The sequence below is a fragment of the Oncorhynchus nerka genome, linkage group LG7 (genome assembly GCF_034236695.1).
Source record: "Oncorhynchus nerka isolate Pitt River linkage group LG7, Oner_Uvic_2.0, whole genome shotgun sequence".
NCBI lineage: Eukaryota > Metazoa > Chordata > Actinopteri > Salmoniformes > Salmonidae > Oncorhynchus > Oncorhynchus nerka.
This window is the reverse complement of record NC_088402.1, coordinates 30,452,926-30,597,104: the sequence shown is the minus strand read 5'-3', so window position 1 is coordinate 30,597,104 and position 144,179 is coordinate 30,452,926. Positions and strand designations below refer to the sequence as shown.

The following is a 144,179-nucleotide window of genomic DNA, read 5'->3' as shown; positions in this document are numbered from 1 at the left end:
ATTAACACTGGAGTGATAGATGTGCAGACAATGATGTGCAAGTAGAAATACTGGTGTGGAAAATAGCAATAAAGTAAATAAAAACAATATGGGGATGAGGTAGGTAGATTGGATGGGCTATTTACAGATGGACCATGTACAGCTGCAGCGATCGGTAAGCTGCTCAGATAGCTGATGCTTAAAGTTAGTGAGGGAGAATTAAGTCTCCAACTTCATTTTTGCAATTCGTTCCAGTCATTGGCAGCAGTGAACTGGAAGGAAAGGCAGCCAAAGTAGGTGTTGGCTTTGGGGATGACCAGTGAGATATAGCTGCTGGAGCGCGTGCTACGGGTGGGTGTTGTTATGGTGACCAGTGAACTGAGATAAGGCGGAGTTTTACCTAGCAAAGACTTATAGATGACCTGGAGCCAGTGGGTCTGGCGACGAATATGTAGCGATATGTAGCGAGGGCCAGCTGACGAGAGCATACAGGTCGCAGTGGTGGTATATGGGGCTATTTTGTAAATGACATCGCCAAACTTATTTATGTTTGCCATAACAATGGGGTTGAATATTTATTGACTCGAGACATTTAAGCTTTAAATTAATTCGTAAAAAAAAAATCTAAAAACATAGGCCAGCGACACAAAATCTCAATCTCAAAATCTCAACGGCCAAATCAATGTATATCTGTTGAATCAATTTTTACTGTGTATCTATTGTGTTCAACTTTACAATATAAAGAGCAACGTACAAAAGGAGAATGATACAGCTCTGCAAAGCCCTGGCAATAGACTACACCTCTTCCTCGACAACATTACCTCCTCGACACTGATTCTCAACATAGGGGGCCCCACAAGGGTTCGTCCTTAATCCCCTCCTGTACTCCCTGTATACCCACGACTGTGTGGCCTTACAGAGTTCCAACTCCATCATCAAGTTCAGTGACGACAGTAGTAGGCCTGATTACCAACAACGACCAGATGACCTACAGGGAGGAGGTAGGTACTCTGATGGTGTGGTGACAGGTAAACAACCATTCCCTCAACGTCAGAAAAACAAAGGAGCCAATTGTGGACTTCAGAAGGAACCAGGCTGGGCACGCCACCATCCTCATTGACGGTCAAAAATGTCAAGATCCTTGGCGTACACATCTCTGGGAAGCTGAAATGGTCAAACCACACGGACACCGTGGTGAAGAAGGCAAGACAGCATCTCTCTACCTGTATCACCCTCCTCCTCTACATCCTCTCTTTATCTCTTATGAACCATGCAAGTGAAGGACCGGCTGTAAATTAATAGAGGGCTTGCCTACACAGTCTCTAGAGCCTCTGGTGTGTTCAACTGTAAGAAAATGAATTTTCTGCTTCATGTAGTTAATATAGTAACACTGGCAATGAGTATGTTCTTCTGAAATAGAAAGAAAAGAAACAAGCAACTGGTGTGGCAGTCTGCTTCTTCTGATATAATTAACACACACACACACACACACACACACACACACACACACACACACACACTTTCTGCCAGACTCAGCACTTTTCTAGGTCAATGTATAGGGAGAGGTCTCTTGTAAGGCTCCTTCACAAACAACATACAGTAGGTCCCTCTCTGTTGCAGCAGAATGCCACAAGGGAAAACTAAAACACTACACCTGTTATTGTCTAAGCCACGAGACAGGTTATCAATGGCCATATCCCCTGTGTCTGGCAGCCGTGTGTGTGTGCACATGCGTGGGACATTCAGATATCCAAATAGGTCTCTCCTGGTGCCCTGATCACAACACCATCTGTCTCCTCAGACACGGTAGGATTAGCGTTAGAGGGCATGAGGGCACGAGGGCAGACATGCATAATAACGGAGTGATCAGGGGACTCCTCTCACCCCCTGCCTCCCTGCTCCCAACCCTTAACTTAATCCCCAGGCATCAAGACCAGAAATAGAAACGAGACCACCAGCTGATTCTGTTTCAGACAGCTTGCAGTGTGGTAATCAATAGTCCCTACGCCTCAACTCCCTGTCCTCTACACGCTTTCCTCTGTCTCTCTCGCTCTTTCTTTCTCCATCACCCGCATCTCTCTCTCACTTTCCCTCGCTTCCTCTCTCTCACTCTCTGCCCCTCTCCCTCTACCTATCAACATGTCAAATGCTGACCCTCATATCTGTCTCTGAGAGCTGCTTATTCAATGACTGATTCTGGACTGCTGCATCCATTAACATATAAATCCACAGCATGATGCTTGCCCACTTCACTCCAGTCCACTCCAGTAGAGATCTCATAAAAACAACATTCTGTCAACAGGTAATCACTTATTCAGTGCCAATCCCAAATGGCACCCTATTTCCTACATAGTGCACTACTTTTGAGAAGTAGTGCACTATATAGGGCAGGGGTATTCAACTCTAACGCTACGAGGCCCGGAGCTTGCTGGTTCTATTCTACCTGATAATTAATTGCACACACTTGGTATCCCAGGACTAAAATCAGTCCCTGATTAGAGGGGAACAATTAAAAAATTCATTGGAACTGGATTCTAGGTCCAGAGTTGAATTTGAGGGATATAAGGATTAGGGTGCCATTTGGTATGCAACCTCAGTCATCGTGGGCTTGGATGACAAACTACCAGTCATCCTGGGTTTGGATTCAATGACATGTAGGAGATGATATCCAGGCTCCTTGCCCTAGTCCAGGACTACATTAATCCCCGAAAACTATACTTACATAACCACCAAAACCATGTGCAAGACAAATTCTCTACTGAGAGCAAATCAAGTTCTATTCGATTGTGCAAGTGGTGTTCCAGAGGTGAATGTGCTTGATGCCCTGCAGTGTTGGGTAGAGAACTGCACAAGCTACTGATGATGATGCTACATTAGGACCATGTTGGGAGGAGAACAGAGGAGGGTCAGGACCAGCTGGTGTAACAGGTGCTACCTGTCCTGCACCACCACATCTGCCAACATTACAGCCCCTATATCCTCTAGCTTACTGCCAAGGTGTATCCCCTCTACCTCTGCACTGAACACCAGGCACCATGGAAGGAGGGCGGGAAATGTGTGACAAGGTGTGGCCCAATAACAAAAGTGGTTTAAATGTTGAGGGAGAGATAGAGAGAGAGGGTGGGCTGGCGAGGGAGAGAGTAGCCCTCCAGTGAAACATCCTGTGGCAACAAGCAGCCACACAGCTGTTGCTGTTTCACGCTGCTGAGCACACACAGATACACCTAGCTGCAGAGGCATCCATACTGATCACAGGGAATCTCCTTCACACAATCCACAGTGCCCTTGTGAGCTCTGTGTGTGTGTGTGTGTGTGTGTGTGTGTGTGTGTGTGTAATATAAAGGGCCCACTGATTGGCAATGGCAGGTTCACAACATCTCAAGTTTTCCACTCCAAACTTTTAATACCTCTCTGAAGCGCTGCACAGGTACACTCCAAAGCCCAGAGGTTTGATAACTCGAAACGAGTATTTTGTAAACTTTAATATCTCCTACAGCAGCTAGGGGACCAAACCCTCCCCTAGGGCTCGTTCCTTATCATCGAGGGGGGCTTTTTAAGGTCATGCTATAACTGAGGCTGTTATCATTAAGAGTCTAGTATAAAGTCAGTAGTACAGCTCCCAGCACAAGTGCATTTGCACTTAACAGCCTACATTTATTACAACAGGGATTCTGTTTTTAATATGGTGGGAGAGGGAAAGGAAGGGATAGAAAAAGAAGGTAAATAAATGCAGATAGAGGAGGGAGGGAGAGGAGTAAGATAGGGAGACAGAGGAGCAAGAACTGGGGAGAAAAACTATAAGAAATTGCTTCTTGTGGCCCTCTTTACCCCAAAGCTATTGGAAAGACTCGGAAAGTAGTGACTCGCGAGGGATGTTTTTGTTCGAGTTTGGTCCAATTGTCATCTCCATCTTAAAAGACATTTGCTGACGCTTTGACAGTGCTGCCAGAACGCATCATGCGTGTAAACTTTGACCTGGGGACTAGTTGCTGATCCAGTTACCATGGTTACAGCTGCACACAGCAGAAAATTGACCGACCCAACAGTTTATTTTTCTCCTCCGTTCTTTTTTGTCGCTGTCAACGACAGCATCAACTTCAATCGTCATCCATCAGACTGGTAGGCAGGTCAGGTCAGGGCCCACTTGAACACAAGTTCAATGGCTAGGGAACAGTCATTAGAGATACTTGGCTAAGCTACAGAAATTAAAGACAGTTGAAGTCAGATGTTTAGCCAAAAACATATAAACTCAGTTTGACATTTAATCCTAGTAAAAATTCTTATGTCAGCTAGGATCACCACTTTATTTTTAGAATGTGGAATGTCAGAATAATTGAAGAGAGAATGATTTATTTCAGCTTTTATTTCTTTCATCACATTCCCAGTGGGTCAGAAGTTTACATACACTCAATTAGTATTTGGTAGCATTGCCTTTAAATTGTTTAACTTGGGTCAAATGTTTCAGGTAGCCTTCCACAAGCTTCCCACAATAAATTGGGTGAATTTTCCTGGCTGATGTCTTGAGATGTTGCTTCAATATATCCACATAATTTTCGCTCCTCATGATGCCATCTATTTTGTGAAGTGCACCAGTCCCTCCTGGAGCAAAGCACCCCCACAACATGATGCCGCCCCCCTCGTGTTTCACGGTTGGGATGCTGTTCTTCGGCTTGCAAGCCTCCCCCTTTTTCCTCCAAACATAACATTGGATATTATTGCCAAACAATTCTAGTTTTGTTTCATCAGACCAGAGGACATTTCTCCAAAAAGTACGATCTTTGTCCCCATGTGCAGTTGCAAACTGTAGTCTGGCTTTATTATGGCGGTTTTGGAGCAGTGGCTTCTTCCTTGCTGAGTGGCCTTTCAGGTTATGTCGATAAAGGACTCGTTTTACTGTTGATATAGATACTTTTGTACCTGTTTCCTCGGGCATCTTCACAAGGTCCTTTTCTGTTGTTCTGGGATTGATTTGCCCTTTTCGCACCAAAGTATGTTCATCTCTAGGAGACAGAACGTCCCATGGTGTTTATACTTACGAACTATTGTTTGTACAGATGAACGTGGTACCTTCAGGCGTTTGGAAATTGCTCCCAAGGATGAACCAGACTTGTGGAGGTCTACAATTTTTTTCTGCAGTCTTGGCTGATTTCTTTTGATTTTCCCATGATGTCAAGCAAAGAGGCACTGAGTTTGAAGGTAGGCCTTGAAATACATCCACAGGTACAGCTCCAATTGACTCAAATGATGTCAATTAGCCTATCAGAAGATTCTAAAGCCATGATATCATTTTTGGGAATTTTCCAAGCTGTTTAAAGGCACAGTCAACTTAATGTATGTAAACTTCTGACCCACTGGAATTGTGATTATTTCACTTATAATTCAATGTGTCTGTCAACAATTGTTGGAAAAATTACTTATGTCATGCACAAAGTAGATGTCCTAAACGACTTGCCAAAACTATAGTTTGTTAAACAAGAAATTTGTGGAGTGGTGGTTGAAAAACAAGCTTTAATGACTCCAGCCTGGGTGTGTGTAAACTTCCGACTGTACCTTTAGTTGGAGGTGAGGCGAGGAATATTCATAAGACCTATTCATGCATGTCTGTAGCGATAGCGACGCGAGTGGCATCCGACAGACGTAACCAGACCAGGTGACAGTTCTGGGAGATGCTAAATGGACAGAGATCATATCACATCAGAGCTACTGACACTTAATGGACAGACATCACTGCAGAGTTGTTGTCTGCGGTGTATACACAGTGTACAAAATACTAGGAACACCTTCCTATTATTGAGTTTCAACCCCTTTTGTCCTCGAAACAGCCTCAATTTATCGGGGCATGGACTCTACAAGGTGTCGAAAGGTTGGCCCATGTTGACTCCAATGCTTCCCACAGGTGGCTGAATGTCCTTCAGGTGATGGACCATTCGTGATACACACAGGAAACTGTTGACCATGAAAATCCCCACAGCGTTGCAGTTCTTGACACACTCAAACTGGTGTGCCTGGCACCTACTACTATACCCCACTCAAAGGCACTTAAATATTTTGTTTTACCCATTCACCCTCTGAATAGCACACAGACACAATCCATGTCTCGATTGTCTCAAGGCTTAAATCCTTCTTTAACCTGTCTCCTCCCCTTCATCTACACTGATTGAAGTGGATTTAAGTGACATCAATAAGGGATCATAGCTTTCACCTGGATTCACCTGGTCAGTCTATCATGGAAAGAGCCGGTGTTCCTAATGTTTTGTGCACTCAGTGTATCTCCTCTCAGATAGCATCCCACTGCGACTACACCACCACAGCCACTCCAGATAAACAAGACAATACAACTCTCTCACCCTTCTGCAGTGTATCTCCTCTCAGATAGCATCCCACTGCGACTACACCACCACAGCCACTCCAGATAAACAAGACAATACAACTCTCTCACCCTTCTGCAGTGTAGCTCGATAGTTCTCCTTCTAATCATATTGGCAATGATTCCAGCTCCATCAATCTCAGCAAATGATCCTTAACAAAACCCATAAAGAATATGAATGATTTGGACCGATGTGGAATTTCAATTACTTAGTTCTTATGAATTTGGTTTGTTGGATAAATGTGACACTTGGCAGGCTCGTAATTAGAGACATAACAACGTGTGTGTTCAAAATGGCCCCCTATTTCTAATATGCCCTGGTCTAAAGTAGTGCACTATATATGGAATAGGGTGCTATTTGGGACATAGCCCACCACATAGTCATATATTTACACTAATACGGTTATTCTCACTAGGACCAGGTGCTTAATTAGTTGCTTTTGAAGCATCACTCACATTAGATATGAGCTAATTGGACAGTTTGAAAAATTCAAATGAGAAATAAAAAAGAGGGAGAAATAGAGAAAAATAGAGAGCGAGAGAGAAAAGGGAGAGAGAGAAAAAGAGGGAGAGAGTGGCAGGAAGAGGGAGGCTCACAGTCATTTGCACGTGTGCTTTCCTGACACTAAGTCCTGTTGAAAAGCACAGAGTGACAACAGAGTCTTCTCTAGCATCATCCTATAGTTCACAAGTCGGAACACTTTGAGGCAGCTCTCTCTGAGTTCCGAGTTCCTCTGTTGCCACGGCAGCAGCTGGAGCCCCGCCAATCCAAGTTGGGACACAGCACACAGCTCAGCGTTCTCTCTGCATATCTGTCACAGATGCCAACTTTTCAAAGAGAGGGATAACCAACCGCTTTTAGAACAGTTGATTTGTCACAGACACACTGAATTTATTAGCTGCTTCAACCACCATCCTGCTGAGAACTTTTAATCTACACTGCCCTCGTCCTCATCCACAAAACATTCAAATATCGATCTAAAGAGAAACATCCACTCTAGAAACTTGAAATCTGCTCTTTCCATCAGTTGTTTGACTGATGACAGACGTCACAGAAACTAATAACTGAAGACCAAGAAAATCTGAATCACTAAGTGGCGCAGTGGCCTAAGGCACTGCATCTCAGCGCAAGAGGCATCACTACAGTCCCTGGTTCATATCCAGGCTGTATCATATCCGGCCGTGATTGGGAGTCCCATAGGGCGGTGCACAGCGTTGTCCGGGGTAGGCCGTCTTTGCAAATAAGAATTTATTTGAACTGATTTGCCTAGTTAAATAAAAGGTTCAAAAAAAGTGTATTACAGATTCTAAGTATTTCTTGTATTACGTAAGCGCCTCTTAACCAGAATGTCTAAACACATTAAGGAATCTGAGCAGTAGTGTTGTGTAGTGTTGGGCCTGTTGGCACACAGCCATCTGTCTAACACAGTGGCGTTCAGGGACTCAGCAACACATTAATGGTTAGCTAGCTCCCACCTGGAGAAGCAAAGTGACAGATGAGGAGAGCTGAGAGGAGAGAACTCCCCACTTCCTGTTCCCATGGGCCCCTGCAGGTCGGGGGCGTCGAGCGATCGTGGAATGCTGTCGGCTCCATTCAGGGAGTGTGGCGGTGATGGGTGTTATGGCGATGGCAGGTGGACACGCTGCTGCTGTGACACGGTAGCGGGGAGCGGTCGTGGGCGATCAGCGTCAGAGACAAGGCACCGTGACGCCATGACGACAGGTCTAACTGACAACCACCTCCTGGAACGAAAGGCCTCCCAGTCACTGACTAGCTGAACTGCTGCCTGGCTGTCTTCCTGTCTGCTAAAAGCTCATACTCTAAAGGATACTTCTGAAAGTGAGCACACAAAGCTGTCAGGTCTGCACCACACACACACACACACACACACACACACACTCTATCGATCTCTCTCTGACACTCACATACACTTTGTTTCTATTTTTCAAACACACACACAGAAAGACTCACACACACACTCACAGTGAGCGTCCCTGCCAGTCAGTGTTTTATTGCTGACTTTTACATTAAAGATCTGATTCAAGTTCTCTTCTGGACAGACAGACATAACAGAACATCATGTGAGAGCACACGCACACGCACAATCACACGCACACGCAGTCAGTGAAAGTGCCATTTACTAACAGACTGAGCTGCTTTAAGGGACTATAGAGAAGCATGGTATTTAACTGGGAGGCTTGGACATTAATGTCTGTCAGGAACAACACAGCATTACTCCATCTCTCTCTCCTTCTCTTCCTCTTGTCCGCCTCACACTTCCTGCATCCTACCAATCAGCTCAGCTCCCTATGAGAAAATAGATTTCTCTGCCAAACATCCCCACTGCCGCGACCCAGCCCCGACTGGGAACGATAAGAGGAAATCACTTTTAGATAAAAAGAGAAAGAAAAAATATATATATATATATTTGAGTGACTCACAGAAGTCCTATTCAAAAGGCAGTAGAGCTTTGCCAAGTCCTATTTCCAGCTGAACTGATGGACCTGCATAGGCCACCAAAGGTCCTCAACTCTGGTGATTAAATGCAAATTCCAAACAACTTAAAATTCATGTTGAACACTCAAGCTGGCTGCAAAAAGCCACAGCTGCGGCTTTGCCAATAAATACATTGGACTGCAAGCTGAATGACGAACCTAATAAATACCTAACTAGTTGAGGTGCCAAGAATTGTGGCAATTAAACTGTGTGTGTGTGTGTGTGTGTGTGTGTGTGTGTGTGTGTGTGTGTGTGTGTGTGTGTGTGTGTGTGTGTGTGTGTGTGTGTGTGTAAGTAATAGGGAATGCTTTGGTGAGTCATTCTATCTACCTGCCTGGCTGATTCATGGTGACACCGTTTCTTCCAGGGTGTGTTGACCCATCGGTTTGAGGTGAGGGTAGGGTCCCACATTTTGACCCTTTGTCCTGCAACCAAACAATCATGTCCCGCATTTTATTTAAAAAATTCTAACCCACTAATTTACTAAAAATGTAGATTTGTTCCATATTTCAGTCAGGCATTTAAACTTGTCTCTTTTGCAGTGGAGAGGAAGAGGCGAAGCAAGAAGTTACACTGGCCGAAATCTGTCCAAGATAAGCTCAATGTGTTTCTATGGGTTTATCTTAGACCTAAGCTTTTCGCTTGCCCTCCCTCCTTTGGGACAATGACTTCCATTGTTAGGGTGGAGACATGAACATCTCGTCATTATATACAGATCTCGGTTTGCAGTCACATTGCTCTTTTGACAAAGTATATATATATACATATACATATATATAAGGATATAAGGATGTGGTACTGGTGATGTTAAAACACTTCTCCAATCGTTGTTAACATCTGATATTCTGCGTAGCGCAAGGCGATATGTAGGCCAATGTCATATCATCAACCAATCACATTTGTAAAATCCTTTTGGTCTAAATTCCAGCCAAAACTTGGAGAGCTACAAAAGTTAATAAATAGCCGATTGGAAATATATATAAGGTTATTAAACTGAAAAGATACAAGGTGATTTTGCCAAATTTGTGAGGCTCGTCATGCTCATTTGTTGCTAATTCAACATATTTGCTGCTACATCACTCAACCCTGTTATCAAAGTCTCACTTCCTAAAGTTTTCACATTCCCTGAGACCAGCCAGAAATGTTTCCTTGGCCATGTATTCCCAGATTTTCCTAAAACAGACACACATTGGGCTCTTGTTTCTGCATGACCAAATTTAGCATGAGCCAAAGGAGTAGCCTATAGGCTCGCTTCAATTAGCTTGTTCAGAGCAGCGGAAGCTTGTTCAGAGCAGCCCCAAAAAAAGATTCATGTAGGCTACACTGTCCCACAAAATCATGCCTTTGTCCCGTATTTGGGTACATTAAATGTAGTCACCCTAGATGATGGAAGAAGGCAGTCCATGCCTAAAGATGTCTGTCCATTAAAGCTGTCAAATAAAAAAGACAATAAAAAGTGACCTCTCTCTCTGTAGTCAAGCGAAGGGGTGTTAGAGCTAGACAGATTAAAGCCTTCATAGAGATGGAAGGAAGAGCACAGATCAGCAAAAGAAAATCCTCAAACTACTTTTAGTAAGAGAGAAGTCCTATTTCACATATCAGTGGCCTGAAAACATCAAACAAACAAAGAAGAAGGAACCAACTTCCATCACTCTTCTCTCTGTGTTTGTGATCCAATTTTCTCCTTTCCAACCTTTGTTCCCCAGAGAGAGCTTTGTGTGTGTTAAACCATTTTCTGTATGATTAAAAATCTGACCGATCCAAACCACTGCACACAGCACGGCCAGCACTTCCATAGCCCCTCGTCCTTAGTACAACCCTCAGCCTGGCGCCCACCTTTGCCAATAAGAACAAGAAGACCCTCCTATCCCCTCTCTTGACCTTAGTATAACCCCCAGCCTGGCGACCATCTTCTCCCATGATAGTGTGTTCCCATGTGGTCTGCCATCCCAAGTTCAACCTCTACACCACCAATCATGGGGTGTTTCACACTGGCTGCATGTCAGTACTGAGAGAGTCGGAGACATAGGGGCCTACCAGATTAAACTACCGTCTCTACTACCCTAACTCCTCCGGGCCAAACAAATACACAGAGAGAGACACACACACACACACTAACAGGTGCTGCTATGCAGTGATCTGACAAGGAGTGCTTTTACCCCAGCAAATCTACTCAATCAGGTAGCACTCAGAGGGTGCACCAAGCAACTACAGGGAAAGAAAGCCCTGCTCCTATACTCCCTGTTCACCCATGGCTGCGTGGCAATGCACGCCTCCAACTGAATCATCAAGAATGCAGACGACACAATAGTAGTAGGCCTGATTACCAACAATGACGAGACAGCCTACGGGAGGAGGTGAGGGCCCTGGAAGTGTGGTGCTAGGAAAATATCCTCTCACCCAACGTCAACAAAACAAAGGAACTGATCTTGGACTTCAGGAAACAGCAGAGGGAGCACCTTCCCTATCCACATCGACGGGACTGCAGTGGAGAAGGTGGAAAGCTTCAAGTTCCTCTGCGTACGCATCACTGACACTCTGAAATGGTCCACCCACACAGACAGTGTGGTGAAGAAGGCACAACAGCACCTCTTCAAAGTCCGGAGGTTGAAGAAATTTGTCTTGGCACCTAAAACCCTCACAAACGTATACAGATGCACAATTGAGAGCATCCTGTCGGACTGTATCACTGCCTGGTATGGCAACTGTAACGCCCGCAACCCCCGGTCTCCCCATCACCGGGGGCAAACTACCTGCCCTCCAGGACACCTACAGCACCCGATGTCACAGTAGTAGTAGTGTTAACCGGTGCTCGACCAGTCAGAGAAAGCCAACATCACCCACGACAGAGAACGGTTGATTGTCAACGGCAATGAATTCCATTATCTTGGCTTTAATGTATTTCCCCTTTGAGTTGTCTCGCTGAAATTGTGTTACTCTTTCAAATGACTGCTTGACTTGTTGACTGCTGGATCCACACAGCAGACATTGTGGGCTAGTTTAGGAATGCTGTGTTGCCCGCATAGCGCAACATTTTACGTGCCGTCATTACATCATGTACCTTCATTATATAGGTATGAACGTCAGCTTTGACATCGGTTTTGCACATCGGGTGTTAAAATAGACATCAGCTGATACCGATGTTGGCATTTTTAGCTCAATTCTGATATTTAATTTAAATTGTACCTTTAGGCAAGTCAGTTAAAGAACAAATTCTTATTTTCAATGACGGCCTAGGAACAGTGGGTTAACTGCCTGTTCAGGGGCAGAACGCCAGATTTGTACCTTGTCAGCTCGGGGATTTGAACGTGCAACCTTTCGGTTACTAGTCCAACGCTCTAACCCCTAGGTTACCCTGCCATATGTTCACTGATATATCGTGCATCCCTAATCTCAAGGCCATCAGACTGTTAAATAGCCATCACTAGCACATTAGAGGCTGCTTCCTAGACTTAAAATCACTGGCCACTTTAATAATTTTACATTACTCATCGCATATGGATATACTGTACTTTTTTATTTTTTTTATTTTTAATTTTACCCCTTTTTCGTGGTATCCAATTGTTGTAGTAGCTACTATCTTGTCTCATCGCTACAACTCCCGTACGGGCTCGGGAGAGATGAAGGTTGAAAGTCATGCGTCCTCCGATACACAACCCAACCAAGCCGCACTGCTTCCAACCCGGAAGCAGTGCGCATCCAACCCGGAAGCCAGCCGCACCAATGCGCCGGAGGAAACACCGTGCACCTGGCCACCTTGGCTAGCGCACACTGCGCCCAGCCCGCCACAGGAGTCGCTGGTGCGCGATGAGACAAGGACACCCCTACCAACCAAGCCCTCCCTAACCCGGGCAACGCTAGGCCAATTGTGCCAACCTCCCGGTCGCGGCCGGTTACGACAGAGCCTGGGCGCGAACCCAGGGACTCTGATGGCACAGCTGGCGCTGCAGTACAGCGCCCTTAACCACTGCGCCACCCGGGAGGCCTCGGATATACTGTATTCTATACTATTCTACTGTACATTAGTCTATGCCGCTCTGCTCGTCCAAATATTGATATATTCTTAATTTCATTCCTTTACTTTAGATTGTGTGTGTTGTTAGATATTACGGCACTTTTGGAGCTGGAAACACAAGCATTTCGCTACACCAACAATAACATCTGATAAACACGTGTATGTGACAATACAATTTGATTTGCTCAGGCTCAACCAGATATTGGAAAAGCAAGAAGAAAAGCCTGGAGCAACAGACCCGTGCCGTGTTAGCGCAATCAGACACAGACTGCCTCAGCAGTAAGGTATACATCTACTATAAACAGATCACTGCGGCAGGCAGCTTCACCTACTGTACAGCTACAGCCTACAGAGAATAATGGGGTTCAGTTTGCAATGTTGTTGGGTGAGGTTATGTGATCAAGTCTATGCTCCAACCCTTCTTCTCGGAGGCTGTTTTTATTGACAGTTTTGGTGCCAGGATGTTTCTTTGGAAGCCACCTGGGAAGAAATCTAGGGAAACACTGCTATGGAGGGAGTGATAATGCATTCACCCAGTTACATGTAGTATACTATAACAGTAACTAGTAAAAGTTCTGCTTGGCTTGTCTGTAGGAGAGTATTTATAACATACAACTCCCACAGGGGTCTGGGTTTCAAATCCACTATTTTAGTATAAAGACACACTATTACATGGTCTTAGTACTATGTCATGTAAAGTGAATCTACACATGGCCACACCCCTGCCTTGCTAATAAACACTTTCACTGCTAATACTCAGGTTTAGCTGAGCTGGAATGGCACCAGAGGGGATTTTTCCTTTCAATACATTCTTTCTTGGGAACTAAAATTACTGTGTATTCCACAATGAAAATAATACAGATAGCTCACACACAACCACTGCTGTAAGCCTCCCAGAGCTGTCTCCCGCAGGATTATAAACACACATTGACAATGTATTAGGTATCATGACAGTGAAACTGAAAAAAAGCATTGTTGTACCATGGTATGTGCCCTGGATAAAAAAAACGAATTTGTTTACAGGAAATGAACACTCACAATATTGAGTGCAAACTGTAGAACTTGATATTAGAATGAAAACTGTGTGTATGTGTATGACAGAGCTAAATAATAGAGTTTGCTTCCATCAATCAAATCACAGCCCATAAAGGAACGTGGGGTTTATTTATTTTTATCAGCAGGTTCGGGCTTGATGACTGTTATTCGAATTGACCATTAACAGAAACATGCTCAGCTCTTTGATGTAGCTTAATCCCAAACATCCGATTACAGCATTTATATTCCAACAGCATTTATATTCCAATTTAATTGATTGGTCAGAATACCTTCATTATTATGACAAAAAAAATGTTATATTTTGTACTTTATTTTTCTATCCTGCATGTCAGAATAACTTGAGACTGAAACCATTCCAACCTGAGAAATGATAAATATGAGGTTACTGCCTGGTATGCCATCACTTTCCTACACTTCTTCACTGCACGTGCCACCGGTAAAAAATATATTGTTACACTGCAACCTGTGAAGAACAGACAACAGCTTATTCAACATTGCTAATATTCGCATAGCCTCAAAAACACTACGTAGCATATTTCGACAAGTCACAGACTTGAAATGATTGAAAACAGTTATTCTTGGATATTCTAGTAGGTTATTTCCAAAAACTAAAACAATGCTACTTTCTTGGAAGTTCTGTTCAGAAATAAGACGCGACCGTCCGACCAAATTATGAGAACAGCTATTTTCACCTTTCACAATATTTAAAAGAATAAAAACAAATTCGATTAATAGCACTCGAAATTTCCCGTTATTTGGCGACATGTTTATTAGCGTATAATAATGTGCCCAGTGGCCACAAATGACACGGACAGCCCAGCCAACTGTCCTTTCCCAGGTGCGCAGCAGCGCAATGCTTGACTCCCAAGAAACAAAAACGTTGTTTTCTTTACCTGTTGGCCCTTGGTCCATAGTATCAGCGTAGAGCCCGACGACCAGCATCAGTAGAAACACTCCGGTATACATTTTAACGTTTTAGTCCAGCTCGCGTTATCAGAAATCCTTGTAATGAGTGACTCCGGCGGGACTGTAACAAAGTTGTCTGCTCGATCCCATTGATGGCTGATTTCCTTCCTGAAGCGAGTGCCCCCTCCATGCGAAACACACTGGCAATTTGAGCTGCAATAGCTGACGTAGGGGGCAAAGAATTCAAAAAGAACCCTTATTCACTTTGCGCCACCAATCAAGTGGTCAAATACAGGTCTACAGCGCAGCCATGTGGTTGCTTTGTATTACAGCCACAACATCATATCCAAACACTTGTTTTTCTCTACAAACAAATTAAACACAACTTTTGTGTGAGTGGAGAATCGTATCATAATAATTACCATTTTACATTGAAGCATAACAAAACCATCCAGATGTGTCGTGCCTAATTCATATGCATATATGCAAATTACAATACCTAAGGTATACCTCAACAGAAACAGCTGCAGGTACAGTAGAGCTTTCATGTGTTTTTCTGAGGAGCAGAGGTGTGGGAGGGAGGCTACTCCAGATGCCTGTGGTGGGTGGAAGGGAACAGCAGGAGGAATATGAGGAGAAGAGGAAGGTTTGGAGACTTCTCCGTGGTCACTACCCACTGGGCACACACTGGTTGAATCAACATTGCTTTGACACAACTTCAATGAAATGTAATTGACGTCTGTGCCCAGTGGGTAATACCATCACAGCACAACAGGTCAGCAGGAGTCTCACTCTGCCTCAGTTTATCGCCCCCCAATGCAATTAAGCGTCGTTCCATTCATGTTTTTTTTTGTTTCACGACGTCAATTTTCCAATCAGCTCCAGTTGCCTGAGAAAGTTAGTCGATAAAACAAAGGATGGAATCAGGTCATGGTGTGTTTCACACTGTGGAGAAGAAAAAACACGCCGTGTCGTTGTGAACAGTAATCACGTTAGATGAATGCCTATTACGACCGTAAAGATTGGATTTATACCGCTGCGTGTTGCCAGGAACGATGTCAGAGGCTGTGTGTGTGTTTGTGCGTGCGTGTGTGTGTGCGTGTGTGTGTGTGAGTGCGTGCGTGTGTGTGTCATAACAGCTCCAGATCAAGGTTGTTTGGACTAGGAAACCAATTACATTCAATGTGACACTAAAACACAGGATTCAATATAAGACCCTGTATTGAAAATGCAACATGTAGCATTCTGGCATATAATGTTTCAGGAAAGGCGCATCTGGCATCTGAAATCTAACACTGACATCTGTCGAAATGGACCAAACAAGCTTCTGGCAAACCACCAACAACATTCTGCCTTGTGTCTGCTACTGCATGTTTGAGGAAAAACAGCCAGGAGCAAAAAGCTGAGTCTGTCAGTGGAAAAGTACAGTCAATATAAGGATATTCAGCAACTCTTGGAGGACTATGAAAGTGGACGTCAAATATGCTTTCTTTATTGTTAAACGCATTTCGGCATCTAGCTTTCATCAGGGTTTTTGGAGGACAGTACAGTAACATACAGTCCAGGGAAGAGAGGCAGAAGATTGAGGGCGAGGAGGGGCAAGTTGAGGTGAGGTGCAGCGAGCGACAGACAGACAGAGGAGACAGAGAAGCAGTATCAGCAGTAGTGGCAGTGGAATACTGATAGGGGACATGGCAGAGAGTGACTGTGAGGCAACTGTGCCTGTACACCCACACACACACTGTCGTCAGCAGTTGGTAGTTGGTGGAGGGGGGATTGAGTCGAGCAGGGGTGTCGTCATGCATCTCAATGCAAACCAGGCATAGCGTTGGCGGCCTGTCAGCCAGTCAGCCCAGAGCCCCATCTCTCTTCTCTCTGACCCATGCAGCACTGTCAGTTCAACCCCCATCAGCATTTATTTTCATAAGCACAGGAGCGGCAAGCTGTCAGTGCCCAGGCAACCAGTACCACCCAGGACATGCACACACACACACACAGAGGACAACAAACACACACACAGACAGGGGACAACAAACACACACACAGAGGACAACAAACACACACAGACAGGGGACAGCAAACACACACACAGTCAGGGTACAACAAACACACACACACAAGGACAACTCCTTCACTCTCTCTCACACAGACACACACACAGGGAACATGTATGACCATATTATTCCAGCCTGAGGGAATAAGGTGAATGTCTGTACATGGTACATTTTCAACCATGACGTGCATCATCCTATGACTTAGAGGATGAAGAGCTTATGGCTACTCATTGACCTTTGGCAGTATCAGACTGGACTAAGCTGGTAGGAGCACGATATTGACCAGGGCCAGAGACCCACATCTCTCCCTCCCTTAGAAAAGCAGGATAGTTCTTTATTTCGAATCACACACACAGACAGAGACACACGCACACACACACACACACACACACACACACACACACACACACACACACACACACACACAGACGCGCGCACACACACACACAGACGCACACACACACACACACACACACACACACACACTTCACTTTTATGGGCGTAATTGCAGTACAAGATGGTACTTTAAACATTGTTGCTTCTCATCAGCACAAAGCAATTACACAGAGCCCCAGGTGGGGAGGATAAAATAAACATGCAGAGCGGAGAATGAACTCTGCACTATCAGTTGTTGGAGACTGGCTGCATCAGGATTAGATTTAACAGGAGACCAGGCCACAGCACTGTGGATCACAATACTGATCAGAGCACTTACCCTCAGCTCTCAGATCAGCTCCTCTCTTCTCCTCTCAGTTCGGCCAGGCTCTGTTTCTTAGGATCTGGAGAGGGAAAGAGAGGAAGTTTGTCAGCTTGTTGAACTGTGAGAGAGGGCATGTTAGAGAAGGTATGCACTACATTGGCCTACAGGGGCCAAGGGCTTCAGTCAAGTAAGTCATCTCCCTTGGGCTAATGAATTTGGGTGCCCAAGAATATTTCGTTTGTAAAGTGGGTTTTATTGGGGAATAAAGTCGCTGTGTGTAGATGAGAATACATAGATATTTTAAGCCCGCAATACACAGACATGTATTCACACACTTCTGTTTAATTGAGTGCTAAATCAGTGGAGCGGTGAGTAAACACAACTGTGACATTTAAAATGAATTATTATAAGTGTGAAAGTAATTCAAGTGTTTAGTTATAATAACACAGACACACACACACACACGCAATGCCAACCTGTGAAAATTAACTATACTTTCCCTTTCACTCGGTTTATTACAACCCATCTCCCCCTTCTCTCTCGTTCACTCCCCCTCCATCTCACTCGTTCTCACTACTTCTATCCCTATCTCCCTGCGTGTTTGCCTTATCTCTCCAACCTCCAAGAAGCACACACATTTCAATTATAATTTCCTATTCAAATAGGAAATCCCTCTTTAAAGACTGATAACACTTTATCTCTGGCATTCTAATGAGACACAGAGAGACAGAGAGCAGGGAGACAGAGACAGAGACAGAGACAGAGACAGAGACAGAGAGAGAGAGAGAGCATGTCTTATGAAATCCTCATCAATCATTATCATTACTTTTCTAAGTGCCCTGCAATAGTGGTTATCAATTGGTGAAAAACTTCCAGTCTCTTTCTCTCCCTCTCTCCTCACAAGCAGAAACACACACATTTATTGTGAGCGGCATACGACGTGACTCCTGCTGCTTCTCACCAATAAACTCATCTGACATTTTGAGTACATTTCAATTGATTGATTTCAAAAGCGCTTTGTCTCCGTTTTCAAAATGTTTGATGTTGTTTCCCATCTTAAAATCCATAGTTGCTACATGATTGTAGACATTTTTGCTTCATGTTTGGTACGATATATTGTTGCATTTCATGTACCATTCCCTCTCCTGAGTGGACGCGATGTTTATAGTGCAGATAAACGTTCGCAAGACTGATGAGGTAGAAGTTAAAATGATTTCCATCAACTGTATTTGCGTTTATTCCTTGGAGCTCGTAGTTTGTCAAGTGTCCGGTAGGCTACCTTAGAAAGTTGTATGTGCGCAATGGCGAGTTCCAATAGTTATAGTGGCCTTCTGTGACTGAGTGGACTGTGAATAGTGAATTAAGTGGCGGTCGCTTCATGAACTGGTTCTGATTATGATTGTCTCTGCTTAGACTATTATTGTACAATGTAATGAAGGACTATGGAATATGTCTTTCACATTTGAATAGTTATGTGTTTAATTGTCAATTTGACATTGGTATAACCCAAGGAGCGGCCAAGTGAATATAAGCCCCTGTTTTGGGATTTTTTTTGTCAGATTAGCTTTGGTATGTGAAAGGAAGCTGTGGTGAGCTTGGTATATATCCCAACCAGAATTGGGGTAGACCAGGTTCCTACAAGGCCCCCATTTTACAAGGCCATTCAGTCTAAGTACAAGGTTTTCCTGCTTGAGCATCAATATGGAGGAGATGCTGTTTTATCAGTTCAGTCAACAAAGAGTTATAGAGTTATATGGTCATGGGGTTCTACCCAACCACAACCTGCCAAGTCTAGAAAAACAAGCTATTATCTGAGGACAGAGGAGCAGTGACAGAATAAAACATTTAGACAAGAAAGGAGAGAAAGACATGGGAAAGGAGGTTAGGAGATAATGATGATTGATGGTGATCAGAGACATAGACAGCTCTGGTGTCTCTCTCACAGTTCAGCCTAACCCTGCTGTCTCAGACAGAGATAAGGGGAAGGAGAAAGGGTCAGCATGACAGTCAGGGTGAATGTCACACACACACAAACTCGAGAAAGATAAGAGGGGGGAGAGATAGGGCCTGCATGACAGGCAGGGTAACAACCCAACCCTCAATCTCTCACAGATCAAACCAGACTGTGTAAACAAGAATGCTCCTGTCTCCTCGAAGGATGCTAGGAGTTCCCACCTCTGTCCATCTCACACCCTCTTTCTCCCTAGCTTTTCCCTCCCTCCATTCATCCCGATGCTCCTCTTCACCCCCTTCTTGTACTTCTTCCTCTTCTTTCTCTAAGAATTATTGGAGTTCACACCTCTGTCCATCTCCCTCATTCTCTCACTTCTTACCTCCCCTCCTTCACCTCCCTCCATCCATCTCCCTCATTCTCTCACTTCTTACCTCCCCTCCTTCACCTCCCTCCATCCATCTCCCTCATTCTCTCACTTCTTACCTCCCTCCTTCACCTCCCTCCATCCATCTCCCTCATTCTCTCACTTCTTACCTCCCCTCCTTCACCTCCCTCCATCCATCTCCCTCATTCTCTCACTTCTTACCTCCCCTCCTTCACCTCCCTCCATCCGTCTCCCTCATTCTCTCACTTCTTACCTCCCCTCCTTCACCTCCCTCCATCCATCTCCCTCATTCTCTCCTCCCTTACATCCCCTCCTTCACCTCCCTCCATCCGTCTCCCTCATTCTCTCACTTCTTACCTCCCCTCCTTCACCTCCCTCCATCCATCTCCCTCATTCTCTCACTTCTTACCTCCCCTCCTTCACCTCCCTCCATCCATCTCCCTCATTCTCTCACTTCTTACCTCCCCTCCTTCACCTCCCTCCATCCGTCTCCCTCATTCTCTCACTTCTTACCTCCCTCCCTCCTTCACCTCCCTCCATCCATCTCCCTCATTCTCTCACTTCTTACCTCCCCTCCTTCACCTCCCTCCATCCATCTCCCTCATTCTCTCACTTCTTACCTCCCTCCTTCACCTCCCTCCATCCGTCTCCCTCATTCTCTCACTTCTTACCTCCCTCCTTCACCTCCCTCCATCCATCTCCCTCATTCTCTCACTTCTTACCTCCCCTCCTTCACCTCCCTCCATCCATCTCCCTCATTCTCTCACTTCTTACCTCCCCTCCTTCACCTCCCTCCCTCCATCTCCCTCATTCTCTCACTTCTTACCTCCCCTCCTTCACCTCCCTCCATCCATCTCCCTCATTCTCTCACTTCTTACCTCCCCTCCTTCACCTCCCTCCATCCATCTCCTCATTATCTCACTTCTTACCTCCCCTCCATCCATCTCCCTCATTTTCTCACTTCTTACCTCCCCTCCTTCACCTCCCTCCATCCGTCTCCCTCATTCTCTCACTTCTTACCTCCCCTCCTTCACCTCCCTCCATCCGTCTCCCTCCATTGCTCTTTCACTACCCTCCCTCCCTCCTTATCCTTCTTTCTCTCCTCCCTTACCTCCCCTCCTTCACCTCCCTCCATCCATCTCCCTCATTCTCTCACTTCTTACCTCCCCTCCTTCACCTCCCTCCCTCCTTATCCTTCTTTCTCTACCTTACCTCCCCTCCTTCACCTCCCTCCATCCATCTCCCTCATTCTCTCACTTCTTACCTCCCCTCCTTCACCTCCCTCCCTCCTTATCCTTCTTTCTCTCCTCCCTTACCTCCCCTCCCTCTCTCCTTCCCATCCTCTCTCCGTCCCTTCTTCCTTCCCCCCTTCTCTCCCTATACTTCTTTCGCTCCTCCCTTACCCGACCTCTCTCCCTATCTCCTTCCTTTCCTTGCTCTCTCCTTCCTTCCTTACTTCCCTCCCTGTCATTCTTTCTCTCCTTGTCATAGTCCAACAGGGAAGTCACACCTGCTGACTGAGGTAGCCGTGTCTCCTGTGGCTGCCAACATGGCTGGCACAGAGGGGTTGACAGGATCACACACACACACACACGCACGCACGCACACACACACACACACACAATAAGACATGGCTGGCATGCAAGGGGAACCAGGGTGTTGCGAGTGGTACTGCCAGCTGTCATGGTGGTATCTGTTGTCTTCCACACTGCACACAACCACCACACACACAACCACACACACACAACCACCACACACACACACAACCACCACACACACAACCACCACAAACACAACCACCACACACACACAACCACCACACAAACAACCACCACACACACAACCACCACAAACACAACCACCGCACACAACCACCACCACCACACACAACCACCACACACAACCACCACACACATCCACCACCACCACACACATCCACCACACACACAACCACCACACACACAGCCACCACACACACAACCACCACACACAACCACCACCACACACAACCACCACACAAACAACCACCACACACACAACCACCACACACACAACCACCACACACACACAACCACCACCACACACATCCACCACACACATCCACCACACACAACCACCACACACAACCACCACCACACACACATCCACCACACATGCTCTGGCAGTCATGCCGACAAGGTCACTCTGCATGGTCTCACCCGCTTAAGTACCCTTTTCTTCATAATATTGAGTCTACTCAAAGGATGAATAGAGGACATCTCATAAAGTACCTCTCTTTTAGATTCATTCTTGGTTGCTTCATATAAACTTGGATAAAATATGCATACTCTGATGACAGTGACTCAGCTAAAAAGTGTGATGTGTACCATGTTTGAACTTGATCCTTGTGGAAGGTGAGAAGCACCAATTAAGAATGAAATATGAGGTACTATCATCTTTTCCTTTGGCTTAAAATAATTTAGAAACATTTTCCCACTTGCATCCTCTGAGAGGAACAGATTGCGGAGAGTGTCACCTAACTGCATTTGACAGACAGCCAGGTTAAGCTTTTAAAAATGGAGATTAATTTGACTAAAATGTGCATTAAGTTGGATTTAAAAGTAAAGTAGATGATCTGAGAGCAACAAAATGCAAATGATCCTCTGAATATGTAATTGCCTTACTCCCCACTGTCTTCTCTGTGCAGGCCAACATATAAAATAAACATGTTATTCAGCATACTTTAAGCCTTCCTTACTGTATATTATGCAATTTACATACATGACATTGAGATAGTTTTAAAGGTGGTTCATGAATATATTTCCTCTCAGTCACTAACACAGCGTACATGACATAACAGAGAGAGAGAGACAGAGAAAGACAGCGAGAGAGAGAGAGATTTAGTCCAATAGTTACATAATTAAAAACACAAACTTTACTTAATTTGAACATTTAGAACCAAGCCCCCGTCCTGCGTCCTTTGTACATCGAACCCCCCTGACGCCCTACACCACAACAAAGTCCCCCAGGCAGTTCAGCAGCCCGCTATATACATGCTCCAGTGTGAGCCAAGCCCACACCAGCAGCACAGAGAGAGAGAGAGAGAGAGAGAGAGAGAGAGAGAGAGAGAGAGAGGTGGAAATAAAGAGAGAGCAGGAGAAGGAGAGAGAGAGAAAAGAAAGAAAGAGGGAGAAAATAAGGGATAAGAGAGAGAGGGAGGTGTTAGCAGCCAGCCACTGCATAAGTGAAGAGATTACATGTACCCATCTATATTACTCACAAAGTGTCAACCGTGTTGTCAAAACCCTCTGAATAGCCACGACACTGAAAAGACTCACCTACCATCCAAGCTGGAAAAGGACACTACAATTACAGGTCTTTCTTCTATTTTTGATCTTGCGTGGAAAGGTAACACTATCCAGACACCAATTAAACACCTCTGTAATACACCTGTCCACAGCTTATCACCTTGACACAGGTGTGTGTGTGTGTGTGTGTGTGTGTGTGTGTGTGTGTGTGTGTGTGTGTGTGTGTGTGTGTGTGTGTGTGTGTGTGTGTGTGTGTGTGTGTGTGCATATGTGTGTGTGTGCTTTCTAAATAATCGCATCGTTGCTAGTTTAGCATTAGCATCATCCTCCTGCTGAAACGCTAGACAATGGAGAGTTAACACACACACCCCTCTAACTCACCTGACACAAGTGAGGGTGCCGTTGTTGCCAAACACCTCATGACAGGATCCTCTGTGATTGGTTCACACCTGTCCCACCTGTCTTGCCACTTCAATGGTGTGTGTGTGTGGGGGGGTAGCTGACTAGTGGTGGCTATTCAGCAGCCAGATGGTCTGGGATTAGAAGCTCCTGGCCAGTCTCACAGTTTTGCCATGATGCTCCTATACTGCCCGGCATCTGGGTGATGGGAACAGGGAGAACAGGCCATGGCTCGGATGGCTGGGGTCCCTGGTGATCTTCTTGGCCTTCCTGCGACACTTGATGTCCTGGAGGGCAGGCAGTGTGCACCCAATGGTGCGTTCGGGTGAGTGTACTACCCCTTGTAGCACCTTGCGGTCCGTGGTGGTTGAGTTGCCATAACAGGCTGTGCTGCAGCCCGACAGTATGCTCTCGATGGTGCTCCTATAGAACACTGTGAGGGACCTCGGGGCCCGAGGCCAAATTTCTTCAGCATCCTGAGGTTGAAGAGTCACTGACGTGCCTTCTTCACCATGGTATCCGTGTGGTTTGACCATTTCAGCTCCTCTGAGATGTATACGCCGAGGAAGTTGAAGTTTTCGACCGTCTCCTCTGTGGTCCTCTTTATTGATGAGGATGGGGGCATGCCCAGCCTGGTTCCTCCTGAAGTCCACAATCAGGTCCTTTGTTCTTTTTACATTGAGGGTGAGTTTGTTTACCTGGCAATATGCCGTCAGAGTGCCTACCTCCTCCCTGTAGGCTGTCTCGTCGTGTCATCAGCGATGATGGAGTTGTAACTGTGTAAGGCCACACAGTCATGGGTATACAGGGAGTACAGGAGGGGACTGAGGACTCACACATGTGGGCCCCTGTATTTAAAATCAGTGAAGAAGAGGTAATGTTGCCTACCTGTAAGAAAGTCCAGGACTCAGTTGCACAGGGAGGAGTTCAGTCCCAGGGCCCTGAGCTTTGAGGTGATCTTAGATGGCACTATGGTATTGAAGGCAGAGCTATAATCGACGAACAGCATCCTCACATATGCTCTACGTTTGTCCAGGTGGATCTGTCAGGGTGGTAGGCGAATTGAAGAGGGTTGAGTGTGTCGGGGAGGGAGGAGGTGAAGTGGTCTTTGACTAGACTCTCGAAGCACTTCATGATGACGAAAGCTAGTGCTAAGGGTCAGTAATCATTTAGTTCAGTTACTTTCCCTGTCTTGGGCACGAGGATGATAGTGGGGTCTCGATAAGCTTCAATATGAGGTCTGAAACCTAGTATGAAAATGCATCCTATCTGTGTGGTCTAATATAGTCCAAATATTTGCCTTGGGGTCAATTGAGCCAATCACCATGGCATAAGTTGAGCCAATGGTTGAGCCATTGAAAAGTTTAGCAAATTGAAGTGTTTTGTTACCAGGCATCATGCAATGCATTATCGCTGGGATATGAGGTAACAACAAGGCCTGGCCAGTTTATTAGATTTTAAGCCTATGTCAAAAGATTATTCAATTGATTAAAAGACAAAAAAAGTGATGTGTTGAATTGTGTTTGGGAAGAAAGGTAGTGGTAATATTTCATTCACTATGGAAATGTAGGGTAAATGTTTTCAAAACAGCTATGTTTTCAAAACAGTAATGTTTACATGATTTCTGATTATTTCCAGGGATGCACAACATCCTGAAATATATGTATATATCCTTCTTAGAAAGAATACTATATTCCCCCTGACGGAGTGATGCTGAATGTCAAAAACGGCTCAACTTACCCCACTCTACCCTATAACTCCTATAGCTAGAAGGCACAAACAGGTCTGGCTCCTCTTTAGTGATGTGCCGGTTGACTCATAACCCGCAGTTAGTTTTCTCTGATTAATCTCTTCTCTAACATCTTTCTTATTCTTCATCATTTGTAGATTTTATATTGCGATTTGAAACCAACTTTAAGATGCATTACCGCCACCAACTGGACTGGAGTGTGGACCTCTTTCGTCTTTCAAATCACCCACACGGTTATATGCTCATAAAAAAACAATGAGTAGATGGGAGAGGAGGGACTTAAAAACGCATCACGCGTCAAACATTTTTTGTGCCTGGCGATGCAGATGCCCGTTGATGCGCGCGAGCTGTTTGGTTGATAGGATTGTATGTGTACATTTATTTTGCAACGCTCACGCACGCAAAACGGGAGGTTTGGCCAGCATTCTCTTGCCTACATGACACCAGATCCTCTCCCCTGCCCACCCCTCAGACAGTTCAGAGCAAGGCAGACATCTCATATAATAATCAGCGGGACCCAGGTGCCATGTCAGCAATGCACAGCGAGAAGCCCCACACCCTTCAGGGATACATTCCATGACAGGAGGGATTAAACCACACAGAACAGTGGGGGTGACAGAGACATGGAGATTAACGGGGTGTGTGTGTCTGTGTGCCATGGCAGAGTCCAGACACTCTATTCGTGCTGTCTCTATTAAAACCAGTTAAATGTAACTAAATGTAATCCACGTAAACCTCAAAATAAAAAATGGTTATACACTGCTGAGGTGTAGACAATTTGATGACACAAGCTCAAGTCCACAGTACAAATATGATAAAAGCATGAGATATTTGATATGATGTATTTCCTATTCAACAAAACTGTATGAATAAAGCTTGAAATGACTTATGCTTTTTAAATATAGTATAATCCAATTATAAAATGATTAACTAAGATTTCACACTCCTTATAACTGTAAAATACATATTTGTATGTTTAGTGTTAGAGAAAATGTGCATATGTTCTAACGGTCTCTCTTGATCAAAACGTCAGCCCCCATCACTGTGAAATCCTCACGGAGCTCTAGTTGTCTAACAGAGCTCTATCTTGGCTTCCTGGACTCGTTAGCAACTCACCTTTCATCTCATATTAATATTGTCCCTCTATGACAAACAGAAAGTGTTTTTTGTTTAAAATCCATTCATAATATTAATTATAAATCAATCTCTGAACTTGCTAGTGACAAAACCACTCTCTCCTGCTGCACTATGGATTCCACGCATATGTGTTGTTAGTGACTGTGATGTAGGGTTATCCCAGTAGTTGATGGACAGTCGGAGGAGCGAATGAAGTGGTAGGAGGGACAGCTTCAAGTGGTGTCGGCCAGGAACCGGTGCCAGAACTACGCAGGTCCCCAAAACAGGGGACTTTACATCTAAGAGGTTTAATGCAGGACAAGGCAGAAGCAATCCTTCTTGAATCAAGCGCTGCAACCTGCAATGAAATAGACCTTTACTGCTCTCTGGTGGTAAAATAATGACATGATTTACTTTCTTTGTTTAGGAGCATTTTTTTTCCATTTTTTTTTTCACCTTTATTTAACCAGGTAGGCTTGTTGAGAACAAGTTCTCATTTACAGCTGCGACCTGGCCAAGAGAAAGCAAAGCAGTGCGACAAAAACAACAACACGGAGTTACACATGGGATAAACACATTTACAGTCAATAACACAATATGAAAATCTATATACAGTGTGTGCAAATATAGTAAGATTAGGGAGGTAAGACAGTAAATAGGCCATAGTGGCGAAATAATTCAAACGTAGCATTAACACTGGAGTAATAGATGTGCAGATGATGATGTGCAAGTAGAGATACTGGGGTGCAAAAGAGCAAAAAAAATAATATGGGGATGAGGTAGTTGGGTGGGCTATTTACAGATGGGCTGTGCACAGGTGCAGTTATCGGTAAGCTGCTCTGACAACTGATGCTTATAGTTAGTGAGGGGGATATAAGTCTCCAGCTTCAGTGACTTTGACATAAAGTTAGCCCCTCAAACTCAACTCTGGACCTCGAAGCCAGTGCCACTGCATTTTCTCATTGTTCCCCTTAATCAGGGACTGATTTAGACCAGGGAAAACAGGTGGGTGCAATTCATTGTCAGGTAGAGCATAAAACCAGCAGGCTCCGGCCCTCATAGGCCCTGGTTTACTGTTCTACCAGATAATTAATTGGACCCACCTCAAATCAAATCAAATTGTATTTGTCATATACACATGGTTAGCAGATGTTATTGCAAGTGTAGCGAAATGCTTGTGCTTCTAGTTCCGACAGTGCAGTAATATCTAACAAGTAATCTAACAATTCCACAACAACTACCTAATACACACAAATCTAACTAAGGGATAGAATAAGAATATATTCATATAAATATATGGATGAGTGATGACCGAGCGGAATAGGCAAGACGCAATAGATGGTATGAAATACAGCATATGCATGAGATGAGTAATGCAAGATATGTAAACATTATTCAAGTGACATTATTGAAGTGATTAGTGATCGATTTATTAGTGGTAAATGATTTGAAGTCTGTATGTAGGTATCAGCCTATCTGTGTTAGTGATGGTTTATCAGTCTGAAGGCCTTGAGATAGATGTTTTTCAGTCTCTCGGTCCCAGCTTTGATGCACCTGTACTGACCTCACCTTCTGGATGATAGCAGGGTGAACAGGTAGTGGCTCGGGTGGTTGTTGTCCTTGATGACCTTTTAGGCCATCCTGTGACATCGGGTGCTGTAGGTGTCCTGGAGGGCAGGTAGTTTGCCCCCGTTGATGCGTTGTGCAGAACTCACCACCCTCTGGAGAGCCTTGCGGTTGTGGACAGTGCAGTTGCCGTACCAGGCTGTGACACAGCCCGACAGAATACTCTCAATTGTGCCTCTGTAAAAGTTTGAGAGGTGGTGTGTCCCAGGTATAAATCAGTCCCTGATTAGAGGGGAACAATTAAAAAACACAGTGGAACTGGCTTTGAGGTCCAGTTGAGTTTGAGGAGCCTAGCGGGTTCCAGGATAGAGCTTGCCTGGTGCTGTTGGAAGGGGGCTTTTAGAGGGTGTGGCCGATCCATCCGTCTCTATCTCCTCCTTTGGATCTCCTCCACAGAACATGACTAATGCACTCCCAACCACCAAACCACCAACCAACACCAATTGATTTATTTTAATAATATTAAAACACATTACAAAGTAATTATGGAAATACAGAACAGGTCATTACAGACTACTTAAAATGTACCCTGCAACTTTGTTCACATTCATTGACCAAAATAATTGAATGGATTTATTCATTTTGGTCTCAGCACTGCACTTCTGTGTCTGTTATTATGAGTAAAATAAACTGAGTAAGAACTTTTCTTTGTTCTATGCAGGGCAGCGGTTTGGGTAACACTTTGCTTGAAGGGGGTGTACATGAGGCTGATGTTGAATAAATGTGTTATGAATGTTATGAATGATACTGCAACACTAATATAGCTACTATCACATTTACATTTCAGTCTTTTAGCAGACGCTCTTATCCAGAGCGACTTACAGGAGTAATTATGGTTAAGTGCCTTGCTCAATGGCAAACAGACAGATTTTTCACCTAGTCGGCGCAGGGATTTGAACCTTTCTGTTACTGACCCAACGCTCTTAAGCGCTAGGCTACCTGCCGCCTCAAACGCTGATTTGTCACAAATGCACCCATTCACTCATTTTACCGACCATGTAACTGGGCTTAGGACCCCTAGACAAAGCGAGTGCAACAATATCCGCAGGCTAGTGAATGGTTATGAATGGTTTCATAAAAGGTGTTATGAAAGCGTGTGTATACTTTCTTCCTAAAGTGTTACAGCATTTTGTTCAGCTTGACATACGAGTCCCTGTCATTATTCTTTGACTTACATAACCATCTTGGTCATACTTTAACTTATACAAAACCTTGTTGCTAAAATAACCACATGCTAAAAATCCTAGAGGGGGAAAAAAATGCAAATGTGTTGTTCTCTATGGAGCTTGCATATACAATACATCTACTGCATTTGTCACCATACAGAGAATCAGGGTGAAATAATGCAAATCCTGCAAAGAAAATGCCAAAAAAGCTTCGATCTGACAATGGTGAGCTCAACAAAATAATATCTTTGTTTTGTTTGACAAAAACTGCAGAAAAGACTTCATCCCAAAAGCTGCAAAGAGAAAGTGGTAAGCTTTCTATTTTTGAAAGAAATGTGTAACAGAGCCGACTTTGTTTTAGAACTGTTGCTATCATCCCACAGTAGACCTCTAGCTCCACACACACACACACACACACACAAAGGGTAACACACCTTGAATACAACACCAGACTGTTATTCATACCAATCTCAAGCCAATAACCTGGGACCTTTTCTGAAAATTGTATTTGGGTGTCTTCTTCAAGTTGAAGTCATACAAATGCATAACAAAAACAAACAATATAAGATACGGTGCCTGGCTATGTTGTCATTTTGTTTGAATAAAAACTAAGGAAACAACAATGAAAATAAGGTACACCTCGGCCTAGCTGCTAAGGACCACAGCTACTCTAAAAAGGCTAGGTCTTTGGCAGCTTTCTGTCTACACTCCACACACTTGATTACACCACAAGTCTGCCTGCGTATTCTCTTTTATGTTCTGTCCATGAGTCCATCCCTACTCTGGTCCCAGATCTTTTTGTGCCATCTTGCCAGCTCCTACGATAATTATCACAGCAAGATAGCAAGACAGCACAAACAGATCTGGGAACAGGCTAGTCCATCCCTACTGTCAGACATGGCTCCAGGGGGAGGAGAGGGTATTGTCTTTGTCTGCAGAGCTGAGCTGGATCATTTGTCCTTGTCCTCTTCCTGAGTCTCCTCCTCGATCACCATTATCCTTAGGCCTGAGATCTGCCCATTAGCATCCAGCTGTACCCCCTCTACCTGGCTCTGCTGCCCAGCCTCAAGCACCTCCCCCTGGGCATCTTCCGACTCCCCCTGCATCACCATCTCCTCCCCTCCCTCCCCCTCATGCCCCTCCGAGACCATGGTCACCTCCATCCCAGCATGGACCACTACGGCAGAGTCCTCCTCAACAGCCTCGGCCTCTCCTTCTTGGGCCAGCTGTAACTCCATCACCGCCCCCATGGTCTGGTCATGGTCTCCCGGCGCGGGGTCGATCTCAATCACGGTGGTGTGTGCCTGGCTCTTGTCCTCAACCCCCTCCACCAATCCCTCCTGTACCATCCCCATCTCCACAACCTGGCCCATGGGCTGCTCCACCATCATCTCCCCACCGTCGGTCACCCCTCCCTGGGTGAGTTGGACCAGCTCCACGGGACTCATCATGGTTCCTCCCAGCTGACTGGGATCCTGGAGGGTGGTGCCCACTAGCGTCAGCCCCTGGGAAGGGTGCAGCGTCAGGGTCTCCGTCTTGCCGTCAGCCCCCACCATGGTGGTGATGTATCGGGTGAAGGTCTGAGAGCCGGCGGGCAGAGTGTGAAGGGTTACTGTGTTGTTCTGTTGACCCAGCGTGGCCATTGGGAGGCCTGACAGGGAGAAGGGCTGGCCCATGGAGGAGAATGAAATGGGGGAGAGGATAGTGAACTGCTGGGGCTGCAGGGTGGCTGTCTGGGGCTGGGAGGGGGAGGAGGTGAGGGTGGTGGTGGAGGCTGGCCGCTGCAGACGGGGGCGTTTGGCCTTGGGCTTGGTGGGTTTGCCTCCTGGGGTGTGGCTGATGTTGTTGAGGGGCTGAGGGTGGCAGAGCTGAGCCCTGACGTGCTGCTGTCGTCTCTGTTCCTCCAGCTGCATCTCCAGGTCTGTGGAGATCAGGTCAGAGGTTAGACTCAGATGGTGCTCTACAGTAATCAACTGTGTCAATTAGCAAGTGAATACTTTTTGTTTGAGGCCATATCCAATACAGGTGTATCTTTGCAATTAAATGTAGACTTCAATGCAGAATATACATTTCAGTTGAATGCATTCAGTTGTACAACTGACTTTCCCTTTCAATTACATTTTTTGTTCCTGACCATTCACATTAAATGACTAAAAGTTAAATTCTCCAAAACATCATAGGCTACATACCTTTGCCTGAAGTTACTGAATTGATCATTACTCACTGGTCAGTGTGCTAAGGACCTGCTCCTCTCCAGGGTCAGTCTGTTCTCTCCTTACACTCAGGATGTGTTTGACCGAGTCCAGCAGGCCGAACACCTGGGCCAGGTTACTCAACACTGCCACCTCTACCAGACAGGAATCTGAGGTCCATCAGTGGGTAATCAATCACATGGTCAATAATAACACATCCATCAGTCAATCAATTAATCAAAGACATTAAATGTGTTTCAACAAGACATATGTGTACCTTATTTGTTGGTTGCCCCCATAATCTAGTATTTTCCTTATGTTACTCCTGAGAAGTAAACATTACTTCTCATTTTATTTCATCCCCTGACTTGATCAACGGAAACCAACATTGCACCTGTGTGGCACCATGCATATACCCTTAGAATTGACCTGTACCCTATCCCCTCTGTCCTAGGACTAGGTACCAGTACCCACACCTGTGCCTTGCATGGCAGCCTGCTTGCTGTGTAGCTGTACTCTTCTAAGCATCCATGACCTGTACCCTGTACCCGATCTCCTGTGTCCTATGTGCCAGTACCTACCAGCGTCCTGCATGGCAGCCTGCTCGCTGCGTAACTGCACTCCTCTCAGCATCTCCAGCAGCTCTGTCCTGATGTTGTCCACCACCTCCCCCATCAGGCCTACATCAGCTATGCCTCTCCAGAAGTTCAACGTCTCCTCTGGGGGAACACAAAGGACACAGCAGAGTTCAAATTCAAAGTAGGATATATGCAATTTGAGTCACAGTTATGTGAGAGAGGTGAGGAAGAATTCATCCAGTTGCATGCCAAGCAGACCTAGTCAAATATGTGTCACATACTTGAGATGTGGTTGGTTTAGCTTGACCGACATGTAGGGTCAGTGGAGTTTGCACTTTGGGGATTATTCTATTGGATTTATTTTTACCGTGCGAGCTAAACCAATCGCACTCAACAGCAAGTACTTGACATAGCTTCATACCTGGGTTAAATGCACTAAGATTAATACAAGACCAATGCCCGGACAACTATTTGACTTCAGAGTTGAGAGTATAAATACATAAACAGTCACAAGTGGGAACTGTTTAGGTGAAGAACTCACCTGATATCTCACTGGTTTCCTTCTTCTCTGTTGTCTCCACTGCTACGGCCCCAGAACTCCAATCCACTGTTCCGGTCAGAACCTCTGACCTCTCCTCTGTTGTCATGGCAACCTGGCCACCATTACCAATCACCACCTGGGCTACATGTCCAAAAAGGGGAGAGACATGGTTAGCTCCACTACTTACAATGTTCAATACACAACATGAAATCACAAATTCAAAAGGAGGTAAATGGGAGAAAATAGGATTAAAAGGTTATTTACCAAAAATAACTGCCAGACCAAAAAATAACTGACAAACTTTTAAATTGTTTTGCCACAGACAACCTGAGCTCTTAACAGACCCCGGGGAGGGGTGTGTCTGGTCTCACCTTGTGAGGAGGTGGGTGTGGTGAGGCCGCTGCCGTCAGGGGGGAAGCGCGTGTTGTTGATCAGCAGGTCAAACTTGGTGCTGCGACACGTGTTGGTGCACAGAGTGTTGTGTTCATAGAAGTCTAGCTGCCCAGAGTCCATCATCTTCCTGAAGAAGAGATGATTAGATAAAAGGTTAAGAGTGAGGAAAGAGAGCGGGAAGGGACACACCATGTGCATCAATCACCTTGGGTTGATTTCCCCCTCAGACCTGGGCTCCTAACTTGCAACCCTCCAGTTTCTGGCCCACCTCTCTAAGTTCTTGACTACCTACCTCTGATGCCTAAGAGATAGGCTAAATGCCTATCTAATGATCTCTCCACAAGTGCGTAGGGGCTAAAGGCTAGGGGTTGATGTGGGACCGGTCGACTTTACTTCTCACCTGAGCATGACCCCACCCATCCGGATAGCTCTCTTCCAGTCTTTCAGTGTAGCCTTCCCAGACATGTGGACAAACTGCTTGGGACTGATCAGCTGGTCTTCATACTGTATGGTGCAGACATTATAGGTAGAGTTTAGAAAGGAACCATCTGTTCACTGGGATGACAAAACAGATACCTATACCACCTTATCATAAAGGAGACAGCAAAGAAACAACTGGCCAATGAGAAACCTTCAACTGATGTCTAAGGCATTGTTGAGGCAAACGGTATGATGTGACATTCTCACAATCTCTTCTGTTGACAATGTACAAACAGGACTAAAACTCTTAAAAAGTATACCAAAGCTGGCAGTCTGAGCTGTTCCTTCTCTGCACACTAGCATTTGAAAAGCTTTATGATTTCTGTAGAGAATACAGTGACCATGACAATACTAACCTTGACACATTTTACGTTTATTCCAGGACAGACAAACTTCTTGACCAGTAGCACAGCTTTACACTCTCCACATGTGATGGGATAGCCCAACTCTACGTCCTCCCCGTCAACTGTTGTTTCTTCTCAAGGAACACACACAAGTGCACATGTTTTATGATATGCTTTGTTTGTGTGGGACTGTGTGTGTGTGTCTGTTACTTACCTGGGTGTGACTCCACAGCCACAACAGCTGTGTCTGCCTCTCCCGACTCATCCATACTGCAAGGGAAAGTGAATACAAAACAAATGAAAACTTTGACTAAAAAACAAAGCAGGGTCTGCTTGCCACAAGACAGTGTTAGCTCACTAACCTAAAGCCTAGCCATCATGTGAGCGTGGTTCACCGAACCAACTCTGTTACACTAGTCTTGTCCCCCCGCACCCCCCCATCAGGCTCAAGTAAACATCAGTGTGTACCTACCTTGCTGTGATTGGTTGTAGCTGGAGGATGACCTGTGTCTTGCTTTCATTGTCATCACCATCATCTTCCTCAGCAGCCCTCATCACCATCAAGTCCCCCATGGAGACTGTCGTCACCTCGGTTTGTGCCATCCTGACTCCTCTCCCAGTGTAACCTACTGAAAGCCCCAGATAGGGATGAAGAGCACAATGGTGACAAATAGGGAAGATTAGAAGAATGTGTGTGTGAAAGACTACTCACATACGGGAGGACAGATAGGACAAGGTAAAATATGGATAAGATGCTCTCAGGGCAGACCATGCCCATAAACAGATTCAGTTCAGTTGCCTCTGTTTCAGCCAATGGCTGTATGGTTTAATTCAAACCTCCAAAGTGTTATTCGGTTATTCTGTCATAGTTAGAAATTGGGGCACTGCATGGGGCTCATTGAAAGCCACGGTTACTAGCTATATATCTTTCCTACTTGGTACCTACACATTTAAAAGGCGAGGAGAAAAACCTGACTGAAAACTTGCTTTGTATAACGTTTAACTAGTAGCTAGCTATCGTTACACCTGGTCTCCTGGCTGTAACTAGTGCACTACATTGCCCATATCCACAGAAACGTTGCGTTAGCTAGCTAACGTACTAGTTAAAAGTAATGTACAGCAAGTTTGTACTCAGTTTTTCTCCTCGCAACGTTTCTGTGGGTATGGGCAGTGCAGTGCACTAGTTAGTCAGGAGATCAAGTGGAACATAGCTAACTAGCTGCTAAAGCGCCATTTGCCCGAATAGCCTTCCCCGCTGATCTGTATAGCTGAACGGCCTACGCCCATGCATTGTACTAGTCCGGCTATCTTGCTAGCAAGGTGGCGGCTTGTAGCTAGCAAGATGGCTAAGCTAACTAAAGTAATGGACTTTGGGCAGAGGTTTGGCGCTCACGCAACCTGTGGCCGGGCTGTTACTAGCCACCTTGAGATTTACAGCGTGGCGGCGGTTACGTACCGCTTGTTTCAGACGATAGCGTGCGTCCGTTCTACTTTTCTTTTCCCCTTCAAAATTACGTCCCTGTGCGGCAGCACGTACACCAAACAACAACGCGGCGACGGCGTTGCCCCGCCATTCGGAGCGAGCACGGGGTGTTACCCCTTTAAAATGACCAAATCTACGTAGAGATAGACATTACCTCGCATATAAATCAGTTAGCCTTTATGAACCGAATACACCTAACAGTACAAAGCCATCGTTTAGATTTCCCTTACCGTTTTTATGAAGTCGAACACATCCCTACAAGCTGCTGGGCATGCGCACTTCGAGCAGTCACACTTCCTCATATAGCAGTGCAGCTCGACAGTCACGCATGCTGCATCCTCAAAAATAGGTCAAAATAAAAACAAGCCTGTTGACAAGTCGCTGTTAAATGTTTTATGACGGCAATCATCACAGCATTAGGATAATTGGATTATGACCTGCTTTTGTTAATGCATGTTTTGTGGACCAGTTGCACGCACAAGTCTGAACTGGCGCCGCACTAGAATGAATAAATGCTTGTTTTGTTAAATACAGTTTATTTTTTTACAAAATTTTGGAGCGCAAAGATTCACGATCATTCGCAGCTCCGGTCAGTAAAAATTATGCTTCCGAAATCTCTTGATATCGATTCCGCAAGAAGAGTGGTGAATCCCCACCCTCCCTGTGCTAAACATAGCAGAAGCCCTTTTTAACGTTGAAATGATAGTTTTTACAATGTGTTCTTTGGACACAGGGACTTCAGTCAGGGTAGGGAAAAACATTAAATGTATTTTATTCTGTTAGTGATTTCCCGTTGTATAAAACACTTAAATCATATTTTAGTTGACAAAACAACGAATAATATTGATGAATCAAATAGAATTAGATGCATTTATCCGTGATTTTCCATAAAGCGAAGCATCATGGGATAGATACGTTGAACATTTTAGATTCTGATTGGTCCCCACGATAGCGCCTTGTAAATGTATTCCAAATCGACCGCTTCCCGGATTGTGTCTCAGTCCTCCAGAAGTGTGTGCACTTTAACTACTCCCTGCAAATCAAACAATATTGGATTGTGTACTAGCGTTTCGAGATACCATTAATTTCATTTCAAATTAATGAAGGGAACAAGTGCACACTTCAGGAGAAGTTTGAGATTATTGGGACGTAACGCTAGGGTAGTCGCGAAAATGTAACCAGCATTTGTCAAATTAACATCAAAAGTTGTTGTTTTTCGTGCATTTTAGCTAACCCTTTTCATAAACGTAACCTAATTATCCTAACCTGCTGCGTAAATTCTGCTAACAATCGGACCTCTCTGAAATAATGAATGGCCCTCCCTTCAGTCAAATATATGTTTACCCGACCTCCCCTAAAACCTGGAGAGAAAAAAAGTGTCCCTCCACTATACCAAAAACAATAATTCAAACCAAGTGGATAGCACATAACATTCCTACTGTTTATCCTCACTCATAGTACAGACCAGAGCCCTAGACATTCGGTTCTAAGAAACTGTTCTTCGTTTTGTAGTTACATGACAAAGTAGCCAGAAGGTTGTGGATTCGCATATCACCACGGGCAAGGGTAGGGGTGATAAAATCCCCATTATAGTAAAAGCACTGCATACATTCATTATCTTATTTGTGTCCGATAAAAAAAATGCTTTTTATACACGCAATTCATGCACTTCTACGTCATTTTACATGACTGGAGAAAATCAGAATAGTTTTTATACGACAACAGAGCCTGACAACGAACGAGCGCATGCTGTGAACGAGCGCATGCTGTAGCCCCGGAGACGTTTTAATTTCTATACAGGCTACTGTTAAAAATAGGACTGTACTTTGTTTGGAACAGTGCTAAAGTTGTCTATCAACTTTACACATTGAGTGCAACAGAAGGAGTTTACAACTGATGTCTCAGATCATCAAAGAATTCGAGAAAAATACAATTGTTTTTTTAACACAGCAGCCGCATATCATCAGGTAGGCCTACAGTGCATACGGAAAGCATTCAGACCCCTTGACTTTTTCCACATTTTGTTACGTTCCAGCCTTATTTTAAAATAGATTAAATCGTTTTTTCCCCTCATCAATCTATACACAATACTCCACAATGACAAAGCAAAAACATTTTTTGTTGTTGCTAATTTGTTAAAAATTAATTATATAATTATTCAGAAACATTACTCAGTACTTTGTGTATATGCACTTACAAAAATATTTTTGGGGAAATGATCATTTTCAAATGTATTCTATTTTATTCAATGATATTGTTGTTACAGAATATACGTGTTTACTGTGATTAGGGCATGGGAATATAAGAGCATATGCTAGGCTAAATTAACAAACTAGGCATGCATAGTTTACCGCATGATCCTCAAACCAAAGACTGGCCAAACTCGTGTTTCTGAAAGTGAATTCCAATGCACTGTAGAATGACTGTGTAGCTTAATAAGGCATATTTTCCTTTTATTCAGCCTAAATGTGACATTTATAGGCATCTTGTTGAAGTGCTATTGTTGATGTGTTTTTGAAATGCTGATTGCTCCTGCCAGCCTGTAGCTTGTCACAAATAAGTCACAATTTGTTTCTTAAATGGCAGGCTATAGCCTTGAAATAATAATAATATAGCCTAAATAATTCATTTTCGTTCCTTCTTAGGCTACCTGGTTTGCTCCTGACTGACTTAGTATATAGTTTAATAGCCTGTTGAAATGTTGAACCTCAAATGAAAGTGACAGAATCACACATTACTTCCTTCGCAAAGTACATTTTATAAGGGCACAAGACGAGACCCAAAGCAGGCACAGGAGGCAGATGGTAGAGCTCCAATATTTATTATAACAAAGGGAGTAGGAAAAGGCAGGTCTGGGACAGGCGAGAGTTCATAAACCACGTGAGAGTCCAAACAGTAACGGACGATAGGCAGTCTCGAGATCCGAGTACAAAACAGTACAAGGGAACAGGCAGAGTGGTCAGACAGGCAGGTTCGGAGTCAGGACAGACAAGGGTCAAAACCAGGGGGACTAGAAACAAACAGAGACTGGGGAAAAATAGGCGCAAAGAAAACCACTGGTTGACTTGGCAAACAAGACGAACAGAAAGACAGGAAACACAGGGATATATACACCGGGGATAATAAGCGACCCCTGGAGGGGGTGGGGACAATCACAAGGACAGGTGAACCAGATCAGGGTGTGACACATTTTTGTCTCCTCGGCTATAGTTGGTTGTACCGCAGCCTATGAATGTCAAAAAGGGAACAAATAAATCCCAAATGCATCAGAGTCTTTCCCGGCATTTTACAGCTTGTTTCTAGCACAAATCCTTGCCGACTAAAGCGTCATTATAGATTGCTTTATATATTCATGTCCATTTTTGAGAGCCACATTACTCTCACACCCTCACATACCGCCTTAATTCGAGCCCTTTTTTTTAACTTAACACACCAAGCCCTTCACTGACGCTGAGATATTAAGGAGTGCATGGTGATGGAAGGAATTGGCTGACAAAGTCTATGGATAGTAGACTATCATTTAATCTGTCAAACAGGTAGGCCTACCTCTTATTTCTTGAATAGGAAGAAATAGGCTCCAACACAAAGCCCTCTTGTTGTTAGTAGCCTAAAGTCAAATTAAAAGAAAGACAGTTTATCCGAATTAGACCTTCTCCAATTCGTCAAATTTCAGCAGCCAGGTGCTGTCCATTTTCACAGCTGCCACTTCAAAGTATATACATTAAGTTATATTGCTTATTGTGAGGTCAATAAATAGCTTCGTTATGGGCAAATAAATATATATTTTACTCAAATCAATTATAGCAGTAGCAAGCTTACCTCTGGTCCTCTTTCTCATCTTTGCTCTCTCTCTCTCTCAAACTGAACAGGACATCAGTAGGCCTAGTCCGCTTACACAGATATGACATTTTCTGATATATAAAAACATATTTTCAGAAGAAGCTTTTGACTCGCCTACTGAAGTGCCACCGTACACAGCACATCCATTGGTTAGGCAGCACAAAACGGTTTACCTCAGCAAGAGCAGAGCAGGCCAGGCCTCATGATTGGGATAGCCTATGCATTCTTTTTTATGTCACTGACCTACACACAATACCCCATAATGTCAAAGTGGAATTGTGTTTTTTGGAATTTTTATAAATGAAATAAAAAGGACATTTGAAATGTCTTGAGTCAATAAGTATTCAACCCCTTTGTTATGGCAAGCCTAAATAATAATGATAATAATAATGAGTAAAAATGTGCTTAACAATTCACATAATAAGTCGCATGGTATCGCTCTATGTGCAATAATTGTGCTTAACATGATTTTTGAATGACTACCTCATCTCTGTACCTCATCTCTGTACACATACAATTATCTGTGAGATCCCTCAGTCGAGCAGTGAATTTCAAACACAGATTCAACCACAATGACCAGGGAGGTTTTCAAATGTCTCGCAAAGAAGGGCACTGATTGGTAGATGTGAAAAAAAAAACATTTTAAAAAACCCAGACAATATCCCTTTGAGCATGGTGACGTTTTTAATTCAACTTTGGATGGTGTCTCAACACACCCAGTCACTGCAAATATACAGACGTCCTTCCTAACTCAGTTGCCAGAGAGGAAAGAGACCACTCAGGGATTTCACCATGAGGCCAATGGTGACTTTAAAACAGTTACAGAGTTTAATGACTGTGATAGGAGAAAACTGAGGATGGATCGACAACATTGTAGTTACTCCACAATACTAACTTCATTGATAGAGTGAAAGAAGGAAGCCTGTTCAGAATAAAAAATATTCCGAAACATGCATCCTGTTTGCAACAAGGCACTTAAGCAATACTGCTGTCACGCCTACTCCCACTCCCCCGCTCTAGCGCTTGACGTCGCCGGTATACTGACCACTGGTCCTGGCAACCATCAATACGCACACCTGCACCTCATCATTGCCTTGATTAATCTCCCTTTATTTAGCCCTCAGTAGCCTTAGTCATCAGGAGTATTGGTTTTGGTCACATTCAGTACAGGTCTCCTGTTTTGTTTATCTGCCTTTCTTATCATTAAACTCACCTTCTGCACCTGCTTTCTATAGTTTACAACTGCAAAAAAATTGGCCAAGCAATTCACTTTTTGTCCTGAATACAAAGTGTTATGTTTGGGGAAAATCCAATACAACACATTACTGTGTACCACTCTCCATATTTTCAAGCATAGTGGTGGCTGCATCATGTTATGGGTATGCTTGTAATCGTTAAGGACTAGGAAGTTTTTCAGGATAAAAATAAACATAATGGAGCTAAGCACAGGCAAAATTCTAGAGGAAAACTTGCTTCATCAGCTTTCCACCAGACACTGGGAGATTAATTCACGTTTCAGCAGGACAATAACCTAAAACACATGGCCAAATCTACACTGGAGTTGCTGAGTGGACAATTTACAGTTTTGACTTAAATCTACTTGAAAATCTATGGCATAACTGAAAATGGTTGTCTAGCAATGATCAAAAACCAATTTGACAGAGCTTGAATCAATTTTTAAAGAATAATGGGCAGGTGTGGAAAGCTCTTAGAGACCCACCCACAAATACTCACAGCTGCCAAAGGTGCTTCTACAAAGTATTGACCCAGGGGTGTTAATACTTGTTTAAATGAGATATTTCTGTATTTTCTATCCAATATATTTGCTAAAATTTCTAAAAGCATGTTTCCAGTTTGTTATTATGGGGTATTGTGTATAGATGGGTGAGATATTTTTTTTGAATCCATTTTGAAATCAGGCTGTAACACAACAAAATGTGGAATAATTCGAGGGGTATGAATACTTTCTAAAGGCACGGCAGGCTATGGATAATTTGATTGAGACTATACTAGGAGCACTTCATATTGCACGCCCAGCAGAGAATCAGGGATGAGGGGCAGCATCAAGCACACATCGAGATATGATAAGCAACTCATTCTCAAACAGTGAGCAATAGGACATTTAATCGATTACAAAAAAATCGAAACCTTCCCCTGACTGAAATTGTAAAAGCATGACCCTTGCACATTTTCCTCCTGGTAACAATTGTGTACTCTCTGACCCCTCCCTTACAAAATGTACCTTCACTGTCACTTTCATTAAAGATCTGATCATATAAATACATCAGGTCTTTCTTTCATTTAACGTAATATTTATTTTACTTTTCACCACATATAAAATAAGCACAATCATTCAAATGAATTTGCTCATTTAGCGTGTGTGTATCTGCATTTCTTCCCTCCAGATGAGTCTTTAAGGACCACATGTGTTTCTACCATAAGTCTATATATGGTTTCTACAGGTGAGCTTGGACAGGAGCGGGGGGGTACAAGTGAAAGCAATATCAGTGAACAGCTTCATTTTCACAAGTGATATTAATCTGTTATTGATTAGTTATTGATCATTTATGCCAACTAACAGTTGTGATTTTCAACAGAGGCTTATGAAGATGAAAGCACACCAATATTATTACCATACACAGTTGTATGTTTTTCAGTTGGAGTGTAGTCATTTATTTGCACTGTGATACAGATAAGTGGGTCAGGTATGCAGTTCTGTTGTTACCCAAAGAGGGCGTCACAACCCTAGCATGGAGATGGTCAATCAATATGGCACCATGGACATAATATTGTTTTTTGATTGAATACCCTTTAACAGTAGAGTGAGTACCTTGCACAGAACATTTAGAATAGAAAATAAATAACATTTATTTTGTCAAGCTGTGATCTGTGATTGGACTCAGTCAGAGGCAAAATAGAAGTATCAACTGTGCTGCTGTGCTGCTGTGTCTAGTTGTAAAGACTCCCCAAAAAGAGAATTTGCAAGTAAAATGCATTAGTGATATGTCATATGTTGTTGTACTTTCAAGGACCTGTTGGATACTACAGATTTAATTAGATTGTTTTGTCAATTGGTATTCAGATTACACTATTATGATATAACTATAATCACAATGAAAATGGCCACCATTTATAATCAACTGAACACTTTCCAAAGCATCAATTATTTTCCATTTTCTGCTTTAAAATCTAAACATTTATAGTTCTACTGGCAACGTGTCAAGATCCAAGCTCAATCTCTTCTTTCATGTCAATTTAGCCTGAATAGGCTGTTGAATATAGCTGGTGCTCCATCTCAGTGACAGGGGTCTTTCTCTAGATACACCTTGTTTATAGACCATCGTCGGGCATCATCAGCACCACAGCTTCCTAATTCCTGTTTTCTTCCTATCTGATGTAACAATACAGTCAATAAGAATCCTTATCAAAGTCAGTGCTCAGGAATAGGTTGCATTCAATGACAAGCAGCTATATCACAGCACATTTTATCATTATTATAAGCATAAAAAATACAGCTGTACAAAATAAACCCTGTTAGAAATGACACAGCAAGCTGAAAAAAGGCAGCACTACATACAGTAAGGAACATGGTTTGTCTCTAACTCCCTTTGTGGCTTAGAATGAAAATATTTTCTGCTTTTCAAAAGGAGTTGAATAGTGATGACCAAACAGACAGCGGCCTACATTATCATCCCTCTGAAACCATGTCTGAAAAAGATCATTCTCCATTTCTATACATTCCCAGGCAAGACTGTTTTAGTTCATTTAAAGGGTATGTCTCCCATCCCTAGGCATCGGTACTGCCTTCTCTTTGTGGATGTGTCCTTTTTTACCGTAACAAGAACATGGATCAATACAGACATCTGGTTGTCATACGTATTGGTTAGCCAACTGATTTAACTTTGAAAGAAATGAGACATGTTGTAACGGGGCTATGACCTGTGATAACAGAGGTTTAATCAGTCTGTGAATGGTCAGTAGAGCTTAAAAATTGACCACAACATAACTATAAACAGGGTAAACATTTATGAGTGTGGGAACAACAGGAACAACTAAACTACGTTTGCATCAGACTTTGTAAAGCAAGAGGCAAGACATATTTTTTGTCAAGAAATTGTATGCTGAGGCTTTGCAAGGTGTTTACCAGTATGTATGAAAAAACTCCCAAAAGATTAGTTACTTAGACATTCCTTTCAACAAGTCAAGTCGCATGACCATGATACTGCCCATATGCTCCTGCGCCTTGCCCAATAACCACTGGACACAAAACCAACATAGAACACAATATCACAGAAAGTCACATTTGCTGAATGCACAATGTCTCTCCTGCCATCTACAGTGTGTGCAGGGTGTGGAGGTGGACAAGGTGAGCTGAGGGGAAGGAAGGGAAGAGGGACCAGGCAAAGTGAGCTGTTATCTAGACCCTGAGCCATGGTAACACCAGTCTACAGCCAAGTCTCAGGTCAACTGTTATCTGCACTGAGGTTTGCAGTATAGAGGTAGTAGTCTAGGGAAACTAGAGAGTTATCTTCCTGTGCCTCTCTGCAGACCGAAAGGAGACCGAAAGACCGAAAGGAGACCGATGTTGTTTGGGGTGATTTTCCCCCTTGAAGGCCCACCTTGGAAGGTTTGTTTTTGTTTTTTTAATATGCCATATACAAATGCAAAGACCATTAAAAGGGTTTGTGGCTTCAGCGATGTTCTACAAATGATAGATATGTAAAAAATAAAAATAGAAAACATCTGCTCTGATGTAGGAAGATCACAACATGATGCAACGAACAAGATTTGGTTTGTGTGCAATTACATAGATTAGCAGTCTTCAGGACCATATGAACAGATGAGGGGTGGTGATGGTGATACATATAGAGTACAGTTTATTCTCCCTGCCTATTATCAGTGACCTTTTAACACCAGAGTTAACCATACCCAGTGGGGTAATGTAAAGTACTTAAGTAAAAATACTTTAAAGTACTACTTAAGTCGGGGGGGGGGTCTGTACTTTACTTTACTATTTATATTTTTGACTACTTTTACTTTACTACATTCCTAAAGAAAATAATGTACTTTTTTAGTCCATACATTTTCCCTGATACCCAAAAGTACTGGTTACATTTTGAATGCTTAGCAGGACAGGAAAATGGTCCAATTCACACACTTATTAAGAGAACATCCCTGGTCACTAAACATAAATTCTTTATTTGTAAAGTATGTCTGCGTGCTGTCGTGTGCCACCTGGTTTGCTTAATATAAGCAATTTGAAATTCTGAATAGTTTTACTTTTACTTTTGATACTTAAGTATATTTTTGCAATTACATTTACTTTCGATATTTAAGTATATTTAAAACAAAATACTTTTAGACTTTTACTCAAGTAGTATTTTACTGGGTGACTTTCACTTTTACTTGAGTCATTTTCCATTAAGATATTTTTACTTTTACTCAAGTATGATGATTGGATACTTTTTATACCACTGACCATACCGGACATGATGTACAGTCTCAGGGGACTGCAGGCAGAGCAACAGCACACACACACACACACACACACACACACACACACACACACACACACACACAGGAGACAGGAGTCAACCCACAACAATGTAATGGGAGTGATGCCAGATCACAATAATGCATTGTCCACCAGTCAAGACCTTGCCTGCTTAAGAATCCAATAACTCCTATGGCAGCAAAGGGCATCCAGGAAGGAAAAGGATGCTGCCAGGAAGGAATAGAATATGTACTGGAATACCCCAAGGCCTGATCGCTGTCACGCAGGTGTCTCTGGCTGCGTTTACACAAGCAGCCCAAATCGGATATTTTGCCCAATTATTTGTCAAAAGGCCTCTTCTCAATGGTCAAAAGAACAATAATTGGGCAAAATATCAGGATTGGGCTGCCTCTGTAAATGCAGCCTCTGTGTCTGCCTTACCTAACTGGGCCCAAAGCTACCCAGGTGATGTTAAACTGTGTAGGTTTAGCATGTACATGTATGATGCTATTCCACTGCAAGGATTTACTCTGGTGTTTGGCCTAAAGACTCAGACTTTTGTGTTTGTAGAGAAGCTTTTGTCACATCAAGATGTGTACTACAGGATGTGTATCCCACAATCCCATCAGAAAACAGCCCCATCCTGACCTCTGGAGGAACTGATACAGAGAGGAAAGGCAGGCTAGCTACACTAGGCATATGGTGACACGTGCACACGTGACAGGACAAGGGCCTTACTTTAGACCATGGCTTAGTTTCAATGGGAAACTGACTAAACTGTGAGATGATGTGAGATACTTGTGGAGATAAGAGAGGGGGAACAACAGTGGAGACATGAGTCGTGTTTATTAGGGAACGCATCGGAGCACGTTCTAGAACGATTCGCAACGAAAAAGATACATTTGCGTTTCTTATTGGACAATTCCAGGTAGTCCCTCTCTGTTCCAATCCGTTTTCTTCCGTTTGGTGCGTAATGAACATTGATGAACAACATGAACATGATGAGGTCAGAGGTCAGGGATCGAAGGTCAGTCTCTCAGCAGTTGCAACTCTTCTCCCTCGGCTCCACCTCAATATCCTCATCGCCCGGGTACAGGACCCTGGTAGTGAGGCCACTCTTCACCCCATCCCATCCGTCCCTCGTGGTGATCTGCCCCATCTTCATCAGCTCATAGATGTCCCTGCTGAGCAGCTGGAAGGCCCGGTCCACGTTGCTGTTGCACTTAGCCGACGTCTCCACATAGCGTATCCCCATCTCCGCCGCCAGCTGCTCAGCCTCGTCCTGCGTCACCTTCCGGTCCTTGTTAAGGTCGCTTTTGTGGCCAATCAGGATGTAGACCATGTTGTGCGGCAGGATGTGCTCGCTCACTTCCTTGTGCCACTCCCTCACGTGGTCGAAGGTCTTGTGATTGGTCAGGTCAAACACGAGGAGCCCGCCCACTGAGTTACGGTAGTAGGAAGTGGTGATGGACCTGGAAGATGGAGAATAGGAGATGTTACAATTCAGCTCTGATCCATAGTAAAATGTGAATTTAAACAATGCTGACTTGAATCTCAGTGTAACCCTGAACCAAACTACACTCATAGCATGACAACAAACATATAGGAGTTGGCAAAACAGCGTAACAAGATCCGTGACTCCTTGCAGGTCTAGGGAAAGACATGCATTGTGGCTTACTAACTAAGGAATGATAACTGTACACACCTGTAGAGACAGTTCTGTCATGCCACTGAGAATCTCTTTTAGGTGTGTACTGTGAACCTCTTATGGGAAAACACTCTTTCTTCCATAATATTCTGTCAGAGACATCCGGGTTCAGCTTCAAGAGGAAAAGGAGATCTGAGAGCAGAGTCTACAAACACAGTTCTAATGCTCTTAGAGGAATAGTATCTGAGACTGGGGAATGAATTATGTTGTTAGCATGTTTTTTTCAACTACAAGTTACACTGGCTCCTGGATGGATACTGTATGTGCCTAGGCATGGCAGACTAGGCTACATAAAGGCACATTACTACATGTATGTAACAGAGAGAGCCATGCCTCGCTGATTCACAGGCCATCTCAGCAGTAACAAACCACACTTGCAGAATAACCGGATTTGACTGTCACCCATCCAAAGACAGGCATCAAAACCGTCTTATCATTGTATTAAAACAGGATATTTGTGTATTACACAAAACAGTATCAAGGCGAGGTTGTTGCCCATCATCGGTGAATGAATCCAACTGATGATACGACACAATTTAATGACTGTTTTTACGATGGAGATTGAAGTAACGGCCTCCGTTATTGCAGTCGTACCGTAAAAAAAATGACTGACGATGACTGACCTCGTTCCTCGTTTCTCTAATAATAAACTATTATTTTTCTCAACTGTTACTCGCCAAAATGGTAAACCGACCACAATAGATATTGTGAAGGCTGAGGCGTTTTAGTTATTTGATCCATATAGGCTAATTTATACTGATGGAAATATATATTATTATTGATAACAAATATATATATTTGTATATATATAAGCCGAGTATAACATGAATTGTCTATATCTCACCTAAATCGTTCCTGTCCAGCCGTGTCCCACAGTTGAAGCTTGATTTTAATCCCTGGCTCGATGTCTAGCGAACGGGCATAAAAATCAACACCGACCGTTGGATCCGCTACATCGCTGTAAATTCCATCTGTAAACCGCTTCAGCAAAGATGATTTCCCTACGGTCGAGTCTCCTAGCAAAATTATCCTGAATTGATATTGCCACAAAATATCCATGGCATGGCTAGAGATAGAATCCGAATGGTGGCGGTTCCGAAACAAAGCAGCACAGCACGTTGTGTTTACAAAGCCAGTCACTGCTGCTGCCTACTGCCTTCTGGTCAGACAGAGATGAGAGTGCCAGCGAGCAAAGGGCGATAGTGCTGCAGTCATGTGATAGGCTACCTATGCACGGGATTTATTATAGGGCCTATTGCTTCAGAACACCACCATAAAAAGAAAACAACGTCACTTTATGTTATGACAATTCTATTGCTTTATTTTTATTTAGTCTAGCCTATGGGCCAATGCTACAACGCGTCATTTCGATAAAGAAAGTATGAATCGTACGTGTATGATGAGGCCTATAAAGCGTAAAAATATAGTTAGATAGCACATGATAAGGCACGCTGTTATCCGACTCTCAAACTGGTGTGAAATGCCATGGAGCCTATGCCTGGTCCATCTATAAATTGCTTAATGACTTGACATGGTCATGACGGCATAGCATGAGCTGTATGCTAAACCATTTCATGTGCTGTGCACGAATTGTGATACGCATTACATGGTAGACTATTGCATGTGTTGAATATGGTCGCTAGAAAGGCTATTCATTCCTGGATTTTCAATTAAAACAGTGGTCGCAGCAGTCATGGAACTGTCCATGGTGCTGGAATGCCGAGACCGTTTTTTTTTGCCGTTGGCACATCAGTTTGTTGTGTTGTTGACTTTGCTAATTTGAAATCTAGTTCTCACTTAGGCTTTCCTTACAGCATTGATTAAAGCAAATACCTTCAACACTATTCGCCTACCAAAATAATATACACCTCGATTGCATATATGGCCCACAGGCCAACATATCTATTTGAAAATCCTTGAAAATGAGACGTTTATCCCACTGACCTAAAATAATACAATCAACCTCTTGTCTTGGTCAGAACTGCATTGGCCAGGCGCAATAAATTAGCAAAAGCTTCAAGTGAAAAGGTTTTTAGTTTGTTTGCATCTTTTCAAACCTCACATTTCTGGTTGGCTTTTCAACTTTTTTTTTACCTGTCTATGTTCGTTGTATTATTTGTTCATTATTTGTTCGAACTTTTATATCAGTAGCCAATGCATGCATTAGCTATCTAATTTATGCCACATTAAATAGCTTAGATAGCGGTCTATCGTTGAGAGGGAACCTCATATCCCGTCATACATCTCGTCCATGTGACATATGTGGACCAATCGCCAGGTTGTCCCACACTATATAAAGCAACCGACAGCGCATTATCAATCTCTTCAATTCCAGCTAAGTAACAGCGATGGTAAGTCACACTCGAACGAATCATCACTCGGCGTGTCTGTTTTATATATATGAGTGAAGGATGTTTTATTTGCTAGTATCACATGTTTTATTTGCTAGTATCACATGTTTTGAGAGAATCGCGTAGCCACGTGAATGTTAGAAAGCAGTTTCTGATATTTTGCTACCGGTACCTAGCTAGGCTAACTAGTTAACTACCGGCGGACTTGCACTTTCTTGTGACCTAGTTGCTTATATAGCTAGCTGGCTAAGTTTAACTATGTACTTGTCAACCTTGTGGTAAAGCATATGTTAATCGTAAAGCTGTTCTATTTCAGGCAAATGTACCTACTCGAGACGTTTTATTGTTAGTTGACTATGCCAGTTTCCACGTGGCACTACTGCACGCGGCCCTTCACAATGCAGATTCCTCACTATTCCGGCTCAATCTTTCAACAGCAAATATTTGAACGGCGATCTCTACGTTGTAAATTATTTTTTTTTGTGGAGTATTGGCAGTTTTTATTGTAGTTATTCTTGATGTATTCCATTTTGTACAGCTTAAGTCTACACCGCTTGTTAAAGGTAGGCTTAATGTTACTGGGCGTACGGAGGTATTATTTTTAGGTAGATTTCAAGTCATACGATCAACCCTACTCGGCCAATATGGCTAATCACAAAGCTGGAATCTGTTCAACCACTCTATAAACACAGGCACCTATCGAAGCCGTTCCTGCTCATTTGTAGCAGACTCGGTCAACAGGATGCCAAAAACATTACTTTCACCGACGGTCGCTGTGCAGTTCGACAATAACTGACACCGCAACATTAAGGGGAAGGACATTCCATGTACAGTTGTTCCTAGAAAGTGTTGGTCACGATGGAGTAAGATGAGACTTCTAATTGGCTTGCTTCCCTATGCTCTATAGGTCCATTATCTTCTGAACAAACCCTAGACGTGGATGAACAGATGGTTATGCAGAAGGTACATTAATTCTCGTTGATTTCAAGATTCACCCATCGACCCTCATTCTGGCTGTGATGACACACTTGCCCTCACTTAGAGGAGTGCCTCTATGCTGAGAACCTCTTAGTACTCGTCTGAGCCAAGATTTGGTGTTGACTAAATTCAAGTTCATGTAGGATTTAGACTACTGTTTTTGCCTGATTGTAAATTTCTAATTCTCTATACAGGATTACAATGTCAATCTGCAGGGACTTCAAAGGCCTGGATGAGAATGAAGTAGTGGACATTCTGATGGGAGGTAATTCAGGTGCCTAGTAATGTGTTTGTGGCCTGCGACTAGCCCTCACTTATGATACCTCGCTGATTAACTTTATTGTACTTGTCTGAGCCAAGACTTTGCATTGTATGTTATATGGGTTTTGACTGCTGATCATGTGTAGCTTTTACCTTGACTAATTGTCAATGCTTTCTACAGGTGTACAACCTTTGCACAGACCAGTGGGATTGAAAATGAACCACATGACATTCTAAAGGTAATTATAAATGTTCCCCTTTCATTCTGGCTGTAACGACACTTGCCCTCACTGAGAGGAGTGCCTCGATAATGAACACCTTAGTCCTACACTTCTGAGCCATGTCTATTGACTAATGTGTTTTGCTGTAAACATCAAAGCTTTGGCACTGAATTGAGCAGAGCTTGACTGTCACTTGGTTTCTCATCAGTTATTGTGCCTATTGGAGGTGTGATGACCCCATCGGCGTGGGATTAGCTGGTAAGCCCCTTGTGTTCAATGTCTGGTCCCCATGGCGGCATGCTATCCTAAGGACCCGGGCTTTGCCTGTAGCCTCTGGTTCTCCAAGTGTATGCCAGATAAATAGGGAGTCTTTGACTGTCCTGGCCTCTCTGTGCCTGAGTTAGTCACTCTACTGTCATACAGATTACATTTTGACTTTACACTAATGTTGCCTAGTTTCACAATCCTGCTTTTAGGTGGCTACTGAAATTTGCACTGTTGACTTTCTCTGTCACTCTGCAGGTATGGAGGTACAGGTGTGCCTCAACACTTCTTGGACATGCACCAATCTGGGTTTTGATGGGTATGGCTGTCACTAGGTATATACTGACTTGTGTTTTCTGGATATTCTTTGCCGGGCATGGTGCTTTGATCAATGATACTGCTTATGGCGCGTGCTGATATTGGACTTGGCTCAAAGCAGTCCCTTGCCGTAATATGTATCAACTTTCATTTGCAGTTCTTGCAACTGGCTCTGGGTGACGTGACTGCACTGACCAACTACACTTCCATGGTTATATGGCCCTATTCCAGGGGTTTATGGTATGTCTTAAGCACAAGAGGCAACGCATCATTATCTGCCTTTTCTGATCAATGATCGATACCTTTTTAAAATGTGACTGTTGGATGAAACATGCGGATATGGGACTGAGATCAGAATGTCACCTTCGATGTCTATATATGATACATTGTTTCAGCCACTAAAACAATACTTATTTCATTCTCAGGTCTTGGTATACCAACCAAGTTGGATGAGGCCCCATCTGTACACCAAGGTGTTTCCCTGGCTTGTCACTGCTTATCGGTTGCAGCGGGACATTGTTAGGAGACCTGTTCAGAATGTGTGAAATCGTTGGTTGACCAACTGTTCAATTGTGTGGGACTTTGTCTCAACCTGCAACCAACCTGTCCTGCATTTCATCAATAAATATAACAATTAGATTCCATCTTAACTTAGACCTGGAGGTCTGTTGACAAATTGCACATAAATGCTAAATTATCTATCGTAGCTTTGTGAAACTTGCGCATGCGTTTTTTGTCCTGCCAAAACTGGGGTTTGATGTGTAACTTAACAGGTACATTCTGTCATTCAGGGCAAAGCCCCACTTTTGTGAAATAATTTGCCATTAAAATCTTACAACAATGTTCTTTGTTCTTGTGTCGAAATGAATGTGTTTCAGCCCAGCGCGTTGTGGCGGGGCAGGAAATGCAGAGCGGTGTACCGTAATTGACTTAAGTGTTCTGTCATTCATGGGCACAGTCACGAAGTCTAAGGGTGATGCTAAAATCTAGCCCCTTGGTTACTGCCATGGTGTTACATTAGAAATGCTCAAGGCCATTGGCCACAGTGATGTTACATGTACAGTGGCTTTGCCTGGACTGATCATGTCACATCACTTAAATTTAGCTAGCAGTCCTGACAGGTTTATAATCTATTGGCAAATCCTTTTTGATCCTTGCTATATGAAGAGAAATTATCTGTAATGGGCTGCTGGGAAATAAATATTACAGGTGGTTTGGAATTTTTTTAGCCTGTTCAGTGGACTGTGGTCCCAAGAAGAAGGGTCCCTTCTGTAGTTAAAAAAAAAAAACTTGGAACAGCAAAATCTGAGTTCAAGACAACTGCAAAAATACTTTTTGAGCTTTCAATCAACTCATAGGACGTCTGGCCTCTTTCTAGCATTAAGACCTTGAGGCATTTCACATGATTCAACAGTTCCCAGTGGTATTGAAAGGACCATAAATCCAGACTGACAATTTGCCCACAAAGGACTGCTGTTCCACCTTTTCAAGTGAGCACAGCACAAAGGGGGTCTTGTATGCTGCTGCCTAAGCGATAGATTTGTATACTAAGTAATACCAAGCATGTGTAGCCCATCCTCACTTTTAGTCTATTTACCCTTAATTTTGCCTACAACCTTTTTTGAGAAATGTAATCAAATATTAAGGGCTTTGTCTGCTTATGACTTGATGTACAGGGAGAACAGTAAGAGTGACTGACCCATGTTCTGAATTATGTTGCTGTATAGTTCCTGAAGTGCTGACAATAGTTGACTACACCGGTCTCAATTGAAATTAAAGATTGCCTCGTACAAACTACAGCAAAAAAAATTTATCTGCAGGAAACCACTTTGGAAAAGCAGTAAAGTAATCTGAATTAACTTTCGCTGCCAGACAAGTATCTTAAGATGTTGGTACAGCTTTATGCCCTAACAGTGCAATTCATGTATTTAGTGTTGTGCAGTGCTTTGCTGACATGCATCCCATGATTTACATGCTAAAATCGCCACTGGAACATGAGCTTGTTCAAATAAAGATCACACGTATCCTTAAGTCTGGAGCTCCTGCTTTATTTGGATAGTTTTAGGAAATTGCATGGCCTTTTCAGAGTAGGTCTAGTCAAAGGCTTTTCGGTGAATCCTATTTCATGGCCCTTTGAAAGCTCACAGCTTTCATTCTCTCCCAACTATACCAAGTTAAATCAATACAGACCAAATTGAGGTGTAAAGTTCTGACTGGCAGGTAACTTAAATTTTTAAACCAGGGACCTTGGTGCTGATGTATTGCGATTCAATGTTCCAGACATTGCTCACCATGTTTGTCTCATCACTTCTAGATGAACAAGCTAGAGGAGCCATGTCTGCGTTTTGGCACAGGTACAGCAGATTTAACTTCCTAGCAAAAAATATCTAATTGATGGGGCTTTTTAATTATTTTTTCCCGTAGCTTACCGGAAACAATTTGTCACTTAACTCAGTGTCTCCCTTTATAGGGGTTGATTAGTGCCAGTCCACAAACCTGAGGACACTACTGCTAAATGTCATTGAGTTGAATTAAGTACCCAATTTGCCTGGAACAGTCAATCCTATTCATGAATTCAATCCAATGTATAGAAAATCTTGATCTAATGCCTAATGAGCCAAGCATGTAAAGGAGGATGATCCTGCTCTTCATTTCAGTAATCACAGATCTATAAACCTGTCTGGATTGAAGTGAGGCAACATCACATGCAATCTTCAACGACAAAAGTGTTCAACATCCATTGTACTACCAGTAATATTAATTGTACATTAATATCATTTCACAAAGCAAATTCAGTGGCTGAGTAACACTATCACATCAATATAAACAGGTTGTACGTTCTTAACTCAATGAAACCAAAAAGACCCAGTCCCCCAGAATACTGCTATTACACAAGTATGCATAATATATGTCCAGAGATTGGACAAATCCTGACCAATCCATTGGTTTGGTCATATTTCTTACAGTCCAGTGCTGTATGCTTGTCACTAAAATGCATACAATTCTACCTTGAAGCTAATCAAGGGATTTTATTCTGGATAAATAAAGGTCGAAGAAACAGCAGTCACTTCCTTCTCAGACAAGATAATTATACATATTCAAGACTGCATATAAATGAAAGTCACAAAATAACCATGAATTATACAGTGACGTACTCAATGTACTATGATTGTCAAACAGTACAAAGAGGTCAATTTCATGATCGTTGTCACGAGGCATATAGAAAAATACTAAACAATCCCTTTCAGTTCATCAGTTCAGGAAGGTCAGGAAAAATGTCTTAAAAAAAAAAAGCCATTCCATCCCTTGACTTGTGACGATCCTCTTCATTGTTTCTTTCCCCCCTGCAAGAAAGGAAATGTTTGTGTGGTCAGATAAATGGTTCCAACAAATATGGTAGGAACTAGCTGCATGGTTACAGCCAAATATAGCCTTGATTAAGTTAAGTGGCCTGGAAACCGTACTGATTTCACAATCAGTTTGGATTCCAGGCTAGAAAAAAAACATGTCAAAGAATAAAATGGTCACTGATGAGTGATTGCAGGGTGTTTTCTTGTAGTGTTGTGGCCTACCTTGTGTTCCGCAGTCACATTCATTCCTGTGAGATGGAGCACTCAGCTATTTCGGAGTCTGGGGTGCTGCTACCGCTCCGATCACTGTACGTGTCCCTACGGAAATGGGATTCATATACTTACACCAACCTCTTCAACACAATATTTTGTATTCGAACGGCATACTGTTGCTATAAAATGTTTAAGTTCCACGGAACAATATTAAATTGAGGCAGTTCTTATAACTATGGCTGTCCATTCATTGCCAGCATGGCTGCAGTCTTTCTACAGCCCTACTGCTACATTTAACACAGGCTTACGACTCATTGATAGAATCAGTATGATTCCATACAAGTAAGGGAATGTTCGTTGGTTACCGTGGAGACAGACGGCAGCCCTTGTGCAGGTAGCTCTGTAGTTTCCCGGCTGATGCCAGCAGGAGGCCAAAGTAGGGAGGCGATGGTTTGATGGGGCGAGAGGTGAACTCAGGATGATACTGCACCCCTACGAAATAGGGATGATCTGGAAATCCAGCAGAAAAGGAGATGGTGCTGTAGTTCATGTTAGGTCTGGGTGAAAAGGCACGAGCAAACCTGACCAACAACCACGTAGAGCTAATCTTTTGTCCACCCATATACACATGATCCCTGACTCTCTCTCTCGCTCTTACCGTCTAGCTCGATGATTTCCATTCGCTCGCCTTCTATGTCTTGACCCACAAAGTGAAAGCCTTTCCCCTCAAAGTGCTCCTTCAACTCTGGGTTCACCTGAGACAGGAATAGGAAACAAGTTAAGCACACTGAACCACACCCACTATTGACATGTAGAGAGGGGATATACAGAGAGAGAAAGTGAACCTCCGACAAACCTCAAAGCGATGTCTGTGTCTCTCATCCACATACTCAACATCTCCGTAAAGCCGTCCTGCAATGAAACAACTATAAGCACAGAGCAGGTATATGGTGTGATTATGACAATAAGCACAGAGCAGGTATATGGTGTGATTATGACGGTAAGCACAGAGCAGGTATATGGTGTGGTTATGACAGTAAGCACAGAGCAGGTATATGGTGTGATTATGACAGTAAGCACAGAGCAGGTATATGGTGTGATTATGACAGTAAGCACAGAGCAGGTATATGGTGTGATTATGACGGTAAGCACAGAGCAGGTATATGGTGTGATTATGACGGTAAGCACAGAGCAGGTATATGGTGTGATTATGACAGTAAGCACAGAGCAGGTATATGGTGTGATTATGACAGTAAGCACAGAGCAGGTATATGGTGTGATTATGACAGTAAGCACAGAGCAGGTATATGGTGTGATTATGACGGTAAGCACAGAGCAGGTATATGGTGTGATTATGACGGTAAGCACAGAGCAGGTATATGGTGTGATTATGACAGTAAGCACAGAGCAGGTATATGGTGTGATTATGACAGTAAGCACAGAGCAGGTATATGGTGTGATTATGACAGTAAGCACAGAGCAGGTATATGGTGTGATTATGACAGTAAGCACAGAGCAGGTATATGGTGTGATTATGACAGTAAGCACAGAGCAGGTATATGGTGTGATTATGACGGTAAGCACAGAGCAGGTATATGGTGTGATGACGGTAAGCACAGAGCAGGTATATGGTGTGATTATGACGGTAAGCACAGAGCAGGTATATGGTGTGATTATGACGGTAAGCACAGAGCAGGTATATGGTGTGATTATGACGGTAAGCACAGAGCAGGTATATGGTGTGATTATGACGGTAAGCACAGAGCAGGTATATGGTGTGATTATGACGGTAAGCACAGAGCAGGTATATGGTGTGATTATGACGGTGACTTCACTCTCAAAGTTCAGTCTCTTACTTAGAATACTGTTGGTGGTCTTGAAAATGGTCCGTCTCTTTCCCAGCCTCATGGTCCCGCCCATTTGCCCAGGATTGTGTTCTGGCATGTCAATCACCTAGAGCGAAGCAATAAAGGGATATATTTGTTTGTTGGCCTTTAGAACCAGTAAAGGGGAAGAGAGATCTTATGAATGCGGAACCTACCACAGGATGCTTTGATTCGGGATCAAACTCTGTTGAGTTGGCATCTTCCCATCCTAGCATGTTCCTGGCAAACTCACACACAGCCAGCTGCATCCCTAGACACACACCTGCAAACACATACCAGTCAGGTTAACACGGCACATACACTAAAGTATGTGGACACTCATTCAAATTTGTGGATTTGTCTATTTCAGCCACACCCGTTGCTGACAGGTGTATAGAATTGAGCACACAGCCATGCAATCTCCATAGGAACACATTGGCAGTAGAATGGCCTTACTGAAGAGCTCAGTGACTTTCAACGTGAAACCGTCATAGGATGCCACCTTTTCAGTCAGTTCGGCAAATTTCGGCCCTGCTAGAGCTCCCCCGATCAACTGTGTGTGCTGTTATTGTGAAGTGGAAACATCTAGGAGCAACAACGGCTCAGCCACGAAGTGGTAGGACGCACAAGCTCACAGAACGGGACAGCCGAGTGCTGAAGCACGTAAAAATCGTCTGTCCTAGGTTGCAACACTCAGTACAGAGTTCCAAACTGCCTCTGGAAGCAACATCAGCACAATATCTGTTCGTTGGGAGCTTCATGAAATGGCTTTCCATGGCCGAGTAGCCGCCTAAGATCACCATGCGCAATGCCAAGTGTCGGCTGGGGTGGTGTAAAGCTCGCCGACGTTGGACTCTGGAGCAGTGGAAATGCGTTCTCTGGGGTGATGAATAACGCTTCACCATCTGGCAGTCCGACGGACAAATCCAGTTTGGCGGATGCCAGGAGAACACGATATGCCCCAATGCATAGTGCCAAATGTAAAGTTTGGTGGAGGAAGAATAATGGTCTGGGGCTGTTTTTCATGGTTCGGGCTAGGCCCCTTAGTTCCAGTGAAGGGAAATCTTAACGCTACATCCTACAATGACATTCTAGACGATTCTGTGCTTCCAACTTTGTGGCAACAATTTGGGGAAGGTCCTTTCCTGTTTCAGCATGACAATGACCCCGTGCGAGGTCCATACAGAAATCGTTTGGAATAACTTGACTGGCCTGTACAGTGCCCTGACCTCAACCCCATCGAACACCTTTGGGATGAATTGGAACGCCAACTTCGAGCCAGACCTAATCACCCAACATCAGTGCCAGACCTTACTAATGCTCTTGTGGCTGAATGGAAGAAAGTCTCCGCAGCAATGTTCCAACATCTAGTGGAAAGCCTTCCCAGAAGAGTGGAGGCTGTTATAGCAGCAAAGGGGGGACCAACTCCATAATAATGCCCATGATTTTGGAATGAGCTTGTTTGACGAGCTCGTGTCCACATACTTCTGGCCATGTAGTGTAGATGAAGGATTATAGGAATAGAAAGCTTTAATGTTTTCCTTGCTGTAAAGATTATTGCATCATCATGACTGCCTGCCACTGATACAGCCCATTTGGTACCTAGGAAGGGTTTCTTCTGTTTGCGTGCCCAGTTGATAGCCTGAATCTTCCCTTCTGTCCCTCTGACTCCAAACCCCCCAGGTACCAGGATGCCACTGTGGAGAGAAACACCATAATGAACATATAGACTCACTATACTGACCCCCTTCACTACCAGTACAACAGAGTCCAACTGATCCCCCTAACTCAGTGTTTCACAAAACTCTTCTTGTACCCAGCCACTTCTACTTACTTGAAGTATTTCAATTCAAGCATACCTGATTCAACTGGATAAATCAGGTGTGCTGGTACTGAACTACCGTAGGTCAAATAAGTTGAACTAGCTGGGGGTACAAGAAGCGGATTGGAAAACAATGCCATAGCAGGTGCCTGGACTCTACCATACTCACTCAGCACTGCAGAGTTTTTGCCACGCCTCGTGGTACTTCACGGGCTCCTCCGTCAGTGTGTTTGGCTCCAGGTCTGCTGAGTCAATATACTGAGAGAGCGAGAGAGAGAAATGTGGGGAGAGAGAGAAGGGGGAGAAGCGACAAGCGGATGCTATTTTAGGCGTCTCAAGACACATGATAGGACGTATCTTATCCTAGTTATGACATGACTGCACAAACAAATAGACTTCAACATGCATTCACCCTGTATATCTCCAAAATAAAACCTGTTCCTGAGGTCATCAAAGCCAGAGTAAAAGTATCATTTAGCCTTGCTGTATAAGAAACGAAATAGAAAACCTGTGCACGGCAGTGCATCTTCAAGGTGCTTGTGGTTCTACGGCTGGTTTCTCCAGACAAAGATTAAGCGTAATCTTGGACTACAATTCATTTTCTACATTGAAGATGTTTCTTAGTCCAGGACTAGTCTTATTATATGTCCAGGAAACTGGCATGCAGTGCCTTCCAAGTGTGTAGCTTGTACAAGTGTGTAGTTTGTGCGTGTTTACCTTGATCTCCAGTTTGTGGTTGATGGCTAAGGCCGAGTGTTCCAGAGCTTTGATGACTGACGCGTAGGAGTCTGTGAACTTGGTGTATTTCCCCACCAGGGCTATAGAACACTGCTCTAGGAGCCTGTCTGACCTGGGATTCAAACACACACCACAGGCAAGGTTATATGCCGCGTTCAAAACAACTGGGAACTCAGAAATCTCAGACTTCAGTGCACTCAAGACAACAGGGAACTGTTGAAACTAGCTCCGGCTGAGGAAAATGGTTTTGAACGGTCATCCAACTCGTAATTCCAAGTCGGATACTCTGACATCTTTCTAGGGCTCCAACCTGAAGATCACTGATGTCATGATTTGACCTGGTTTCTTTCTTCGAGTTCCCAGTTGTCTTGAAAGCACCAATAATCTGAATACAGGTCACTCCATGGTGCTGCAAAAGAGCAGGTGAATAGGCATACAGTATCTCTACTTCTCACCCAGGCATGTTCTTTATCAAGGGTTCAAATCAAAGAAAATTGGACACATACACATGGTTAGCAGATGTTAATGCGAGTGTAGCGAAACGCTTGTGCTTCTAGTTCTGACAGTACAGTCATATCTAACAAGTAATCTAACAATTTCCCAACAACTACCTAATACACAAATCTAAAAGGGGTGAATGAGAATATGTACATAAAAATATATATGGATGAGCGATGGCCTTAGCGACATAGGCAAGGTGCAATAGATGGTATAAAATACAGTACATAAATATGAGTAATGTAAGATATGTAAACAATATTTAAAAAGTGGCATTGTTTAAAGTGACTAGTAATTCATTTATTAAAAGTGGCCTGAAGATAGAAGCTGTTTTTCAGGCTTGGGCCCAGCTTGATGCACCTGTACTGACCTCGCCTTCTGGATGGTAGCAGTGTGAACCGGCAGTGGCTCGGGTGGTTGTTGTCCTTGATGATCTTTTTGTCCTTCCTGTGACATCGGGTGCTGTAGGTGTCATAGAGGCCAGGTAGTTTACTCCCGGTGATGCGTTGTGCAGACTGCATCACTCTCTGGAGAGCCTTGCGGATGAGGGCGGTGCAGTTGCCATACCAGGCTGTGATACAGCCTCGATTGTGCATCTGTAAAAGTTTGTCAGGGTTTTAGGTGACAAGCCAAATTTCTTCACCTCCTGAGATTGAAGGGGCGCTGTTGCGCCTTCACCACAGTCTGTGTGGGTGGACCATCTCAGTGTGTCTGTGATGTGTGCGCTGAAGAACTTAACACGTTCACCTTTTCCATTGCTGTCCCTTCAATGTGGACAGGGGAGTGCTCCATCTGCTGTTTCCAGAAGTCTACGATCATCTCCTTTGTTTTGTTGACGTTAAGTGAGAGGTTGTTTTTCTGACACCACACTCAGAGTGCCCTCACCTCCTCCCTGTAGGCTGTCTCGTCGTTGTTGGTAATCAAGCCCACTACTGTTGTGTCATCTGCAAACTTAATGATTGAGTTGGGGGCGTGCATGGCCACGCAGTAGTGGGTGAACAGGTAGAACAGGAGCAGGCTGAGCACACACCCTTGTGGGGTACCAGTGTTGAGGGTCAGCGAAGTGGAATGTTGTTTCCTACCTTCACCACCTGGGGGCGTCGTCAGAAAGTCCAGGACCCAATTGCACAGGGCGGGGTTGAGACCCAGGGTTTCCAGCTTGATGATGAGCTTGGAGGGTACTATGGTGTTGAATGCTGAGCTGTAGTCAATGAACAGCATTCTTACATTAGTTATTCCTCTTGTCCAGATGGGATAGGACAGTGTGATGGCGATTGCGTCGTCTGTGGACCTGTTGGGACGGTATGCAAACTGAAGTGGGTCTAGGGTGGCAGGTAAGGTGGAGGTGATATGATCCTTGACTAGTCTCTCAAAGCACTTTATGATGACAGAAGTGAGGGATACCGGACGGTAGTCATTTAGTTCAGTTATCTTTGCCTTCTTGGATACAGGAACAATGGTGGTCATCTTGAAGCATGTGGGGACAGCAGACTGGGACAGGGAGCGATTGAATATGTCCGTAAACACACCAGCGCATGCTCTGAGGACGCGCCTATGTATGCCGTCTGGGCCAGCAGCCCTGTGAGGTTCAACATGTTTACTCACGTTGGCCACGGAGGGGGGAGGGGCGCACGCAGTCCTTGTTGGTGGGGCGCAACGGTGGCACTGTATTATCCTCAAAGCGGGCAAAGAAGGTGCTTAGTTTGTCTGGTAGCGTGATGTCGGTGTCCGTGACGTGGCTGTTTTTTTTTTGTAGTCTGATTTCCTGTAGACCCTGCCACATATGTCTCGTGTCTGAGCCATCGAATTGTGACTCCACGTTGTCTCTGTACTGACATTTTGCTTGTTTGATTGCCAAGTTGAGGGAATAACTACAGTGTTTATATTAAGCCATATTCCCAGACCTCTTTCCGTGGTTAAATGTGGTGGTTCACGCTTTCAGTTTTGCGGTTTCTGGTTAGGGTAGGTTTTAATAGTCACAGTGGGTCCAACATCTCCAATGCACTTCTTTATTAACTCACTCACAGAGTCAGCGTATAGATCAATGTGGTTATCTGAGCCTGACTGGAACATATTCCGAATGGTCAGACCAGCGTTGAATGTTGCTAGTCACTGGTACATCCTGTTTGAATTTCTGCCTATAAGACGGTAGGAGCAAGATGGCGTCGTGGTCGGATTTTCCGAAGGGTGGGCGGGGAGGTATTTGTATGAATTGCTTAAGTTAGAGTGGCAGTGGTTGAATGTATTACACCCGAGCGTAGTGCAATCAATATGCTGATAGAATTTAGGTAGCCTTGTTCTCAAATTTGCTTTGTTAAAATTCCCAGCTACCATAAATGCAGCCTCAGGATATATGGTTTCCAGTTTACATAGTCCAGCGAACTTCCTTTAGGGCCGTCCTGCTGTCTGCTTGAGGGGGAATGTACACAGCTGTGAAGATAACTGACGAGAATTCTCTTGGAAGATAATATGGCCGGCATTTGATTGTAAGGAATTCTAGGTTGGGTGAGCAGAAGGACTTGAGTTGCTTTATGTTGTTATGATTACACCATGAGTCGTTAATCATCAAGTATATACCCCCGCCCTTCCTCTTCCCAGAGAGGAGTTTATCTCTGTTGGTGCGATGCATGGAGAAGCCCGGTGGCTGAAACAATTCCGACAACATATCCTGAGAAAGCCATGTTTCCGTGAAACTGAGAATGTTACAATCTCTGATGTCTCTCTGGAAGGAAACCCTTCGAATTTTATCTAACTTGTTGAGAGACTGGACATTGGCGAGTAGTATACTCGTGGGCGATGTGCACGTCTACGGAGCCTGACCAGGAGGCCGACCCGTCTGCGGCACCGTTGTTTTGGGTTGGCTTCTGGGATTAGGTCCATTGACCTGGGTGGTGGTCCAAACAGAGGATCACCTTCGGGAAAGTCTTATTTCTGGTCGTAATGTTGGTAAGTTGAAATTGCTCTTATATCCAATAGTTCTTCCTGGCTGTATGTAATAATACAGTGAGGCAAAAAAGTATTTAGTTGGCCACCAATTGTGCAAGTTCTGCCACTTAAAAAGATGAGAGGCCTGTAATTTTCAACATAGGTACACTTCAACTATGACAGACAAAATGAGAAAAAAATCCAGAAAATCACATTGTAGGATTTTTTATGAATTTATTTGCAAATTATGGTGGAAAATAAGTATTTGGTCAATAACAAAAGTTTATCTCAATACTAGGTCAAACGTTTTCTGTAAGTCTTCACAAGGTTTTCACACACTGTTGCTGGTATTTTGGCCCATTCCTCCATGCAGATCTAGAGCAGTGATGTTTTGGGGCTGTTGCTGGGCAACACGGACTTTCAACTCCCTCCAAAGATTTTCTACGGGGTTGAGATCTGGAGACTGGCTAGGCCACTCCAGGACCTCGAAATGCTTCTTACGAAGCCACTCCTTCGTTGCCCGGGCGGTGTGTTTGGGATCATTGTCATGCTGAAAGACCCAGCCACGTTTAATCTTCAATGCCCTTGCTGATTGTAGGCTTTGTTACTTTGGTCCCAGCTCTCTGCAGGTCATTCACTAGATCCCCCCGTGTGGTTCTGGGATTTTTGCTCACCGTTCTTGTGATCATTTTGACCCCACGGGGTGAGATCTTGCGTGGAGCCCCAGATCGAGGGAGATTATCAGTGGTCTTGTATGTCTTCCATTTCCTAATGATTGCTCCCACAGTTGATTTCTTCAAACCAAGCTGCTTACCTATTGCAGATTCAGTCTTCCCAGCCTGGTACAGGTTTACAATTTTGTTTCTGGTGTCCTTTGACAGCTCTTTGGTCTTGGCCATAGTGGAGTTTGGAGTGTGACTGTTTGAGGTTGTGGACAGGTGTCTTTTATACTGATAGCAAGTTCAAACAGGTGCCATTAATACAGGTAACGAGTGGAGGACAGAGGAGCCTCTTAAAGAAGAAGTTACAGGTCTGTGAGAGCCAGAAATCTTGCTTACATATTTTCCACCATAATTTGCAAATAAAATCATTAAAAATCCTACAATGTGATTTTCTTCTTTTTTTTCTCCCTCATTTTGTCTGTCATAGTTGAAGTGTACCTATGATGAAAATTACAGACCTCTCTCATCTTTTTAAGTGGGAGAACTTGCACAATTGGTGGCTGACTAAATACTTTTTTGCCCCTCTCTACTTATGATTTCCTGGGGTAACAATTTAAGAAATAATACATTAAAAAAAATACTGCATAGTTTTTTGTTTCTACCTAATAGTTAATTGTCCTCACCTGGTGTCCCAGCTCTGAATTAGTCCCTTATTCGAAGGACCGACATTGGACAGACCTGGGCCCGGTTTCCCAAAAGCATCTTAAGGCCAAGTTCATCATTAGAACCATAGAGCTCAATGGGTCTAAATAATTGAGTGCTACCAGTCCCAGAGATTGCCTGCCCGCACACCTAGCAGACACACCTACCCACCTGTCAGACATCTCCTTCCACTTGGTAAGCATCTTCCTGGGGCGTGTCTCTATAGGAAGGTCTAGTCTCTGACAGAAGTAGCCTACCACCCCCTGGTCCTCCAGTAGCAAAGGCACTCTGTAGATGGACGACACGTCTGCCACGCAGATCACCTGGGGGAGGAGAGGAGAAAAGAGCATACACTCAGGCACAATGTTTCACTGGATCTTCCTCCATTCATCTCTCCTCGCATCCTTCTCAAAAACACAGATGAAAAAGTCAATGGGGAGGAACCCATACGGTTGGGAAGGAGGCGAGGAGATGGGATGTGAGGAATCGCTGGGAAGACTTATTGTGCCAGTGTCGCGTTTCATCCTAGTGTGTGGCTGTAGGATCAGGTCTTACCTGTTCAGGTTCTACGTGACAGAACATGGAGATCTTCTCTTTGACAGAGTTCTCCAGGGGAGTGGAGCAGCGACACATGATCTGGAGGGAATTGAGAACACAATTAGCTAACTGGCAATCCTTAAACACTAAATCTATAAAATGGACAGAAAAGTGGTTATGACTGTCATACCTTGCCACACTTAAGAGATGGTAGAAACTTGGTCAAATTTAAACTCACCAGATCAGGAGACAGGCCCAGTCCCCTGAGCTCTCTGACACTGTTCTGAGTGGGCTTGGACTTCTGCTCTCCTGTGGCACTGGGCTGTGGTACCAGGCTGACGTGGATGTTACAAAAGTTCTCCTTCTTCACCTTAAACTGGAACTGCCTGAAGGCTTCGATGAAAGGCATGCTCTCGATGTCTCCCACGGTGCCTCCCAGCTGCACACATAAACACACATACCGGGAAACACAATTACACAGGAATACAACTAGTAACAACCCAGCCTGAAATGACTCCTCAAGTACATATGCCACACTAATATCAAACCAAGAAAGGGTATCAGGAAGTCATTGATCTACCCCTTTACCATAATCATAATATTTTACCTCGATGACACAGATCTGAGGCTCCACACCGTCATCGTCAACAGGTACTCTAGCCTGACGCATCACCCACTCCTGGATGGCATCAGTGATGTGGGGCACCACTGCAAAGGACACACCAAACAGGGACAGTTAGTCTGGATATGCATAAAACATTTCACAAGAGAACTTGATATATCATATCCTTCCTCTTTGGTTCTTCGTAGGATATGGGACAGAGGTCAGAACTGCCATGCCAAAAAATCTAAATCAAATTCACCTCAACTATTCAACCAAGATCTGAACTCCCATATGCCCAGTCTCTCTCCCACCATGACTTGGTTTTACCCTGTACTGTCTTTCCCAGGTAATCCCCTCTCCTCGTTATTGACAGACTGGTAGATCTTCCTCTAACCCCTGGTTATACTGGTTCTCCCCCAGTCATCCCAGGCTTATTCCACACCGTCTTATAGGTAGTCTTACCCTGTACAGTCTTCCCCAGGTAGTCTCCTCTCCTCTCCTTGTTGATGACAGACTGGTAGATCTTGCCAGTGGTCAGGTTGTTGTCTTTGGTCAGTCTGATGTCCAGGAACCTCTCGTAGTTCCCCAGGTCCAGATCCACCTCACCCCCATCATCCAGCACAAACACCTCACCTGGACAGAGACCAGAGGAACGGGGTTAAAACCCCTCACCTGGAGAGAGACTAGAGGAACAGGGTTAAAACCCCTCACCTGGAGAGAGACTAGAGAAACAGGGTTAAAACCACTCACCTGGAGAGAGACTAGAGAAACAGGGTTAAAACCCCTCACCTGGAGAGAGACTAGAGGAACAGGGTTAAAACCCCTCACCTGGAGAGAGACTAGAGGAACGGGGTTAAAACCCCTCACCTGTAGAGAGACCAGAGGAACGGGGTTAAAACCCCTCACCTGTAGAGAGACCGGAGGAACAGGGTTAAAACCCCTCACCTGGAGAGAGACCAGAGGAACAGGGTTAAAACCCCTCACCTGGAGAGAGACCAGAGGAACGGGGTTAAAACCCCTCACCTGGAGAGAGACCAGAGGAACAGGGTTAAAACCCCTCACCTGTAGAGAGACCGGAGGAACAGGGTTAAAACCCCTCACCTGGAGAGAGACCAGAGGAACAGGGTTAAAACCCCTCACCTGGAGAGAGACCAGAGGAACAGGGTTAAAACCCCTCACCTGGAGAGAGACTAGAGGAACGGGGTTAAAACCCCTCACCTGTAGAGAGACCAGAGGAACAGGGTTAAAACCCCTCACCTGTAGAGAGACCGGAGGAACAGGGTTAAAACCCCTCACCTGGAGAGAGACCAGAGGAACAGGGTTAAAACCCCTCACCTGGAGAGAGACCAGAGGAACGGGGTTAAAACCCCTCACCTGGAGAGAGACCAGAGGAACAGGGTTAAAACCCCTCACCTGTAGAGAGACCGGAGGAACAGGGTTAAAACCCCTCACCTGGAGAGAGACCAGAGGAACAGGGTTAAAACCCCTCACCTGGAGAGAGACCAGAGGAACAGGGTTAAAACCCCTCACCTGTAGAGAAACCAGAGGAACGGGGTTAAAACCCCTCACCTGTAGAGAGACCAGAGGAACGGGGTTAAAACCCCTCACCTGGAGAGAGACCAGAGGAACGGGGTTAAAACCCCTCACCTGGAGAGAGACCAGAGGAACAGGGTTAAAACCCCTCACCTGTAGAGAGACCAGAGGAAAGGGGTTAAAACCCCTCACCTGGAGAGAGACCAGAGGAACGGGGTTAAAACCCCTCACCTGGAGAGAGACTAGAGGAACAGGGTTAAAACCCCTCACCTGGAGAGAGACTAGAGAAACAGCGTTAAAACCCCTCACCTGGAGAGACCAGAGGAACAGGGTTAAAACCCCTCACCTGGAGAGAGACCAGAGGAACGGGGTTAAAACCCCTCACCTGTAGAGAGACCAGAGGAACGGGGTTAAAACCCCTCACCTGGAGAGAGACCAGAGGAACGGGGTTAAAACCCCTCACCTGGAGAGAGACTAGAGGAACAGGGTTAAAACCCCTCACCTGGAGAGAGACTAGAGAAACAGCGTTAAAACCCCTCACCTGGAGAGACCAGAGGAACAGGGTTAAAACCCCTCACCTGGAGAGAGACCAGAGGAACAGGGTTAAAACCCCTCACCTGTAGAGAGACCAGAGGAACGGGGTTAAAACCCCTCACCTGAAAGAAGTAGAGGGGTGGCATGGTTAAAACCCAACACACAAACACCTGATTCTGCTCATTTTATTTGATGTTCATGTCTCCGTCTGTATGGATGTTATCTAAACTCAGCAAAAAAAGAAACGTCCTTTTTACAGGACCCGGTCTTTCAAAGATAATTAGTAGAAATCAAAATAACTTCACAGATCTTCAGTGTAAAGGGTTTAAACACTTTTTAAACAATTAATGAACACAATTAATGAACACAATTAATGAACATGCACCCTAGGAACGGTCGTTAAGACACTAACAACTTACAGACAGTAGGCAATTAAGGTCACAGTTATGAAAGAGGCCTTTCTACTGACTCTGAAAAACACCAAATGAAAGATGCCCAGGGTCCCTGCTCATCTGCGTGAACGTTCCTTAGGTATGCTGCAAGGAGGCATGAGGACTGTAGATGTGGCCAGGGCAATAAATTGCAATGTCCGTACTGTGAGACGCCTAAGACAGCGCTACAGGGAGACAGGACAGACAGCTGATCGTCCTCGCCGTGGCAGACCACGTGTAACAACACCTGCACAGGATCGGTACATCCGAACATCACACCTGCGGGGCAGGTACAGGATGGCAACAACAACTGCCTGAGTTACACCAAGAACGCACAATCCCTCCATCAGTGCTCAGACTGTCCGCAATAGGCTGAGAGAGGCTGGACTGAGAGCTTGTAGGCCTGTTGTAAGGCAGGTCCTCACCAGATATCAACGGCAACAATGTCGCCTATTTGCACAAACCCACCATCGCTGGACCAGACAGGACTGGCAAAAAGTGCTCTTCACTAACGAGTCACAGATTTGTCTCACCAGGGGTGATGGTCGGAGTCGCACTTATCATCGAAGCATTACACCGAGGCCTGTACTCTGGAGGGGGATCGATTTGGAGGTGGAGGGTCTGTCATGGTCTGGGGCGGTGTGTCACAGCATCATCGGAGTGAGCGTGTTGTCATTGCAGGCAATCTCAAAGCTGTGTGTTACAGGGAAGACATCCGCCTCCCTCATATGGTACCCTTCCTGCAGGCTCATCCTGACATGACCCTCCAGCATGACAATCCCACCAGCTATACTGCTCGTTCTGTGCGTGATTTCCTGAAACACAGGAATGTCAGTCTTCTGCCATGGCCAGCGAAGAGCCCAGATCTCAATCCCATTAAGCACATCTGGGAGCTGTTGGATAGGAGGGTGAGGGCAAGGGCCATTTCCCACAGGAATGTCCGGGAACTTGCAGGTGTCTTGGTGGAAGAGTGGGGTAACATCTCACAGCAAGAACTGGCAAATCTGGTGCAGTCCATGAGGAGGAGATGCACTGCAGTACTTAATGCAGCTGGTGGCTGTTACTTTTGATTTTGACCCCCCCTTTGTTCAGGGACACATTTTTCCATTTCTGTTAGTCACATGTCTGTGTACTTGTTCAGTTTATGTCTCAGTTGTTGAATCTTGTTATGTTCATACAAATATTTACACATGTTAAGTTTGCTGAAAATAAACACAATTGACAGTGAGAGGACGGTTCTTTTTTTGGTGAGTTTAGATTATTGCTGTACACTTCTGCACACGCACACACACACACACACACACACACACACAACACCAAGATGAATTCCTAGTAACATTTATTGCATGGCAATAACGTTATATGATTCTGACTACTGTGCTTCAGCAGAGTCATTCCATAACAAACTAAGAATAGCACTTGGGAGGCCTCATGGCATATAACATCTTCACAGTGCAGTTTTCAACCTATTTTAGTTAGGAAGCCGTTTCTTATGTTTCATGATCCTGGACTTACTCTTGAGAAGCACTGGTGTAGATCATGTGTTAGATAAAACTATTTTGTGAACAGAGTTACACCGCATACACAACACAGATGTCATAAACTGATGGGACACAGAACCTAGAAATAGAATGACATTGTCATAGAATTCACTCTATTTCTATGATACAGAACATTTCCTGGACTCACCGTGCTCGTACGGAGAGAAGGTCCCAGCGTCTATGTTGATGTAGGGGTCGATCTTGATGGCAGTGACGCGCAGACCACATGACTTGAGAATGGTTCCCACGCTGGAGGCGATGATCCCCTTCCCGATGCCAGAGATGACGCCACCAGTGACCAGGATGTACTTCATTGTGGCACTGGGTAGGAGTAGGGCTGTGGAGGTCATTACATTTTATCAGCTGGTTTTTGTCACGCAAAAGACTGCCGGTCTCACGGTAACTGACCGTTAATTAACAACATGTTGAGCATCTCCAGGCCTCCATGCATACAAGCCACTGAGATGTGCTTTTGGAACATCTACATTTTAAAAAGTCTAATAAATCAATTTAATATACACCATCATAATACATCCATTATTTATTTTATTCAGGTCTAAAGAAACATTATGATATGAAGAAAATGTATTTCAGAAGAACAGAATATGAGTTGGTCTACTGTATGTTACCTGGCTATGTGCCATGCCATAGACTGTAGACTTGTTCAGTTAGCAGACAAGATATGCTTATAAGTCCCGTGGCATTATTTTATATTAAATGATTTTATAGTAAGAAGAATAGTATTGAACTTAGCTGAATAAAATAGAAAGGATATTTATCCCATTCCGGAGCGAGTGTGCTATGAAGTGGCTATGTTGAGTGTAAAAGTGATCATTTGAAACAGGTCCTATATGCTAGATTTAAAGTTATTTGGCAACTTTAGTTGTGAATGATACAAACCTTAGAATGCCTTAGAAATCAAAAGATATACGGGCTGCATGAAGCGACTAGAGACGATTAATGACTTGAGAAAGTCGCTAAACCAGCTTTACGCTCTGTTCATTGCCTCAGGCTGCACACGCTGTTCTCTCTTCAAATGATCATATTTTCACCCATCAGACTATTCTCAATTGAATCGTCTCTACTAATATGTCAAATGAGTTTTGATTTAGAATGGTCTATTATCAGATGTGAAGGAACTGGAACAGGGGGGAAAAAGACAGGTCATCCTTGTGAATGAGACCGCTTTCCCTCCTGGCTGTTTCTCAATCATGCTGGGTAGGCTACCCGTTATTTCACTCCATACATCAACCACTGTTTGAGGAGCACGCAGCTATTGCATTCCTGTTGACACCCCCTCTCTCTGCGCTCTAAAGAAAGGAATGAAGGAGAGAGGGGAGGAGATGGAAACGCATGGTGGTGAGATATTCTGTAGCTAAAGGTCATGTCAGCCTATTAATTATGAAAATATAAAACATGCCCAATTACCAGTCTATTCAAAACCAAATTCACTATAATTGTAGGCCAACTCCAAGTTTGATTAATGTAGGTTTCCAACTATGTATCAAAGAGATTAAATCAGCTTTTTTAATCGTTATTTTACTTCAGGTTTTCTTTCAGGATTGAGCTCATATATAGGCCTATGCATAAGCTAATATACATGTGTGTTTTGACTTAATCATCACCTGAGAAAGGTTGTACATTTCATTATGTTAGGCTTTCCACTCAATTTCAAGCTGTTGTTAAACTTCTGTCTTCAAATTGATCAATCACAGTGAGGTGAGTTTTAAAAGTATATACTGTTTTGATAAGTGTGATTTTCGATCCCATTTGCATTGATGTCAGAGTGGTTAGAGGGACAACAGAGCCCTGAGTGGAGTGCCAGGCCATTAGCGACCTGATGATCGTTAGCGAGGGTACTACTAACGTATATAAAAGGAGATTAACTGGACTCAATGGTCACAATAGCATTTTACTGCGGTCATGGCTGTGGGTGAGGCGGTAATAAGGTCACCTCAACAGCCCTAGGTAGGAGACAATAATACTCAGTTGATCAACTGTAGTTGATTGATTTATAGTATCTACTTGAGGCGCCAGGTAGCCTAGAGGTTAGAGGTGCGCTATAGCAACTGGAGAATTCCTGATTCCTATCGTTCTGTCCACGTTATCACTGACCATGCGCGCGAAGGTACAGAACATGCAAAGACCACAGTATGAGACACTTCGGTACCGGGTAGAGAAGGCGCGCGCATCTGAGTAATCACATTACTTTTTCGCTCAATTAATTTTAACTTTTTATTTTTTTTAATCTAGCTACTTTCAGTAAATGCAACAACAACGTTATAACTGTTTTGGTCGTTGAAAAACATCACACCAGTTGTAACACGAGTTACCTAGAGGTCTTGCAACATATAAAGTCACGTTAGCTAGTTACTGGGCAGTTAGCTTTAATAGCTAGTTATCTAGCTATCCTATCCCATTAACAATGGTTGTGAGCCACACTAGCTGGCCAGCTATCTAAACTGAATCATATGCCAGTGCACGAATCGATGTACCACGCGCCCAAACCTACGTCCGATTACAGTGCGAGAAATATATCAAATGCTGACTCCAAGGAGTGCATCACATGTCGACTGAGCTAGCAAGGTAACAGTAGGCTACATCAGGACTGCAGTTATGTTCACAAAGCATGTTTTTCAACTCACCAAAAATAAATGGTGCACTGCGGTCAAACGGTAAGTCTTCGAACTTGATTTTAAATTGTCAATGTATAGAACATAGATTTTTTTCCTTCAAATCTCTAATAAAAAAAAAAGTAATTGATTTAGAATGTAGCTAGCTACCATCCATCCACTCCAACACGTGTTGATTGGCCAATCTAATACTACCAGAGCCGTACAGAAAAGACAACCCGGTAGGGGTGGTCGAGGACACCAGGATTGCGTAGGATCTGCGCATGCACCACGCTGGAAACGTAAATATTCTTCTTCTGCACGTGGCAGACTAGACGCTGTATTGCGTATTGCTGCCTTTCGCAGGTCGGAGTGCGGATTGCCCAATTTGGTCACCCCCCAAAAAAGGGAAAAGAGGAATGGGAACATCTTAAATTCCACCACCATCGAACCCTGTACCTAACACTATCCCCCAAACCCACCACCCCTACCCCACTACTTTGGCCCTAAATAATCCTAAACCAAGCTGTCGGTTCTGGGAGGAATGGAACCCCTTCTCTCAAAACTTTCTGTAGATCTTCTGCAGTAAAATCTCCCACAACCAAATATTTCTCTGCTGCTGCAACTACCACATCTATCTAATGTGATTTCTGCTCCATCAATGCAGTGCAGTTGATCACCATGGCTATAAATGGAAGAAATCCAACCTTACTAAAATTCATCCTCTCTGGCTTTCTCTCTTCAGGCCTAGTCAATGGGAGCCTCCCAGTCGACTTACCCTTGAGCTATCCTCTACTCTCTTCACTGCCTCAGCATAGGAAACTGTCCCACAAACACTTCCCTTTTTTCTTCCATGTGGACTTCAGGAAACAGCAGAGGGAACACCCCCCTATCCACATCGATGGAACAGTAGTGGAGAGGGTAGCAAGTTTTAAGTTCCTCGGCATACACATCACAGACAAACTGAATTGGTCCACTCACACAGACAGTATCGTGAAGAAGGCGCAGCAGCGCTTCTTCAACCTCAGGAGGCTGAAGAAATTCGGCTTGTCACCAAAAGCACTCACAAACTTCTACAGATGCACAATCGAGAGCATCCTGGCGGCCTGGTACGGCAACTGCTCCGCCCTCAACCGTAAGGCTCTCCAGAGGGTAGTGAGGTCTGCACAACGCATCACCGGGGGCAAACTACCTGCCCTCCGAGACACCTACACCACCCGATGTTACAGGAAGGCCATAAAGATCATCAAGGACATCAACCACCCGAGCCACTGCCTGTTCACCCCGCTATCATCCAGAAGGCGAGGTCAGTACAGGTGCATCAAAGCTGGGACCGAGAGACTGAAAAACAGCTTCTATCTCAAGGCCATCAGACTGTTAAACAGCCACCACTAACATTGAGTGGCTGCTGCCAACACACTGACACTGACACTGACTCAACTCCAGCCACTTTAATAATGGGAATTGATGGGAAATGATGTAAATATATCACTAGCCACTTTAAACAATGCTGCCTTATATAATGTTACTTACCCTACATTAGTCATCTCATATGCATACGTATATACTGTACTCTATATCATCGACTGCATCCTTATGTAATACATGTATCACTAGCCACTTTAACTATGCCACTTTGTTTACATACTCATCTCATATGTATATACTGTACTCGATACCATCTACTGTATCTTGCCTATGCTGCTCTGTACCATCACTCATTCATATATCCTTATGTACATATTCTTTATCCCCTTACACTGTGTATAAGACAGTAGTTTTGGAATTGTTAGTTAGATTACTTGTTGGTTATTACTGCATTGTCGGAACTAGAAGCACAAGCATTTCGCTACACTCGCATTAACATCTGCTAACCATGTGTATGTGACAAATAAAATTTGATTTGATTTGGCTCAACCGATCTCTCTCACAGGGCACTTTGGATCTCGAGATGCATGGGCCCCTCACAGTTGGCACACAGTGCTTTCTCTATACCAGCTGCACACTCCCCCTGACTATGCCCTCCTGGACACACTCACATTGTGGGATTTCCCTTATCCACACTGCTGTGTCTGAATCCTTGGCACCTAAAACACCGAACTGGGTTCGGAACCTAGACAGTCACAGAATAGTAGCAAATATAACCTAACCTGACCTTATCAGGAAGAAACTCTGTGTCAAAGATCAACAAGACAGACAGGGTATTCTCAGTCTTGCCATTGCCACCGGTTCTACGTCTCAGCAAACAGCGGGCGTCACAAACACTAGGAATATTCCTTTTCATTTGATACAAGTCTACACTCAATGCTAACCCACTGATCACCCCTTTTACCAGCACCCTGCTCAGGAGAGCAAAGCACACCACAGATTGAGCCCCAAGCCACGTGACTTGGAGAGCCAGCTTCCTCTGGGAGGCGGAAACACAAAATGTCCTTTACCGATCCCGACACAAAGTATGGGTAGGCCAAAAATCTGTAATCCGCTATTTCCAAAAAATCTCACTCCTACCGTTCCTAAATCATCTCTGGCAGGATTCTCAGGGCACATGTTGGATGTCTCCACTACACCTGTCACTACAGGTAGGCCCACTTCATCCTGGACTGGCTCAACCTCAGAGCGCCCACCACTGCCGTCTGACTCTATTTCTCAAGAGAGCATGAAGACCTATGAGTCATATTAGTTGGTTTGTAGTCAGGAGATGTAGGTACGTACACCTTGAACAAAGGTGTGTACTCAGGATATAAATCTCTGATCTTACGCGTCATCGCACTTCCTCCACCGACACTTCCCTCCACTCCCGTCATCGGTGGACAATGTAAATATTGTATCCATTTGTCTTTTTCAGAGTGAAAGCTCTATCAATATGTCAATTGCTATTGCCATTTTTTTGTTATGTCTATAATTTCTAAAATAATTGCGTGATAGTTAGTGAAATAGACAAATGATTTCCAAGACAAACCAGCGTATGCCGACCAGTCCACATAATGGTTGTCTTCAGCTGATGATGAATGGGGCAACTGGTAGGTGGCAGTATTGCTCCATCTAAAATCCTTGCTAGCTGCTTTGACAGGCTGTACATGTCAGCAAAAGGCAATAAATAAATTAGGAAACAATACACTTTGTATTTAATCCATACACATATTTGGAAAAGCATATTATATATTTTGCAGTGGAGGATGTACAATAGCGGTTCAATGCCTCTTCACTTTTCCCCTGGCATCTAGGCCTTTTCCCCTAGCATCTAGGCCTTTTTCCCCTGGCATCTAGGCCTTTTTCCCTGGCATCTAGGCCTTTTCCCCTAGCATCTAGGCCTTTTTCCCCTGGCATCTAGGCCTTTTTCCCTGGCACCTAGGCCTTTCCCCCTGGCATCTATGCCCTTTCCCCTGGCATCTAGGCCTTACCCCTGGCATCTAGGTCTTTTTTCCCTGGCATCTAGGCCTTTACCCCTGGCACCTAGGCCTTTTTTGCCTGGCACCTAGGCCTTTTCCCCTGGCATCTAGGCCTTTTTCCCTGGCATCTAGGCCTTTTCCCCTGGCATCTAGGCCTTTCCCCCTGGCACCTAGGCCTTTCCCCCTGGCATCTAGGCCTTTTCCCCTGGCATCTAGGCCTTTTCCCCTGGCATCTAGGCTTTTTTCCCTGGCACCTAGGCCTTTCCCCCTGGCATCTATGCCCTTTCCCCTGGCATCTAGGCCTTTTCCCCTGGCATCTAGGCCTTTTCCCCTGGCATCTAGGCCTTTTTCCCTGGCACCTAGGCCTTTTCCCCTGGCACCTAGGCCTTTTCCCCTGGCATCTAGGCCTTTTCCCCTGGCATCTAGGCCTTTTTCCCTGGCACCTAGGCCTTTCCCCCTGGCATCTAGGCCTTTTCCCATGGCACCTAGGCCTTTTCCCCTGGAACCTAGGCCTTTCCCCCTGGCATCTAGGCCTTTTCCCCTGGCACCTAGGCCTTTTCCCCTGGCACCTAGGCCTTAATAATTCTGTTTACATAAAAACACAATATCACATCCACCTTCAAACTCATCTGTTCTATCTGGGGGGGGTATGTTAGCTGTCATGTTGATGTTGACATGTGCCCTGTGCTTCCAAGCATGCAGGCAGTTTATCAGGGTACAGCACAAGCAGTACAGTAACACTTACTTCCTTGTTCACGAGTCGGCTAGTATCATTGACATGTGCAGTAAACACTGTGTGTGTGTTTGTTGTTAGAAAAAGTTAAAGGGAGGTCAGATGTAGAAACCAGTTTTCCTCTGTGGGGCTGACACACCCGCTTACGTAAACACACACACACACACACACACACACACACACACACACACACACACACACACACACATACAAAAAGCACATGTTTTAGGGTGAGTTTCAGTTCAGTTCAGTGAGTAAGGCCACCCTCTTATGTAGGCAGGACAGAGGAGTGTGTGTGTGTGTGAATGTTAGTGTGCTGGACAGAAGGGTGTGTGTGTGTGCGAAGGTTAGTGTGCAGGACAGAGGGTGTGTGTGTGTGTGTGTGTGTGTGTGTGTGTGTGAATGTTAGTGTGAATGTTAGTGTGCAGGACAGAGGGGTGTGTGTTTGTGAATGTTAGTGTGCAGGACAGAGGGGTGTGTGTGTGTTTCATGAGCTCCTTCTGACGTATGGTAATTCATAGTAGCACAACACTCACATGATGTTCTCCACTCCAACACACTGGCCCCGTGTGTGCGTGTATGTGCGCATGTGTGTCAGACAATGTTTTTGTTCTGTATCCAGTTTTGTGTGATGTGACAACGGCAGTAGGCTGTTATACAGTTGAGCAGGGTTATGTTCAATGTTCCATAAGGCACACAGTAGGAAAAAATGTAGCAACAGACAATGAAAAGATGTGTTCGGGTAATACCTTCCCGTTTCAGAACGTTTTTGTGGAATAAACAAGACCCTGGTAATTGAGTATTGGAGATTGGAGTCACTGACTGACAGCTGGACCAGAGGGGATGACAACCACAGCACTTCCTAGGGCTAACTGATTGCTTTAGTCCGGAAACAGTCATACACGCTAGTGAATATTATCATCAGGCCTCTGTCTCAGGGACGGAACGCTTAATGAGTCCATTTTAATTCATATCTGACCATGGCGATGATCTCATTAAACTCCCACAGTAGGACTGCCTGATTGGCTGCCTGCCTTCTCCACAAGCTATTTCCTCTGGTTAGAAATGGAAAGGTATCAGAGCGGCTGATGAAGCACATGGTGCGCTAGGCCTTGTGTGATTAAAGAAAAGAACAGGGTTTCAGCCCTTTCTCAATCTTTTAGATGAAAACCTCCCTTCCTGGTCTGTGAGACTGGAGGCTGGGAGGTGGAGGTAATAACATAGGGGATGTGAACAGAGAGTAATAACTTTGGGTCAGGCTGGGTTGTAATAAAGGTAGGAGTCAGACCTAACGGAGGTCCTTTAATGGTGGTATGGATTACCTTGACATGCTATTCTCTGAGCCTATCACTGACCAGGCTGATGGGATGAGTATGTACAGTATGTGATGCTGGATGGGTAGTGAGGACTGGGTGCTCTCTCTCTTTCCGTCTCTCTTTCACTTTCTCATCCAAAGCTATCTCCCTAGGGTCCCAAGTCAGAGGACGGCCACATGTATCCACACACACATGTATCACACACATGTGTGTGTGTGTGTGTGTGTGTGTGACGTGCGTGCGTGTGTGGGGCTGTCCTCCACCCACTTTAATTGCATTATTCTGAGAGGATGACATTCGACCAGGGGGTTTGTACATGGTGAGATATCACACTGCCATATTGGAGCATCACACACACAAACACAAAAAACAAACACACAGCCAAACCCCCTTTTCCCACTCTCCCATCCATCGGCTAATTACATTTAGCCCCCTGCTCCACAGTGACTGTTGGAACAGCTGGGCTTGGTTGTTCCTGGAGAACAGATATTACGAACCATGAATCAAACTACTGCTGCTGCCATGGATAGGGAGGGGGCGACAAGGACACAGTGATAGCATATAAAGCCTCACCCCCCACAGATTTCATTCATATCTATATCACAGGCTGAAGAGAGAAAGGCCAGCCAACAGAACAACATGATGCAGCTGGTTGGGTGTCTTCCTGGCCCAACAGAACAGCATGATGCAGCTGGTTGGGTGTCTTCCTGGCCCAACAGAACAGCATGATGCAGCTGGTTGGGTGTCTTCCTGGCCCAACAGAACAACATGATGCAGCTGGTTGGGTGTCTTCCTGGCCCAATGGAACAACATGATGCAGCTGGTTGGGTGTCTTCCTGGCCCAACTGAACAACATGATGCAGCTGGTTGGGTGTCTTCCTGGCCCAACAGAACAGCATGATGCAGCTGGTTGGGTGTCTTCCTGGCCCAAAGGAACAACATGATGCAGCTGGTTGGGTGTCTTCCTGGCCCAACTGAACAACATGATGCAGCTGGTTGGGTGTCTTCCTGGCCCAACAGAACAGCATGATGCAGCTGGTTGGGTGTCTTCCTGGCCCAACTGAACAACATGATGCAGCTGGTTGGGTGTCTTCCTGGCCCAACAGAACAGCATGATGCAGCTGGTTGGGTGTCTTCCTGGCCCAACAGAACAGCATGATGCAGCTGGTTGGGTGTCTTCCTGGCCCAACAGAACAACATGATGCAGCTGGTTGGGTGTCTTCCTGGCCCAACAGAACAACATGATGCAGCTGGTTGGGTGTCTTCCTGGCCCAACAGAACAACATGATGCAGCTGGTTGGGTGTCTTCCTGGCCCAACAGAACAACATGATGCAGCTGGTTGGGTGTCTTCCTGGCCCAACAGAACAGCATGATGCAGCTGGTTGGGTGTCTTCCTGGCCCAACAGAACAGCATGATGCAGCTGGTTGGGTGTCTTCCTGGCCCAACAGAACAACATGATGCAGCTGGTTGGGTGTCTTTCTGGCCCAACAGAACAACATGATGCAGCTGGTTGGGTGTCTTCCTGGCCCAACAGAACAACATGATGCAGCTGGTTGGGTGTCTTCCTGGCCCAACGGAACAGGGACAAAATATATTTATGCTGATAAACAAATCCCATGAAATCTTCTAGGACATTACATTGTGTGGGGTCTTCCTAACCTATGTATGCATCTACGACCTTGTACAGCATAATGGTTCATTCACAAGCTGCAGGTTTCACGTATTGTATTATCCCAAGGTGTCCTTTACATCATTCACTCTTGGACATACTGGCTCATAATAAGGGCTGGAATGGAATCACGCTTTTAATAATTGACCCACACAGGACTATTATTTCTATGTGAGAGGCAGATGTGTGTGTGGGTAAATTCCAACAGCTGGCTGTATTAGTGACCTTTCTCGACATGATGGCCAGGCCAGATGAATGGAAATCACTGCAGTCTTCAACAGGTGTTTGATTCGCTGTCTTTAGTGGTAGAGAGATGCAAATCAATATGTCTGTCCCACCTGTGGGATGGTGTGTGTGTGGGGGGGGGGTGATAGTGATGATTCATTATAATACCTTTGGCACTGGCCCAACTTGCTTACATCCAATTCCTTATCAACTTTGTCGATGGCTAGTTGAGGCTTGAAGTCACGTGGTCTGGTGTAAGAGGGTTCTATGGAGAGGAGGATCAGTCACATGTTTACTGGAATGTTAGGCTGCTGTGAAAAGGCCGGACACACAGTCATCAGTGTACAGAATTGCAAAGAGGAAGCAAATGGCTTTTAGGCACAGCATCGCTGCCCATGTTTTAACACACTATGTCCACACTATTATCTGGAGGGGCAGGAGAGGAATGGAACAGTGAGATAAATAGAGAAGGTCTTCCGCAGACTGTAACGGTTAATGGTGATCTCTCCTTCTTATCCCCACTTCTCTCTGTCCTCCCTCATTCCCATTTCTCTGTGAGGGAAAGGCTCTATTCGTCTTCTTTACTGGATTTATTCACCACCTTTCCCCCTCCATTTTTTTCTCAATGTAGCTTTACCCCACACTCCCTCTCTCTTGCTCTCTCGCTCTCTTGCTCTCTCTCTCTCTCTCTCTCTCTCTCTCTCTCTCTCTCTCTCTCTCTCTTGCTCTCGCTCTCTCTCCTGCCCTCCCTGTCTCTCTCTCTCTTCCTCCTCCTCTCACTCTCTCACTGCTGCCCTCCCTGTCTCTCTCTCTCTTCCTCCTCCTCTCACTCTCTCACCCCTGCCCCCTTCCTTTCCCGTCTCTCTGTTTGAAGTGCCCTTGTGACGCCAGGCAGGCGCAGTCTCTGAGAAGCCCAGTGAATTTGTTGTATAATTGTCTCTTATGTAACAGTGAATTAAGCAGGAAATATTTTTAATGCGATGGCAGCAGTGGGGATTGGTGGCACACGGAGGTGGGAGTGTTCTAGGGCAGCAGTGGGGATTGGTGGCACACAGAGTTGGGAGTGTTCTAGGGCAGCAGTGGGGATTGGTGGCACACGGAGGTGGAAGTGTTCTAGGGCAGCAGTGGGGATTGGTGGCACACGGAGGTGGGAGTGTTCTAGGGCAGCAGTGGGGATTGGTGGCACACGGAGGTGGGAGTGTTCTAGGGCAGCAGTGGGGATTGGTGGCACACGGAGGTGGGAGTGTTCTAGGGCAGCAGTGGGGATTGGTGGCACACGGAGCTGGGAGTGTTCTAGGGCAGCAGTGGGGATTGGTGGCGCACGGCGGTGGGAGTGTTCTAGGGCAGCAGTGGGGATTGGTGGCACACGGAGGTGGGAGTGTTCTAGGGCAGCAGTGGGGATTGGTGGCCCACGGAGGTGGGAGTGTTCTAGGGCAGCAGTGGGGATTGGTGGCGCACGGCGGTGGGAGTGTTCTAGGGCAGCAGTGGGGATTGGTGGCGCACGGAGGTGGGAGTGTTCTAGGGCAGCAGTGGGGATTGGTGGCGCACGGAGGTGGGAGTGTTCTAGGGCAGCAGTGGGGATTGGTGGCTCACGGAGGTGGGAGTGTTCTAGGGCAGCAGTGGGGATTGGTGGCACACGGAGGTGGGAGTGTTCTAGGGCAGCAGTGGGGATTGGTGGCGCACGGAGGTGGGAGTGTTCTAGGGCAGCAGTGGGGATTGGTGGCTCACGGAGGTGGGAGTGTTCTAGGGCAGCAGTGGGGATTGGTGGCGCACGGCGGTGGGAGTGTTCTAGGTCAGCAGTGGGGATTGGTGGCACACGGAGGTGGGAGTGTTCTAGGGCAGCAGTGGGGATTGGTGGCGCACGGAGGTGGGAGTGTTCTAGGGCAGCAGTGGGGATTGGTGGCGCACGGAGGTGGGAGTATTCTAGGGCAGCAGTGGGGATTGGTGGCGCACGGAGGTGGGAGTGTTCTAGGGCAGCAGTGGGGATTGGTGGCACACGGAGGTGGGAGTGTTCTAGGGCAGCAGTGGGGATTGGTGGCCCACGGAGGTGGGAGTGTTCTAGGGCAGCAGTGGGGATTGGTGGCGCACGGTTCTAGGGCAGCAGTGGGGTGTGGGATTGTTCTAGGGCAGCAGTGGGGTTTGGTGGCGCACGGAGGTGGGAGTGTTCTAGGGCAGCAGTGGGGATTGGTGGCGCACGGAGGTGGGAGTGTTCTAGGGCAGCAGTGGGGATTGGTGGCGCACGGCGGTGGGAGTGTTCTAGGTCAGCAGTGGGGATTGGTGGCGCACGGAGGTGGGAGTGTTCTAGGGCAGCAGTGGGGATTGGTGGCGCACGGAGGTGGGAGTGTTCTAGGGCAGCAGTGGGGATTGGTGGCGCACGGAGGTGGGAGTGTTCTAGGGCAGCAGTGGGGATTGGTGGCGCACGGAGGTGGGAGTGTTCTAGGGCAGCAGTGGGGATTGGTGGCTCACGGAGGTGGGAGTGTTCTAGGGCAGCAGTGGGGATTGGTGGCGCACGGCGGTGGGAGTGTTCTAGGTCAGCAGTGGGGATTGGTGGCACACGGAGGTGGGAGTGTTCTAGGGCAGCAGTGGGGATTGGTGGCGCACAGGAGGTGGGAGTGTTCTAGGGCAGCAGTGGGGATTGGTGGCGCACGGAGGTGGGAGTATTCTAGGGCAGCAGTGGGGATTGGTGGCGCACGGAGGTGGGAGTGTTCTAGGGCAGCAGTGGGGATTGGTGGCGCACGGAGGTGGGAGTGTTCTAGGGCAGCAGTGGGGATTGGTGGCCCACGGAGGTGGGAGTGTTCTAGGGCAGCAGTGGGGATTGGTGGCGCACGGCGGTGGGATTGTTCTAGGGCAGCAGTGGGGTTTGGTGGCGCACGGAGGTGGGAGTGTTCTAGGGCAGCAGTGGGGATTGGTGGCACACGGAGGTGGGAGTGTTCTAGGGCAGCAGTGGGGATTGGTGGCGCACGGCGGTGGGAGTGTTCTAGGTCAGCAGTGGGGATTGGTGGCGCACGGAGGTGGGAGTGTTCTAGGGCAGCAGTGGGGATTGGTGGCGCACGGAGGTGGGAGTGTTCTAGGGCAGCAGTGGGGATTGGTGGCGCACGGAGGTGGGAGTGTTCTAGGGCAGCAGTGGGGATTGGTGGCGCACGGAGGTGGGAGTGTTCTAGGGCAGCAGTGGGGATTGGTGGCACACGGAGGTGGGAGTGTTCTAGGGCAGCAGTGGGGATTGGTGGCGCACGGCGGTGGGAGTGTTCTAGGGCAGCAGTGGGGATTGGTGGCGCACGGAGGTGGGAGTGTTCTAGGGCAGCAGTGGGGATTGGTGGCGCACGGCGGTGGGAGTGTTCTAGGGCAGCAGTGGGGATTGGTGGCACACGGCGGTGGGAGTGTTCTAGGGCAGCAGTGGGGATTGGTGGCGCAAGGCGGTGTGAGTGTTCTAGCTTCACTGTGTGTGTGTGTGTGTGTGTGTGTGTGTGTGTGTGTGTGTGTGTGTGTGTGTGTGTGTGTGTTAGGGAGAGTGGGCAGGAGAGACAGGGAGAGATGTTTGCGTAGGCACAATGGTAACAATATGAGTCACGACTGTACTGAAGGACAAGTGACATGAATCCTTAGAAGCCCCATGAAACATGAGCTATCTGACAGATTCTTTAACACTTTACGCCTTAGTACATGTGTAACAACACAAAACATTTAATTGAATGCTTTGTACTTGCATACGGTTTAAGCTAGTTGCAGTTCACAACCCACATGCCTTTCTACAGTAATGGGTTGCCGGTATGGGACAGGGGTGTAGTACCTAGTAGGTATGTAGGCTATGCACTTCACGGGTATGCCATGTTGCCTAACTTGTATCTCGTTTGTGACAACAAAAAAGAGTCAACCTTCCGTAGACCTTTGTGTACATGGAATAAAGATTCAGTGACTCACTTTCTTTGTCATCTAGTAGTCTCTTTTCCCCATTATTATAATGTCATATTCCAAATCAAAGAACTGGTCAGTGAAGGTTATTGAGGACATTGAGACAACAACCTGTTATTGTTTATAGTTCCAGACCCATTACGGTTAGTAGGATGTGTTCAGTTGAGTCATGTGTTTATAGTTCAGGGTGTCCTGTCCAGGAAATGATAATGATACTTGTGATGAAGATGAAGGTGGTGATAGTTGTGAATGAGTCCCAGGGTCACGGCAGTGACCTCAACTCAAGGGCGGCCAGCTACATCCACACTGTACAACGTTTGGAATGTTGAGAATGTTCTGTTTTTCTCAGAGCTCACTGCAAGAGAAAACAGAATGAGAGGAGGGGAGGAGGAGAGGAAGAAGGGAGAACAACGATATCTATGTCCTAAGTCTGTTTGTTTCCGTTCCAAGAACTAGTGAGAGTAGAGAGATAAGTGTGTGTGTGTGTATTGCGTATGGGGATGTGTGCAACTTACCCCTCAGCCTAATGTGTCCCCACTAGCGCCAGCGAGTAGCTAGCTTTCCTCATGGTGCAAATGATAAGATGGCTGTCACGTGTGCTAGCAGGGGTCCTGGGTTTGAGCCTCGGTGTGAGCTGAACCAAGAGGAAGTTGTATTTGCTAAGCAAGCAGCGAGACGTCCTGTATGTGTATGTGTGGGTGTGTGTATGTGTATGTGTGGGTGTGTGTGTGTATGTGTATGTGTGGGTGTGTGTGTATGTGTATGTGTGTATGTGTGGGTGTGTGTATGTGTGTATGTGTGGGTGTGTGTGTGTGTGTATGTGTGTATGTGTGGGTGTGTGTGTGTGTGTGTATGTGTGGGTGTGTGTGTGTGTGTATGTGTGTGTGAGAGAGACATTAGTTGCTCATGCTCCTTACTGAACTCCCCCTCACCACCATAACACAATCCTGTATCTCTTTGTTGTCAGAGCTGTTCTGAGCAGCATAGCATGCACCCAGCAGGCTGGGACTCAGCATGCAGGCCACAGGACACTGGAGAGCTCCAGAACTGGCCAGTGTGTTTGGAGAGTTGATGTGTGTCACATCAATGGAAAGTAAGGCAACGGTTCGGTCACCTCATGACCAGCAGTAGGGTCTTCCTATGATAACATGACACTTCAAAAAAAACATTAAATATTAAAAATGGATAGGCTACCCCTCTCATTGTCTTGTTTTTTAATTTCTATAATTTTCTCTCTCCCTCTAATTGTATCTTCATTGCTTAGGTGAGAATAAGACAATTGGTTTTAATCCTCAGTGACTCAATGTTGTTCAAGCCCCCTGTTTCTCTTTTCCTCTCCCCAGCCATCTCTTTCTCTCTCCCTCTTTCCCTCCCTCCTCTTACTCTCTCAAACCCCCCCCCTCACTCCTCTCTTTCCTCCTCTCTTTCCCCCTCTGTCTGTCTCTCTCTACCCCCCTTTCTCCGCCTCTCTCTCTATGGATGGGTAGTCGTGAGTGTGTTAGCTGACTGTGTGTAAGTCGTGATTAAGGCCATAGAACTGCTTAGTCGACGTGTGATGAATACTGAAAAACCAATATGCACGCTATCTTTTTTTCACTCAGGAAATGGCATCTTCCCCTGTCTGTGGAACTCACTCTTCTCCTCTTCTCATTCTCTCCCTTTCTCCTCTCTCTCTACTTCTCTCTACTCCTCTCTCTCAGAGCTGCTATACATGTCACACTGCACTGTCCCTGTGTGGTGTTGTGCCTTGTTATAAATGATCAGGTCTCCACAAGACCTTTACAGAGGCCATAAAAATATCAACCTCCCAAATGAACACATACGCATCCATATGCCAGTGTCCATACTCCTGTTTATGGTCTCTCTCTCTCTCTCTCTCTCTCTCTCTCTCTCTCTCTCTCTCTCTCTCTCTCTCTCTCTCTCTCTCTCGGGGAGAGAACACTAATCCTGGTCCCCATGGGAGCAGATGTCACAGGCACAAACAAGCGACAGATTGCCTCAGTCAGCTCCCAGCTCCCTTCCCCCAGGCTCCAGGGCCAGGCCTTGGCCAGGCTGAGGAAGGGAGGGAGGTCATTACTGATGAGCCTCAGCCCTGGGTCAGGCTGAAGGTGCTCTACCTCAGTCTTGCTACCAAATAGAGCATGGTTGTGTTCAGTAGGGCAAGCAAATATTGAAGAAGAAAAAAATTGAGCAAAACGTTTTGCTAAATCCTCTGTCTCAGCCCCAGGCTCTGTGGTATTGGGGGGAGGAAATTACTGCTAGCCTTGTTGCACAAGAGAAAGAGAGACAGGACAGGAAGAAACACATTGAACAGTACCTCACATTCACTGCTTTCTACAAGGCTATTTCCTACCAGCAGATCTCCAGCTTTAGGCTGCTCAATGGCCTCAACAGAAAAGCTGCTTGCTGTAGAAATAGAGCAGGAGTTTCACTGGTGATGGTCTGAATCCGTTGCAGTGTGAGGCTGCAGGCAGGAAGGCAGCATCAAAACACAGCCATGACCCCTTTCAAAGATCAAACCTGTCAAACAGTGAAACCCCAGCTCAGATGTAACAGAGAGAAACTGAAAGATGGAGACATGCACACAGTCTGCTTCTCATCCTGCAAGTGAAGTCATTTTCAAAGGATGTTGAAAGAGTTTTGAATCCCCAAAGGGAGAAACCCTCTAAACTACATAATTCCATAATCTTGGGTGTCAGGGAAAGGAAGACTTGAACCTGCTTGAACCTGCCCCGTGTTTGCACTTTTGGTATTATTCCATTGGCTCCTTCGGGTCAGACAAGCTCAATCAAGCACAGCGTACGTTTCTTTGAAAGATTTGTAATACTGTATTTGAATCCATGTCCGTTGTGCGGTTCTGAGGTTCCCTTCAAACAGAGAGAAGCAGACAGATAGACCGACAAACAGACCTCTCCATTCTGCATGCTTCAGTCAGAACTACAGCTTGTGTTAACCTCGATACAAGGACACACGTCAGACTGTCATCCCTCCATCAGTCAATAGTGCCCATCCCCCTCTCAACCCCTCCCCCCCTCCCCTCCCCACCCCAACCAGATGTGCTGAGGAGAATTCCTGTAGTTAGAGAGAAAGGGGGGACATTTTGTGAGATAATGTCCAACAGTTCCACCTCATCATAGCTTATAGGTGATTTGTGAGACTGAAACCCTTATGGAACTAAAGCTCTGTCTGTCTCTGGCGCTCTCTCACTCACTCTCTCGCGCTGTCCTTCACTTTATATTCTCAATCTCTATCTTTCTCTAACACACACACACATTCCAGCTAGGCTAGGCAGGATGAGAGACAGGTCTTCTGAGCTAGATTCACTTATGTAACACCTGGAAGTAGAATCATCTGGGCCTTGGGCTATTGTACTCACCGACCTCTTCTTCTGTGAATACCACAGCAATGGGGTGTGTGTTTGTGCTTTGTGTGTAAGGGTACGTGCATGCATGCATGAGTGTGTGCTGTATAAAGTGCCTGGGCCTGGAGTGAGACAGACAGACGTGCAGCTCTTTAAATAGCTCTAATCCTGTGCTACCGCCAGTCCTGCATTGCTGCTTTCATATCACAACAGTCAGGCCGCGTCTCAGACTGCACCCTGTTCTATATTACTGAAGTACTTTTGACCAGCGCCTATAGGGCAGCCTAGGTCTCTAACAGTACATGCTGAGGTATTAGCCATCCCCAATACTTTTCTGGGGGGTGTCATGTGGGTTGATATAGGTGTTGGGCAGGGGGGGGGGGTGTTATGCGTGTGTGTGTCATGCGTGTGTGTGGCTACGGAGTGCGTACAACCTTTTGTTGACCCTGAACCCAAGTCATGACTCAGGACAGGAGTATCCGTTATCAATAAGCTGCAAGTGGTCATTTCATAGACAGACAGTCAATGTATCACTATAGACATACAGTTGAAGTCGGAAGTTTACATACACCTTAGCCACATACATTTAAACTCAGTTTTTCACAATTCCTGACGTTTAATCCTAGTAAAAATTCCTTCTTAGGTCAGTTAGGATCTTAAGAATGTGAAATGTCAGAATAATAGTTGAGAGTGATTTATTTCAGCTTTTATTTATTTCATCACATTCCATCACATTCTAAATTCAGAAGTTTACATACACTCAATTAGTATTTGGTAGCATTGCCTTTAAATGGTTTAACTTGTGTCAAACGTTTCGGATAGCCTTTCACAAGCTTCCCACAATAAATTGGGTGAATTTTGGCCCATTCCTCCTGACAGAGCTGGTGTAACTGAGTCAGGTTTGTAGGCCTCCTTGCTCGCACACACTTTTTCAGTCAGGGCTTTGTGATGGCCAGGACTTTGTGATGGCCACTCCAATACCTTGACTTTGTTGTCCTTAAGCCATTTTGCCACAACTTTGGAAGTATGCTTGGAGTCATTGTCCATTTGGAAGACGCCATTTGCGACCAAGCTTTAACTTGGCTTTAACTTGGCTCAAGACTGATGTCTTGAGATGTTGCTTCAATATATCCACATCATTTTCCTTCCTCATGATGCCATCTATTTTGTGAAGTGCACCAGTCCCTCCTCCAGCAAAGCACCCCCACAACATGATGCTGCCACCCCCGTGCTTCATGGTTGGGATGGTGTTCTTTGGCTTGCAAACCTCCCCCTTTTTCCGCCAAACATAACGATGGTCATTATTGCCAAAAAGTTATATTTTTGTTTCATCAGGCCAAAGGACATTTCTCCAAAAAGTATGATCTTTGCCCCCATGTGCAGTTGCAAACCGTAGTCTGGCTTTTTTCTGACGGTTTTAGAGCAGTGGCTTCTTTCTTGCTGAGTGGCCTTTCAGGTTATGTCGATATAGGACTTGTTTTACTGTGGATATAGATACTTTTGTACCTGTTTCCTCCAACATCTTCACAAGATCCTTTGCTGTTGTTCTGGGATTGATGTGCACTTTTCGCACCAGAGTACATTCATCTCTAGGAGACAGAATGTGTCTCCTTCCTGAGCGGTATAACGGCTGCGTGGTCCCAAGGTGTTTATACTTGCGTACTATTGTTTGTACAGATGAACGTGGTACCTTCAGGCGTTTGGAAATTGCTCCTAAGGATGAATCAGACTTGTGGAGGTCTACAAAAATGTCTGAGGTCTTGGCTGATTTCTTTTGATTTTCCCATTATGTCAAGCGAAGAGGCACTGAGTTTGAAGGTAGGCCTTGACATACATCCACAGGTACACATTCAAATGACTCGAATTATGTCAATTAGCCAATCAGAAGCTTCTAAAGCCATGATATCATTTTCTGGAATTTTTCAAGCTGTATAAAGGCACAGTCAACTTAGTGTATGTAAACTTCTGACCCACTGGAATTGTGATACAGTGAATTATAAGTGAAATAATCTTTCTGTAAACAATTGTTGGAATAATTACTTGTGTCATCCACAAAGTAGATGTCCTATCCGACTTGCCAAAACTATAGTTTGTTAACAAGAAATTTGTGAAGTGGTTGAAAACGAGTTTTAATGACTCCAACCTAAGTATAAATAAACTTCCGACTTCAACTGTACATCACATTAGTAAGGATTAGTGGTTCCTTTTATAAATCCTAAATGACAACATACACTATATATACAAATGACTGTATTTGGCTATTTCAGGCACACCCATTGCTGACAAGTGTATAAATCGAGCACACAGCCATGCAATCTCCATAGACAAACACTGGCAGTAGAATGATGAGCTCAGTGACCTTCAACGTGAAACCGTCGTAGAATGCCACCTTTCTAACAAGTCAGTTTGTCAAATTTCGGCCTTCCTAGAGCTGCCCCAGTCAACTATAAGGGCTGTTATTGTGAAGTGGAAACGTCTAGGAGCAACAACGGCTCAGCCGCAAAGTGGTAGGCCACACAAGCTCACAGAATGTGACAGCCGAGTGCTGAAGCGTGTAAAAATCATCTGGCCTCGGTTGAAACACTCACTACCGAGTTCCAAACTGCCTCTGGAAGCAACATCAGCAAGAATTGTTCGCCAGGAGCTTCATGAAGTGGGTTTCCATGGCCGAGCAGCCGCACACAAGTCTAAGATCACCATGCGCAATGCCAAGTGTTGGCAGGAGTGGTGTAAAGCTCGCTGCCATTGGACTCTGGAGCAATGGAAATGCATTCTCTGGAGTAATGAATCACGCTTCGCCATCTGACAGTCCAATGGATGATTCTGGATTTGGCGGATGCCAGGAGAACGCTACCTGCCCGAATACATAGTGCCAACTGTAAAGTTTGGTGGATGAGGAATAGGTCTGGTGCTGTTTTTCATGGTTCGGGCTAGGCCCCTTAGTTCCAGTGAAGGGAAATCTTAATTCTACAGCTCACAATCTAGACAATTCTGTGCTTCCAACTTTGTGAAAACAGTTTTGGGAAGGCCCTTTCCTGTTTAAGCTAGACAATGCCCCTATGCACAAAGCAAGGTTCATACAGAAATGGTTTGTCAAGATCGGTGTGGAAGAAATGACTGGCCTGCACAGAGCCCTGACTTCGACCCCATCGAACACCTTTGGGATGAATTGGAACGCTGACGGCGAGCCAGGCCTAATCGCCCAACATCAGTGCCCGGCCTCACTAATACGTTTGTGGCTGAATGGAAGCAAGTCCCCTTAGCAATTTTCCAACATCTAGTGGAATCCATTCCCAGAAGAGTGGAGGCTGTTATAGCAGCAAAAGGGGGACGTTTGATGATCTGGTGTCCACATACATTTGGTCATGTATTTTATGAAAGCCCTCTCCACTTATAAAGCAAAGACACAGCCAGACATTCATTCTATATACCAGTACACAGACTGCTTCATCCTCTCCCTCCCCTCCTTCCACCTGTCCATCACAACACCCCCTCTGTTCTATTTCTCCTTTCTCGCTTTCTAATTCTCTCCATTCTCTTTCTCTCCTGCTTCCTCAGCGGCCCTCTGCGCTCCTCTCTTTGTCTCAGTCTTCTTTTGTTGCCTTTGTCTCTCTTCCCTTAACAATGGACTCCATTGGAGGATGTGTGTGTGTGTATGTGCTTTTCCTTCCATCCAGACTGGCTGCCTGCTGCAACAATGGGCTCCTTCAGCCGTGTGTGTGTGTGTGTGTGTGTGTGTGTGTGTGTGTGTGTGTGTGTGTGTGTGTGTGTGTGTGTGTGTGTGTGTGTGTGTGTGTGTGTGCCACTCTGTGCTGTTGGATGGAGTCAGCAGGCTGCCTCTTTAAGCCAGGAGGAGCTTGACAGCTTGCAGCTATGCACCGGCCTCTACCCCCCGCCACTAAACACACTGCCACACACTGCCTCACGCTGCCCCACACACTCAGCTCAAAGCTTTATTCGGGGGTTCACAATGACACATTGTAACACATTGCCATGAACTCGCAGTGGACTCCTCTGGAGTCTAGATAAATCCTTAGATAATATTCAAGGGTAAAATAACACCAGTACACATACAGAGAATAATTGTTTAAGGGGTAAAACCCACTTTCATTAGACTCTCAGTTTTAGCCAACCAAATTGACCAGAATACAACCTGCCTGTGAACTATGCTGGAGGTCAGTTTAGGCAGTCAGGACTCAATATGAATACCTGAGGCTGGGTTTGACCCCCAGCCAGCGTGTGTGTGTGTGTGTGTGTGTGTGTGTGTGTGTGTGTGTGTGTGTGTGTGTGTGTGTGTGTGTGTGTGTGTGTGTGTGTGTGTGTGTGTGTGTGTGTGTGCTGGTTGTGCTGACTAACCTGGTAGGTTAATTGAAACAGCGGTTTCGGAGATTGTGATAGTCAGTGGTCAGTGGCCAGGGTTAGTGCTATCCAGAATCCTTGGGACATCTCTACCCTACTCCCTAACCCTTACCTAACCCTAACCTTAACCCTTACCATAACCATTTTAAACGTCATCTCAAATGGGGTGACATCAGAGTTGGGCGTCCCAAAGATCCCAGATAGCAGGGACCGATTGGCCTGGCCAAGGAGGGCTTACTGTCGGGCTGCACTGCTAGTCGTATACACCTCCTTTTACCTTGCTGTCTCTCCCTCTCTCTGTGGTGGCTAGGTTCCTCAGTGACTGCAGGCTGTCTCTCCTCCTGTCTTCAGTGGCTGGGTTCCTCAGTGACTGCAGGCTGTCTCTCCTCCTGTCTTCAGTGGCTGGGTTCCTCAGTGACTGCAGGCTGTCTCTCCTCCTGTCTTCAGTGGCTGGGTTCCTCAGTGGCTGCAGGCTGTCTCTCCTCCTGTCTTCAGTGGCTGGGTCCCTCAGTGACTGCAGGCTGTCTCTCCCCCTCTTCAGTGGCTGGGTTCCTCAGTGACTGCAGGCTGTCTCTCCCCCTCTTCAGTGGCTGGGTTCCTCAGTGACTGCAGGCTGTCTCTCCCCCTCTTCAGTGGCTGGGTTCCTCAGTGACTGCAGGCTGTCTCTCCTCCTGTCTTCAGTTGCTGGGTTCCTCAGTGACTGCAGGCTGTCTCTCCCCCTGTCTTCAGTGGCTTGGTCCCTCAGTGACTGCAGGCTGCCTCTCCTCCTGTCTTCAGTGGCTGGGTCCCTCAGTGACTGCAGGCTGTCTCTCCTCCTGTCTTCAGTGGCTGGGTTCCTCAGTGACTGCAGGCTGTCTCTCCCCCTGTCTTCAGTGGCTGGGTCCCTCAGTGACTGCAGGCTGTCTCTCCTCCTGTCTTCAGTGGCTGGGTTCCTCAGTGACTGCAGGCTGTCTCTCCTCCTGTCTTCAGTGGCTGGGTTCCTCAGTGACTGCAGGCTGTCTCTCCTCCTGTCTTCAGTGGCTGGGTTCCTCAGTGACTGCAGGCTGTCTCGCCCCCTGTCTTCAGTGGCTGGGTTCCTCAGTGACTGCAGGCTGTCTCTCTTCCTGTCTTCAGTGGCTGGGTCCCTCAGTGACTGCAGGCTGTCTCTCCTCCTGTCTTCAGTGGCTGGGTTCCTCAGTGACTGCAGGCTGTCTCTCCCCTGTCTTCAGTGGCTGGGTTCCTCAGTGACTGCAGGCTGTCTCTCCTCCTGTCTTCAGTGGCTGGGTCCCTCAGTGACTGCAGGCTGTCTCTCCTCCTGTCTTCAGTGGCTGGGTTCCTCAGTGACTGCAGGCTGTCTCTCCCCCTGTCTTCAGTGGCTGGGTTCCTCAGTGACTGCAGGCTGTCTCTCCTCCTGTCTTCAGTGGCTGGGTTCCTCAGTGACTGCAGGCTGTCTCTCCTCCTGTCTTCAGTGGCTGGGTTCCTCAGTGACTGCAGGCTGTCTCGCCCCCTGTCTTCAGTGGCTGGGTTCCTCAGTGACTGCAGGCTGTCTCTCTTCCTGTCTTCAGTGGCTGGGTCCCTCAGTGACTGCAGGCTGTCTCTCCTCCTGTCTTCAGTGGCTGGGTTCCTCAGTGACTGCAGGCTGTCTCTCCCCCTGTCTTCAGTGGCTGGGTTCCTCAGTGACTGCAGGCTGTCTCTCCTCCTGTCTTCAGTGGCTGGGTCCCTCAGTGACTGCAGGCTGTCTCTCCTCCTGTCTTCAGTGGCTGGGTTCCTCAGTGACTGCAGGCTGTCTCTCCCCCTGTCTTCAGTGGCTGGGTTCCTCAGTGACTGCAGGCTGTCTCTCCTCCTGTCTTCAGTGGCTGGGTCCCTCAGTGACTGCAGGCTGTCTCTCCTCCTGTCTTCAGTGGCTGGGTTCCTCAGTGACTGCAGGCTGTCTCTCCCCCTGTCTTCAGTGGCTGGGTTCCTCAGTGACTGCAGGCTATCTCTCCTTCTATCTTCAGTGGCTGGGTCCCTCCCCTCCCAGCCACCCTGTGCTGTCCTCCTGCAGGCAGCTAAACATACCCTTTGTTTTGAGTCAAAGACAGGCCAAACAAAAGGAAGACTTTGTTCTCTTTACTCTCTCTCTCCTCCCCTCCCCTCCCTTGTTCCTCCTAGCAGGCAGATGGTTAATGATTCATTGAGAGTGTGCCACACGTGCTTCTGTGAGGGTTGCATTACTGTGAGGATGTGCAGGCACAGGGCGATGATCTCTGTCTGTTTGTCTGTCTGTCTCTGTGTGTGTGTGTGTGTGTGTGTGTGTGTGTGTGTGTGTGTGTGTGTGTGTGTGTGTGTGTGTGTGTGTGTGTGTGCGTGCGTGCGTGCGTGAGAGAGTGAGACAGAGGGGGAAAGACAGAGAGAGAGAGGCTGAGTGGTAGTTATTGACTGAAGACTACCCACAGAGCATTTCAACAAGCAGCTTTTTATTTGCTGCTTTTCTTTCTTCTGTCTCCTGTTGTCATTCAGATCATTTACACTCTGTCTTCCTGCTTCACTCTGTTTTCATCTCCCCCATCTCCCCCTCTTCCCTCTCCCCTTCTCTTCTCTCTCTCACCCCTCTCCCTCCTCTCCCCTCTCACCTCTCTTCCCTCTTCCCCCTCTCCCTCTCTCCCCCTCTCTTCACCCTCTCACGTCCCTTCCCCCTCACCCCTCTCTTCCCCTCTTACCTCTCTTCCCCCTCACTCCTCTCCCCCTCTCTTCCCTCCCGCACCTCTCTTCCCCTCTCACACCTCTCCCCCTCTCTTCCCTCCCTCACCTCTCTTCCCCCTCACTCCTCTCCCCCTCTCTTCCCTCCCTCACCTTCTTCCCCCTCACTCCTCTCCCCCTCTCCCTCTCTCCCCTCTCTTCACCCTTCCGTCCCTTCCCCCTCACCCCTCTCTTCCCCTCTTACCTCTCTTCCCCCCCTCCTCCCTCCCCTCTCTTCCTCCCGCACCTCTCTTCCCCCTCACACCTCTCCCCTCTCTTCCCTCCCTCACCTCTCTTCCCCCCTCTCTCCCCCTCCTTCCCTCCCTCACCTCTCTTCCCCCTCTCTCCCTCCCTCTCATTCCTCTCTCTTCCCCCTCTCACCTCACTTCCCTCTCTCACTCCTCTCCCCCTCCCTTCCCCCTATCACCTCTCTTCCCCCTCTCTTCCCTCTCTTCCCTCTCTACCCCCTCACCCCTCTCCCTCTCTCTTCCCCCTCTCACCTCTCTTCCTCCTCACCTCTTTTCCCTCTCTCCTCCTCTCCTCCTCTAACTTCTCTCCCCTCTCACCTCTCTTCCCTCTCTCGCCCCTCTCCCCCTCTCTTCCCCTCACCACTCTCACCTCTCTTCCCCTCTCACCCCTCTCCCCCTCTCTTCCCCTCTCACCTCTCTCACCCCTCTCACCTCTCTTCCCTCTCTCGCCCCTCTCCCCCTCTCTTCCCCTCACCACTCTCACCTCTCTTCCCCCTCTCACCCCTCTCACCTCTCTCACCCCCTCTCACCCCTCTCACCTCTCTTCCCCCTCTCACCTCTCTTCCCCCTCTCACCTCTCTTCCCTCTTTCACCCCTCTCTTCCTCTCTTCCCCCTCTCACCCCTCTCACCTCTCTTCCTCTCTCACCTCTCTCACCCCTCTCACCTCTCTTCCCCCTCTCACCCCTCTTTACATTCAACCTCTTAATCCTATTTGTTTCTCTCTCCATCTCGTTGTCTGTCCTCTCCCTGAACTAGACACCCTTGGGATGTTCCACTGCTCATCTCCTCCTTCTCAGGTTACTAATCCTCCCTCCCTCCCTCCCTGACCACATCCATACAGTACACAACAAACCCCCAGCAACTACCTCTGAAAAGACACTTCTAAACAGAAAGCCACCAGGAGACGGTTGTGTTGAAAGGAAATGCTATCTTTCTCCATTCCCTTCCTTCAGCAAGGACATACGATGCAGGGAAGTGATTAAAAGGGGGTCTACAGCAACGGCACACTGCTCAGGACAGCCCCATCACAACAATATGATGGATTCAAGAGAGGGGGCGGGATGCACACACACACATACGCTGGCATGCACTACAAACGCACCCACGCACATGCATGCAAGTTCACACTGGCACGCAAGTACACACAGACACAAACACAGATGCCTGCACACGCACACACACACACACACACACACACACACACACACACACACACACACACACACACACACACACACACACACACACACCCTCAGCCATTCAGTCTATTGTGTTTTCCTCTACCTCCTCTGTCTGCGCCTGTCACCTCCTTCCACCCTGATATTGTACAGACTGAGAGAATTCCATTCCTATCATTCATGTACAGTACCAGTCAAAAGTGTGGACACCTACTCATTCAAGGGTTTTTCTTTATTTGTACTATTTTCTACATTGTAGAATACTAGTGAAGACATCAAAACTATGAAATAACACATATGGAATCCTGTTGTAACCAAAAAAGTGTTAAACAAATCTTAAGTATATTTTATATTTGAGATGATTTAAACTAGCCTCCTTTTGCCTTGATGACAGCTTTGGCCACTCTTGGCATTCTCTCAACAAGCTTCACCTGGAATGCTTTTTGATTTGTTTTTGGTTGCTACATGATTCCATATGTGTTATTTCATAGTTTTGATGTCTTCACTACTATTCTACAATGTAGAAAATAGTCTAAATAAAGAAAAACACTGGAATTAGTAGGTGTGTCCAAACTTTTGACTGGTACTGTATATGGCTAGGCTACCCTGTTACACTAGGCCAGACCAGACCAGACGGACAGAGGAAATTCCTATCATTCACATACATTGCGACGCTATGACGTTTCTAGTCTATGGCATTTCCCATGGAGGCAGCTGATATTGGACACATTTGGGGAATGAGAGAAGAGGACCCCCAAGGAGAGGAGGGAGGGATTTGTACTGAAGAATGAATTCCATGAGACAACTTGAAGTTACTCACCATCTGAGGGTCAGAAATAGCACTCTACTACAGCAGATAACAGACGCATACCAAATCTGGAGAGCTCTACTGAGACACTTAGCAGCGTGCCTCCCAGATTGCCCTGGGATACATCCCAAATGGCACCCTATTCCCTATGGGCCCTGATCGAAAGTAGTGCACTCAATAGGGAATAGGGTACCATTTGGGACAGTAACCATGATCTGAGGAGCTTCGTTCGCTCTCGTAATTCTAACCTTCTGACTATACAAAATGGCAGTCATGGACAGAGAATTGTTGTTGAATAAAAACATGCAAACCCTCGGGCACTTGTGATATCAAAACTCTCCATTTGGTCTGAAAACCCAAAACCAAAACCGAATGTTTTTTCTTTCTTTGTGTCTTTCTATACATCTTTAATGCAGCTGAAAGTTCTGTGTCTGTTTCATGGTTCCTCGTTATCAGTTCAGAGGAACATAGGGGACCTTCCCACTCACAAAGGAACAGAAAAAGCAAGGGGAAAAAAAGACATCTGTTCTTGAAATAACCTCTAATGGGGTACACAGCCTTGTGACTGTCCATCCCATTACAGACATATATTTTACCTTTATTTAACTAGGCAAGTCAGTTAAGAACAAATTCTTATTTTCAATGACAGCCTAGGAACTGCCTGTTCAGGGGCAGAACAACAGATTTGTACCTTGTCAGCTCGGGGATATGAACTTGCAACCTTCCGGTTACTAGTCCAACGCTCTAACCACTAGGCTACCCTGCCGCCCCCATATATACTACCTTCTAAGTGGCATCATATTCCCTATATAGTGCACTTACTTATACCAGTGCCCATTGGGAATAGGATGCCATTTGGGACGCAGACATAGACTCTCCTCAGTCAAGTGGTCCTCTATCCTCTACCATGGAGTGTAGTATGTATAGACCACCTGCTGTGTGTCTGAGCTGACCTGTGTGCCATGACCAGACGACCGTCAAGAGGCAGAGTAGGCTATATAGCTAGAGGGCAGAAGAAGAAGTGAGAGACCATGACAGGGCTGCCATTCACTGGAGTCAGGGAGTGTGTGTGTGTGAGTGTGTGTTTGACTGTTTTTCAACAGGCTGTCAGATACATACATAGTCACACGATGGACACAAAGGTGCTACTTAGCCGCTGTCCTAAACGTTCTAATCACTTTTATAGAATTAGATTTCATGCATTTACAACTGCAATTCAGCAATGAATACAGTACATACAAAATGATTAATATGGGGTACAGATAGACAACACTCTTCACGGTCCATTTGGGATCAGCTTTATTGATTACCTGTAACGTTCTTTATACATTGATAATCTCCCTCCAGAATGTGAGATGTCGGCATGTTCAGTGATTAAACACCCTGATGAAGGTTGTTTGGCTGAAATGTTAGTAAATAAGATCCATTCAGTTGTTGGAAGCATCAAGAATACCAGTGTGAATGATTTTTTATGCCCAGCAGCGGTAGACTGGCCACAGGGCAGTTCTGGCAAATGATGTTCTAGTCCATTTTTAGCCCAGTGGGCCAGTCAAAATGTAGGGTTTCGCACAAAATATTTGGCTAATAAGGAGGGCCTTAAGACAAAAAATGGTCTGTTGTGTGTAAAATACACCGGACGATTTCTGGTACTAGTCCGTTCCTGATGCTCAGTGACAAGGGCAAAAACCCTGAACAAGAAAGTGAATGTACTAACTAGAAGGTGAGGATCTCTGATCATTGATTATTCCTCCAGAAAGGACCTTTTAACAGAATGCACAAACACGCAGCCCTAGACCTCGCATTCACCGCCAAGAGACATACACAAGGGAGAGAGAGGGAGAGAGAGAGAGAAGGAAAGAGAGAGAGAGGTATTCGGCGGGGACTAAGCCCATTGTGCTGCAAGACCATGAATGTTGTTTCAGGGTGGCAAACAGCCTCTCCTCTCCTCGCGTGCCCACATGCCTTTATTGACTAGCTTAATTAGAATATGAATAACTCATGGGTGGCTGAGCACTCTCTCTCTCTGTCTTTCTCTCTTTATTTTCTCTCTCTTTCCCTCTCTCTTTCTCTCCCTGCCTCTCTCTCCCAACCGTGTGGCGTGAGAGGGATGGGTTTGACACAATAACACCCCTCACTCCTCCTCCTCTCCCCCCTTCCTCCACATCCCTTTCTTCCTCCCTTCCCCTGGCTGTATACAGACATGTATGACCATGAGAAAGGGGACCACACCCAAGGCCCATACATGAGGTTTAGCCAAATATATGATATAGATATTATACCATATGGACCAGTAGCTACTGTCTACCATACGGATTAAATATATACTGTAGAGTAGATGTTCTATATAGTTTGAGGTTGAGGCTTCAGAGTTGCTTTGAAGGGCAGTATGTGCTTGAACATATTTAAACCCAATCATGGTCAGTGGTGGCCCTGTTTTATAGTATGCTTTTGTAGTGTGATGGACTAACATCACGTTTGTCCTTATAAATCAGATCAGAGGGAAGCATCCATTGCGGTGACCTCTAAAATCTCCTAAGTATTGACCCACACGCGTAAGGAGAGAGAGCGAGAGAGAGCGAGAGAGAGAGAGAGAGGCAGAGAGGGGAAATAAACAATCAGAAATGAACAGTAAACATAACACTCATTCTCTCTCTCTGGTTATCTTCCTGGGTGGCGGTTGGATAGGGAAGGAAGTTGGGGGTAGGGATCGAGCGGTTGGGGTGGGGCTAGAGCAGTTGGGGTGGGGCTAGAGCAGTTTGGGTGGGGCTAGAGTAACAAGTGAGACGGAAGTTGTTTCACCAACTTCATCTTGCAGCCAACGCCTGCAATGTGGGAGGCTCTATTGGCAACCAATCATTTGGGGTGTCTTTGTTTGACGTACGCGAATGTGACCAAAGATGTGACTGAAACAGGAACCAACTTTAACGCAATTCATGTACACAGTGGATATGTACAAATTAATGTGATATTTAAGGCTCTCTCTCTCACCAATTGATTGTACAATGTCCACATGCACTGAGTGTAAAAAAAACATGAGGAACACCTGCTCCATGACATAGACCAGCCTGGTCTCATATACAAGATGTAACATAGTAAATGTAAATCCGTAATGCTCAAATAGTATGATACTACTTACTACTTTTTAGTTACTTTGCAACTACTTAGCATGCAAGCTAACCCTTCCCCTAACCCTAACCTTAACCCTTTTAGCTAACCCTTCCCCTAACCCTAATCCTTCCCCTAACCCTAACCCTTCCCCTAACCCTAACCTTAACCCTTTTAGCTAACCCTAACCCTAACCCTTCCCCTAACCCTAACCTTAACCCTTTTAGCTAACCCTTCCCCTAACCCTAACCCTAACCTTAACCCTTTTAGCTAACCGTTCTCCTAACCCTAACCTTAACCCTTTTAGCTAACCCTTCCCCTAACCCTAACTTTAACGCTTTAGCCTAACTCCTAAACTTAACCTTAACCGTAATCCTAACCCATAGCCTAGCTAACATTTGCCAGGTAGCTAACCTAGCTAGAATTCATAACACATCATACGTTTTGCGAATACATAACATATAATACGTTTTGCAAATTCGTAACATATTGTACGTATTGCAAATTCATACCGTATAATAAGAATTGTTATTCGTAACATACTGTATTATATGAAATGGGTTATGGATATCCACAAATTAATACATACCATACGAAATGTAACGTATCACACGAAATGCTCTGAGACCAGGTTGCATAGACTGACCAGGTGAATCCAGGTGAAAGCTATGATCCCTTATTGATGTCACCTGTTAAATCCACTTCAATCAATGTAGATGAAGGGGAGGAGACAGGCTAAAGAAGGATTTTTAAGCCTTGAGGCAATTGAGACATGTATTGTATATGTGTGCCATTCAGAGAGTGAATGGACAAGACGAAAGATTGAAGTGCCTATGGACATGTTATGATAGTAGGTGCCAGGCGCACTGATTTGAGTGTGTCAAGAACTGCAACGCTGCTGGGTTTTTCATGCTCAACAGTTTCCCGTGTGCATCAAGAATGGTCCACCACCCATAGAACATCCAGCCAACTTGCCACAGCTGTGGGAAGCGTCGGAGTCAACATGGACCAGCATCCCTTTGGAAAGCTTTTGACACATTGTAGAGTCCATGCCCTGACGAATTGAGGCTGTTCTGATGGCAAAGGCGGTTGAAACTCAATATTAGGAATGTTTTGTTTGTCTGATAGCAACAACAACCACACAACATTGACATATACATTTGAGTCATTTAGCCGACGCTCTTATACAGAGCAACTTACAGTGCATTAATCTTAAAATAGCTACACCACATCAGACAGACAGACAGACAGACAGATGGGGGTTTTATCAAAAATGGAAACTGCCATGTTGCACTGAGCCTTGCTGTTAGAAAAGCACATTAGTGTCCCATTTTCGGCTGTCGCAGATGCACTTACCCTGACTTCACTCTTCCACTTTCGTCTACAGTTGATGTCGTTCGCCTTCCGCTACAAGACCATGGTGCTTGCCTACGGAGCTGTGAGGGGAACGGCACCTCAGTACCTCCAGGCTCTGATCAGGCCCTACACCCAAACAAGGGCACTGCGTTCATCCACCTCTGGCCTGCTCGCCTCCCTACCACTGAGGAAGTACAGTTCCCGCTCAGCCCAGTCAAAACTGTTCGCTGCTCTGGCCCCCCAATGGTGGAACAAACTCCCTCACGACGCCAGGACAGCGGAGTCAATCACCACCTTCCGGAGACACCTGAAACCCCACCTCTTTAAGGAATACCTAGGATAGGATAAAGTAATCCTTCTCACCCCCCCCCCCCTCCCCCTTAAAAGACCTAGATGCACTATTGTAAAGTGGCTGTTCCACTGGATGTCATAAGGTGAAAGCACCAATTTGTAAGTCGCTCTGGATAAGAGCGTCTGCTAAATGACTTAAATGTAAATGTAATGTTACCACTCAAAGGTCATAAGGTGCTAAATGATAAGAAACTTTTAGCATTATGTTTGGGTCAGGGAAGAGGGCTATCAGGGCAGGCGGGCAGCTTTAAAAAATACATTTTTATTTAACCTTTATTTAACTAGGCAAGTCAGTTAAGAACAATTTCTTATTTTACAATAAGGGCCTACCCCAGCCAAACCCTCCCCTAACCCGGACGACACTGGGCCAGTTGTGCGCCGCCCTATGGGACCATAAACATCAATGACATACAGTAAGAGCACATGCCATTTTAACAGGAAATAGAACACATTGCTAAGGGACTTAGAAATAGAACGACAGCCTCCTTGACTTGAATGGGGACCCCTCTTCTAGTAACTCTATTACTATGTATCATATGATATTCAAGACAGGTTTACAGTATCATCCTCCTCTCCACTGCGTTAACTGAAATGCATAAAAGGAGAACAGCCATATACCAGCCAACGCAGGACAAAGGCTCTGTGATGACAGTATTGGTTAGTTACCACGGTGATAAATGGTTGATCCTTCTAGAGCAAAGTCTCTGAGGTCAAGTGGCTCGATGGGATCCAAAGGACAGTCATTTCAGAGTTTATGCTCTCTCTCAGCTACACAGCTAGTGTGTGCCAGTCCTCACCGGCCTACTCTCCACAAAGGTGGCTTGCCTGGTCAGGTTATTGCCAGTACAACAAGAAGTACAAGCCATGTGTACATGTGCCTACTAATCCACACTAGGCTGATACAAAGCAATGTATTTCATTGGAAGAATTTGCCACTTCATTATGTCATTTTGTCTAGTGTTCTCACAGGTGGTTTTCCAACAGGTTTTTTTCCCTCCCATGACCTGTTGAGAGCCTTTTTCTCCCAGGTATTTTCAGACCAATTGCTTTTTGTTTGGTATCTGTTAACTGTGGATATAGCTAACTGGAGCTAGCTAGCGGTGGCGAGGGAAGTGCCACTGTGCTTCGCGCCCTGTTGTGTCACCACATGCCTTTAAATTATTCAGCGCCACTCAAATATTGATATGGAAATCACCACTGAGTGGACTGACAGAGACCAGGGAGGAAAAGAGAAGGAAAGGAGAGAGAAAGAAAGAAAAAAGAGACGAGATATAATTTCTATATTATTTTTGACCTATTTTTATCTCTATTCTCTGCACTCACCCATATATTTTCTCTGCTCACTGCTCCAGTTGATTGAAGCCTTTTTCATGATACCAACCCTCATCTTTATTAGACTTTTATTTGACTTGTGGTGTAATGTAGAGAAAGAATGGTACAATAACATGGGAACTACAGTAACAGCAGGGCTTATCGTACACCACAGTAACATGTGCCCTTCACAATATTGATTCCTCTGTCTGTGTGATTTCACAAACCTTAACACACCTCAGCTCTGATTGATCAGTTATCCATACAAACATTGCAATGCAATCATCCCCACTTCCAAGGTAGATGATTTTCTCTTGCAATACACCTGACCAGTATAGATTGGACATTACATTTACATTACATTTAAGTCATTTAGCAGACGCTCTTATCCATAATATCAATACTGGAATGTGTTTGAATGGGAGTCTGTGTTTTTGAGCTGTTTGGTCCCACTTTATAAGGCATTATAGCACATTCATAAGTAATACATACATGCCCTGCATATATGCTACATAAACGCTACACAGATGCCCTACATAGGTGCACTACATAAATGCTACATAGATCCCACTTTATAAGGCATTATAGCACATTCATATGCCGTTATAAGCGCAACATAAATGCCCTAAATAGATGCCCTACATAGATGTACTACATAGATGCTACATAGATACCCTACATAGATACTACATAGATGCCCTACATAGATGCTACATAGATGCTACATTGATGCACTACATATATGCTACATAGATGCACTTCATAGATGCTACATAGATGCTACATATAGATGCTACATATTCAATTCTCCATGGACCGTGTTTTGTTTGTCTGATAGCAACAACAACCACACAACATTGACATATACATTTGAGTCATTTAGCCGACGCTCTTATACAGAGCAACTTACAGTGCATTAATCTTAAAATAGCTACACCACATCAGACAGACAGACAGACAGACAGACAGACAGAGACAGACAGACAGACAGACAGACAGACAGACAGACAGACAGACAGACAGACAGACAGACAGACAGGTGATAGGTGAAAGGTGGACCTGTGAAAGCTCCACTCTCCTACTCCCCTACTCTCCTACCTAATCCCCTACTCCTCTCCTCCCCTACTGTCCTAACCTCTTACTCCCATACTCCTCCACTCTCCTACTCTTCTACTACCCTACTCTCCTTTACGCTCCTACTCCACTACTCCCCTACTCTCCTACCTACTACCCTACTCCCCTACTCTCCTACCTACTACCCTACTCTCCTAGTCCCCTACTACCCTAATCTACTCTCCTACTCCTCTACCCTCCTACTCTGCTACTCTCCTACTCCTATAGTCCTCTACTCTCCTACTTCCCTACTCAGAACAGCTGAGGATTGATTTTAAAGAACTGTTTGGGGATCTACTTGACACCAACAAACGCCCCATAACATCTGTCCCTCTGCCCTCCCTAAATCGTGGCATCGAACGGTTCAGCAGACTTCATAACTGGCTACGAGACTTTCGCAGCTCTGAGGGTGTAACATTTATTGGCCGTTTTTGACACCTTCTGGAAACAAAGCTCGTATTATAAGGAGGACGGGATCCACCCAAATCGTTTGGGTTCCTGGATCCTTTCACAGCATTGTACGGCTGCGTTGAGACAATGATTTATAATTGTATCCCTACCATTTTGTCGCTGAGTTGTCATAATGCTTCAGCAAATGAACATTATCCCAGGGGCGTTGGAAGACACAATGTAAGTAACCTACTTTATGTCCCTCTACTGCCCTGAATGCCTCTGCTGATCCTACAGCTAGTGCTTGTAGTAGTCATATGCCTATGAAGCAGAGTTTATACTGTTAGCACTGAGGTGGTGTGCCAAAGCAGGAAGTCCCCTGTGTGCAGCTCACTGTGCACTAACATAAATAACCCAAGCATGTCTACCTCCGCTAAGCTTCCCAGTAAAGCAAGAAAAACAAGCAAGCATCCCAGAAAAGTGTTAAAAATACCCACGTTAACATATGTAGGTTAATAAACAAGGTTCATGTAATCAATAATTTGATAGTAACAAATGAACATTCATTTTGTGACAATCTCTGAAACTCACTTAGATAATACCCTTGATGATACAGTGGTAGCAATACATGGTTATAACATCTACAGAAAATACAGAAATGCCAAAGGTGGAGATGTGGCTGTTTATATTCAGAACCACATTCATGTAATGATTAGAGAGGATCTCATGCTAATGACTGTTGAAGTAATATGTCTACAGGTTCACCTGCCTCACCTAAAGCCCATTCTGGTGGGAAGCTGCTATAGACCACCATGTGCTAACAGTCAGTATCTGGATATCATGTGTGAAATGCTTGATAATGTATGTGATATCAACAGAGAGGTATATTTTATGGGTAATTTAAATATTGACTGGCTTTCATCAGGCTTCCCACTCAAGAGATAGCTTCAAACTGTAACTAGTGCCTGCAACCTGGTTCAGTTTATCAATCAACCTACCAGGGTAGTTACAAACAGCACAGGATTTAAATCATCATGTATTGATCACATCTTTACTAATGCTGCAGAAATTTGTTTGAAAGCAGTATCCAAATCCATCGGATGTAGTGATCCCAATATTGTAGCCATATCTAGGAAAACCAAAGTTCTAAAGGCTGGGCCTGATACAGTGTATATGTAACGGTTTTCTTCTGGGGAAAGAGAGGTGGACCAAAATGCAGCGTGGTTAGTTTTGTACATCTTTAATAAAGATTAAAGTACAACAATCTACAAAACAAGAAACGTGAAAAAAAAAAAACTAACCACTCCTATCTGGTGCCACAAACACAAAGACAGGAACAATCACCCACAAGGACCTAAAGAATATGGCTGCCTAAATATGGTTCCCAATCAGAGACAACGATAAACACCTGCCTCTGATTGAGAACCACTCTAGGCAACCATAGACTTACCTAGAGTACTACTCTAACCACTATCCCATGCCTACAAACAACCCCAGACAAAACAAACCACATAAATCCCCATGTCACACCCTGGCCTCACCAAAATACTAACGAAAACACAGAATACTAAGGCCAGGGCGTGACAGTATAAGAGGTCATACAATAAGTTTTGTAGTAATTCCTATTTTGTTGATGGAAAGAATATTTGTTTGTCCGTGGTGTGTAATGACGAGCAACCAGACGCTGCACTTGACACATTTATGAAGTTGCTTATCCCAGTTACTTATAAGCACGCACCCATTAAGAAAATGAATGTAAGAACTGTTAAATCCCTGTGGATTGATGAGGAATTGAAAAATTGTATGGTTGAGAGGGATGAGGCTAAATAAATGGCAAATAGGTCTGGCTGTACAACCGATTGGTTGCAAATTGAGAAATCATGAGACTAAACTGAATTAAAGAAGACGAAACTCACTATGAAACAAAGATAATTGACTTAAAGAATTATAGTACACAGTACTGCCCTACTCCTCTAAACCTCTGCTCTACTCTCCTACTCACCTACTCTCCTACTCCTCCCCTACTCCTCTACTGCCCTACTCCTCTACCCCCCTACTCTACTCTCCTACTCCTCCCCTACTCCTCTACTGCCCTACTCCTCTACCCCCCTACTCTACTCTCCTACTCACATACTCTCCTACTCCTCTACTGCCCTACTCCTCTACCCCTCTCCTACTCACCTACTCTCCTACTCCTCCCCTACTCCTCTACTGCCCTACTCCTCTACCCCCCTACTCTACTCTCCTACTCACCTACTCTCCTAGTTCTCCCCTACTCCTCTACTGCCCTACTCCTTTACCCCCCTACTCTACTCTCCTACTCACCTACTCTCCTACTCCTCCCCTACTCCTCTACTTCCCTACTCCTCTACTGCCCTACTCTACTCTCCTACTCCTTCCATACTCCTCTACTCTCCTACTCCCCTACTCTCCTACGCTCCTACTCCTCTACTCTCCTATGCTTCTACTCCTCTACTTCCCTACTCCTCTACTTCCCTACTCTCCTATGCTCCTACTCCTCTACTCCCCTACACTCTAGTGCTCCTCTACTCTCCTACCTACTTTCCCCCCTACTCTCTTCCTCCTCTACTCCCCTACTTCTCCCCTGCTCTCCTACTCCTCTACTCTCATGCTCCCCTACACCCCTACTCTCCTACCTACTCTCCTACTCCTCTACTCCCCTACTTCTCCCCTGCTCTCCTACTCTACTCTCCTACTCTCCTACCTACTCTCCTACTCCTCTACTCCCCTACTTCTCCCCTGCTCTCCTACTCCTCTACTCTCATGCTCCCCTACACCCCTACTCTCCTACCTACTCTCCTACTCCTCTACTCCCTACTGCTCCCCTACTCTTCTACTCCTTTACTATAATACTCCACTAGTCCTCTACTCCACTACTCCTCTACTCTCCTACTCTCCTACCCCCCTACTCTCCTACCTACTCCCCTACTCTTCTACTCCTCTACTCTCATGCTCCCCTACACCCCTACTCTCCTACCTACTCTCCTACTCCTCTACTCCCCTACTGCTCCCCTACTCTTCTACTCCTTTACTATAATACTCCACTACTCCTCTACTCCACTACTCCTCTACTCTCCTACTCTCCTACCCCCCTACTCTCTTACTCCTCTACTCCTCTAGCCTCCAACTCTCCTTGCCTCAGCCAGTCATGTCCTGTTCCTCTGGTACTTAACCTACATTCTTACCAGAGAGAACCCATTGTGTTCAAGTGCTAAGTAATCGCAGCACAGAGCATTCCTTGTCTGTTGTTCCTGTCGGCTAAGATACCTTCTTCTTCATGTTGTTTGCCTGGTCGAGTGTTTGTGTGTGTGTTGTGTGTGCGTGTTGGTCTGGCCAAGTGGGAAGCCAGCCACTAAGCTATCTGCCCAGTAACTGGCCCATTTCCCAATGTGATCAGACATAGATGTCAGGGCCTGTATTCATAATGTGTCCCTGAGTATGAGTGCTGATCTAGGATCATTTTGGCCTTTTAGATGAACAGGGGGGAGGGACATAGTCCTAAATTAGCGCTCTTTCTCTCTCAATTCTGACAGTGGATGGTTCTGAGCTATAGTGTGTGATGTGTTGGCTTCAGACATTAGACAATACAGTCAGTCAGGTGGTGCAGAGGCATACTCTGTGTGTACAGTACATCCATGTGTGTGCGCCTCCCTGCCAGTGTGTATGTGTACATCTGTTTGTATGTGTGTGTATGGTTATATAAACCTCTGTTAAATTGTCTTTCTTTGTCCTGCTGTCCTGCCGGCTGTAGCAGAGTTGGTCTGTGTATCTCTGCCTTGCAAACAAACAGGCAGCAGCAGAGTTGGTCTGTGTCTCTCTGCCTTGCAAACAAACAGGCAGCAGAGTTGGTCTGTGTCTCTGCCTTGCAAACAAACAGGCAGCAGCAGAGTTGGTCTGTGTCTCTCTGCCTTGCAAACAAACAGGCAGCAGAGTTGGTCTGTGTCTCTCTGCCTTGCAAACAAACAGGCAGCAGAGTTAGTCTGTGTCTCTCTGCCTTGCAAACAAACAGGCAGCAGAGTTGGTCTGTGTCTCTCTGCCTTGCAAACAAACAGACAGCAGCAGAGTTGGTCTGTATCTCTCTGCCTTGCAAACAAACAGGCAGCAGTAGAGTTGGTCTGTGTCTCTCTGCCTTGAAAACAAACAGGCAGCAGCAGAGTTGGTCTGTGTCTCTCTGCCTTGCAAACAAACAGACAGCAGCAGAGTTGGTCTGTGTCTCTCTGCCTTGCAAACAAACAGACAGCAGCAGAGTTGGTCTGTGTCTCTCTGCCTTGCAAACAAACAGACAGCAGCAGAGTTGGTCTGTGTCTCTCTGCCTTGCAAACAAACAGGCAGCAGCAGAGTTGGTCTCTGTCTCTCTGCCTTGCAAACAAACAGACAGCAGCAGAGTTGGTCTGTGTCTCTCTGCCTTGCAAACAAACAGGCAGCAGCAGAATTGGTCTGTGTCTCTCTGCCTTGCAAACAAACAGACAGCAGCAGAGTTGGTCTGTGTTTCTCTGCCTTGCAAACAAACAGGCAGCAGCAGAGTTGGTCTGTGTTTCTCTGCCTTGCAAACAAACAGGCAGCAGCAGAGTTGGTCTGTGTCTCTCTGCCTTGCAAACAAACAGACAGCAGCAAAGTTGGTCTGTGTCTCTCTGCCTTGCAAACAAACAGGCAGCAGCAGAGTTGGTCTGTGTCTCTCTGCCTTGCAAACAAACAGACAGCAGCAGAGTTGGTCTGTGTCTCTCTGCCTTGCAAACAAACAGACAGCAGCAGAGTTGGTCTGTGTCTCTCTGCCTTGCAAACAAACAGGCAGCAGCAGAGTTGGTCTGTGTTTCTCTGCCTTGCAAACAAACAGGCAGCAGAGTTGGTCTGTGTCTCTCTGCCTTGCAAACAAACAGGCAGCAGCAGAGTTGGTCTGTGTCTCTCTGCCTTGCAAACAAACAGGCAGCAGAGTTGGTCTGTGTCTCTCTGCCTTGCAAACAAACAGGCAGCAGAGTTGGTCTGTGTCTCTCTGCCTTGCAAACAAACAGGCAGCAGCAGAGTTGGTCTGTGTCTCTCTGCCTTGCAAACAAACAGGCAGCAGAGTTGGTCTGTATCTCTCTGCCTTGCAAACAAACAGGCAGCAGCAGAGTTGGTCTGTGTCTCTCTGCCTTGCAAACAAACAGGCAGCAGAGTTGGTCTGTATCTCTCTGCCTTGCAAACAAACAGGCAGCAGCAGAGTTGGTCTGTGTCTCTCTGCCTTGCAAACAAACAGGCAGCAGCAGAGTTGGTCTGTGTCTCTCTGCCTTGCAAACAAACAGACAGCAGCAGAGTTGGTCTGTGTCTCTCTGCCTTGCAAACAAACAGGCAGCAGCAGAGTTGGTCTGTGTCTCTCTGCCTTGCAAACAAACAGACAGCAGCAGAGTTGGTCTGTGTCTCTCTGCCTTGCAAACAAACAGACAGCAGCAGAGTTGGTCTGTGTCTCTCTGCCTTGCAAACAAACAGGCAGCAGAGTTGGTCTGTGTCTCTCTGCCTTGCAAACAAACAGGCAGCAGCAGAGTTGGTCTGTGTCTCTCTGCCTTGCAAACAAACAGGCAGCAGAGTTGGTCTGTGTCTCTCTGCCTTGCAAACAAACAGGCAGCAGCAGAGTTGGTCTGTGTCTCTCTGCCTTGCAAACAAACAGGCAGCAGCGGAGAGGAGAGGACTCTGTTATCCAGACGGATTTTGGTTGGATAACTGCTTACATAATCACTCTGTCTGCCTGGATTATAAAAAGATGACTCGTGTCAGATATGTGTGTGTGTGTGTGTGTGTGTGTGTGTGTGTGTGTGTGTGTGTGTGTGTGTGTGTGTGTGTGTGTGTGTGTGTGTGTGTGTGTGTGTGTGTGTGTGCGTGATACATTTATTTGTTTTGGTTGAACTGGTTACACAGGAATTTAGGAATATTTGGCATGGAAACTCTACAGGGACTGTTTCTGGGTTCGTGTTACGTCTTCTGTGTCTGCGATGGTTGCTGTAATATAATGTTTCTCTAAGAGCCTGCATTGTCCAGCCCTCCTCTTCCTCCTCCCAGTCAATATAGCAACCTGTTTACTGTCAAATATATGGTTATTTTCATCAGTTTGACATTCAAAATACGTACATGCATCTTCCATTGCGGCAGGGTAGCCTAGTGGTTAGAGCATTGGATCAACTCAACCGGTAGGTTGCATGTTCAAATCCCTGAGCTGACAAGGTACAAATCTGTCCTTCTGCCCCCGAACAGGCAGTTAACCCACTGTTCCTAGGCCATCATTGAAAATAAGAATTTGTTCTTAACTGACTTGCCTAGTTAAATAAAGGTAAAATAAAATAAAAAAATAAATTGCAGAAATGAGTTGATCAGAATTTCAGGTGGTTTTATCAAATGGCCTCCAAACACACACCAGGACCATCAAATCTGAGTTTATTAACTCCTGTGACGTCAGAGAATAGGCCATGCCAGGGCATTGTGTTGGGCCCAAACCTATGCTAATGTTCTGTAGAACAGTCATCTGTAGTTAGATTGAGATGTCTTTGTCGTGTCTCTGAAATGTTTCCTTCTATCCCTCCATCTCTTCCTCTAACCCCCCATCTACCCCTCCCTCTATCCTTCCCCCTAGCCTCTCATTGTTTTCCTTAACCGCCACTGTACCGGATTAGTCCACAGTGTGTGTTGGGGGAAAAGGACTACTGGAAAAGGACTACACTGTGTGTGTGTGAGTGTGTGTGTGTGTGCGTGCGTGCGTGTGTGTGTGTGAGTGTGTGTGTGTGTGCGTGCGTGCGTGCGTGCGTGTGTGTACGTGCGTGCGTGCGTGCGTGTGTGTGTGTGTGTGTGTGCGTGCGTGCGTGCGTGTGTGCGTGCGTGTGTGTGTGTGTGTGCGTGTGTGTGCGGTGCGTGTGCGTTGCTGTTGTTATCAACAACTGTTACATCCTGACAACAATGCAATCAGGAAAAGACTTAAGACCAATGACCCTTCACCATCTAATGCAAATCTCTGTGATCAGCCACGATCTAAGTTCTCACTGAAACACAGTAGCTCATTGAGTCAATGTATTCTATTCTTGTGCCCTGCCCTTTGCTCTAGAGGAAGCCAACCTAAAGTCCTCTACTGTCCGCTTACACAACCCTGTTCCTGTCGTTTAACACGTCTGACACAGCAGTGGGAGGCAACAGTCACGTTGAGTTATCCATGAGACAGGCCTGTCCGCCACACTGTTGCCGTGACACTGTAGCTGTGACACCCCGCCCCGCATTAATGTTAGTAAGTGTGTGTGTGTGTTACCGTGCTATAGCGTTAGCCCGGCCCGTTCATGGGAAGACCAGCAGTCAGACTACTGCTGCTGCCCACACAGAGTTGTCTTTGTATGAGAACATACAAAGGATTCGAGATGGGAAAGACACTAGCTAGGCTACATCAGAATTGGCTCCAGTGTGTGAACTGCTCAGTCCACTAAGGGGGTATTCAATGTGAACAGTCTTTACCACTGAGCCCTTTGAGGACAGTGGAAATCCCCCTAGCTGATTTGGTTGTTAGGTCCTGTAATAATGTACCAGTTTAGCTATCTACTTTGAACTTAAGTCTTATGTTTACATTTAAGCATTAAGGTCTGAAGGGGTATGGTATATGGACAATATACTACGGGTAAGGGCTGTTCTTAGGCGCGATGCAACGTGGAGTTCCTGGATACAGCCCTTAGCTGTGGTATATTGGCCATATACCATAAACCCCCGAGGTGCCTTATACCTGCTTATGTCAGAGCAGCATGGTGTTTCATTCCTTTTCTTAGTATTATATTTAATGAAGGCCTATTATTTTGTAATGACTAAATAATGATATGCATTACACAGTATCTCCCTGTGACAGAAAAACAACAAAAAATGTTTATTAATTTCTCTCAATCAAAAAATCTAGTTTTCAACAACATTCTTTTTTGGTAGTAGTTTACAACAAAAGTCTCAAATGTCAGTATGTGTAATTCAGATTGTATCATTCATCTCCACAGTAATGTAATGAGACGAGCTGGCATTTGTAGTGTGTCTTCTGCTTCCTTGTCCATTTGTGTCTCAGCTAAGCCTTGCATTGATTAGTGCTGAGTGGTGAGCACAGCACAGCCAACCTGCTTGGCGCGTGTGTGTGTGTGTGTGTGTGTGTGTTCATGTTTGGCTTCACTAGGCCACTGGCAGCATATGTCCAGGGCTTGTGTGGCTATGCATGAGGCATCACCACAGTGTTATTGTTGTGTAGTGAGGCTCAATGGTGGTTTGACAATGACTGTGTCACAGCCTTTTGTTTGTCAAGGAGGGTGAAGAGAACGCCCCACACCAAGCCTGGCTGTTCAGGAGCAGAGCAGAGAGATAGATGTCAATGGATACACCCCACCACTGATACATTTAGAGAGAGAATGAGAGTGTATGTGTGTGTGTGTATGTGCATGCATGCTTGCTTGTGTGTGTGTGTGTGTGTGTGTGTGTGTGTGTGTGTGTGTGTGTGTGTGTGTGTGTGTGTGTGTGTGTGTGTGTGTGTGTGTGTGTGTAACTGTGCGTGTGCGTGTGCGTGCTCTCTCGCTCTGCCACAAGCATTGTCTTTCTGTGATTCCTGTGCATCCAGCTTTTTGTCCCCTGACGTCCATGGCCACATTCCTCCCTCCCTCTCAGTCCTACTTTAACACAAAGAGAATGGTGGGAGGGAGGCCTCCACTACACACTACCCTGCCCATTTTGCTGGTAACCCAAACCACCTCCTCCATTGCTTATACAAGAAAGACCCTACTCACCATTCTCTCTAGGGGGCCAGGGTTGGGGTGAATTTGTTGGATTAAAAGATACTCACAGGGAAAATCAAGCTATTGTTAATTCATGACATCCTAAATTGACTGAATTGAAAATAATCTTATTTAATGTTGGAGGACCTGGGTTGGCTCTCAACCACAATTCCCATTTTGATGATTATTGTTTTATGTAAAAAATGTTCCAACTAAAGTTTTCTCTACTTTTTGTTTTGCCCATCTGTGGCTTGAGGCGAGTGCCACGTCTGCACCTTCAGCTGCTATCAGTGATTATTCACAGAGCTGAGCTGTGACTCTGTGGAGCTGCCATACTGTTAATTGGGCTAGCAGCTACTCAATGATTCATGATCCGGGCTTAATGTCACCACCCTCACATGCCACCCACCCCGACCCACTTCTGACTGACTGACACTTATCCCACAGGCCTACTGTATGTTCCTCTGTCTATCTGTCTATCTTTCAGACAGACAGACAGAGATCGTTTGGTCGACCAGGCTGTCCATTGGTCCGTTGGTCGGATCTTTTTCACCCCTCCATTTCTCCTGTTCTAACTTTTCACACAGCAATTCCAGATTTACCTTGTTCTCTATAACGCTCAACATCTCCATCTCTGTTCGAGTTCCTGCAGGATCAGTACATTCCACGGTGTAGCTCAGAGTCCCTGGCCTTGGAACAAGTCATTCTGCTTCAGAAGATGATACACACACTCTACACAATAGCCCTGTCATGTTGTTACGTTGTTATATGGCGATAGTGGCAACGGCTTTGCAATGCCGTGTATTCATGGATGCCAAGGGAAGCCAGGCTTCCCCAGATATTTGACCAATAAGTACATTTCAATGATAAAATAATTGATCTTTCATCTCTCAATGTTTTCATAATTTTCCGTCAATTGGCAAGTGGCTGAATCCCACTGGAGAAGTCATCAGAGCGAGGGAAACAGCGACCCTCTGTCTCAGTATGTGTAGCCCATGTATCTGATGTTGTCTGAACTTGTGTGTAGTTGAATTTATTCCCGCCACTGTGTGACTGTTGTCTTTTTGTAGTCACGGCCTTACTGTATATCACGGTGGTGTATGAATGAATGGCTAATAGAGCCAACAATGCAATTATACCAACATAGGTTGGTTACTGGCTTGGCTTGGCTTCCTTAGGGATTTTACCCACGCACCGCCACTGCGGCTTTGGGCTATATAACTGCTGGCCTACATATCTTTCCAAAAGCCAAGATTCAACATGCGAGATAAAAGGGGAATATGTCATAGGATGACTACTTTGTCTATTTGTAGATTGACAAGATTGTTCAAATTGTATCGCTGTGAAAAGACCACACACAAAATGCATCCAATAATCAAGACAATCAACACTGTCTAAAAGGAAATGATCAGATAAAACATACATACACTCAGTGTACAAAACATCTGGAACACCTTCCTAATATTGAGTTGCAGACCCCTTTTTCCATCAGAACAGCTTCGATTCGTGGGGGCATGGACTCTACTAGTTGTCGAAAGCGTTCCACAGGGATGCTGGCTCATGTTGACTCTTGCTTCCCACCGTTGTGTCAAATTGGCTGGATGTTCTTTGGCTGACGGACCATTCTTGATACACACAGGAAACTGTTGAGCATAAAAACCCAGCAGCGTTGCAGTTCTTAACACAAACAGGTGCGCCTGTCACCTACTACCATACCCCATTCAAAGGTATTTGCATCTTTTGTCTTGCCCATTCACCCTGTGAATGGCACACATACACAATCAATGTTTCAAAATCACTATTTTACCAGTCTCCTCCGCTTCATCTACACTGATTGAAGTGGATTTAACAGGTGACATCAATAAGGGATCATAGTGTTCACCCGGATTCACCTGGTCAGTCTATGTCATGGAAAGAGCAAGTGCTCTAATGTTTTGTACACTCAGTGTAGAGTACAGTCAAATAGAATGGGAAGAAGCAGAACGACAGACTACCGGCCATATCCTATCTTCGATTGCTTTCTACTCTGTCCTGTGTCATTTGCGTCAATAGCCAATAGGCCAATCAGCCATATCTTCAAACATTCAGAGCCTGTCAGTTCATGACCTTTCCCTGGGGATCACCATGGAGACGCTGTTGTCAAAGTGGCAGGCAGTCTGGCTGTCCTACGCTCACTCAGCAATAACAGTGTCTGCTCCCAAATGGCATGCTATTTCCTATAGTCCCTGGTCAAAAGTAGTGCACTATAAAGGGAATAGAGGGCCATATAGGACGCAGTCAGTGACTCAGCTCTGTGCTCTGAAGCTTCGGTTCGACAGCCTTTTGGCATGAAGGCTGCCTGCAGTTGATATTTAGATTGTTGTTCGATGTTCTTTCACAGACAAGACAACATGTTTTTGGACTAAAATGTCTGTTGCGCGTGGCTGCTAGCTAGGACATGCCGCATGTGAAAGAAATGTAAACAATTCAATTCGAAATATCACATGATGCAACTATATCAAGTGGGTTCTGGACCATTTCTTCACTTTTATACTGTGAGACTATTGGCTTCCTGCATCGCTTAAAAATGGTTTGCTTGTTTTTTTTATAGCATTTTCCAATGTTATCAGATACTTGGGAAGGCTGCTGGTTAAACATTGGACTCCCTACTCCCTCCCCTCCTCATCTCTCCGCCCTCCTCCTCCCCTGAGCCCCTCCCTCCCCCTGGGCCATGTTTATTTACCTTCCCACAATGCATTGGGAGCTATACGACAGAGAAGCAGCAGGGTGTCCCGAGCCAAATGGATAGGTAAAAATGTGTTGCAGTTAGACTGGTTATCAATCACTCAGGCTGAACTGAAACAGCTAAGACAAATAGTCGAAATGCAAGGTTGGGGAATGATTTATTACATCTAATCTGAATAAAAATAAACTAACTGGAATCATTTACCAGCAAAAATATTGTAAACAGATTACAGATACTCTAGAAAAACTGCATGATTACTTATAAATTCAGAAAGGATGCTTGCAAAGAAATAATGACACCTTTCTGTTTTCTCAATGACATTCAATTCAGCAGTGACAAAAGGCCAAAGTTTAAGTTTGTTGCACCTGAACGAGTCTGACTTTCAAGCATTTCGCTACACCTGCAATAACATCTGCTAAACACGTGTATGTGACCAATAAAGCTTGATTTGATTTTGATTTGACCTCAAGTCAGAGACCACTATAATGACACACAACATGTGTTTGATGGATCCTTTTTGTTGTCTTCTAATCCAAAAGTAACTGAAAGTGATCAGATTACATTACAGAGTTTGGGTAACCCAAAAGTTGCACTACTGATAACAATTTTGGATAGGTAATTGTAACGGATTACATTTTTGAAAGTAACCTACCCAAGTCTGGGGGAATGCATTTAGCTAATAACATACAGTAGCTACAGACTAGCTTTATGTAGGAACAATTGCTTGTTTTGTGGTTTCTTGAAAAGTTACTGAAAGTTTAAGTAATTCAAGTCTTCTTTACAATGTATGTTGAAATGTATTCATGTTTGGAAGTTATTCTTGCCATGTGAATGTTAGCCATCTACAAATATCTAGAAGTGCCACCAGTGAAAAGTAGTGTCAGATGTCTGTATTTAATGTAATTAAGTTTAAACCCCAGTGAAAATGACTGATTTAACATACAATAGCCTACATCAAACTCACAACAACTTTTGCGTAGATAATCTTAGTTACAGTGCAGAAATAGCCTGAGCCTCATTCATGTTTGTTTTTAAGAGACCAAAGTACAATGTCATCCTCTGCAGCCTGAGAGGACCTCTGAAAACAACACTGTACACTTCCTGTCTGATTGGGCCTGGTGTGTGTGTGTGAGAGAGAGAGAGAGAGAGAGAGAGAGAGAGAGAGAGAGAGAGAGAGAGAGAGAGAGAGAGAGAGAGAGGGAGAGAGAGAGAGAGAGGGCCCCAGAGGAAGCAGCAGTATTAATAGCTGTGTTCTTCACCACAACAACAGCAGCAGCAATCAGACTTGGGTTCAAATAGTATTTAAATTCCTAGAATTATGTGAGTGTTTGCTTGAGCCTGGCTGGAATGCCAGATGGACGGAGTTTGGACTTTTGAGACTGCTCGATTGGTTACATTGAACGAGACAAGCTCAATCAAGTAGAGTTCAATTATTTGAAAGAAAACAAACGCTATTTGAACCCAGGTCTAGTGGGTCCTGGTGGACTTAATTGTGAAACAAATGCAAAAATAGTAGAGGACATAGAGTCATAGGGGATATTTTCCTAGGCATGTTGTGGTATAATTTAGAGGTATTCTGAGAACAGAGATGTTTTTGATTGTGTAGTTGGTGTACTAAAAACAGGAACCACATACAGTTCCAAAAAGTATGTCCTACTTGCCTTCAACAATAGCCTAATTGCAGCGTTATAGCATAGGCCTATAACTTGTGCAACCCACACAATGTGCAGTGGGTATTTAAAACCATACCGAGGACAAGAGTAGCCTTCTCTTTATTTGGGGTCTCATGGACCAAGGAGAACCCCTTTTCACACTTTTTAAAAATGCACAATAATTGTATAGTTATTATCATCACAACAACAATCAGAAGTCATTTGTTCTTTACATACATTTTGATAATGATTGAATTTCATATCTTATAAAGGACTTTCTTCATTCCAGGTAGATAGTGAGATAGATAAGATTTCCATTTAATATTTTCTTGTCATTGAGAGAGTCTGTCTGGCTTCTAAAATATATCCCTCCACTCTATAAGAAAACATTTCTTAATTATTAAAGATGTACTGATACAACAAATAGTAAACAACCAAATATAAAAAGCAGAGACCACCTGGTCCTCCTGGGCCACAATACAATAGTATGAGAGCCTCCAACTAGAAAAACAAGGTATCTAGGAAATATAAATAGAGGGAGAGAAAAGAGAAAGAGAGCGCAAAAGGGAGCTTCTCAGGTTGCTTGGCATGTAGAACCATGCAGGGCTCCCGGATTGGAAGGGTGGGGGAGGGGCGGGGTTCTCTCTCTGCTCTGTCTCTCCCCCCTCTCTCTCGCACTGTCTCCCCGCAGCAATAAAGAGGAAGCAGGGGAAATACAAACAAAGACGCGGCCCAACGGCTCTCTCACCGCAGCGCCAGGAAACACGGCAGGGTTAGAGAAGAGAAGGGGGAGGGGAGAGAAAGAGGGAGCGTGAGAAGGGGGGAAGGGAGAGAGAGAAGGGGGGAGGGGAGGGAGAGAAGGAGAGAGAAAAAGGAGAAGAATGGAGAGAGGAGGGAAGACAAAGGAAGAGAGGAGGATGAGGAGAAGGACACCAGCTCACAGCAGGTGTGCTCCAGCAGGCAGGCAGTCTTCTATTCTAGAACAGCTCAATGCTGCCTGCTTCCTTCCTTCAGCCCTCCTGAGCACACACACACAAATAGGAGGACTCAATGATCCACAGTATATGGTCAATTTCTCTGTCTTTATATTTATATATCATTTTCTTGGACACTCAAGCTACTTACTGTATGTTGTTTGACTCTGATAGGGAATCACATGCAAACTTCCGGGGGCTGACTTTGCGTTCCTAGGAAACTATGCAGTATTTAGTTTTTTAATGTATTATTTCTTACATTGTTACCCCAGGAAATATTAGGTTTTATTACATACAGTCGGGAGTAACTATTGGATATCAGAGCAACATCAACTCACTAACATTACGGCCAGGAATAGGACTTTCCCGAAGTGGATCCTCTGTTTGGCCCACCACCCAGGTCAATGGATGGTCTTCTGGTCAGGCTCCGTAGACAGGCTCATCGCGCACCTCCCCCGAGTATACTACTACCAACGTCTCTTCACGACAAGGTAGACGAAATCCGAGCAAGGGTTGCCTTCCAGAGAGACATCAGAGATTGTAACATTCTCTGTATCACGGAAACATGGCTCACTCGGGATACATTATCAGAGTCGGTACAGACACCTGGTTTCTTCAAGCATCGCGCCGACAGAAACAAGCATCTCTCTGGTAAGAAGGGCGGGGGTGTATGTCTTAACGAGACGTGGTGTGATCATAACAACATACAGGAAGTCAAGTCCTTTTGTTCACCTGACCTAGAATTCCTTACAATCAAATGCCGACTGCATTATCTACCAAGAGAATTCTCTTCGATTATAATCACAGTCGTGTACATCCCCCCCAGTCAGACACATCGACGGCCCTGAAAGAACTTCATAGGACTCTATGTAAACTGGAAGCCACATATCCTGAAGCTGCATTTAGTTGGGGATTTTAACAAGGCTAATCTGAAAACAAGGCTCCCTAAATGTTATCAGCATATCGAATGCGCGACCTGGGCTGGCAAAACCCTGGATCATTGTTATTCCAACTTCCGCGACACATACAAAGCCCTCCCCCGCCCTCCTTTCGGAAAATCTGACAACGACTCCATTTTGTTGCTCCCAGCCTATAGACAGAAACTAAAACAGGAAACGCCCATGCTCAGGTCTGTTCAATGCTGGTCCGACCAATCGGATTCCACGCTTCAAGATTGATTCGATCACGTGGACTGGGATATGTTCCACATAACGTCGGACAATAACATTGATGAATACGCTGATTCGGTGAGCGAGTTTATTAGCAAGTGCATCAGTGATGTTGTACCCACAGCGACTATTAAAACCTTCCCCAACCAGAAACCGTGGATTGATGGCAGCATTCGTGCAATACTGAAAGCGCAAACAACTGCTTTTAATCAGGGCAAGTTGACCGGAAACATGACCGAATACAAACAGTGTAGCTATTCCCTCCGCAAAGCAATCAAACAAGCTAAGCGTCAGTATAGAGACAAAGTAGAGTCACAATTCAACGGTTCAGAGGTATGTGGCAGGGTCTACAGTCAATCAGAGACAACAACAACAAAAAACAGCCCTGTCGCGGACCACGATATCTTGCTTCAAGACAAACTGAACAATTTCTTTGCTCGCTTTGAGGACAATACAGTGCCACCGTCACGGCCCGCTACCTGCGGGCTCTCCTTCACTGCAGTCAACGTGAGTAAAACATTTAAACGTGTTAACCCTCGCAAGGCTCCCCAGCCGCATCCTCAGGGCATGCGCAGACCAGCTGGCTAGTGTGTTTACGGACATATTCAATCAATCCTTATCCCAGTCTGCTGTTCCCACATGCTTCAAGAGGGCCACCATTGTTCCTGTTCCCAAGAAAGCTAAGGTAACTGAGCTAAATGACTATCGTCCCGGAGCACTCACTTCCGTCATCATGAAGTGCTTTGAGAGACTAATCAAGGACCATGTCACCTCCACCCTACCTGACACCCTAGACCCACTCCAATTTGCTTACTGCCCCAATAGGTCCACAGACGACGCAATCAAAATCACACTGCACACTGCCCTAACCCATCTGGACAAGAGGAATGCCTATGTAAGAATGCTGTTCATCGACTACAGCTCAGCATTTAACACCATAGTACCCTCCAAACTCGTCATTACGCTCATGACCCTGGGTCTCGACCCCGCCCTGTGCAACTGGGTCCTGGACTTCCTGATGGGCCGCTCCCAGGTGGTGAGGGTAGGAAACAACATCTCCACCCCGCTGATCCTCAACACTAAACCCCACAAGGGTGCGTTCTCAGCCCTCTCCTGTACTCCCTGTTCACCCATGACTGCGTGGCTATACACGCCTCCAACTCAATCATCAAGTTTGCAGACGACACTACAGTGGTAGGCTTGATTACCAACAACAATGAGACGGCCTAAAGGGAGGAGGTGAGGGCCCTCGGAGTGTGGTGTCAGGAAAATAACCTCACACTCAATGCCAACAAAACATAGGAGATGATTGTGGACTTCAGGAAACAGCAGAGGGAGCAGCTCCCTATCCACATCGTCGGGACAGTAGTGGAGAAGGTGGAAAGTTTTAAGTTCCTCGGCATACACATCATGGACAAACTGAAATGGTCCACCCACACAGACAGCATGGTGAAGAAGGCGCAGCAGCACCTCTTCAACCTCAGGAGGCTGAAGAAATTCAGAGGCACAATCGAGAGCATCCTGTCGGGCTGTATCACCACGTGGTACAGCAACTGCTCCACCGACAACCGTAAGGCTCTCCAGAGGGTAGTGAGGTCTGCACAACGCATCACCGGGGGCAAACTACCTGCCCTCCAGGACACCTACACCACCCGATGTCACAGGAAGGCCATAAAGATAATCAAGTACAACAACCACCCGGGCCACTGCCTGTTCACCCCGCTATCATCCAGAAGGTGAGGTCAGTACAGATTCATCAAAGCTGGGACCGAGAGACTGAAACAGCTTCTATCTCAAGGCTATCAGACTGTTAAACAGCCATCACTAACATTAAGGGGCTGCTGCCAACATACTGACTCAACTCCAGCCACTTTAATAATAAAAAATTGGATGTAATAAATGTATCACCTGTCACTTTAAACAATGCCACTTCATATACCCTACATTACTCATCTCATATGTATATACTGTACTCTATAGCATCTACTGCATCTTGCCTATGCCGTTCGGCCATCGCTCATCCATATATTTTTATGTACATATTCTTATTCATTCCTTTACACTTGTGTGTATAAGGCCATTGTTGTGAAATTGTTCGATTTCTTGTTAGATATTACTGCATGGTCGGAACTAGAAGCACAAGCATTTCACTACACCCACATTAACATCTGCTGACCATGTATAGGTGACAAATCAAATTTGATTTGATCATTTGATTTGACAGGGGCTGTTGACTCTTGTTGCGGAGGTGACGTGCTGTTTTCACCCTGCATACTCCCCTCCTCCGCTCCCTTCCTCCCCATTCCTTGTACTTTCGCTTTATCTTACATAGAATTATTCTCCATACACACCCCTTTCCTCTCCAAGGAGAACCCGGAACGAGCTCCTCAAATCCATTAGAGAAGCAACAAGACAATATAGACTCAAACATGAATTGATGATCGACAACTCAATTCAAACAACTAAATTCACACAATGAAAGACTAATGATCCTCTGTGACTATGTCGAGCTCTCTGGTAAAGTATTTTGAATTATTTTATTTTGACAGGAGTAATTCTAGAATTTTGCAAAACATCTATTTACTTTAGGGGAAGCCAGCATCCAAATATTTTTCCTTTCTAATTCGCAAGTGGCTGAAACCAGAGATCTGTATGTAATGACGAGATGCTCATGTCTCCGCCTTAACAATGTGAGTCGTTGTCCCAAAGGTGGGAATAGAGGTGACAAGCTTAGGTCTGATGCGTCTTTCTGTCAGCGTGCGTCTTGGTCAAATAAATAAATTAGCAACATTTCAATATTTTACTTGGACGGGGAAGGAGGTATGGTAGGGCGGGCAAGGCCCCCTAGGGTCCGCCCATAATGCCGGCCTTGAATAGAGAGAGTCATGAGATTTAAGTTGCTCTGCGTCCACATCAATGAGGACTTGTGATGGACCAATAACACTACCGCAGCACCGGCGAGAGCGTCCTTACTGGTTGCATCATGCCCTGGTAAAGGCATTGCTCAGTCCCCAACCGCAAGGCCCTCCAGCAGGTGGTGAAGACGGTCCAGTACATCACTGGGACCATGCTCCAACCCATCCAGGACAGCTACTTGAAGCAGTGCCTGAGGAAGGAACGCAGCATCACCAAGGACCCCACACACCCCAGCCACTAGCTGTTCTCTCCCTTACCGTAGGGCAGATGGTATCGGAGCATGAGGTCGATACCAACAGGCTCTGAGAGAGTTTCTATCTACAAGCCATCAGACTGCTGAACACATGAACTGGACTGACCACCTGCTCTAATTCTCAGCACCTTTGCACACACCCACACAGACATACACACAAACCCCCACACACATATATACAGTACCAGTCAAAAGTTTGGACACACTTACTCATTCTCAGGTTTTTCTTAATTTTTTACTATTTTCTACATCGTAGTTTATAATAGCGAAGACATCAAAACTATGAAATAACACATATAGAATCATGTAGTAACCAAAAAAAGTGTTAAACAAAGATTTGAGATTCCTCAAAGTAGCCATGCTTTGCCTTGATGACAGCTTTGGACACTCTTGGCATTCTCTCAACCAGCTTGATGAAGTGAACCTGGAGTGCATTTCAATTAACAAATGTACCATGTTGTTAAAAGTACATTTTGGGAATTTCTTTCCTTCTTAATGCGTTTGAGCCAATCAGTTATGTTGTGACAGGGTAGGGGTGGTATACAGAAGATAGCCCTGTTTGGTCAAATATAAAGTCCATGTCATTGCAAAAACAGCTCATATAAGCAAAGAGAAATGAGAGTCAATACAGAACATTTCAAGAACTTTGAATGTTTCTTCAAGTGCAGTCGCAAAAACCATCAAGCGCTATGACGAAACTGGCTCTCATGAGGACCGCCACAGGAAAGGAAGACCCAGAGTTACCGCTGCAGAAGATTAGTTCATTAGAATTACCAGCCTCAGAAATTGCAGCCCAAATAAATGGATTACAAAGTTCAAGTAACAGACACATGTCCAACATCAACTGTTCAGAGACAGCGTGAATCAGGCCTTCATGTTCCATTTTGCTGCAAAGAAACCACTACTAAAGGACAGCAATACTAAGAAGAGACTTGCTTGGGCCGAGAAACACGAGCAATGGACATTAGACTGATGTAAATCTGTCCTTTGGTCTGATGAATCCAAATTTCAGATTTTTCGTTCCAACCACCGTGTCTTTGTGAGATGCAGAGTAGGTGAACGGATGATCTCTGCATGTGTGGTTCCCACTGTGAAGCATGATGGAGGAGGTGTGATGGTGTGGGGGTGCTTTGCTGGTGACACTGTCTGTGATTGATTTAGAATTCAAGGCACACTTAACCAGCATGGCTACCATAGCATTCTGCAGCGACACGCTGCGCATCTGGGTTGTGCTTAGTGGGACTGTCATTTGTTTTTCACCTGGACACTCACCCAAAACACACATCCAGGCTGTGTTAGGGCTGTTTGACCAAGAAGGAGTGTGATGGAGTGCTGCGTCAGATGACCTGGCCTCCACAATCACCCAACCGCAACCCAATTGAGATGGTTTGGGATGAGTTGGCCAACATGTGCACAGCATATGTGGGAAAAGCATTCCTCATGAAGCTGGTTGAAAGAATGCCAAGAATGTGCAAAGCTGTCATCAAGGCAAAGGGTAGCTACTTTGAAGAACCTCAAATAACAAATATATTTAGATTTGTTTAACACTTTTTTGGTTACTACATGATTCCATATGTGTTATTTCATAGTTTTGATGTCTTCACTATTATTTTACAATGTAGAAAAGAGTAAAAATAAAGAAAAACCCTTGAATGAGTAGGTGTGTCCAAACTTTTGACTGGTACTGTATATATATATATATATATACTAATGCTACACACACATCACAACTGCTGCTACCAGACTCTTCTTGTACTGCTCAGTGTATACACTTGCCCCATCTCCCCCTTCTTCAATTCATGTGTAAAAATTAGACTATAAATGATGCCTTCCTTTATTATACATATGCTACAACTTATTGTTCTATTCTACTGCCATTTGCTTCATGTTTGCATTCTAATCTTTTCTTATTTCTTATGGTTGTTCCGATTTTGAGAAGGAACCAGCAAGTAAGCATTTCGTTGGAAGATGTATTTACCATGCATATCCCATACACACAACTAATAAAACTCACCTCTCCACTCCTCTCTTTTTCAACTCTATGGTGTTCTGTTTTGTAGCTGTGTGATTTAGTGAAGTCCATTTAACATGTGATTACTCCACTGGAGACCAGATATCTTTTTGGTGTTATGGAGGAAGACAATGGTCAGCTGACCTGTTGTTGCCAACTAGCATGGTAGAAGTACTGACAATCTTTTAAGAACTATTTCAGAGAGAGAGGGAGAGAGAGAGAGAGAGAGAGAGAGAGAGAAAACAGATAAAAGGGTGGAGTCTGGAGAGAGAGAGAGAACTGATAACAAGGTGGAGTCTGGAGAGAGAGAGAGAGAGAGAACAGATAACAGGGTGGAGTCTGGAGAGAGAGAGAGAGAGAGAACAGATAACAGGGTGGAGTCTGGAGAGAGAGAGAGAACAGATAAAAGGGTGGAGTCTGGAGAGAGAGAGAGAGAGAACAGATAACAGGGTGGAGTCTGGAGAGAGAGAGAGAGAGAGAACAGATAAAAGGGTGGAGTCTGGAGAGAGAGAGAGAGAGAACAGATAACAGGGTGGAGTCTGGAGAGAGAGAGAGAGAGAGAACAGATAACAGGGTGGAGTCTGGAGAGAGAGAGAGAACAGATAAAAGGGTGGAGTCTGGAGAGAGAGAGAGAGAAAACAGATAAAAGGGCGGAGTCTGGAGAAACAGCATTCCATGAATGTTAAGAATAGCATGGTGCTGGACTGGACCCTATGCTCTCAGCTAAAGTCCAACCACTAGAGTTCAGACAACAGAGTGAGAGAGAGAGAGAGAGAGAGAGGGAGAGAGAGAGAGAACAGATAAAAGGGTGGAGTCTGGAGAGAGAGAGAGCGAGAGAGAGAGAGAACAGATAAAAGGGTGGAGTCTGGAGAGAGAGAGAGAGAGAGAGAGAGAGAGAGAGAGAGAGAACAGATAAAAGGGTGGAGTCTGGAGAGAGAGAGGTCAGATAAAAGGGTGGAGTCTGGAGAGAGAGAGAGAGAGAGAGAGAGAGAGAGAGAACAGATAAAAGGGTGGAGTCTGGAGAGAGAGAGAGAGAGAGAGAGAACAGATAAAAGGGTGGAGTCTGGAGAGAGAGAGAGAGAACTGATAAAAGGGTGGAGTCTGGAGAGAGAGAGAGAGAGAGAACAGATAAAAGGGTGGAGTCTGGAGAGAGAGAGAGAGAACTGATAAAAGGGTGGAGTCTGGAGAGAGAGAGAGAGAGAGAGAGAGAGAACTGATAAAAGGGTGGAGTCTGGAGAGAGAGAGAGAGAGAGAGAGAGAGAGAACAGATAAAAGGGTGGAGTCTGGAGAGAGAGAGAGCGAGAGAGAGAGATAAAAGGGTGGAGTCTGGAGAGAGAGAGGTCAGATAAAAGGGTGGAGTCTGGAGAGAGAGAGAGAGAGAGAGAGAGAGAGAACAGATAAAAGGGTGGAGTCTGGAGAGAGAGAGAGAGAGAGAGAGAGAGAGAGAGAACTGATAAAAGGGTGGAGTCTGGAGAGAGAGAGAGAGAGAGAGAGAGAGAACAGATAAAAGGGTGGAGTCTGGAGAGAGAGAGAGAGAACTGATAAAAGGGTGGAGTCTGGAGAGAGAGAGAGAGAGAGAGAGAGAGAGAGAGAGAACAGATAAAAGGGTGGAGTCTGGAGAGAGAGAGAGAGAGAGAGAGAGAGAGAACAGATAAAAGGGTGGAGTCTGGAGAGAGAGAGAGAGAAAACAGATAAAAGGGCGGAGTCTGGAGAAACAACATTCCATGAATGTTAAGAATAGCATGGTGCTGGACTGGACCCTATGCTCTCAGCTAAAGTCCAACCACTAGAGTTCAGACAACAGAGAGTGAGAGAAAGAAAGAAAGAGAGAGAGAGCGAGAGAGAGAGAGAGCGACAGAGGGAGGTTTTCAGGTCTGCGGTCCACTCACCAACCAAGAACTCACAAAATGGGACAAATACCAAATTGAGACTCTGCATGCAGAATTCTGTAAATGTATCCTCCAAGTTCAACGTAAAACACCAAATAATGCATGCAGACCAAAATTAGGAAGATTCCCGCAAATGATCAATATCCAGAAAAAAAGAATAAATTCTACACTCACCTAAAAGCCATCACCTACAGAGAGATGAACCTTGAGAGGAGTCCCCTCAGCAAGTTGGTCCTGGGGCTCTGTTCACAAACATAAACAGACCCTGTAGAGCCCCAGGACAGCAACACAATGAAACTTAACTAAATCTTGAGAAAACAAAATTATAATTACTTGACACATTGGAAAGTATCAATAAAAAACAGAGCAAACTGTCATGTTAATTGGCTCTAAACAGAGAGTACACAGTAGCCGAATGTCTGACCACTGTGACTGACGCAAACTTAAGGAAAGCGTTGACTATGTACAGACTCAGTGAGCAAAGCCTTGCTATCAGGAGTGGCTGCTATAGGCAGACCTGGCTCTCAAGAGAAGACAGGCTATGTGCACACAGCCCACAAAATGAGGTGGAAACCGCGCCGTACTTCCTAACCACTTACTAACCTTCCTAACCTTGGATTTGAAAACAAATCCAATGTTGATACACTCCCATATCTATTGGGTGAAATGCCACAGTTTTCCACCACAGCAGCAAGATTTGTGACCTTTTGCCACAAGAAAAGGGCAACCAGTGAAGCAAAAACACCATTGTAAATACAAACTATATTTATCTGTTTATTTATTTTCCCTTTCGTACTATTTTCACGTTGTTACAACACTGTACATAGCCAATAATAAATATAACATTTGGAATGTCTATATTCTTTTAAAACTTCTGTGAGTATAATGTTTAATGATCATTTCTGATTGTTTATTTCCCTTGTTCATTATCTACTTCACTTGCTTGGCAGTGTAAACATATGTTTCCCATGCCAATAAAGCCCTTTGAATGGAATTGAGAGAGACAGAGTATCAGACGATAACACTCTGCCAAAGCTTAAAGTCTGCTAGGTTTGTTGGCGAATCTGAGCTATCTTTCATTTCCTCGGATTAGGAAACAAAATATGGTTGTGAGGAATCTCAGGCGAGTTGTTTTTCACTCCCATGTACAGACACCCATCATACACACACAGTCACGTAGTCACAGCGTTACTCACAGTCAGTCAGTCAAACCAGGAAGTTACAGACATGACTGTCTGACCAACACCTTCCTGTCCCCTCTATTGATAGACACATGTTTTCTATCTTATATGATCCACATCAACCCTTCTATTTGAACTATCAAACTATGTGTGATGACTATATTTCTTAACTTCTTGTATTCATACTTTTTTGGGATGGTACACATTTAGCATTTTCTCCTGGGGATTATAAACTTGGTAGTTCAAGCCCTGAATGCTGATTGGCTGACAGCCCTGGTATATCAGACCGTATACCATGGGTATGACAAAACATCAATTTTTGTACTGCTCTAGTTACATTGGTAAGCAGTTTATAATAGCAATAAGGCACCGCGGGGGGATAGGGGTATATGGCCAATATTCCATGGATAAGGGCTGTATCCAGGCACTCATTGCTTCATGCCTAAGAACAGCCCTTAGCCGTTCTATGTTGGCCATATACCACACCCCCCCCAAGCCTTATTGCTTAATAATAATGAAACAGACAACTCCAGGCTGATGTTGGTAAGACAGGCCAGGCCTAGTGAAGGCGGGGTGGAGGGCCATCCTAACCTCGAAGGACAACTATGTGGGTGGCTAATGACAGGCAAATGGTGGTGATGGTGATGGTGGCCCTTCCCTCACTCACGGAAACACACACACATCCAGTAAACAACACATGCTCCAGTCCCTCTTACCTGGAGCAGCAGGTGGGTTGCCCCTCCCCCAGGCGGGATGGAGAGAGAGGAGTGTGTGCGCCTGTCCCTGCATGTCTGAGTGTGTGTGTGTTACTTTCAGGGAGCTAAAGAGGTGGGCCTATTGTGTGTCCCAGACAGAGGAGAATAGTAAGAAGCCAGTGATGTATTGTATTGACCTCTGATGAGAAGAAACAACACTGACTCATTATGTGTTACCTCACCTCTCCACTTCTCCTCCTCTCTACTCCACCTACCTAGCAGCTACAGAAGAGCAGTTAGCACCTCTCCTCCACGCCTGTGTGTGTGTGTGTGTGTGTGTGTGGGGGGGGGGGGGGGTTCCTGAGGTGATGATAGAAGGACGGGGTTAGTGTTATGTTACGATCTAAACAGCACAACTGTAAAACTACTCATATCCTCTATACAGAGAGAGAGAGAGATCTACAGAGAGATGAACATGGAGAAGAGTCCCCTAAGCATGCTGGTCCCAGGGTTCTGTTCACAAGCACAAACAGACCACACAGTGCCCCAGGACAGTAACACAATTAGACCCAACCAAATAATAATAAAAATATATAATTAACAGAAATAATTACAATAACAAAAAAAACAGAGCAAACTAGAATGCTATTTGGCCCTAAACAGAGAGTACACAGCGGCAGAATACCTGACCGCCGTGACTGACCCAAACTTAAGGAAAGCTTTGACTATGTACAGACTCAGTGAGCATAGCCTTGCTATTGAGAAAGGCCGCCGAAGGCAGATCTGGCTCTCAAGAGAAGACAGGCTTTGTGCACACTGCCCACAAAATGAGGTGGAAACTGAACTGCACTTCCTAACCTCCTGCCAAATGTATGACCATATAAGAGACACATATTTCACTCAGATAACACAGACCGACAAAGAATTCGAAAACATATCAAATTTTGATAAACTCATATCTATTGGTTGAAATACCACAGTGTGCCATCACAGCAGCAAGATTTGTGACCTGTTGCCACAAGAAAAGGGCAACACACACACACACCTATATTTATGTTTATTTACTTTCCCTTTTGTACTTTGCACATCATTACAACACTGTATTTAAACATCATTACAACACATTTGAAATGTATTTATTCTTTTGGAACTTTTGTGAGTGTAATGTTTCCTGTTAATTGCTGTTTATTATCTATTTCACTTGCTTTGGCAATGTAAACAGATGTTTCCCATGCCAATAAACCCCTTAAAGAGAGAAAGAGAGAGAGGAACATTCACACTGCTAGCTAGAGTATAGTCACAGCTTCCCATAACTAACATACCATTTATTCTGCCACTACATGGATATAAGCACATATTTTATTTTATGTAAGTGCCAATTTATTGAAATGCCCTTTTTAACAAGTCTATTTCCTTTCTGCCGATCTCTCTCTGCATAAGGGCAAGTTTAAGCCTTTGTCCCAAATGGCACCCTATTTCCTATGGGCCCTGATCAAAAGTAGTGCACTATGTAGAGAATAGGGTGCCACTTGGGATGTAACCAGCAGCCCGAGCAGTCTATTGTGATTGGCCTTGCGTATGGCACTTTGGTTGTGCAAGCAATAATTGCTTTGGCTAAAATGGCATTAATTGTGTTTGGGCAACACATAAAGCCATTGAAAAGTTTATTGGAATATGAATACAAAGGAAATAGTGTGAACAGGGGGATGTGTGGGCCCGGACAGACAGAGGTGTGTGGGGGGGTCTGTGAGAAAGATGACTTAGAATGCAATGAGCAATGTGAAGCCTGGATAATATGGTGAGAGAATATATAGGGCACGACAGAGAAACCGGGGAGAGAGAAAGGGGGAGGGATAGAGACCAGGGGAGAAAGAGAGAGAGAGAGGGGGAGGGAGAGAGACCAGGGGAGAGAAAGAGAGAGAGAGGAGGAGGGAGAGAGACCAGGGGAGAAAGAGAGAGAGAGGGGGAGGGAGAGAGACCAGGGGAGAAAGAGAGAGAGAGGAGGAGGGATAGAGACCAGGGGAGAAAGGGAGAGAGAGGGGGAGGGAGAGAGACCAGGGGAGAAAGAGAGAGAGAGGAGGGATAGAGACCAGGGGAAAAAGAGAGAGAGAGGAGGAGGGATAGAGACCAGGGGAGAAAGAGAATGAGAGGAGGAGGGATAGAGACCAGGGGAGAAAGAGAATGAGAGGAGGAGGGATAGAGACCAGGGGAAAAAGAGAGAGAGGGGGGAGGGATAGAGACCAGGGGAGAAAGAGAGAGAGAGGGGAGGGATAGAGACCAGGGGAGAAAGAGAGAGAGCGGGAGAGGGATAGAGACCAGTGAGAAAGAGAGAGAGAGGAGGAGGGAGAGAGAAAAGGGGAGAAAGAGAGAGAGAGGGGGAGGGAGAGAGACCAGGGGAGAAAAGAGAGAGAGGGGAGGGATAGAGACCAGGGGAGAAAGAGAGAGAAAGGGGGAGGGAGGGAGACCAGGGGAGAAAGAGAGAGAGGGGGAGGGAGAGAGACCAGGGAGAAAGAGAGAGAGAGAGGGGAGGGATAGAGACCAGGAGAGAAAGAGAGAGAGAGGGAAGGCGAGAGAGACCAGGGGAGAAAGAGAGAGAGAGGGGAAGGGATAGAGAACAGGGGAGAAAGAGAGAGAGAGGTAAGGCGAGAGAGATAGGAAGGGGAGAGAGGGGGAGGGAGAGAGAGGGAAGGCGAGAGAGATAGGAAGGGGAGAGAGGGGGAGGGAGAGAGAGGGAAGGCGAGAGAGATAGGAAGGGGAGAGAGGGGAGGGAGAGAGAGGGAAGGCGAGAGAGATAGGAAGGGGAGAGAGGGGGAGGGAGAGAGAGGGAAGGCGAGAGAGATAGGAACGGGAGAGAGGGGGAGGGAGAGAGGGAAGGCGAGAGAGATAGGAAGGGGAGAGAGGGGGAGGGAGAGAGAGGGAAGGCGAGAGAGATAGGAAGGGGAGAGAGGGGGAGAGAGAGGGAAGGCGAGAGAGATAGGAAGGGGAGAGAGGGGGAGGGAGAGAGAGGGAAGACGAGAGAGATAGGGAGGGAATAGAGAGAGGGGGGAGAGAGAGAATGAGTCCAGTGCCGTATCCATTCTTACAGTAATTGCTCTTTTTGTTCTAGCAGAGTAATATAAACAAATTCTATACATTCACATCTTTGCATCAGGTCATTTATCATTAACTCCATCTCAGATAAGAAACAAACTAATTGGTCACTTCTCAAATGGTCACTTCTTAGATGCAATTCACCTCTGGGAGAATGCTTTGTTATAAAAGTATATAGAAAAGATGTTACGATCTGATGATGTATTCTAAATAGATGAGACAGATTGATGGTTTTTACCAATGATGTCATTAAAATAAACCACATAGAACATTCATTGTCTGAATGTGAGATTCTAGACTTCTTGATATTTTAGTCTCTTTGCTCTGATTGGACCCATTACAATCCTCAGAAGACAATATGAGGCTAAATTTACCAGGTTATTACATCATGCAACCCAAGCAGGTTCCAGCTGCACATGCTGATCCACACTTGACTTGACACCATTCAACCAATTGGAACTGGATGATAAATGTTTCTCCCCTCAACACATGTGAAGAGACACTAAACTCAGGTCAAAGGCCCCCAATTCGATGCTCCCACATTGGACTCGAGCGATTACAACACAGAGGTTAATGGACGATCAAAAACAAAAAAGTGTATTTTTATTTTTTAAACTGCCTCCACACATTTTTGCGAATCAAATGTAATGTTATTTGTCACATGCTCAGTAACAAATACAATTTGATTTGATTCAACAAGCTGTACTAGTGGGTTGATAGCGTAAAAGGCCCTACGTCAGTGCTAGACCTTGCAGGGGGGGCATTCATTTGCATTGTAAATAATGACATCAGTTTAGAAGAGGGCACTCCCTTCTCTCCTCTCTCTCTCACACTTCTCTTATATCACAGTGGAGACCAGAAAGACCACAGAGTCAAGACCTCTCTGTAGGGGGCCTGGCATCCACTACTGTTTACACACACACACACACACACACACACACACACACACACACACACACACACACACACACACACACACACACACACTTTTGTGCTAAAGAGAATGTGTCCTATTCTTGGGCCCCAGAGTTGTCCAGACTCCCAGCCTCTCTGTCTATTTGGCAGTTAAGCCTTTGTGCTCTGTTCTGCTCCAGGGCTGAGAAGAGGACACTGAAGAAGATGGTCTGCTCTAGTCCTTCTCTATGAATGCACCATAACTAGCTCAGTAGATTTAAAGGGAGAGTGCCGAGTCAATCATTGTGCCTGTAGATTAGACAGTCACCCTCTTCTTCTGCGGTTTCCGTTCAACCATCTTATTCTATGGTTTCTGTTTCTCTTAAACCACGGTGCACTGAGCTGAGCGTGGTGTCATGTCGTTAGCACATGCTTCATGCCAGCATGCTCTCTCTCTCGGGGGAGGTTGCTGTTCACATGCATTTGTATCGCCAGGCTGTTTCTCTCTGCAACAACACATTTGCATAGCACGCACCAGAGCCTACCGTTGTCTGTCTCTAATAGCCAGCTCTGATTTGATTCTGTGACTGTAATCTGAAATTCATAGTGAAATGAATTAGGCATTCAAATTGTAATTCTAAAACATACGGTAGGCCTTAATGAAACTAGACTAATTTATAACATGGAGAATGTTGTAAAACATGAATTATATGTCTATTAATATAAGCGATTTGTTGATGAAAGTATTACAGATATGATGATGGTGATGATTGTTCACATATATAGTCCACCTGTATCATAACTCGGGTAAGTAGCCTATTGAGATGTTTGTAAAATGCACTCTCTGCTCTCTGTTGATCCCATATCCTTTACTAGCCACCATATTTGGCCCCTAGTAGGCTACAGAATATATAGGGCCACAACAAGTACATGTTCAATCAAAGGAGTCTATGATACATAAGGCCAACGTTCAAAAACATGTCTGTATCAGTTAATGAATTGTCCAACGTGCGCCAAGTCTGTACTAGGGTCACAAGGCGAGCCAATCGAAACAAAGGATACAGAGAAGATCAGTAGCTCCACCTCTCCCTCTTTCCAACTCCGCTGGTTGGTTTATACATGTATATAATCCCAGAGCTGACCCAGAAAAGTAACTCCGGTGACGGTGACACGTACTAGAAACTCATCTCGCTCGCTCCACAGTGCACTAATTCGATGAAATACATGTATCTGGAGCATCGCCTTTGGAAGTAAAGACGGAAATCCAATACCAGAAGCAGAACTCAATAGAACTTCAGAGCAAAGGACAATTAGCTGGTAAGCGTTGTCTAGTGAAGGGGACAGTCATTGCAGAGAGAGAGATTGAAATTGAATTGAGAGAGAGAGAGAGAGAGAGAGACCGTGTCATATTGCTGAGGGAAGGTAGGAGAACCATTGTTCGGTTGATTTGGTTTTTATTTGCGATTTCTTACGTACCCGATTGTTCAGACACCCGCAATATTGCAATGATACTGTATAATAAATTACTAAACGATTGAATTGTATATATTGAAAAATCGAGTTTATTTAAACGGGATTATTATTTTTGTTGTTATGTGGTATACGTTTTTAAAAATGTATTTTACTCTTCAATGAAATCGGCCCCTATGCAAATCCCTAAACTACACGGCTAAAAGCTTTAGAATTTTGATATGTTGTGTAATAATTCGTCTTCAAGAAAATACCTCGATAATTAATTGTTGCTCCCCATTTAGCCGTTTGCTAAATGTGGCATAGACGGAATTAATGTTAAAATCCCTACATGTTTACGCGTGCATAGCCCAAATACAATTGTATGGATTTTGTCCGACTGTTGACAATACCAATCCACTGTGTTTTCTATCTAAATGATTGAGGTTTTAGAAACGATTGCATCGGATCGTAGTTATTTTTTTTATTGCTAAAGCACAAAGAGGTTTGAACGGAAACCTTAGCGCCAGGGGCACTGGAGTTCATCTTTGGGGAAAAGAGAAGAACGAAACACGGAATTCTTTGTTTTCAAGCAGACAGTGAAAAGACAGAGAGACATGTACAGAGCCACACTCTTATGGTATCCAAAGGGCTGCACCATCATATTGTGTTCATGCAGTGATAGAGACACGCACGTTATTAACGATGTCATTCATTTTTAACCTTGCGTAATTGTGCGTGGGAAAATTATGCGTTGATGTGCCATTTTAATTCTGGTGTTACAGAGGTGCCACAAATACAGATTATGTTCTGAATTAATGAATCGTAGGACATTGTCTTTAATGTTTCTTTCCATTGTATTGTTCCCATAAACAAAAATTGTAATGACCATCTTGTCCATTCGTCACTGCTTAACGAAATGTTTGTAAACGTTGGTTTCCTTTCGCGCGGATGCATTTTACTGTCATAGTGCACGTAGCAACTTATTTATTACTACATAACTACAGATTAAAATTCGACAAGCGATCCTCTGCGTCCTTTCAACGAAAAAGGTATGGCTGGTATTCCCCACCGTGCAATAGGCTAAATACTGGCAGCGGATACATGCAGTAGGCTATGCGTAATGTTGTTGTGGTCAAAATTACAGTCAAACCAAAGTGTAAATGCCCCCTAAACGTCATCTGAATAGATGTCAAGGAATACTGACTCAACACTGTTTGAAATACTCATAGTATACTGTCTATCGCTATTGAATTACTGTTAAAAGAACAGTCATGGTATAGGGCTGTGTTGGGAAATGTTATGTTCTCAGGGGGCTGTATCGCTCAGATTTATCTGATGATGTAGAGAAAGGGGGATACCTTATCTTCCGCATTTAACCCAACCCCTCTGAATCTGAGAGGCGCATGGGTTGTCTTAATCGACTTCTTAATTAACTGTCTTGCTCAAGGGCAGAACAGCATATTTTCCAACCTTGCTGGCTCGGGATTCGAACCAGTGACCTTTTGGTTCCTGCCCGAACACCCCCAATCAATCCACTTATTCATCTATTCCACTACTAGCAGACTACTTTTGCAACTAAAATGCAACATTGATCCTCCGCCTCCGCAGGGTGACAGTAACGGTTTCGATGTTTTTATACAGAGTCATCATCATAACTAACGTAAACATTGCCCTTCCTCCTGCAGGGTGACAGAGAAGCCATGGCAGACCACATGATGATGCCCATGTCCCACGGCCCTGCAACGGCCCTCCACGGCTACAGGATGGGGGGTATGGGCGGCCCTCCTCAGCAATCCGTGCCCCAGCCTGGCCTCCGCACCCTCCCCAACGGCCAGGTCATGCACTACGGCAGGGTGCCGCAGACCTCCATGGAGGCCGCCATGAGGCAGCGGCCCGGACTGGGGATGGTGGGGCCGGCTGGGATGAACGGTCAGGTGAACAGCCAGGTCAATGGGGCTCAGATGGGAGGACACCACCACCAGATGAACCAGATGATGTATAACCAACAACAACAGCATCAACAACAACAGCAACATCAACAACAGCAGCAGCACCACATGCAACAGCCCCAGCACCCTCAGCAACAGTACCACCCCAGTGGGCTCACCTCCCAGCAGCTCATGGCCTCCATGCACCTCCAGAAACTCAACACCCAATACCACGGACATCCACTGGGGCCAGTCCAGGGCCATCACATGGCCAACGGGGCCCAGTACAGAGTAGGGCCGGGTCAGCTGGCCAGCATGCAGCACATGGGTCAGGGTGGGCCAGGTATGGTGTTGGGACAGAATATGGACATAGACCTCATAGATGAGGAGGTTCTGACAGCGCTGGTGTTGGAGCTGGGTCTGGACCGGGTTCAGGAGCTCCCAGAACTGTTCCTGTGTCAGAACGAGTTTGACTTCATTCCTGACTTTGTTTCTATGAAACAGCAGCCGAGCACCGTGAGCTGCTGAGAGATACACAACAGTCAGACGAAGAAAGACGCTGTAAAAACAGGCCGGCGCCCAGAGAAAGACTGAACCACAGACTAGACTAGCTACAGCAGCACACACAAGAGGAGACAGACTCTCTCTCTGTTCTATCTGTGTGAGTTTAGGCTATCTGTCTGTGACCATGTATATTAGGCCTACAGAACACACCTGTGAATAGTAGGCCTACCTGTTTTTAAGATGAATTGTAAGGACAGAAAGAGAGGAGAAAAAACAAAAGCTTGCTCTGCATCAGGCTGGCATGAGATCTGAGCTCAGTCAGCCCAGCCACAGGTTGGCGCTCTCTCTGACGCAGTGGCCTCTGTCTAATCTGTACTGCCTTCCATCCTGCCTCTGGGCTGCCACCCATGTCATAGTGTCACTGTGTGTGCTGAGTTCTGTCGGATGATTGTAGACTCAATCAGCAGGACGGGAAGACGAGACAGACAAGCTGAGACAATACAAAGAAAGACTATCTTGCTTCACCTGGGACTACTAGATTCGATCTATGGCTTATAGAAATGTATTTATTTATGAATTCACCCCACCAAGTAGTTAGCGGACATTTGACAAATTGAGTTGTTAAAGAAGTTGGTGGTCTGATTATGAATTAGATTGTTGGGGAAAGAGTTGTTAAAAAAAGATGCCTAACTATATTGTGTGTATGTTGAAGGCTGGTTCTTCAAAACAGGCTTGGAGGATTTCTTCCTCGTTACCTTAACATTTCCTTTAGTAAGAGCCTGGGGTTAGTTTTTTTTGGGTGGATGGGGTTAGTCTCTGATTGGTTGGGAGTTAACTGTGTTAGCCTGGGGATCTGGTTCCTCTTCCTAACATCATCTGATGACATCATCAGAACAACATTCTATTTATCATTAGGCTGCAGTTATACGAAGCAATTTTCACGCAACTTTGGTCGCATGCAACTGAGTTGCTTCTTGATCGCTTCGTGAAACACCCCCCGCAATTAATAAGCAACTCAGTTGTATCCAGTTGCAACGTTTCAACTTTTTCTACTTGTTGCAAGCAACAGCCAATCAAAACAAATGCTTTTGTCACATGATCCATTCGACGGTTCAGAACTTTGAGCCACTTGTCATGTCAACAACACATCTGTCAGTGCTGCAGGAACTGTGATCAAGGTAGACAGAAGAGACATTTGCCAAATGGTAGCGGTATAATTAGATCTTGGCATCAGGGCTAGTTAAGGTTTCTGTACATGCTTTGGCAGTCAATACATGTATTTTTTTAAGTGAACCCAGACCTCTCTGACACGTTTCAACTGATATTTTGTTCCGCATGAACTGCACTAGCTCGCTAAGTTAGGTAGCTTAGTTTGTTGCTAGCTTGATAAAACAGTGCTGGCAATTTCATTTTGGCTAGCTAATTAAAATGTACTGCCAGCATTTTGGCTAAATTAATCTTTATACAATAAGCAAATGGTTGGATAAACTAATAATTTATGAAATCAAGATGTAATGCAGCAGCTGACATTGGGTGAGTTTAGAATTCTCAAACCATATTGAATGACAAAACAAAAGCAGCTTCAATTTGATTGGCTGTTGCATACAATTTAAATTGCATTTGAGTTGCTTTGTGTATCAGCCAAGTTGCTTGAAATGATGTCTCTTGCAACCTGCAACTGCAAATAAAGTTGTGTGAAAGTTGCTTGGTGTAACTCCACCTTAAAAACGTATGTTTCCTTGAATATTACATGTCCTCAGTTTAATCACTGGCAAAGTAGTGCAGCACATACACAGTAACATCTCTATAGTAAGAGAAATACAAACACACCATGCCTGTCTTAAAATCCTGCTCTGAACACTAAGGGTCAGCTTCTACAGTCAAACAGCTAGATGCTCTGTTTCAGTAGAGTCTTAATGACTACTTTATATTGTATCTCTACTGGTGGGCCGAGGGAATACACTGGATAGTATTTAATAAGGAACAACACACATAACATAATGGTGGACTATTTTCTGTACATGTCTGTGACTGGCACAGAAAGCAAGGCAGGGGGAAACCAGTACCTCTCAGTCGCAGGTCATTCCCTGAGTCATAGAGCTCACTTTAGACTTTTAACAACATTTTGACCATTAAAAGACATGAACACAAAGTGTTAGACTTTGAGAAGTACATTCATCTAGCGCTGTAGCTGGGGGGGAATCCTAACCTCCACTGAATATTTACTTAGTCATGCATTGATGTCAATGGGAGACCAAGTGAACATTTGATTTAAGTAGAAGTTAGGATTTGCCCATCTGTGCGTGAACATCTTGTGTGTGCAGCTTGCAAGGTTCTTCTTTAATTGGAAGTGACTGAGTTTGGTCCTCGGACTTAAGGTTGGCCAATGTGCTGACTGGGTATGAAGACCTGGACAGTGGAGGCTGCTTCAACTGCCTTGAACTGTGGACAACGTTCATTAGTCCAGTCTGTGGACAACGTTCAATAGTCCAGTCTGTGGACAACATTCCTTAGTCCAGTCTGTGGACACAGCATAGTTCTAGGCACTACTCCGGCAGTACTTGGTTGGTTTAATCGTTGTTTAAAGCTGCCTCTCTTTACCTGTGGCATTGATTTCATTACCGAAGTGGGCCAAACCCAACAGGGCAGAGCAACACAGACATGCACGCACTCACACACAGGTTGGTTGCTGTTTCCATAGATTTGCTTACTCGGCTGGTTCTCCTGTTTAGATTTAATGACCAGTTCACACACGCTTGTCTTAATTGAGGTCATCCAGCATGACAGCCCCAATGACTTGGTAATTAGAAAACTTGGCACTCAAAAGTAGTGTGCTCTATATAGGGAATAAGGTGCCATTTTGGACACACACATGGTAATTAGAAAACGGTCTTTTTCTGTGGTGGTGCAGTGTTCTTTCCCCCTGGCCCCTGTGCATAATGATGTTTTTGCAAGGTTACTGCTCCACTGACTAGTACGAGAACTTCCTGTCCTGTTCTGTTGTTGAGTTATTTGTGGAGATGTCAGAACAGAGAGGTTGGAGGAGCAGTGAGGGGTTGAAGAGGGGATTGGGGGAAGGGGAAAGCTTCCCTCTATAATGCACGAGTTGTAGTAATATGTTCCAATACTAGAGCTACACTCACTGGTCTCTCAGCTCTTTTTCTAGCCTGGAATCCAAAGGGAATATCGCTGTATTTCACAATTGTTTCACTTCACTGAATCAGTTAAATAAAATGCATATATTCCGTTTATATTCCAGGCTACTCTGAACCCCCTCTCTCTCCTGGAGATCTGCCATATTGCTGAGCTCTGAGCACAAACAAACAATGGACAACAGAAATTACACTCATCGTGGCAAAGGCCAACCATGGACATGCACTGGGGCCGATCCAGGGCCAACACCTGGCAAACGGGGCCCAGTACAGAGTAGGGCCAGGTCAACTGGCCAGCATGCAGCACATGGGTCAGGGTGGGCCAGGTATGGTGCTGGGACAGAATATGGACATAATTACCATATCTTGTCATTTCCTGTGGTTGGTTTATATCTGTTACCAGGCTATTTATGGCTAACTTGGTCTTATATCTGTCTAGGCTTTTTAGGGCAGGTTCACAACCCCTCATGAAAAAGTAATCCATTACAATCTGAAAATAACATCTTTTTGTTTGTCTTTTAAGCCTTAGAGGGATAGTAGCCTCTCAAAGTCATTTGATCACAACTATATCAATAATATTTCAGCCTTCTTGTGTATGGTGTCTATGTACTGTAGAATAGAGGTAAAGTTGACATAATTAAGGTACGATTCAAAAATCATTGTCAGATATAATTGTTATTAAAGGCTGATGTTGATGTGTTTAATGACAAGAGATGAGGGTTTATCATCCATTTGACAAACAGGAGTGTTGATATAAATAGGTTGCCTGGTAAAACCAGACTGAATGCTGGGCTTACCATTAAGTGCAGCATTCAGTCTGGTTTACCCAGGCTAACAAACAGTCACATTATAATAAGGGTTTGGGTACAGGACAGGCCTGAAGCTTTAAGACCTAGTAGACTGCATGTGAACATTGTGAAAAGAGATGTGATGTCACCACTTTTCCACACATCCGCTGAGAATGTACAGCAGAACGGAATGCAATGTGGGAGCTGGAGTCTTAAGATGGTGGATACATTTGTGAGATTGTATTGTAAAATCCTTGTTCCAAATTGCTCCACTTCATTTAGGGGTTACCCCCCCACCTCCCAACCCCCAAAGGCTTTTTTAATGTTATTGATTATATTTTAAGAAAATGTATTTATTTTCAACAACAATAAAATATTTATTTAAAGAACTAGCCAGAATATGGAGTGTTTTTTTAATGTTTATGTGTCTCTCTATGACTACTTGATGTGCTTTGAATACTCCATGTATGACTTTGTACTGAAACTTCACCTACTTCTGACAAAGAGACGATGAGTCTGACAATACCTCTGCTCTGGCACAGTGAGACATCTCAGCAGTGTGAATGTATGGGCTCTATAGCTGTCTCAATGGGTATTGATGAACGGGAAACTATCATTAGATGACAGTGTTATTAGAACAGGTTTGACAGGTAGTTGTAGTTCATGTTAGGCATCAATACAAAGCAACAGTACAAGTTGAGGCTCATACAAAGTTGCCTGATGGTACTATTTTTACATGAGAAGCCATGGTGATAATCCACAGACAGGACAGGGGCAGATGATAAGTTCATCTGGTCATAGCTGAGGCTCACCTTGACCTAAATAGTCATATTGTATAACAGAGGAGGCTGGTGGGAGGAGCTATAGGAGGATGGGCTTATTGTAATGGCTAGAATGGAATGGTAGCAAACATATGGAAACCACATTTGACTCTGTTCCATTTGTTCCATTCCAGGCATTAAAATGAGCCCGTCCTCCTATAGCTCCACCTACCAGCCTCCACTACTGTATAACTACCTATCTGGGGCCTAGTCCACTCCCAGTCAAGGCTATTCCAAACCATGGTCTGTCATACTGTAGCTGTAGTAAGGACTGTGCTGAAATCAGAGTCCCTTTACCTGCTTTTCCTTCCTGATCTTTATTTAGTAGGTTTTAACATTTCACATGTACAATACCTGCTATAAAGCCCTTATATCAGTCATTCAAGTCAGGTGTTGAGTACCTGTATGTCTGTCTGTCCACCACAGCCCGCATAAGTTCTTCCTGAGTCACCACTCCTATTTTCACTAAAACAGGTGTTGACAGTTTTACTGTAATACACCACAGTCTAACTCTCCTTAAATTACCCTCAGGCTAGTGTAGTCATTCTGGAAAGGAGGATTCACTGCAGTGATGATTCTCAGCCATGTGCATGTGCTCATGTCTGGGTTTCCTCTGAAATGACCCTGTGGCTGTTTGACTCTCCCTGTCTCAGAAATGACACTCCCTCCTTTCGCTCACTCACGTCCTTCCGTTTCTCCCTATGTAACAACCAACCCTATTGGCTCCCTCCTGTCTCACCTCCCTCGCCGCTCCCTCCCTACTCCTTCCCATGTCTGTTTCTCCCTATGTAACGACCAACCCTATTGGCTCCCTCCTGTCTCACCTCCCTCGCCGCTCCCTCCCTACTGCTTCCCATGTCTGTTTCTCCCTATGTAACGACCAACCCTATTGGCTCCCTCCTGTCTCACCTCCCTCGCCGCTCCCTCCCTACTCCTTCCCATGTCTGTTTCTCCCTATGTAACGACCAACCCTATTGGCTCCCTCCTGTCTCACCTCCCTCGCCGCTCCCTCCCTACTCCTTCCCATGTCTGTTTCTCCCTATGTAACGACCAACCCTATTGGCTCCCTCCTGTCTCACCTCCCTCGCCGCTCCCTCCCTACTCCTTCCCATGTCTGTTTCTCCCTATGTAACGACCAACCCTATTGGCTCCCTCCTGTCTCACCTCCCTCGCCGCTCCCTCCCTACTCCTTCCCATGTCTGTTTCTCCCTATGTAACGACCAACCCTATTGGCTCCCTCCTGTCTCACCTCCCTCGCCGCTCCCTCCCTACTCCTTCCCATGTCTGTTTCTCCCTATGTAACGACCAACCCTATTGGCTCCCTCCTGTCTCACCTCCCTCGCCGCTCCCTCCCTACTCCTTCCCATGTCTGTTTGTCCTGTGAAATGAACTACGTTGATAGCTGTTGACTGTTGACGCTTCCCTTCGCTCTCTCCTCATGATGACTCACCACACACACCTGTGTAGTTGGCTCACTGATTAGATAAGGCCTTGCTAAAGGTAACTGACTGAATGACTGGTTGGCTGGGGTGATCTCATAGGTAGGCTGCATTGATAACAGGCTCATTCTCATATAGTGTTTACTCCACAGGAGGTTGGTGGCAGAACAGGCTTGTGGTAATGACTGGAGCGGAATTAGCGGAATGGCACCAAATACATCAAAAACATGGTTTCCAGGTGTTTGATTCCATTCCATCCTCTCAGTTCCGGACGTTATTATGAGCCGTTCTTCCCCCAGCAGTCTCCTCTGGTTTACTCAAAGTTTCTTTGTAGGTCAACTTAGATGTTTTCCCATTCAGAATAACGCTTCAGGTCAACCTAGATATGGGTCTTTCCATAAACTAGGGTACCAGTGAGTATTTCCTTCACTGGACAACTTGTTACAGCTGTTGGTAAGTCGTTGATAATAATCTGCCAATTATTTTCACGTTGTTACATGAAGATATAAAGGAGGAACATAGCTACTGTATATTCAATAGAATTTACAAGTGGAATTAAAACCTATGTTGAACCTTTTCTCATAGTTGGTGTCTTAACGGATTTGTCTAAATTCGTGTGACATAAAACATGACTATGTAAATTGTCGTTATATCATATATTAATTAAGCATTAATCAGTTAAATTAGACATTGAACGTGAAGACTGTAAGTATCCCGGATCTAGCCGTCGGACAGTATTTTTATAGACATTTCAGAAGTGCAGTGTAACTACGTAACATTTTGTGTCTGCCTTTGTTACGGGGTGAAAACAGTTTTCATGGGCACGCAACTCCCCCAAAATGTATGTGCTATTTCAAAATGCAAGGCTTCACCGTACCTTGATACTTAAAACCTATATGACTTTACTTGGTTCTTCAATAATTATGCATGATAGAGTACCATAGTATGAGTCATAATACACATACTGTACAAACAAGCAGGCAAACAGGGAAATGGTTTGTTTATCCATCAGTAATTATTCCCATAGGGGATTTTATAAACACTTAAAATAAGGTCTGTGTTTTGTGTAGGTTTATCCTGGCATGATATTTTGATAAACGTGTAAATCTCTGTAGGACAAGATTAATTTTATCAACATATTCGCCTCTATTTACCCACCAAAAAATGAAAGGCTAATGTGACTATCATAAAGAACTACAAATGCCATAATGATCTGGACGAGACTGCCGAATCCAGGCAAAGGTAAGAATCTCTGGATTTAACTATCTCATTTTAGTCATGAATAAATTGAATACATTTCTATAAATTGACATTTCTTTTTAAATTGTTTTAAATTGACACCATACCTGTTAGCAAATGTGTCAGCTAGTGTTGATTTACAGGAGCTTGCAGAAATGTCTAGTCTTGCATGATGTCTACTTTGATGCTAATTAGTATTTTCGAATCTGAGAGTAAATAGAGCCTAATATATTGATAAAAGTCAACTTGTCCGAGAGAAATTTACAGAGCCTTGCAAAAGTATTCACCCCCTTGGCGTTTTTCCTATTTTGTTGCTTTACAACCTGTAATTGAAACAGATTTGATTTGGATTTCATGTAATGGACATACACAAAATAGTCCAAATTGGTGAAGTGAAATGAAAAAAAATAACTTGTTTAAAAAAATAAAATTAAAATTAAAACTGAAAAGTGGTGGGTGCATATGTACTCACCCCCTTTGCTTTGAAGCCCCTAAATAAGACCAGGTGCAACCAATTACCTTCAGAAGTCACATAATTAGTTAAATAACATCCACCTGTGTGCAATCTAAGTGTCACATGATCTGTCACATGATCTCAGTATATATACACCTGTTCTGGAAGGCCCCAGAGTCTGCAACACCACTAAGTAAGGGGCACCACCAAACAAGCGGCACTATGAAGATCAAGGAGCTATCCAAACAGTTGTGGAGAAGCACAGATCAGGGTTGGGTTATAATCACTGTGGTGATGTCTTTCATCGGCAGGGAGTGGGAAACTGGTCAGAATTGAAGGAATGATGGATGGCGCTAAATACAGGGAAATTCTTGAGGGAAACCTGTTTCAGTCTTCCAGAAATTTTAAACTGGGACGGAGGTTCACCTTCCAGCAGGACAATGACCCTAAGCATACTGCTAAAGCAACACTTGAGTGGTTTAAGGGGAAACATTTAAATGTTGTGGAATGGCCTAGTCAAAGCCCTGACCTCAATCCAATTGAGAACCTATGTTATGACTTAAAGATTGCTGTACACCAGCAGAACCCATCCAACTTGAAGGAGCTGGAGCAGTTTTGCCTTGAAGAATGGGCAAAAGTCCCAGTGGCTAGATGTGCCAAGCTCATAGAGAAACTTGCAACCCTAATTGCTGCAAAAGGTGGTTGTTACGATCAACTAGGAGTGGTGGGTGGAATCAGGCGCAGAGAGCAGGGTTCAGTCATTCTTTCAAATTTATTCCCCAGCGCAACAAAACAGTCACGCCAACACACAGGGCGTATATAAGTTGCCAGTCCAAACAACAGGACAAAATAGTCTGGAGAATAAATACACAAATAACTTCCACCATCAAACACAGAGTAACAAGAACAAGCCTGCACAAATACCCAGCGGGCCTAGTGCCCTTAAATACCCTACAAACAAACCCTAATACAAAACAGGTGTACCCAATTACCCAATAACCCAAAACAAACGGAAAGGGAATCGATGGCAGCTAATAGGCCGGCGACGACGACCGCCGAGCACCGCCCGAACAGGTAGAGGCACCATCTTCGGAAAGGTTCGTGACAGTGGTTCTACAAGGTATTGACTTTGGGGGGGATGAATAGTTATGCACGCTCAAGTTTTCCATTTTTTTGTCAAATTTCTTATTTGATTCACATTTTTTTTAAATTTTGCATCTTGAAAGTGTTAGGCATGTTGTGTAAATCAAATGATACAAACCCCCAAAAATCAATTTTAATTCCAGGTTGTAAGGCAACAAAATAGGAAAAATGCCAAGGGGGGTGAATACTTTCGCAAGCCACTGTATATGGTTATCAAAACGTCACGCCAGGGTAAGCCTACACGAAACACAAACCAT

At 45.1% G+C, this 144,179-nt stretch overlaps 5 protein-coding genes, 1 long non-coding RNA gene and 4 other non-coding genes across 28 annotated transcripts in view; 5 read left to right on the top strand and 5 right to left on the bottom strand.

The window, feature by feature from the left end:
• The window catches only part of LOC115132127 (receptor-type tyrosine-protein phosphatase U-like), a 310,999-nt gene extending 296,000 nt beyond the window's left edge, over positions 1–14,999 (bottom strand). For all 9 annotated transcript variants that reach the window (XM_065020406.1, XM_065020409.1, XM_065020410.1 and 6 more), the window contains exon 1: positions 14,808–14,999. In XM_065020406.1, the coding sequence (XP_064876478.1) occupies positions 14,808–14,880 (73 nt within the window). In that variant the 5' untranslated portion in view covers positions 14,881–14,999. The remainder of the gene's footprint in view (positions 1–14,807) is intronic.
• Positions 15,000–28,529: 13,530 nt separating this feature from the next.
• Positions 28,530–35,951, bottom strand: LOC115131454 (glucocorticoid modulatory element-binding protein 1-like). Of its 6 annotated transcripts, none has more exons than XM_029663199.2 (10): positions 35,499–35,951; positions 34,258–34,414; positions 34,000–34,055; positions 33,798–33,916; positions 33,362–33,465; positions 32,940–33,088; positions 32,569–32,709; positions 32,031–32,168; positions 31,482–31,619; positions 28,530–31,178 (listed from the first exon to the last, which is right to left on the bottom strand). In XM_029663199.2, exons 2-10 carry the CDS (start codon positions 34,386–34,388, stop codon positions 30,208–30,210), a joined length of 1,947 nt encoding a protein of 648 aa, XP_029519059.1. In that variant the 5' UTR covers positions 34,389–34,414; positions 35,499–35,951; the 3' UTR covers positions 28,530–30,207. The 6 variants fall into 6 exon arrangements, with proteins under 6 accessions (XP_029519059.1, XP_029519060.1, XP_029519063.1 ...); XM_029663200.2 differs by having other exon boundaries at positions 34,258–34,411; XM_029663203.2 differs by lacking the exon at positions 35,499–35,951 and adding an exon at positions 35,242–35,492.
• LOC115132895 (U11 spliceosomal RNA) lies at positions 35,823–35,958 on the bottom strand. The gene has a single exon (XR_003864151.2). It is a non-coding gene; the product is annotated as a U11 spliceosomal RNA (small nuclear RNA).
• A 9,471-nt stretch (positions 35,959–45,429) lies between these two features.
• LOC115132717 (ras-related protein Rab-39B-like) lies at positions 45,430–47,482 on the bottom strand. Its single transcript, XM_029665442.2, has 2 exons — positions 47,155–47,482; positions 45,430–46,074 (listed from the first exon to the last, which is right to left on the bottom strand). The coding sequence occupies exons 1-2, from the start codon at positions 47,367–47,369 to the stop codon at positions 45,639–45,641; spliced, it is 651 nt and encodes a 216-aa protein (XP_029521302.1). The 5' UTR covers positions 47,370–47,482; the 3' UTR covers positions 45,430–45,638.
• A 1,134-nt stretch (positions 47,483–48,616) lies between these two features.
• On the top strand, positions 48,617–51,548 carry LOC115131452 (uncharacterized). Of its 2 annotated transcripts, none has more exons than XR_003863962.2 (8): positions 48,617–48,661; positions 49,569–49,624; positions 49,834–49,904; positions 50,082–50,139; positions 50,330–50,379; positions 50,644–50,720; positions 50,861–50,943; positions 51,129–51,548. It is a non-coding gene; the product is annotated as an uncharacterized LOC115131452 (long non-coding RNA). The 2 variants fall into 2 exon arrangements; XR_003863963.2 differs by having other exon boundaries at positions 49,834–49,913.
• LOC115132886 (small nucleolar RNA SNORA16B/SNORA16A family) lies at positions 49,350–49,485 on the top strand. The gene has a single exon (XR_003864142.1). It is a non-coding gene; the product is annotated as a small nucleolar RNA SNORA16B/SNORA16A family (small nucleolar RNA).
• LOC115132885 (small nucleolar RNA SNORD103/SNORD85) lies at positions 49,671–49,750 on the top strand. The gene has a single exon (XR_003864141.1). It is a non-coding gene; the product is annotated as a small nucleolar RNA SNORD103/SNORD85 (small nucleolar RNA).
• Positions 50,987–51,060, top strand: LOC115132898 (small nucleolar RNA SNORD99). Its single transcript, XR_003864154.1, has one exon. It is a non-coding gene; the product is annotated as a small nucleolar RNA SNORD99 (small nucleolar RNA).
• Positions 51,549–52,730: 1,182 nt separating the features above from the next.
• LOC115131451 (CTP synthase 1) lies at positions 52,731–123,419 on the bottom strand. 4 transcript variants are annotated; one of them, XM_029663195.2, is made up of 17 exons: positions 123,257–123,419; positions 68,807–68,995; positions 65,082–65,252; positions 64,623–64,723; positions 64,254–64,454; positions 64,034–64,114; positions 63,650–63,801; positions 58,671–58,803; positions 58,123–58,211; positions 57,734–57,828; positions 56,308–56,414; positions 56,123–56,219; positions 55,123–55,178; positions 54,925–55,021; positions 54,632–54,776; positions 54,276–54,371; positions 52,731–54,047 (listed from the first exon to the last, which is right to left on the bottom strand). In XM_029663195.2, exons 2-16 carry the CDS (start codon positions 68,970–68,972, stop codon positions 54,296–54,298), a joined length of 1,767 nt encoding a protein of 588 aa, XP_029519055.1. In that variant the 5' UTR covers positions 68,973–68,995; positions 123,257–123,419; the 3' UTR covers positions 52,731–54,047; positions 54,276–54,295. The 4 variants fall into 4 exon arrangements, with proteins under 4 accessions (XP_029519055.1, XP_029519054.1, XP_029519056.1 ...); XM_029663194.2 differs by lacking the exon at positions 123,257–123,419 and adding an exon at positions 78,773–79,055; XM_029663196.2 differs by lacking the exon at positions 123,257–123,419 and adding an exon at positions 71,304–71,501 and having other exon boundaries at positions 54,276–54,359.
• Positions 123,420–132,136: 8,717 nt separating this feature from the next.
• Positions 132,137–139,218, top strand: LOC115131450 (cbp/p300-interacting transactivator 3-like). 2 transcript variants are annotated; one of them, XM_029663191.2, is made up of 2 exons: positions 132,137–132,319; positions 134,140–139,218. In XM_029663191.2, exon 2 carries the CDS (start codon positions 134,155–134,157, stop codon positions 134,908–134,910), a length of 756 nt encoding a protein of 251 aa, XP_029519051.1. In that variant the 5' UTR covers positions 132,137–132,319; positions 134,140–134,154; the 3' UTR covers positions 134,911–139,218. The 2 variants fall into 2 exon arrangements, with proteins under 2 accessions (XP_029519051.1, XP_029519052.1); XM_029663192.2 differs by lacking the exon at positions 132,137–132,319 and adding an exon at positions 132,328–132,424.
• Positions 139,219–144,179: the final 4,961 nt, after the last annotated feature.

Excerpts from the sequence above, each read along its gene's own strand:
- LOC115131454 (XM_029663197.2), bottom strand. Across the intron at positions 33,089-33,361 it reads ATGGGTGGGGTCATGCTCAG|GAAGATGATGGACTCTGGGC; the intron begins GTGAGAAGTAAA and ends TCTCTTCTTCAG. Across the intron at positions 32,169-32,568 it reads GGAAACCAGTGAGATATCAG|AGGAGACGTTGAACTTCTGG; the intron begins GTGAGTTCTTCA and ends GTGTTCCCCCAG.
- LOC115132717 (XM_029665442.2), bottom strand. The coding sequence starts at position 47,369 with ATGGATATTTTGTGGCAATATCAATTCAGGATAATTTTGCTAGGAGAC. Across the intron at positions 46,075-47,154 it reads GCTGGACAGGAACGATTTAG|GTCCATCACCACTTCCTACT; the intron begins GTGAGATATAGA and ends TCCATCTTCCAG.
- LOC115131451 (XM_029663195.2), bottom strand. The coding sequence starts at position 68,972 with ATGAAGTACATCCTGGTCACTGGTGGCGTCATCTCTGGCATCGGGAAG. Across the intron at positions 56,415-57,733 it reads ACAGAAGAAACCCTTCCTAG|GTGTGTGTCTAGGGATGCAG; the intron begins GTACCAAATGGG and ends ATGTGTTTGCAG. Across the intron at positions 54,777-54,924 it reads GGAAATCATCGAGCTAGACG|ATCATCCCTATTTCGTAGGG; the intron begins GTAAGAGCGAGA and ends CTGGATTTCCAG.
- LOC115131450 (XM_029663191.2), top strand. The coding sequence starts at position 134,155 with ATGGCAGACCACATGATGATGCCCATGTCCCACGGCCCTGCAACGGCC.